Source organism: Mesoplodon bidens (genome assembly GCF_964165515.1).
Source record: "Mesoplodon bidens genome assembly, chromosome: 19".
NCBI classification, from domain to species: Eukaryota; Metazoa; Chordata; class Mammalia; order Artiodactyla; family Ziphiidae; genus Mesoplodon; species Mesoplodon bidens.
The window spans coordinates 38,886,421-39,025,891 of record NC_138179.1 but is presented as its reverse complement, the minus strand read 5'-3'; the positions used below and the strand labels follow the sequence as shown (position 1 = coordinate 39,025,891).

The 139,471-nt window shown below is 47.2% G+C and overlaps 6 protein-coding genes and 1 pseudogene across 21 annotated transcripts in view; 5 read left to right on the top strand and 2 right to left on the bottom strand.

Moving 5' to 3' along the window:
- The window catches only part of GRB2 (growth factor receptor bound protein 2), a 72,711-nt gene extending 25,899 nt beyond the window's left edge, over window positions 1-46,812 (top strand). For both annotated transcript variants that reach the window (XM_081219469.1, XM_081219468.1), the window contains exons 3-6: window positions 34,833-34,930; window positions 40,912-41,034; window positions 43,775-43,943; window positions 44,696-46,812. In XM_081219469.1, coding sequence (XP_081075595.1) covers window positions 34,833-34,930; window positions 40,912-41,034; window positions 43,775-43,943; window positions 44,696-44,881 — 576 coding nt within the window. In that variant the 3' untranslated portion in view covers window positions 44,882-46,812. The remainder of the gene's footprint in view (window positions 1-34,832; window positions 34,931-40,911; window positions 41,035-43,774; window positions 43,944-44,695) is intronic.
- Window positions 46,813-52,288: 5,476 nt separating this feature from the next.
- On the top strand, window positions 52,289-52,613 carry LOC308607441 (ATP synthase subunit g, mitochondrial-like; annotated as a pseudogene). The gene has a single exon. The product of its transcript is annotated as an ATP synthase subunit g, mitochondrial-like (transcript).
- A 14,830-nt stretch (window positions 52,614-67,443) lies between these two features.
- SLC25A19 (solute carrier family 25 member 19) lies at window positions 67,444-84,933 on the top strand. Of its 8 annotated transcripts, none has more exons than XM_081218318.1 (8): window positions 67,444-67,506; window positions 68,002-68,054; window positions 72,285-72,454; window positions 72,637-72,792; window positions 74,474-74,644; window positions 80,610-80,793; window positions 82,182-82,312; window positions 83,804-84,931. In XM_081218318.1, exons 3-8 carry the CDS (start codon window positions 72,323-72,325, stop codon window positions 84,014-84,016), a joined length of 987 nt encoding a protein of 328 aa, XP_081074444.1. In that variant the 5' UTR covers window positions 67,444-67,506; window positions 68,002-68,054; window positions 72,285-72,322; the 3' UTR covers window positions 84,017-84,931. The 8 variants fall into 8 exon arrangements, with proteins under 8 accessions (XP_081074444.1, XP_081074447.1, XP_081074446.1 ...); XM_081218321.1 differs by having other exon boundaries at window positions 74,490-74,633; window positions 83,920-84,930; XM_081218320.1 differs by having other exon boundaries at window positions 83,920-84,927.
- Window positions 84,934-86,272: 1,339 nt separating this feature from the next.
- Window positions 86,273-90,541, top strand: MIF4GD (MIF4G domain containing). Of its 4 annotated transcripts, none has more exons than XM_081219082.1 (6): window positions 86,273-86,373; window positions 87,533-87,664; window positions 88,544-88,653; window positions 88,855-89,010; window positions 89,102-89,224; window positions 89,761-90,541. In XM_081219082.1, exons 2-6 carry the CDS (start codon window positions 87,577-87,579, stop codon window positions 89,986-89,988), a joined length of 705 nt encoding a protein of 234 aa, XP_081075208.1. In that variant the 5' UTR covers window positions 86,273-86,373; window positions 87,533-87,576; the 3' UTR covers window positions 89,989-90,541. The 4 variants fall into 4 exon arrangements, with proteins under 4 accessions (XP_081075208.1, XP_081075209.1, XP_081075206.1 ...); XM_081219083.1 differs by lacking the exon at window positions 86,273-86,373 and adding an exon at window positions 86,539-86,676 and having other exon boundaries at window positions 89,102-89,194; XM_081219080.1 differs by lacking the exon at window positions 86,273-86,373 and adding an exon at window positions 86,539-86,676.
- Window positions 90,442-93,694, bottom strand: MRPS7 (mitochondrial ribosomal protein S7). The gene is made up of 5 exons (XM_081219079.1): window positions 93,385-93,694; window positions 92,649-92,840; window positions 92,470-92,533; window positions 91,937-92,104; window positions 90,442-91,076 (listed from the first exon to the last, which is right to left on the bottom strand). The coding sequence occupies exons 1-5, from the start codon at window positions 93,465-93,467 to the stop codon at window positions 90,855-90,857; spliced, it is 729 nt and encodes a 242-aa protein (XP_081075205.1). The 5' UTR covers window positions 93,468-93,694; the 3' UTR covers window positions 90,442-90,854.
- Window positions 93,695-93,723: 29 nt separating this feature from the next.
- Window positions 93,724-109,170, top strand: GGA3 (golgi associated, gamma adaptin ear containing, ARF binding protein 3). Of its 2 annotated transcripts, XM_081219077.1 has the most exons (17): window positions 93,724-93,811; window positions 99,660-99,744; window positions 99,872-99,947; window positions 101,346-101,444; window positions 102,084-102,207; window positions 102,427-102,530; window positions 102,665-102,745; window positions 103,452-103,589; window positions 104,169-104,250; window positions 104,352-104,468; window positions 104,753-104,992; window positions 105,353-105,423; window positions 105,687-105,982; window positions 106,194-106,417; window positions 106,730-106,899; window positions 107,030-107,140; window positions 107,384-109,170. In XM_081219077.1, exons 1-17 carry the CDS (start codon window positions 93,772-93,774, stop codon window positions 107,492-107,494), a joined length of 2,169 nt encoding a protein of 722 aa, XP_081075203.1. In that variant the 5' UTR covers window positions 93,724-93,771; the 3' UTR covers window positions 107,495-109,170. The 2 variants fall into 2 exon arrangements, with proteins under 2 accessions (XP_081075203.1, XP_081075204.1); XM_081219078.1 differs by lacking the exons at window positions 93,724-93,811; window positions 99,660-99,744; window positions 99,872-99,947 and adding an exon at window positions 99,955-101,259.
- Window positions 109,171-109,553: 383 nt separating this feature from the next.
- On the bottom strand, window positions 109,554-138,648 carry NUP85 (nucleoporin 85). 3 transcript variants are annotated; one of them, XM_081218526.1, is made up of 19 exons: window positions 138,311-138,537; window positions 135,771-135,864; window positions 133,434-133,596; window positions 129,099-129,169; window positions 128,288-128,331; window positions 127,099-127,168; window positions 125,813-125,934; window positions 122,029-122,163; window positions 121,802-121,924; window positions 121,474-121,605; window positions 121,125-121,231; window positions 113,486-113,569; window positions 113,264-113,329; window positions 112,911-113,062; window positions 112,043-112,160; window positions 111,838-111,938; window positions 110,550-110,701; window positions 110,116-110,217; window positions 109,554-109,727 (listed from the first exon to the last, which is right to left on the bottom strand). In XM_081218526.1, the coding sequence occupies exons 1-19, from the start codon at window positions 138,341-138,343 to the stop codon at window positions 109,626-109,628; spliced, it is 1,971 nt and encodes a 656-aa protein (XP_081074652.1). In that variant the 5' UTR covers window positions 138,344-138,537; the 3' UTR covers window positions 109,554-109,625. The 3 variants fall into 3 exon arrangements, with proteins under 3 accessions (XP_081074652.1, XP_081074654.1, XP_081074653.1); XM_081218528.1 differs by lacking the exon at window positions 138,311-138,537 and adding an exon at window positions 138,601-138,648 and having other exon boundaries at window positions 109,555-109,727; XM_081218527.1 differs by lacking the exon at window positions 138,311-138,537 and adding an exon at window positions 138,221-138,300 and having other exon boundaries at window positions 109,555-109,727.
- Window positions 138,649-139,471: the final 823 nt, after the last annotated feature.

The window sequence follows — 139,471 nt, the reverse complement described above, 5'->3', positions numbered from 1 at the left end:
AGTGCCCAGCAACATGGTCATTTAGTTTGTTGGAACAGAAGAAGTGTTGAAACCCACACCAGGTTCATTCCACTCAGTATAGATTGAGTCCAAGTTGGTATTGTCTTTGTTACCCGGTATTGCCCTGTCAGAGGTCAGACTTGGTTCTTATTGTTGCCTCAGCTGTTTTTGCATTTATTTAGTTGACATAAACCAGAAATAGGAACTGTGGAATTTCTGCTGTAATTTTTTATTCTCTTATTTTTTCACCACCTTAGGCTTCTTAGCTACTTTTCCTTTGAATCTGTAAGGTATAATTACACTTTACTCTGCATGTGATCTAAAGAATATTCAGTCAGCTTTATTTTTGTTACTGTCCAAAAAACATTCCCGGTTTCCACCAATTTTTGTTTTTGGACACTTACTTCATCTATAGTCGTGGCATTTTATTTCAGCAGATGGTTCATACACATGTAAGAAATATTGCTGTAGGAGATTCTAAACATTTTGGCTTTCTCTCCTGAATTTGTTCTTTATTCTTTGTGTATAAGAAAAACGAGAAAAAAATTTACAGGAATAGTTTGAAGTAAGCCTGATGATTTGTTCTAATTTACATAGTTTACACAACTCCCAGCCTTAGAGAGAAAGAACAGCTCGCAGGGGCTGGATCACGGGAAGAAGAATCTTATCGGATGTTCTCTTGAGTTTACTTCACTGCTAACAATGAGGTGGGTTGGGGGAAGAATTTCTTCTTGTTTTTCAAGCTTTGCCAGAACTTTGCTTACAAGCAACTGTGCGAACTCTTACTGGTGTCCCTATATTTCCAGGGACGCTTTCTGACCTCCTGTTAGCGACACAGCTAGGACTGGCCGTGTGCTTTGTGGTGCCAAACATAGCTGAAGCAAACCTGGAAGGCGTCCAACCTGAACAAGATCCTGAAGTCAGAACGAGCAAGTGGTGCAAATGCTCTTAGTCAGAGTCTGGAAAGTCTTCAGAAGAAATGAATGCAGGCGGATCTGACAGGCTGATGAAAATTTGTTCATAGACTGACATTTCAGTTCTAGGTCCTGAGTAGTTGGTTTCAGTCAACAAGACACCAGTATCTCCTTTTAAATTTGCTCATAGAAGCCAGCTCTTGGAATGAATGCATCCTGGTGATAAACCTGGAGCTTGAATGTTGTTAAGATATTCAGAAAATAATGAATTTGCAGCTCTAGTAGGACTTGGCTTTAACTTTGACTCTGTAAGTCAATCTAAGTCTCAGCTTTAAGCATTCATTAATTTTAAGTGTTGTGCCTCTTCATTGGTAATATGGTTCATGTTTTGAGTAAATAATGCTATCCTTAAAGCAAAGGAGTACATATGTTTTGAGTTGTTTTTCTAATTGTGGTAGGTATACTAGAGGGTCAGTAAGTTCTTTTTTTTGTGGGGGGGGCTGCGTTGGGCCTTCATTGCTGCGTGTGGGCTTTCTCTAGTTGTGGCAAGTGGGGGCTACTCTTCGTTGCGGTGGCTTCTCCTGTTGTGGAGCACAGGCTCTAGGCGCGCAGGCTTCAGTAATTGTGGCTCGCAGACTGTAGAGCGCAGGCTCAGTAGTTGTGGCTCATGGGCTTAGTTGCTCTGTGGCATGTGGGATCTTCCTGGACCAGGGATCGAACCTGCATCCCCCGCATTGGCAGGCAGATTCTTAACCACTGTGCCACCACAGAAGTCCCAGGGTCAGTAAGTTCCTAAACACCATCACTGTCTTGAGCGGTGCCATCTTAAATAGGCTGGTTGGCTAGAGTCAGAAAGTGAGCCTTTGACCAGCCCAGCCCGTACCAGCCCACAGTCCTTGTCTCAAGAGTCTTACGTTGTGACTCTCTGGCTGAGCGCAGAAGAAGCAAAGGAATAAACTGGCATTTTTCTCAATACCAGGGTAGATCATAATCTTTCAACTGAGTAAAGCAACATATGGTTGTTTATGCCTTCTTAAATTTTTATATCTTTTGGTTGTGGCCTTATAGTGTAAAGAAACCTTCAGTTTTGCTAAAACTTTAAGCTGCTACTCCTTGTTCCAACTTAAAATCATTTAAATAAGATAGTTTTGATATATCCCAGTTTGAACTCTGAGGAATATCTAGTGGCACTTTGACATAAAATGTAGAAAATCATAACATATTATATATTGCTTTTTTTTAGGTTCAACTAATATTTATTGCATACTTAACCCACACCAAGAACTGTGCCTGCTCTCCCTTTATAATATCTCATCCAATCCTCTAAATAACCCTACAAAGAATATATTAGTATCCTCCATTTCTACAGCTGAGAAAACTGACTAAAAAAAGTTAAGTAATCTGTGCAAGGTCACACAGCCAGTAACTAGAGACCCAGAAATGAAGTACAGGTAGCCTGACTTAAATTCTGGCATGCTTTCTACTGTTGATTAGACTGTCTGCTAAATTTCATCAATTCTTTAAAGTAAGATAATCTGTGACCATGTCCAAGGTACATAAAAAAAATCTCTAACACAGTTCAGGGAGATGGTGCTCTGGGTGAGCTGAATATCTGGATTCATGTGGTAGTTCTGTATTTCATTATAAATTAATATATAGGTATTGTGGCTAACTGGCAAGTCTCTTGTGAGTTCCTGCTACACCTCTGGGGGAACTGACAAAATGGAGTTCCTGAGAAAGCAAAGCAGAGAACCAGTGTTATCCAGATATGGTTTATTTTAAGGACTTTCCTTTACAGCAATATGGCTTCTTCTGCTTTGCTCTTTAGGCAGAGAAGGCTTTTAATTCAATGTCTGACTGATTTAAACTATGACACATTTCCTCCCTGACATATTACATTTCTCTCTTTTTATATACTACATTTAGGTTGGTCTGGAAGCTTTTGAGTCTGTGCCAAGGAGACAGTTTCAGTCTAGCGGGGACTTAGAGTTGAGCTGGTGAGTCTCTGTATACATACTTGTGAAACAGTTTGTAAAGAAGACAGTTACAGGAAGTATGTCTTCTGATTAAACGATGATTTAGAGGATTTATAGCAAGATAGAAGCAGATGTAGTGATTGTGTACTATAACTAAATAATTTTGGACTCAAGGTACTAGAAAATGGTAGCTACCATCCGAGTAATCAGAGCCTTCTAGGTGGGAGGAACATGAGAACAGAGATGGACTTGAACATAGAGATACCTTACTGAAGGTAAAGTTTTCATATGGGCCCAGAAAGTTAGCTCCTGTTGAGCTCAGACAGACTTGGGAGCCAGGCAGGCTCTGTACCAGGTACTTTGCTCTTTAATCCTCTCAACAGCTCAGTGAAAGAATTTTTTCCAGTGTGTTGACAGACAGGTTGAGTAACTTGTATAAAATTGCACAGCTAATCAGTGGGAGAGTAGACTTTTGAGCAAAATCTGATCTCGTTCACATTTTGAACTGTGGACTGATCAGAAAGCAGGCATTTATGTTGATGAAACAGCAGCGTTTTCTAACAGGTCCTGGAACAGTGAGTTTACCCAAATGGTGTTTTAGAAAGACTGTTTTGAGTAGTGCAGGATTAAAGAGGAGAAAGATTAGAAGCTAGATGGAGCGTAGGGATGAAGAGCCCAGGCGGAAGCCAGACCGTTTGGATTCAGACTTCAGCTTTGCTGTTTGCCATGGTTGTCATGATGTGCAAATTTTTAAACTTCTTTGTGCCAAAATTTCCTCATTGGGAAAATGGGGATAATAATAGTACTTACCTCATCAGATTGTTGTGAGGATTAAATTAATTGAAACATGTAAGCAGTTAAAATGGCAAATATACAGTTATTATCAAATAGGAAGCAGTGGGTTTTTTTTGTTTTTTGGGGTTTTTTGAGGGGCCACACCTCGAGGCTTGTGGGATCTTAGTTCCCCGACCAGGGATCGAACCTGGGCCCTAGGCAGTGAGAGCACAGAGTCCTAACCACTGGACTGCCAGGGAATTCTCAGAAAGCAGTTTTGTTGCAGGCAAGCTGCTGCAATAAGTTAGTGGGAAGTCCAAATCTAGAGGGTGTTATAAGGGAAGAAATCACAGGACTGGGCAGGAGATGCAGTCGAGCCAGAGGATTCTGCGGCTTTAAGACTGGGGAGAGTATTGGTATCATCAACAGGATGGGAACTTTAGGAATTACCTAATTGGGGAAGATAAAGGATTGAATGCTAAACCATAGGGAGAGGTTCGACTAAAAATCTTGTGGACAGTGTAGACTCTCCCCACTGCAGAATAAAGTGAGCAAGCCAGAAGCAGCCTTTATGTTGAGGAATAGGAGTCACCCCCGAGACCGACTGCTCTGGGCAATTCCTATTTCACTAGCTGTCTTAAAACAGAGTAATAGATGGGAGTATGACCCTTTGTGGCAAATGCTGCATTCCATTGCCATAGATTTTCTAAATTGGTTACAGTACAACTTTTAATTTTATTTGTGGCTAATAATAAGAGTAGTGTGGCCCTATTCATTTAGAAAAATTCAAGTGAGAATTCTCAGTTATAAGACCCTGAAGTACTGAAACCTTGGTTAATTTTATGCTCATTGTTAGCCCCATTATGCTGCTGTGCTTATTATGGCAGGCTTAGGGAAAGCGCCCTGCCAGGGTAAAAAGATCACAAGTTCAACAGCTCATTCATATAAACACAGGCACTCCTCCCCAGGTCCGGCAGAGAGGGACCGTTAACAGTGCTGTCTGTTGTCAAGGAGAAGTTCTGTGTTTGCCTCCATTTCATCAGAGTACTATCCATGTGCGAGTCCCAAAACCTTGTTATACACTCAAAATGTGACTAGAAATAAGTTTCTCCACTTGTGCCGACGGACATCTATCACGAGCTGTTTTACCTGGGAATCTTTGGCTTATTGGTGGTCTGTTTAGTTATGATTTAAGAACTATTGGTTGAATCTCTAGTGTAATAGTTCTTAACCTGTTTGGGGGCCATACCCCTTGAGACTCTATTAAAAGCTATTTCCCCTCTTCCAAATGTATATAAACAATCTGTATTTAGAACCTCTGCTTTATTTTATAATAGAATATGCTAGGCATTGAGACAATTCAACATAAATGTAAAACGGTTCCTGCCCTCCAAGAATTTCATATTTGGTTGAGTAGAAATGACTAATACAGAAACAGTTATGTTTACATGTAATAACATAAAGTGCCCAGGATTGTAGCATTATAGTAGGTTTTCAGTAAATGAGGTGGTTATTGTAATGGTTGCTAACTGTTGAAGGCATCAAGCATTCAGAGAAAGAAGTTGTTGGGGATTATAGGCAGGAACGAAGAGAAGCACTGGTCGTAAATGGCTAAGATTTGGATAGGAGATTTGGAAAAAGGAGAGTGGCATTTCAGGTGTCAGGATTCACAGAGGGTTGGCATGTCAATGGAATGAGTTTCAAAGACAGTGATCAATCTGACAGTCTCTTTTTTAATAATTAAATATATATATGATAGTTAATGGTCAGTACCCAAATCTAGCCCAATCCATTGCCCAGAAATAATCAGTTTATTATCTTTCCTAATCATTTTTTTCTGGACGTTTTAAAATTAAAGATCATACTGTATATGAAATTGCCTTTTTCAAAGATAAATATTTTCCCATTGTGTTAAGCCACTCTTGTTTGCAAATAACAGGATACATTACTCATACTAGTCTAAACAATAAAAAAGTATGTATTGGTTTATATAATCAAAAAGTTCAGAAGTAGGATAGAGATCAGATATAGTTTGATCAGGGTTCAGCTCTGTGTTTCCATGAGTTTTTGTAGCTATACCCTGTTCTGCATGTTAGCTTTGTTCTGAGGCTGGTTCCCCTTGTGACCAGTATGTCTGTCACCAGGGACCTTGACTAGAAGACACGTCGTTAGCGTCAGAGGGAGAGAGAAGTTTGCCCTTCCTGCCTCCAGCAGGTGTTTTGAGATTTGGGTTGATTGGTATAGGTAACCAAGGACTGAGCTGGTCAGTGTGGGTTAGGGGAGATAGACTTGCCCTGGGAGATTTGGTTGGGGGGTCAATCCCACCCAAGCTTCATGGCTGCTTCATAGAGGCGGAATAGAGGTTAAGGAGACCACCCATTGTCTACCCGACCCGTCCTACTATAAACTCTTAGTAAATAACATTTGTGGGACTTCCCTGGTGGCACAGTGGTTAAGAATCCACCTGCCAATGCAGGGGACATGGGTTTGAGCCCTGGTCCGGGAAGATCCCACATGCCGCGGAGCAACTAAGCCTGTGAGCCACAACTACTGAGACCGTGTGCCTAGAGCCCATTCTCTTGCTCTGCAACAAGAGAAGTCACCGCAGTGAGAAGCCCGTGTATCGTACCGAAGAGTAGCCCCTGCTCGCTGTAACTAGAGAAAGCCTGGGCGCAGCAACAAAAGACCCAAAGCAGCCAAAAATAAATAAATAAATAAATTTGTTTTTTTTTTTAAAATAACATTTGTAACAGCTGAAGAGTATCTCATCGTATGTACCATAATTTAACCATTTCACTACTGCTGTTGGACATTTTAGAGTGTTTCCTCCCCCATTCCCCCACTATTTTATTTTCTTATTTTTTAAAGTTGTTTATTTATTTATTTATTTATTCTGGCCACGTTGGGTGTTTGTTGCTGCATGCAGGCCTTCTCTAGTTGCGGCAAGCAGGGGCTACTCTTTGTTGCAGTGTGTGGGCTTCTCATTGCAGTTGCTTCTCTTATGGAGCACGGGCTCTAGGCGTGTGGGCTTCAGTAGTTGTGGCCAGTGGGCTCAGTAGTCATGGCTCGTGGGCTCTAGAGCGTAGGCTCAGTAGTTATGGCGCATGGGCTTAGTTGCTCCGCGGCATGTGGGATCTTCCCGGACCAGGGCTTGAACCCGTGTCCCCTGCATTGGCAGGCAGATTCTCAACCACTGTGCCACCAGGGAAGTCCCCCCCACACTATTTTAAAAAATGCTTAGGTGAACATCCTTATTATATTTAGAGGTATTTTAAAGAAGAATAAAATTTAGTACTTGATTAGACTTGAATATGAAAGAAAAGGAGAAATAATTGTGAAAATGGTAGTTCCATAGACAGACCCGATGAGTTGGATAGTAGGGAGACTTGGGAGGACGATTGGTTTTGGTTTTGGCATGTTGAGTGAGATCCATTCCTTGGGTGGTTCTATTCATGCTCTTGGGCAACCCCTGGGTACCCACTGGTTATTAATTGTTCCCTCTTACGTTCTTCTGTTTTACCTTTTAAAAACTCTAAATGTGGGGCTTCCCTGGTGGCGCAGTGGTTGAGAGTCCGCCTGCCGATGCAGGGGACACGGGTTCGTGCCCCTATCCCGGAAGATCCCACATGCCGCGGAGCGGCTGGGCCCGCGAGCCATGGCCGCGGAGCCTGTGTGTCCGGAGCCTGTGCTCCGCAACGGGAGAGGCCACAGCAGTGAGAGGCCCGCGTACAGCAAAAAATTAAAAAAAAAAAAAAAAAAAAAAAACTCTAAATGTACTGATGGTGCTTTTTTTTTTCTTTTGCTCATCATTTTCTATCCCCCACTGTCCTGTTGCACTTTGATTTCAACTTTTCACCTTGGTATAGATGATACCAGGTGTTCTTTTCACGTGAAGCCAGTCACTCCTAGCACAGTTGCAAAGGCAACATCTTGCCAGAATAGCCTGTCCCTGCTACTCTTCCAGTTTTACTGTGTTTAGCTTCTATTAAAAATGCTTAACTGATTTACTCTGAGTAAAAGGACAGCTTAATTTTTTTTTTTTGCTGTACGCGGGCCTCTCACTGCTGTGGCCTCTCCCGTTGCGGAGCACAGGCTCCGGACACACAGGCTCCGCGGCCATGGCTCGCGGGCCCAGCCGCTCCGCGGCATGTGGGATCTTCCAGGATAGGGGCACGAACCCGTGTCCCCTGCATCGGCAGGCGGACTCTCAACCACTGCGCCACCAGGGAAGCCCAGGACAGCTTAATTTAATTCATTAAAGTAGGAGTTAGAGTTTCTTTGATATAAGATTCTGTCCAGGAAGATTTAAATGATTCTAATTTAGAGAGTTCTTGGTTTTATTTTTTTGAGACAGCTGAAAGTAGGAGATCTGGTGTAAGATGAGCCATTAGCTTCTGCCCCCTTCCTGGACTTTTTCCCAGTTTAAATGTAAGCATCTGGGTGGGCAGCAGATGGAGCTACTGTAGGATTGGTATCCGACACCTGCCAGCTTGTGAAGCTCATATATTCTCAGTATCACAATCATTTGATACTAGAACTGCTAGAGAATGTCCTAAAAATAAAGATGGCCAAGAGCAGAGGAGAGACTTAACAAGATTAGTTTGATCTTACTTTTTCTTCATGGTCTGCCATTAGAAGTTTGGGTATATGGCTCAAAACCACCAAATAAAAAGAATTTTCATATTTGCAGACTGCACTGCCTTCCAAAAAAATGGGAGGAGTTATTCCGTTTGAAGATTGAACTGAGTAAGTAGTTGGTAGATATCTTTTTCCTATGTGGACCTCAAAAAACTTTTCGGGTTGGCTGAATTTCTCTGTCTGGATATTATGGGAAGATTAGGTTGGGTACCAGATGCTTGTATGTGAGACAGTTTAGAGTCATTGTACTATTCTGAGCTCATTGTCCATAGCATTCTTAATCCGAAATAACTGTTCCCTCAGCTGCAGAAAGTATAAAACCCTAATAGAAACCTAGCTAGATCATTGATTCTGTGACGTTTTAGACAGAAATAGTGCAGACAGCAGTCTTCGGGAGGCCTGTTAAAGACAGTGTAAAACAACACATAGCGAGAAGTATGCACAGAGGTTACAAGAATTGGAATTGGTCAGACCTCAGTTCCAGTCCTACCTCTTCCATTAACAAGCTATCACTCCTTGGGCAAGTTCTCTGGCCTCTTTGAATGGGCCTTAGATTCCTCATTGTAAAGTAGAATAATACCTACCGACCTTATGGAGTTGTTGTGAGGATGAAATGGCCTAATATGTCATGAATTCTGGCACATGATAAATGCTTAATAAATGTAAGCTGTGTTATTTTAGTAATTTATTAAAGGAGATATGACCTCATTCACCAAACAGGCATCGAGTGTTTAGATAGGTATGTGATAAAACTAGACACTACTCTGTGGTTGTACAGTTAGTTTCAGTTCACTAGTGGAGAGGTGTACAAGGAGAGTGGTGGTGATAGATTTCACAAAGGATGGACATTGCAGCTAAGCTTTGAAGAGTAAGATAAGACTAGGTGAACAAATATTGAGGGAAGGGCATTCCAGGCAAAGGGGGCAGAGGCATGAAAACACAGAAGGTGAGGGGGAACAGCAGATAGTTGGCTCTAGACAGGATGTGGGGTCTTCATGGGGGAAATGGCAGAGGTCGTTGGAGAGTTGGGCAGAAACTGTATCATTAGGGAGTTTGTATGCTGAACTAAGTACTGGACTTGATTCTTTAAGGATAGGAAGCAATTGAAGGATGTTAAGCATGGAAATAACATCAGTTGCATTTTTTTTTTTTTTTTTTGCGGTACGTGGGCCTCTCACTGTTGTGGCCTCTCCCGTTGCGGAGCACAGGCTCCGGACGCGCAGGCTCAGCGGCCATGGCTCACAGGCCCAGCCGCTCCGCGGCATGTGGGATCTTCCCGGACCAGGGCACGAACCCGTGTCCCCTGCATCGGCAGGCGGACTCTCAACCACTACGCCACCAGGGAAGCCCATCAGTTGCATTTTAAGAGAGAAATTGTTATACCAGAGTGCTAAAGAAAGGGAAGTCAGGATATTACACTGTATAGAAATGATAGACATTTTAATTGAAGGTGACATCTATTTACATGATAGAAGGAACCAGACTTGGGGATGGATAAGGAAGAAGTCTGACTAAAGCAACTTGGTGGCTCTGGGTACTATTACTGGGAAAGGTAATATGAGAGATGGAATACTTTTTGGAACATCCTGAGTTCCATCTGGTTGTGGTTAAATTTGAGGTGCTTGTGAGACATCCAAGGAAAGAGATTAGGTTGTTGAACAGGTTGATTTGGGCTAGAGAAATTTGCGTATATCCAAGTAGAATATAGGCAGTCATGGAAGTTTGTGTAGAGGTGAGTTTTTTCTAAAGTGAAAATGTAGGGTTAGAACAATACCAAAAAGAGAACCTTGAGAAATGTCAAACATTTGAAGAGGAACTAGCAGTGATCAGTGCCAACCGTGGAGGCATTCCTGCTGTCCCTGAAACGGAAAGAGTTTATTGTAAAACTTAACTAGGAATATCTTAGGTTGACTTTTTGGAATGCAGTCATTATATTGACTTTCTGGTACACAGATCAGCCGTGTCTTTGTGTTCTTTGGCTGATTTGCTCTTGGGACAAAAATTCAGAGTTGTGATTTCATAAGAACGAGACTTAGTAAAACATTTTGCAGGTATAACATTCTTTGCATTTGTACTTTTGGGTTCCTGAAATAATGATCAAACAGTATATCTATCACTGCCCTCTAGATAATCCACATAGTTTTCCAAGGTGGAAAAGGTTTTCCAGAGAGAAAGCTTAAAAGCAGAAGGTGCTTTTGTGAATGGAAATGATAGGATCCCCTGTAGCTGATTTTAGAGGTCAGGAGTGGAAGACCTGACAGTCACTTCTTAGTGGGTGGGGATTGGCGCATAAAGAAGATAAGTTAGGTGTTCAAAACCTTTGAAGAAGGGTCTCTTGATTGTTAATTTTAGAATCCAGGGGATCTGTGTGATGAAAAATAATCTCCCTTTCCCCCAAAAACAGACACATACCCTTTGTGACAGGAATGGATTACGAAGTTGGCATGCAGAACAAACTCTCCACTCCGCACCTTTATTTTCGCTTCTGTTTCCTTCAAATACCCAACTCAAACAAACAGTTCTAAATTTTTTTTTTATTCTCTAGACTTACTTTTCTTCCTTCCTCTACTCCCCAAGTGAGAAAGGCTTTAGCTTTTTTTTTTTTTTGCGGTACGCGGGCCTCTCACTGCTGTGGCCCCTCCCGTTGTGGAGCACAGGCTCCGGACGCGCAGGCGCAGCGGCCATGGCTCACAGGCCCAGCCGCTCCGCGGCACGTGGGATCCTCCCACTGTTGCACGAACCAGTGTCCCCTGCATCGGCAGGCGGACTCCCAACCACTGCGCCACCAGGGAAGCCCAGCCTTTAGCTTTTAACTTCATTTGGCTGTCAGTGTTTTATCACATTAGTAATTGGGTGATCTTGGCTGGAGGTGGGGGGCTGTAATGCCCTTTTGAAGAGTGGCCCACACACCATTGTACTTAGGTGCCCACACAGAAGCAGAGGCAGACTGGCTGGATTTTGAATGCAAAAGCATGATACTGTGGGTGGGAGCATATATAGTTTTAGAATTTTTAAAGGCAAGACAAAGCCCATGCACCTAATGGGGCCGGTGGAATAACCTTTACAAAAGAGAATTTTTGTTTCTGTTTTTCTTGTCCTGCATCTGGCAATTTAAAATACTGAGAACAGGAATAAAGTGACAGTTGTTCAACACCTGTATCTATCTTTTATTTTTTTTAATATAATATATTTTTAATAAATTTATTTATTTTATTTATTTATTTTTGGCTGCCCTGGGTCTTCGTTGCTGCGCATGGGCTTTCTCTAGTTGCGGCGAGCGGGGGCTGCTCTTTGTTGCGGTACACGGGCTTCTCATTGCAGTGGTTTCTCTTGTTGCGGAGCACGGGCTCTAGGCATGTGGGCTTCAGTAGTTGTGGCGTGTGGGCTCGGTAGTTGTGGTGCACGGGCTTAGTTGGTGCGCGGCATGTGGGATCTTCCTGGACCAGGGCTCGAACCCCTGTCCCCTGCATTGGCAGGCGGACTCCCAACCACTGTGCCACCAGGGAAGCCCTCTCTCTCTTATTGATAAAGATCAACACATTAAAAAAATATCCGCTGGCTCCCAGATTGTTAATACTTCCTGACTTTTGTGTGTTCTGCGTAGTTTGGTGGAGGAGGTGAGCTGGATCTTACCTGCTCAGCAGGGGTGATTTCTCCTCTCCCCCAAGGGGGAGAAATTTGGTGGTTCGAGGGTGAAAAAAAACTTACTCTTTTTATGCATACAGTACATAAATAGATATTCATGTATCTGTGAATCAAAATTTCATGGTGGGGGGGCGGTGATGTTGGTTTTTTGTTTTTTGTTTTTAAAGGCTGAGAAATGTTGGGCCTTTTCATTCTGGTACCTGCAGTGCCTTGAGCCCCTGTGTCTCAGGATGTTAGTGCACCTTCTTTACTGTTCTCATCTCTAAACTGGCCTGAGGGTGACTAGCTCTGTCACTAATCTGAAGCGCTTCAGGAATGCTTATGGGTATTTTTAGGATTATGGGAAAACGTGATTCTAACACTTACCAAGAATATGTATATAATGCTTCCAAAAATATATTTATACAGCTCATTGGGGAACTTTGAGATGGTTTAAACATCTGAAAATAAGCTGAGAAAAATACTAGGAGTGGGAAGATGTGAATCCTAGGATATTTGCAACAGTATAATTTACAATATTAATTTAATAGTCTGTATGAGTGGAGTTGCTCAGTTAGTAACAGGCATGTAATGAGTGTAATATATTTTGCTCATGGAGTCATGTTGTTTTCAGAGATGTTAAAACCTACTAAATTGGGAAGGTTTTTTCCCCCTAATTTGGTGAAGAGTTTATTGTCCCGCGTGCCTGCTCCCCACTCCACCCCAAACCATGGTTTTTAGGATGCTTCCTCAAACCGCCTAGAGTATTTCCCTCATACCTTCATTCAAGATGTTTGGTGTTTTGCAAGTAGATACCTGAAAAGTAGTATGACAGTATGTCCTGGTAGATTAAGCAGTTGGTAAAGAAATGGTAACATTTACGATGACAATTTTAAAGAGCCAAGTGTTTGGGCCCATTTGTCTTAGGACTTCTGTATCCCTACTCATGGCATAGTGGATTGTCTTGACTTATTTTTCTGTTCTTATGCTGCCTGCAGGAAAAATACTTATCTTTGCCAGTCTGTAGTTTCCTCCCTCCCTCCTTCCTTTTTTCCTTTTTCCCTTTTTCCCTTTTCCTTAAGAACAAGCAGAACTGAATTTTGAATTGAATTACAGTTTCAGTTTTTATTAACTGTGCAATCACCTATAAAATAAAAATTTTCTGTGAAGGGTTGTCCTTAATATACATATAAAGGTCACATAACAGGTGCACAATACATTGTGCCTTTTTAAGTTCTAAGTTTAAAAAAGAACCTAGCATTCCAGCCCAGCACTCTTTATTTCACAGGGGGTTTATACGAGGCCCAGACAAGCCAAGGGACCAGAGCAAGGTTAAAGGGAGGGGCAGCACTGATGCTACTAGATCTCAGTGTTCTTTTCACTCCACTCCATTTTCCTTTTGTGTCACATCATTCCTTACTGTGCAGACACACGTGCTAATGGTGGTATTTTGTTTCCTGTGTGAACTAATGCTGAGCTTGACCTAAATTGCACGGGTAGAGATTACATTTGCATAAATTCTTAAGGATAGTTCTGTGGAAGCCTTCTAAAATAGGATAGTTATCTTGCCTGTATTTGTGACTTCATTTACTAGGTTTTATAATAGGAAAATGAATTGGAAAATCTCCTAAAATCCCATCTGGTCCTTTGATTTTTATGTGAAGGACTGACAATTACCAGGAATTGTTCCAAACACATAAAACTGGTCCCTGTTGTCCAGAATAGTCTTTCTAAGATGTGTGTGTATATGTGTGTGGGTGGGTGAGAGAGAAAACGAGAGAGACACACACACACACACTAAGTGCTTGAAATCTGTTGAAACCATACTTTTGAGATTTAAGCTACTGAAACACTTGCTTATTATGAATAAAAAGAAAACCAGGCATCAAAATTCATTATGTAATAATCACATTTCCTGATTTACATTTGGGAGATAGTTTATCATTTCTTCCCTGGTGGTGCAATGGTTAAGAATCTACCTGCCAGTTCAGGGGGCACAGGTTTGATCCCTGGTCCGGGAAGATCCCACATGCCGAGGAGCAACTAAGCCCGTGCACCACAACTACTGAAGCCTCCATGCCTAGAGCCCGTGCTCCGCAACAAGAGAAGCCACCGCAATGAGAAGCCTGCGCACTGCAACGAAGAGTAGCCCCCGCTCAACACAACTAGAGAAAGCCTGGACGCAGCAACGAAGACCCAACGTAGCCAATAATAGATAAATAAATAAATTTATTTTAAAAAAACACTTTAAAAAAAGAGAAGAGAGAAAGATCTAGAATATTTTTGTGACATACTATTTTGCCAACAAAGGCTTTTCTTGCAAGACATGCCCTTGAGGATACCAAGGTTAATAGATTGAGGCACCTGCCCTCAGCTCAATCTAGTAGAAAAGACAAGTAATTACAGTGTATTGAGACTAGTATGATGATAGAACTGTGATAATAATACAAAGATCCGTGATTGCAGAGAGGAAGTGATCCTTAAATCTTGAGCTTGCCATCTTAGCCAGAGGAAACACATATACGAAGTCTGAAAATCATAAAACATCTTGGCAGTTGGGAAGCAGCTTGCAGTAGTATTTAGTATTGTTGGAATTTGGAGTTCAAGGAAGGAAATAGCAGGAAGACTGGAGAGTTAGGTGAGGGCCAGGTAATTGAAAGCTTTGTGTTCAGTGCTGTGCTACCTCACACCAGTCAGGAAATGCTGTGGACTTGGAGCAAACGATTGATGAGTTTTGCCATTATTAGTCAAAGGTGAGCTCTCTAGAATTGATCATCTCTGTCCTTTCACTTAAGTTAGTTATTAGAATCACTGTCCACACAGATAAGTTTAGAGTAAGAAAAATAGCTCTTGTTGGTAAGTAAATATTTAAACTAAAAATGTAGCCATTAGGCCTGTTAAGATGAATTGATTCCAAATTGCATTTTATCTAAATTGTTTTGTAAAAATGCTTATATTTAACATTTGATTAGAGTTTTAAAGACCTAATTCATTTTACTAAGTATCTTCTACATTGTGGGTGGTTTGCTGCTGTTGGTGGTGGTGATGGTTGTTTTAGTCCCAATTCAAGTTGCATTATAGCTTCTCTCTACAGACATAGTCATTCCCCACTCCCTTCCAGTGTTGGTGAGTGTTCAGTATGTTACACAATACAAAGAACAGTAAACAAAGGTCACAATATGATCGGAGAATTTGTTGTCAACAAAGGTAGAGCTGTCATTGAGAATAATAGACAATGAACACTTCCGCATTGTCTCAAAAAAGCTTGTGGCATTGGAAATGGTGTTCGGCTACTCTTCCTAAAGATACCTGAATCTAAAGCTCTGTTCACTCACTCTAAAGCAGAGTCTCTGTTGTCAAGCCTCACCCATTTCCAGTAGAGTTCCTAGGCAGCTTTCGTGTTGCCTCAATTTTAAATATGAATACACAACCAAGGAGCGCCAGATGTTAGAGGAATGGGAAACCATTGAAGCATTTTAAGCAGACCGACAGTCCAGCTTTTTTTTTTTTTTACATAAGCTTTACTTTTCAGAACAGTTTTAGATTTACAGAAAAGTTGTACAAAGTGTTCAAGTATACCCCACACCAAATTTCCCCTATTTTTAGTGTCTTATGTTAGTACGGTGTATTTTTTTTCTTACAATTAGTGAACCGATACTGATACATTATTATTAACTAAAGTCCATACTTTATCCACATTTCCTTAGCTTTTCCCTAATGTCCTTTTTCTGTTTCAGGATCCCAACTAGGATACCGCATTACACTTAGTTGTCGTGTTTGCTTAGATGACTCCTGGCTGTGACAGATCTGGTTTATATTTTTTTCTTTTTTTTTAATACATTTATTTACTTTATATATATTTGGCTGTGTTGGGTCTTCATTGCTGCGCATGGACTTTCTCTAGTTGTGGCGAGTGGGGGCTACTCTTGGTTGCGGTGCGCGGGCTTCTCATTGCAGTGGCTTCTCTTGTTGCGGAGCACAGGCTCCAGGCGTGTGGGCTTCAGTGGTTGCAGCACGCAGGCTCAGTAGTTGTGGCATGCGGGCTCAGTAGTTGTGGCCCTTGGGCTCTAGAACACAAGCTCAGTAGTTGTGGCACACAGGCCTAGTTGCTCTACGGCATGTGGGATCTTCCCGGACCAGGGATCGAACCCGTGTCCCCTGCATTGGCAGGCAGATTCTCAACTACTGCACCACCAGGGGAAGCCCCTGGTTTACATTTTATTTGTTTGTTTATTATTTTTTAAATTTTTATTTATTATTTTTGGCTGTGTTGGGTCTTCGTTGCTGCTCACGGGCTTCCTCTAGTTGTGGAGAGAGGGGGCTACTCTTTGATGCAGTGTGCGGGCTTCTCATTGTGGTGGCTTCTCTTGTAGAGCATGGGCTTTAGGCGCGTGGGCTTCAGTAGTTGCAGCATGTGGGCTCAGTAGTTGTGGCTCGCGGGCTCTAGAGTGCAGGCTCAGTAGTCGTGGAGCACGGGCTTAGTTGCTCCGTGGCATGTGGGATCTTCCCGGACCAGGGCTTGAACTCACGTCCCCTGCATTGGCAGGCAGATTCTTAACCACTGCACCACCAGGGAAGTCCTGGTTTACATTTTAATGATGTTATTCTGATTTGCAGAATTGAGTACATTCTGAAGGGGACAAAGTGAAAGCAGTGAGACCAGTTAGGAAGCCACTATGTAATAATTCAAGCAAGAGATAATGGCAGCTTGGACTAGAGTTGTAGCAGTAGAAGTGGGGAGAAGGGTTTTTTTTGCTTTTTAAAGATTTTTTATTTTATTCATTCATTATTTATTTAGGCTGCGCCAAGTCTTAGTTGCCACACTTGGGATCTTCGTTGCAGCATGTGGGCTTCTTAGTTGCAGCATGCTTGTGGGATCTAGTTCCCCCACTGGGGTTCAAACCCAGGCCCCTTGCATTGAGAGTGCAGAGTCTTACCCACTAGACCACCAGGGAAGTCCCTGGAGAGAAGGGTTTTGATTTAGGGTATGTAAAAGCCATTAGACTATATGAGAAAATTAAGGGGAATGAGAATAGATAGAGAAGAAAATAGGTTCTGGGTTGGAGCCCTTGGGACCCTTTAAAAGTTAATGAGATAGGGCTTCCCTGGTGGCGCAGTGGTTGAGAGTCTGCCTGCCGATGCAGGGGACACGGGTTCGTGCCCCGGTCCGGGAAGATCCCACATGCCACGGAGCGGCTAGGCCCGTGAGCCATGGCCACTGAGCCTGTGCGTCCGGAGTCTGTGCTCCGCAAAGGGAGAGGCCACAACAGTGAGAGGCCTGCATACCGCAAAAAAAAAAAAAGTTAATGAGATAAAGACATTAGAGGGATTTCCCTGGTGGCGCAGTGGTTAAAAATCTGCCTGCCAATGCAAGGGACACGGGTTTGGTCCCTAGTCTGGGAAGATCCCACATGCTGCAGAGCAACTAAGCCAGTGTGCCACAACTAGTGAAGCCCGCATGCCACAACTACTGAAGCCCGTGCGCCTACAGCCCGTGCTCCGCGACAGGAGAAGCCACTGCAGTGAGAAGCACGTGCATCTCAACGAAGAGTAGCCCCCGCTCACCACAACTAGAGAAAGAAAGCCCGCATGCAACGAAGACCCAACACAGCAAAAATAAATTAAAAAAAAAAAAAAGACACTAGCAAAGGAGACCAAACAAGAGCAGCCAGTTAGATAGGAAGAAAACCTAGAATGTGTTGTGTCCTAGAAGCCAAGAAAGTGTTTCAAGGCAGAGTAAATGATCACCGTATTATGTGCTTCTCATAGGCCACGTCAGGTAAGGGTAGGGAATTGACCTTTGGATTCAGCAACAGGCCATCACTAGTGACCTCTGTGAGTAGTTTCCATGGAGTGGTGAGAGCAGAAGCATGCTTGGAGTGGGTTCAGTGAGGATGGGTTGGGACAGGGAAGGGGACATGGGGAAACTTGCCAGGGGGGTGGTGGTGGTTATGTAAATTTTACAGCAAAAGAAAACACTGCAAAGTAATATTTAACTATTGTTAGTAATATGTATGCAGAAGTATTTAGGAGAAAGAGCACTGATGTCTGCAACTTTGAGATACATTAAAAAATAAAATGGATTAATGGAAGGTTGCATAGATAGATATGTGATAAAACACATATTGTTAATGGCATAATTTAGATTGTGGGTAAATATGTGTTCGTTGGAAAATTCTTTTAACTTTGCTCTACGTTTGAAAGCTTTCATAAAAAAGTGTTGGGGATGGGGGAGAGAACAGGAGGAAAGAAATTGGAGACAGAATGTGAACAGCTATTCCGAGGAGTTTTTATGTAAAGGCAGTAGAATCAAAAGAAATCTGCTTTCATCCCGATCTCAGAGTTGGGAGAAATAACAGCATTTTTATTTACTGATAGGAAAGATCCAGTAGAGACAAAAAAATTGATGATGCAAAAAAAAAGAAAGGAAAAGTACTTCAGTGAAATGCCCTTGAGCAGGCAAAAAGGTGGGATCTAGCACAAAAGTAGAATTTTCTTTTGTTAGGAGCATGGACAAAAGTAATAGAAGGCAGAGGGTAAGGATATAGGTACAAACGGTTGTATACACGTGGTGGGAGCTTTTAAAGATCTCTTCTGTTTTTTCCGTGAAGTAGAAAGTAAGATCATCTGCTGGGAAGGATGGTGGAGGAGCTGTTGAAGCTCAAGGAGATAGGAAAATGAGATAGTCCTCTAGGAGTGAGTGAATGGACTCAGGAGATACAGTGCGAGCCCACTTGAGGTCTTTCATGGGTCTAATAATTAATATTTAAAGTTTCAGAAGGAGAACAGTGCAAGTGAAAGACACTATCAGATTTTTTAAAAAGAAAGAAAGAAGATAACTTCTCATAGCTGATGGATGTGGATTTTTGGATGGGAAGGGACCACCAAGTCTACCCAGCTATATGTACAAAAATAGATCATGCTCAGATAGGTTATGGTTAAGTTTCAAAATGACAAGAAGAAAGAAAAGGTTCTAAGAGGATCTAGAAAAAAGAAACAAGTCTCTATAAAGAAATGATAATCAGATTGCCAGTGAACTTTGTACAAACAACTTCAAATGCCAGAAAGCAGTGTCTTTCAAATGCTGAGGGAAAATGCGGTTCGGCCTAGAATTCTGTTGAATTCTACACCTCATTGAACTGGCGTTCAAGTATAAGCAAAGAATCAAGGCAATTTCAGACATGCCAGGACTGAAAACATTTGCTTCCTAAGCACCCTTTCTTGGGAAAGTATTGATATTAATGGTGCACTACCGTAAAAACCAAGAATGAGGAAGACATGAAATCTAGGAATCGACACATCCAACCAAGGAAAGTATTGGAGGAAAATCCCAGAATGGTAGATCGATTGAAGAGTTAAATGGGTATTCCAGGCATTTTTTTACACGTACCATCCTTGAAAAGTTGTAATAATTTAAAAATATAATAAAGCCAGAAAAATTGTTTTAAGGCCATTAGAGCTCTAGGGAAAGCAGAAGGCCATCCAATAAAGGGAGTACAATTTTTAAAACCAGCTTAATTGTATCTCCCAGAGCTGCAAAACTGTAACTTCAACAATGAGAATTCACCTGTAGAAAGCAGGGCATTTGGGGGACTTCCCTGGTGGTCCAGTGGGTAAGACTCCACGGTCCCAGTGCAGGGGGCCCAGGTTCGATCCCTGGTTAGAGAACTAGATCCCACATGCTGCAACTAAAGATCCCGCATGCTGCAACGAAGACCCAGAGCAGCCCCCCCCCACCCAAAAAAAAGCAGGGCATTTTGGTTCTGGTCGGTTCAGATTTGATAGCTTAATCATTATAGATCTATTATGCATAGACATTCATAGCCTTTGACTTCGCGGGGTGGGAGGTTATAAAGGCCTAATAATACTATTCGGTAGTGGCAAACGGTAGTCCTACCTGAGTTGATCATAATATGGCTGATGATTTTTGTAATTTGGGGAAGCTAGTTGTTATTGTGGGCAAGAGAGCGAACCTCATATGCCTGGTTTCCCCTTGCATTTCCAGGCAGCATGGATGTTGTTCTGTTGGCTGACCCAGAATTGTGGAATGGCACACAAGTCTCCCAGTTTAAATACTACGTGAAATCAGGAAGTTGTTCCTGTCTGGAATTGAGGGTCTGACAAGCCCATTGTTTGCATTAATACGTCCTATTATCTAGTCACTACTCTCAGTCCCTCTGTTCTCTGCAGGTTGTGATGTTTTGTGGGACGAAAGTGCTGATTTTGTACATGGAACAGTGTGTAGGTGCTCCGATAAAACTAATGGGCGGAGCAAGGCTGGGCTTGTCTGCTTTTGATGGTACAGGCCGGGAACAGAGCAGCTTGGTGGTTCTCCGGCTGCCCCCACCCCCCTCCCTCCCTCCCTCCCTCCCCCCAGGCCTCCCTGCGAACCTGCCCTCTGAGCCCTGCAGCTGCCTGAAGGAGGCCGTGAAAGCTGGTTAATTACTAGACAGGCCTCCCTTCCAGCGGTAAAGAGAGGGCTAGTTAGTTCAGCCTGTCTGTTAACAGCAGCTGGGCCTGTCTCCAGTTCCGTTAGAGGGGTGCCTAGAAAAGGCTGTCGCATCCTGAATTCTGATGTCTGTTTTCCTGATGAAGATGTCCCTATTTGGGGTCACGTTTGGAAGTGGAGAAAGTTTAATATGTGAGTAAGCATCTGTCAGGGTATACTAGGTCAAATTGAGTGTTTTCATAGATTCTAATCATTGCCAATTATAGTTATTTGAATTGGTTGTTTGAAAAAGTAATGTTAGTTTTGTGTAGATTTTTAATTATATAGCAATTAAAACATCACCTCAGCACAGCTGAGGGGTTACCTCTTTTATAAATTTATTTTTAAATTTTATTTATTTTTGGCTGCATTGGGTCTTCATTGCTGCACGCCAGCTTTCTCTAGCTGTGGCAAGCGGGGGCTACTCTTTGTTGCGGTGCGCAGGCTTCTCGTTGCTGTGGCTTCTCTTCTCTTGTTGCGGAGCACGGGCTCTAGGCGCACGTAGTTGTGGCTTGCAGGCTCTAGAGCACAGGCTCAGTAGTTGTGGCGCACAGGCTTAGTTGCTCTGTGGTATGTGGGATCTTCCCGGACCAGGGCTTGAAACCATGTCCCCCGCATTGGCAGGCGGATTCTTAACCCCTGCGCCACCAGGGAAGCCTCGGGATTATCTCTTTTATACACTTTCTTTTTATTTATGGTGGAGAGTAAACTTTAGTTTTAAATTATGTGACCTTGAGAAGCCAGTGATATGGCTTGAAATTTGATATCTGTTCCCTGTTCCTGCAAACAGAGGGTAGAGGGGTAAATTTGGAGTCTTTAATGTGTGTGGGTCTTTTAATGTTCATTTTAGGGTCTTTCAAGACAGTCAAAATCCCCCCCACCCTAGTCCAAATGTCCGTCTCCTCTGGCCTGGCTACTGCAGCAGCCCCTCAATTAAGTGGTCTTCCTGCTGCCACTGTCACCCTCTCAGGTCTTTGTATCACACAGAAACCAGAATCGTCATGTTAAAGAGCCAGTTCAGTCCATGGTTTCCCAGAATCCTTTTTCTACCCTTCAGGGTCAGAGCCCTGCACGGTCTGGCCCAGTTCCCTTTCTCTCTAGCCTCCGGGGCTCTGCTTTTCACAAAACTCCCTTGGATTTGTCATTTCAGTTCTACACTGTGCTCAACCCCTTCTCACCCCAGAGCCTCCACTTAACACTCTTCTCTCTGCTTGGAATATTCCTCCTTGCTCTCATTTGTGTTCCCCATTCCCACCCCCAAACCTGGCTAAGACCTACTCATAGTCAGGGTTGCTGGTTGAAATGTTACTGCCCAGGTGAGCTCTCCTCGACACACCTCTGCGTAGTTGGATGAGGTCTCCCCACGGTGTGCTCTCATACGGAGCACTCTGAACTCTTCGTCGTAACTTCTTATACCTGAGGTTACAGTTCCCGTCCCTTCCCTATTGTCAGCTCCTTGTAAGTGAGGATCACTTCCTCAGTGTGGTGTCCCCAGGACCTAGCACACACGTTGACTCAGAATGGACCCTCATACTTGTCTACTCCCTGAGTCTTAATATAGTACATCTTGGATGATTTTATTAGGATAGAGTCCTAAGAATGGCTGGGTTTTACTGGGTTAATAGGTATGAAAATTCAGCTCTTTGATACGTGTGGCCAAATTGCTTTCAGTAAAACCATGCACCTTTTTATACTCCCACCAGTACCATCCAGCCACCATCACTGAATATGAACTTGTTTTTATCTTTGCCACTGTGATCATCCAAAAAGAAGAGGGAGGGGGAGGTCTGTGAGATCTCTGAGTGATAGAAACAGAAGACTGGAATAGGCCACTTGATCTCGTTATTCCAGTCATGACCACATGATATCCCGTCCTTGAAGATTTCTGGGCTGTAAGACTTCAGCCTTCCTGGTGGCACTTGAGCACAGTGGAGGAGACAGCGAGGAGGGTGACTCGTCTTACGTGTTAGACAGTAGTTTTCCAGCAGTGGAGTAGCATCACCATGGTGATTACCTGTAGGAAGTGACTCCGCTTGACTGAGCCACATCCAGCCCTCCACAGTGTCTGTAATTACTGTTTGTCACTTAAACATGTGACAGCTCCGTGTCGCAGAAGGGCAGTGTGTAGCCTGGAGGAGGACAGCAAGTAAAGTGTGACTTAACAGCAACTCTCTCTTTTTTTGAACCCCATTTTAAAATATAAAAAGGAAGATGGCCTTGTTTACCACACCCTCTTACATACTCTGAGTTGCTCTGCCTTTAGGTTCTTGCTCTATTCCTGGACTCTTGGAAGTTGCCCCTTTTCTCCTTTCTCCAGACATGAATTGAGTTTCCTGTATCAATTAAGCAGCTCACTTGGAAACATGTAGCTGTGAATTCCATATTCAACGCAAAATCAGCACTTTCCCTTATCCCACTTCTTACTTGTTCCCTCATTATTTACATACATAACTCCCTTAGCTGTAAACACTTCTGAGGGTAGGGACTGTCTTTCTGCCCCCGCCCCCCCCCCCCGCCCTTTAAATCCCGTTGCAGCTTCCTAGCACAAAGCTTTCAGTGTAGTAGACACTCGAACATTAACTGAAGTGCAGTTCGAAGAGGACAGCAACGGTAACTCATCAGGACAGCCTAGTAGTGACCAGATTACAGATCCTAGATTTTCATACTTCCACCACCTTTCTCAATTCCCTGTAACTGTTTTAATAGTAAACAGAATTATTTGGCTGCTTAAGATGGTGGACCTCAAGGCTGTTTTACAGTTTTCTTCTCCCAAGTTATTGGTAGAATTTGGATACTTCCTGTGATCTGTTTGCCTCATAACAAATGTCACTTTGTATAATGAAATATCTCCTCAGTGAGTTTCCAAAGGATGGATAGAACTGATTTGAGGGGAATTTCAGTCAGGGTCCTGGTAGGAAACACATGACACATTTAAACTGGCTAATTTGAGGAGATTTTATTAATGAGACTATTTACAAGGTGTGGGCAGGGTTTCTCTAGAAACCACCAGGGATGGTACAGTGCCCAGAGCTAGTAACCGGGTTCCCATCTTGAGGCCTGCAGAAGACAGTGGGGCAAAGGAAGGGGGAGGTGTTACCAGAACCTGGAGGAGGAAAGGACTGAGTCAAGAAGGCTGAGACTTCAAGTTGCGGGTCTAAGACTGTCCACAGAAGCCCCAGACAGGAAGCTGCCTTCTGCGGCCTCTCCACTGGGGAGCTGGGAAGCCTGTAGAAGAGCCTGCTGTTGTGGTCCATACAGGTGGAGGGCACAGAAGGGCAGAGGAGAATGTCAACTGGATCTGGAGAGGCACTGGGGTACCACCTACCTTTTACAGTTATGCTTTTTACTCACGGTGGCTTTAAAAGAGGGAAATTTGCCAGCAGCTCTATATAGCTGTTTTTCTAAAGTGCTTTTCAGAAGAAAAATTGGTGGCCAAGAGGGAGGCCACCGAGTCACATATGCCCACCAAACTCTTCTGATTCCACCTCAGAAGAGTATCTTGAACCAGTCTCCTTCCCTCCACCACACTTTCCCACTGCAATCCAAGCGCTGGTGGCTGTAGGTGTTCCCGCCTGGTCTTCCCTGCACTTCATTCTCACAGTGCAAACATTGGAATGTTTGAAAAATGCAAACCTGAATGTCACTCTTCAGTGACTTCTGCTTATCATCCTTAGCATACCCGTTTGAACTTCCTAATTTGCACACTAGAGCCTTCTGCCTAGACCCTTCTGCCTAGACCGCTTATAGGAGATCCTCTGGGTGTCCCCTCAGGTGTTACTCTCTGACCACATTCCCCCTCCCTCCCAGACTAGGGTAGGTCCCTCTCTTTTCCGCTCCCTAACCCTGTGCTTAACCTAACATGAATCCACATTTTCAGTTTAGTATTGTACTTAACCTGTTTAATTGCCTGCATTCACTTCCACCCTGGGAATGGGCTGGGGAATTACCACTGCACCCAGGTCCCTCTGTCTGTCATGTGGTTACAGACTCTCCTGCCATGGAGCTAGATTAGCTGCTTCAGAAAATTTTGGAACTAGGGTTTTTTTTTTTTAGTTCAGAATGATAGCATTCTAGGTGTAAAGACACCCTAGCCTCGAGTGTTTCAGAGCCATAGATCTTTTTTTTTTTAATAGAGCAGGTTCTTATCAGTCATCTATTTTATACATATTAGTGTATACATGTCAATCCCAATCTCCCAAGTCATCCCCCCCACCCCCCCACCCACCCCACCCACTTTCCCCCCTCGGTGTCCATACGTTTGTTCTCTACGTCTGTGTCTCTATTTCTGCCTTGCAAACCAGTTCATCTGTACCATTTTTCTAGATTCCCCATATATGTGTTAATATACGATATTTGTTTTTGTCTTTCTGACTTACTTCACTCTGTATGACAGTCTCTAGGTCCATCCACGTCTCTACAAATGACCCAGTTTCGTTCCTTTTTAAGAGCCATAGATCTTTATGCAGTTGCCAGTGATTAGCTGAGTGACTGATGCCTTTTTTTCTGTTACATTCTGTGAGGTGACTTTGGGTCACAGAATGACTAAATCAGTAGACCCTATTTAGTTCACATCTTGAATCAATAAGGCCTAAGTTAAACTTAATAACCTCTGTTGTCATTAATTTTGGGGCGGAGGAGGGCTTTTTTGGGAGCTCCTGTTTTTGTTTTATTTGCTGAAGCAACAGGAAGTGAGTTAGATCTTAGAGGGTGGAGCTGATGAATGTGAGCAGGTTTGCCTATCATCAGAACACAGGTAACTGCTGCTCCCCTGGCTTAGGAGGCTTTGTTTGTTTTTTATTTAGTTTGGGTTTTTTTTGAGGAGAGGGTTGTAGAATTTAACCTAAAATTGAAAGCCTTCCGTTAATGAACAAGGAGAGTAGCTAAATGTATATTGCTAAAGTAAAGGATTAGCCGTAGTTTCTGATTATTTTGGTTATTTCCAGGTAGGAGTTCTGATACCATTAGTAAAGGTTTTACTTTTCAACTTAAGGAAACTTAACCAATCTTTTAGTTAATGGCTGCCAAGTGTGGCCAAGGAAACCATCCGTCCCTACATTTGCTTGATAGCAAGTTGGGAAGTCGGCCATGTTCCTTCTACTCAAAGTTCTGTACAAGCTGAGCAGAACTAAAGATGCAAACAAAGAATATAACCGGGGGGCAGGGGGGATAGGAAGAATAAAACCTAGCTCACCCTTCCCCCAGGAAGTTTTCCTGTATCCCCTAAGCTGGACTTAGGTCTTTCCCTTTGGTGTTTGGAACGCAGATATTTTCTGTTGAATGGACATTTGCCACAGTACCTGTAATTCCCCCACTCCTGGCGTCCATCACACTGTGTTGCAACTAGCAGTTTACTAGATAGACTCTAAGCTCCCTGGGGAGGGAAGGGTGGCCATTGTATCCTAAGCCCACCTAGCTCAGGGCTTTGCACTCTTGTTGCAGAGTGCTTGCCTGGTACAGGCTGTCACATGATTGCTGAGTTTTTCAAATGTACAGAATTTTCTCTCTTGAAACTCCCTCATATTTATCTTTGTCTCTGCCTCTCCCCTGCGCCCAACTGTCCCAAATCCCTGCAGTTGAAATTCTGACACTCTTGAGAGCATTTCCCTCTTCTGTTGAGCAGTCAACTACACTAAAGTAGTATGTCTTCCACAAGACACAAAACACAGAAGACAGTTATTTTGAATGGAAACTCTTGGTACCCCTTTGGTATAAAGAGTTTATTTTGGGGTACCGCCTGTGCATTTAGGTTTCACTGCCTCCAGATTCATCTGGGTGGAGTAATAGCTACATAAGTGTGAACAACCTTCCTGTTTTGTTAAAATGTCATGAGCAGCTTTTCTTAACGAAAGCTGAACCTGGAAAGGTTGATAAGTGTCTGATTCGTTGTTTTGTTGTTGTTGTTGTTTTTAAGATTTTTTTGATGTGGGCCATTTTTAAAGTCTATTGAATTTGTTACAATATTGCTTCTGTTTTGTTTTGATTTTTTGGCTGCGAGGCATGTGGGATCTTCGCTCCCCGACCAGGGATCGAGCCCGCACCCCCTGCATTGGAAGGCGAAGTCTTAACCACTGGACCGCCAGGGAAGTCCCTCTAGTTCGTTTTTTGAACACTAAAATATTTCTCAGAGAAAGAAAAATATCCTGTTTTGGTTATTCTTCTTACAATTATTCTTATTATAATAATTTGGTTAGTCGTCTTAATTGTTCATCTTGCTACATATATGAACATTATAAAGGAAGTCTTCCATTTAAAAAAATGCGTGAGTGGTCCTGAACTCTTAATATAATCAGGTGTGTGTGTGTGTGTGTTTGTGTGTGTGTGAGAGAGAGAGAGAGATCATTTTTCTTTCTACATCAACTTGGCTGGCATTCAAAAGAATAAAAAAGGCGAAGGTCTTCATGGTGTCCTTTGTAAAGCTTTCGGTGGAGGAGTTGTAGCTATAAAATTAACACTGCAAAAGTAAGTCACTAGTCAGGCTGAACCAGGCATCTTAACATTCCAGGAAGTGCCCCCATGCTGAGAGCTGTGAGTCGGGACATGTGTATAGACACAGAGCTACAACTCTTCCCTCCCTAATCCACCCAAGGCATATTTTCTCAATTTCATACTGAAATTTCCCTTCCCTGCCTACCCACCCCAGCCTTACACTTTTTTATCATGGAGAAAGTAGAAGCAGTTAGTGTTGTGGAAAAGATTTGGGGTACCCCGTTTTGAGGTGCTCACCATAGAAGTTTTTTGGCAGTGATGCTTAAGGTACAGGAAGACTGATTGCCTCATTCTATTACTTCCTTTATTTTGCATCTCCTTGGGGGGAACAAATTCATGACAGTCAGTCTTCTTTCCAGGGTCTATTTAAGATGTTATTATTTTCACCAAGGAATTTGATGGCAGTGTATAATGTGTGGTGCTCTTCTATTGTCCCTAGACCCAGCTAGCTCTGTGATCGATCCTGTATGCATTACTTAGAACAAAGCCCCCATATACCAGTCAGTTCCTCAAAATATGCTAGATGCTATTCTGAGAACCATGGAGAATACCGATGAGAAGTGGCATGGAGCCAGCTTTAGGGTGCTTGCAGTCAAGTTTAGGAGAGGACCAAAGCATTCCAGTACACAGTACAAAGCAGTGGTAGACGAGATGTGAATAGATGAGGAAGAGAGGAAGCATGAGAGATGCAGTACAGTGTGTTTAGAGGTCGCTGAGTTGACCAGCCTGACTGAACTGAAGGGTTCGTTTAGAGAAGTAGTGGGTGGGAAGAGCTGAACGTAGGTGATGGCCAAATTTTGAAAAGTGGAATGCCAAACTAAGAATAATTTGGATCCATAGAAGGCTACTTAAGACTTTTTAACAGAAAAACAGTGGTGTTTGAACTGATTCAGAGCACTAAATAGATAGAGGTCAAACCAGGACAACCGTAAACTATGAAACCTGGACATTTGGGAGGCGGCGGGGTAGGGTGGGGGGTAGGCTTGGCCTCTTGATCCAGCAGTGTTTCCCTTTCAAACTGATCCCCATTGATAGCAGCTGTTTAGAGAGGGTAGAGAGAGCCTCTCAGGCAACGGGAAAAAGGCACTGTTCCTGGGGTGTACTGGTTTGTATTCAAATGGCAGTATATAAGTGATGAGTGATTTTTACCAATCAAAAATTTGGGAAGGGCTTCCCTGGTGGCGCAGTGGTTGAGAGTCCGCCTGCCGATGCAGGGGACACGGGTTCGTGCCCCGGTCCGGGAAGATCCCACATGCCGCGGAGCAGCAGTAAGACATGGCCACTGAGCCTGCGCGTCCGGAGCCTGTGCTCCGCAACGGGAGAGGCCACAACAGTGAGAGGCCCGCGTACCGCAAAAAAAAAAAAAAAAATTTGGGAAGGGCTTCCCTGGTGGCGCAGTGGTTGAGAGTCCGCCTGCTGATGCAGGGGACACGGGTTCGTGCCCCGGTCCGGGAAGATCCCACATACCATGGAGCGGCTAGGCCCGTGAGCCACGGCCACTGAGCCTGCGCATCCGGAGCCTGTACTCCGCAATGGGAGAGGCCACAACAGTGAGAGGCCCACATACCACAAAAAAAAAAAAAAAAAAAAAAAAAAAAAATTTGGGAGTTGGGAGGTTTTCTTTCCTCTCCCTTCCTCCCTCTTTTTCTTTCTTTTCCTTTTAAAATTGTTTAGAGGGCAAAACCTAGCATGTGTCACTAGTGGTCAGAAGGTAAACTTGACCAACAAATGCCCTTTGGATTTCTTTAGTTTGGTAAATAGAATCCTTTCTTAAAAGGAAAATGATGTAAATAATTGATTTAGGGCTTCTTGATCCCCAAAGAAATGAATCTTCTGGGAATACCCATTTCAAAGGGAACTAAAAACACATTTCATGGCATAGATATTTTGTTGAAAGAGTTCATCACCATAAGGTAAAAATGCCCCCTTGATTTGATATCATTACATAAATTTGGAGTAACTCATCTACAGTGTGGGTGTTTTTCATGCTTTGGCGCACAGTAGAGCAAGCAGCGTAGCCAAGATGTTTTTCATGTTGAGCAAAAACTTTTAACAGATGGAGGTGGTGATTGTAGAGCACTTATTTAAAGTGTTAGGAATGAATCAGTGTAGTTTGAGGCCGAGGCAGTAATCCATACTAAGGGAGTCTGAAGAGCATTCTAATAAAATACGTAACAGGCAACTGAAGAGAACGGATTTTAAATGGCTCTCCCAGTACTGTTACCCTAGCCAGGGCCCTGTAGAATTTTTCTTAGGGGTTAAAGTCTTTAAAAAGCTACTGTGTGTGTGGTGTGTATGTGTGTGGTGTGTGTGGTGTGTGTGTGTGTGTGGTGTGTGTGTGTGTTTTCCTTCCGTCTTCTAAGAACTTGAAATTATGTGGTAGGGTCACCATAATTCTTTAGATTTGTCTTCAAGTCCTGGCAGTATTTCAGTGTTGCTTGTGTGGGATTGATTGATCTTTAAAGAGCTGGGGAAACTCACTGGCTTATGTAGAATTTCTGTAAAGCAGGGACCAGCTGTAAGTGGTATTTTTGTTTTTTATGTGGTGGAAGAGCTTAAATATGTAATTGTTCCTATCTTTTATGCACAAATGCTCTTTCTTATAAATTGCTTCACAAACACTATAAAACTTGGAATAATTTTTCCCTGAAGAAATGTTGAACCCTGTGCAAGCTGTTAGAATTAGAATGTATGTTGAAAGCTTTGATGGGACTACTGTTCTGGAACTGCACAGCTTTTTTTTTTTTTAAATCATGATTCCTCCTTCTTTTTGTTTTGTTTTGTTTATTTACAGATGACTGCATATGTTCAGGCAAGAAAATACCCCCATATTTCAAAATACAGCAGTCTATAAACAAAATTCTTATCTACCATTTTCCTAAAAGACACATTTTTTTTTTCTGTAATTTGTATAGAAAATTAAGTACAGTTCTTGTCTCCCAGGATTTAAGGGAGACAAGAACTCCCTTATGGGAGTTCAGGGAAGGGACGGGGAAGGGCATTACCTACTGTAATCCTCGAACTCAGCATTTAAAATTTTTTTTGAAGTAAACACAGAACTTTTGTACTCTGTGTTTCCACAGTATAACAAGAATCCCAGTTCTCTGTTAGTTCGTGTGCTCTTGGTACCCTTGGGCAGCATTACATCAAAGATACCTAATTTGGTAAAACTCAGCCCCCAGGATTGCCATGTTTTGTTAGATCTAATACTGCTAAATGTGTAAGGCAAAGTAACTATTGTGAAGTAAATGTGTCCACTACAACAGCTGGACAGTAGCTCTGTAGTGAGCTATGCTGCTCATTTTCTCATTTAACCCCCTCAGTAACCCTGAGAGGTAGGTATTATCACCACTTTATAGATGGGAAACCAAAACTTAGAAAATGGCCGTTTGCCCAAGGTCACATAGTTCATTGTTGGTGAAATTTGAATTTGAACCCATGTGTTTATTCGCCTCTTGAATCCTACCAGATCAGGTGCATCCGAAGGGGTCTGAGCCCTAAATCTTTGAGCTCTGGCTTTTTTTTCTTTCTTCTTTTTTAAACTATTTGGAAACCTTTAAATTGGTATTAGTAAAGATGGAAATTTGCATTGCCTTTAGAATGGTCTCAGATTGGGGGTGGGGTGGTGGTAGCAGTGAATAAAGTTACCAAATTATATAATGTAGAAAAGTAGAACATGTGGAATGCTCTGAGTTGTCCGTAGTGAAGAAAGTTTTATTTCTGGGAATTTTTTTCATAGGTTAGTGATGGCAAACTATCATGGTGGAGGTTTCTGAAGCCTCGTTTTGTTATTTTCTGCTCAGCTATGTATTTTCGGTGTGAAAAGTTTGTACCGGAGGCGTATGAGGCCCTGGTGTGTGTTTCTTACATGTAAATTGGACCATAATATTACTGTGTTCTCTTGACTGAAATACTTCTTTCAGTTGAAGTATGATATACGTGTAGAAAAGTTACATATCGTAAGTGCACAGTTCAGTGAATTTTCACAGACTGAAAACACCCTGCAGGTCAAGAAGTTTAACATTAGCAACAGCTCAAAAGCACCTACTGTGTCCCTTCCATCAACTGGAATAGTTTTAATTCTCCGGTGTAAACCTCACATCATTCCTTATCTTTTAGGTTTCTTCCTGCTTGTGGCTGTAACATTACTTTGTCTTTCTGCAACCAGAAAAAGAACAAATAAAAACTTCACTGAAACTTGTCTCTTCCTCCTTTCATAATCTCATCTCTTGATCAGTCTGCTTCCGTTAAACCAAAGTGTTTTGATGGCTACAAAGTCATAACTCGAGGGAATATGGGGGTTGGCATAGAACATGCAGCTGTGGGGTAACAGCTAAAAACATTCCTTGGAATTTTCAAAACTGAATGAAAATTTGGTGGTCGAACTCAGCCATCTATTTGTTAAGAGGTAATGAATGAGCGATTGGTTAAGTTGCCTGTGTTTTGGGGAAGTGGTGATAGGAGCAGGTTCCTCCTTCTGAGAACTCTGATGGGGCTTTAACAGCTTACTTGTGAAGGATGTGACCTTTCATCTAAAGCCATAGCAAATTCAGTACAGTCTCTGTAGGTGCAAACTCATCCACATCTGGTCCTGGTGCCCTTCTCTGCTCTACTTGAGATTCACTTATGTCAATTTGTGCCCTTTGCTGTTTTTTTTTTTTTTTTTTTTCCCTGCGGTACGAGGGCCTCTCACTGTTGTGGCCTCTCCCGTTGTGGAGCACAGGCTCCGGACGCGCAGGCTCAGCGGCCATGGCTCACGGGCACAGCCGCTCCGCGGCATGTGGGATCTTCCCGGACCGGGGCACGGACCCGTGTCCCCTGCATCGGCAGGCAGACTCTCAACCACTGCGCCAGCAGGGAAGCCCCCCTTTGCTGTTTTAAGCATTTGAATAAAACTTAATTTTTAACTCTTAAATTATGCCATCCTGGGCTTTCAGGGCTTGCGTGTGAAAGCTGATGTACCAACTGGGTAGAAAAACCTGATCGCAGGTGGCCCAGGCTTAGCAAGCATTCTTTCTCCTGTGCTTTGTCTCCCACAGAACCAATCTTTTCTTAAATTATCGAGTAAAGAGATTTAGAGGCATGCACAGCCACACCTTGGCTTTCTGGCAAAGTGATATTCTAGATACTAGAATATTCCAGAGAACCAAAATTTTAGCCTCCCATGTATTCTGCCATTACATTAAAAATAATCTAAGCATTGGAGATCCCTGGTGGCCTAGTGGTTAGGATTCTGGGCTTTCACTGCCGTGGCTGGGGTTCATTCCCTGTTTGGGGAACTGAGATCCCACAAGCCACCCGGCCAGTATTCTTCTTCTTCTTCTTCTTCTTCTTCTTCTTCATCGTCATTATCATCATCATCTAAACGTATTAGTTCCATATTTCCCTACCTTCTTGGGGGAGAAAAGCATACAAACACCAAGTATTAATTTTGTTCTGCAGAAAACCATAGTTCTAAAATGGTGCCAAATCTGGGAGTTGCCCTGGAGTTTCTTTTATTGTCGGGGGGCGTCTTTTTAAGGGGAGGTTTGCCTCTGTCCTAACGAAGGTGACAAGAAGAACGTGCAGGGCTTCCCTGGTGGCTCAGTGGTTGAGAACCCGCCTGCCAATGCTGGGGACACGGGTTCGAGCCCTGGTCCGGGAAGATCCTACATGCCATGGAGCAACTAAGCCTGTGCGCCACAACTACTGAACCTGCACTCTAGAGCCTGCGAGCCACAACTACTGAAGCCTGCGCGCCTAGAGCCTGTGCTCCGCAATGAGAAGCCTGCACACCGCAACAAAGAGTGAGCCCCCGCTCACCACAACTAGAGAAAGCCTGCGTGCAGCAACGAAGACCCAATGCAGCCAAAAATAAATAAGATAAATTTAAAAAAAAAGAAGAACATGTGGCTGGTTCTAAGAACTCCTGGCATGTAGAACCTTTTCTGCAAGGTTACTGGTCACAAATTAAAACTGGCCTTTTCCAAGTGATTACCTTATTCTGTTTTCATGTCCAAATGGGCCATAATGCTTTATAAGATAATTACTAGACCACATTTTTCTTCCATCCCGTCTTTTTGGTAGACAACAAAATCCTGGCCTAAAGCTCCTTTGCTCTTGTGCTGTTGAATCTTCTGTGATGCTGGTGGGTTAACCTTGGTGCTTAGGGACGGACGTTGATGTCATTGTGGCAGGGAGTGCCTTAAGAACCCTGTCCCTCTCAGACCTTCATTCTTGGTGTGCGGGTGTGCTTTATAATTGTCTAGCAACAGAATAACTTTTCTGGCCACAGTACAGTTTTTGAAATGCAGATTTTAAAGTTATAAGTGTATTTTACATATATTAATTTATATCATTGCAGTATTTAATAAATAAAAAAATTTTTTTAAGGGAAAATTGATGAAAAGAAAAAAGTTTTCATCACTGAGGCTGATGGGATTTAGCAGTAGCTTGTTACCTTATCTTGTGCACATGTAAACTCAGTGACTGACACTGAGGGCCCGAGGTTAGCCAGCATCACAAATAGGCACCAGCTTTGTAAAACTCTTCACGGCATAGCCTTTTTTCAGACGTGAATTCACTGGTCGGCATCATTAGTGCAGCTTAGCTGTTTGTTGGTATCTATCAGTCTTATCTGCCCTTTCCAAAGTTGTATTTCACTTTGAAATGTCAGTACATATACATCAAGCAGTCCAGGTTCTAATTTGGCAGAGAGTACAGCATTGTTCAGCATCATGAGTAAATAATTTGGTAAAGAATTTTACCAACTTCCTTTTAGAATTTTGCTCTGTAGTATAGATTTACTACCACTGTACTAGTCCATCAGCATTTTCCTGTGTTCGCCATTTTGGGGTTGGGCTCACATTTCTATTTTTTAAGTTACTTTTTTAAATGTCCTATACCCTTTGCCTTTTGTTAGAAATCTGGAATTCAAAGGGTGGCTTTTATACTATGCCTAGATCTATTCTGTCCATCCCCCCCCTTTTTTTTGGCCACACCATGTGGCATGTGGGATCTTAGCTCCCTGACCAGGGATCCAACCCGTGCCCCCTGCAGTGGAAACGTGGAGTCCTAACCACTGGACCGCCAGGGAAGTCCGTATTTTGCTCCCTTTAATACTCTGCAGATGATAGTATCTTGGCCTAGCCTGTGCATATAAGTCAGTATTGGAGAGCACACTCGTTTGAGTTCTGAAAATCTGCATGGGATTCATTAGCCCATAACCTTGGGTAGGCTGTTTTCACTTTGCAGAATGCAGTGGCTCAGTTGTGTGGTCTCTGGGCCTCCCCCTGAATGGGGCCCATTGGTGTGCTTCCAGAATTCTCTAACTTGGACACATCGTGGCCCTTGAGGGTAAGAGAAGTAAGTAGGACTTACCGTGCTTTTTCATTAAAATACGGTTTTCCCACACAGGGGCACATGGCTGTGCATGCAGGTAGCATCGGGACGGTGGCTGACCCATACTTGGGATAACCTAGAGACAGTATGAGGAAATCCCAAGATTGGATCTCTGTGATTCTGGAAATTGGCTTGAAGATCCCTGGAGAGGTCTTCAGGCTCTCTCTGTTGCTGCCCAGTTGTGCGGTTATACCTACTCTCTCCCTTTATTCTCCAGTGTCAGTGTTTGCTGTTTTCCAGAAATCTCCTCACAGAAACTCACCTTTTATTTTTCCCTCCCTCTGCTTTTCTACTGAGGTTTTAATGCTAGATGTTTGGGAACCTGAATTCTCATTTCCAGACACAATTCCTTTTTCTTTTTAAGTATCAGAGTTGACATAATGCTGGTTGTTTTAAAAATTACAAGAAGTTTTGCATCCATGTAGCTGATAATACTCCAAATAACACCTTTTACAAACAAACCTAAAAGGCAACATAGTCGTCTTCATGGCTACCCACTTAAGAGTGAAAAGGAAATGATTGCTTTTTTTTCCTTGTCTTAATTCTTTTCAGGTTTTGAATGAAGAATGTGATCAGAACTGGTACAAGGCAGAGCTCAATGGGAAAGACGGCTTCATCCCCAAGAATTACATAGAAATGAAACCACATCCGTAAGTTGGGCTTTGCTGACCCTCCAGGGTCAGACCCGTCTGCTTGTTCAAACGATGTTTTTAAAATTGAGATCATTGGGATGGGTGTCATACTTTTTATTCTGTCTTCTCAGGGAATTAACAAAGCACGTTGATTTTTCCATGTTAGTAAGAGTATATAATGAGAGCATAATAGTCAATAATAGTGTATGTTTTAGATAACTGTCAGTGATCTTCAAATGATAAAACAACAGTTACGCAGGTCCATAATTCTTTTTCTGTGAAACCCTTTGTGTTTCATAATTCTGCATTTTTTGAGTTTTAGAAAGGGTATCTATCACATGGTTTTGTATTGACATGTTCGATATTCCTATGGGACCATATCTTAATAATCTTGGTATCACCAGAGCACATTACTTGGCATATAATTGGTTCTCGGTAAATGTACACTATAATCACTGCCCTACCCCTCCATTTTAGTGTTCCCACTTCAGAGAAAACAATGCGCTCTCCTACTCCAGGCTGCTGAGGGCGGTGAGGAAAAAAAATTTTTTTTTAATTCGAGAACCGTTTATTGTTGATATATGACATGGTGGGATCCTGGGAGCCCTTACAGACCACCTTCCTCCCACCCTTACCCACCACCTCTTTTACTGTCTCTGCTCCTCCCTCAAAAGCAGTCATTTTCTTGTGAGTATGTCAGGGAGAACTGAAGCATTTAATGCTCAGACTAGAATGCCACTGAAACACGAAGAAATGGTAGATCCTCTGTCTACTTGTTTTAACACAAAACGGTAAATAAGACTTTTAGATGACTGCCCCACCTCGAGTAGCAGCCCATTTGTCCCTCTCCCCCATTGTCACTGTTCTGATGTGTCCCTGTCATTTCTCTTCCCCCAAGTACTGGAGCAAAGATCTTAACCACATCTTATCTTACACAGCTGTTACATCATCTTACATAGAACTGAATGCTGTAGAGCTCAAAAGGGCCTTGACAACGGTCTAGTTCATTCCTCTTTATGCTGCAAATTAGGAAAGCTTCCAGTATTTGTATTTCAAAACCACTAATTTATGAATTAATAAATTAAAGTAATATAGTTCTCATTTTTTTAAATATTTTAATTTTATTGGCATGTAGTTGATTTACAGTATTGTGTTAGATTCTTTTCTCATATAGGTTATCACAGAATATTGAGTAGAGTTCCCTTGTTGGTTATCTTATATATGGCAGTGTGTGTATGTTTATCCCAAGCTCCTGATTTATGAATAGAGTTCTCATTATAAAAGACTCACAGTGTAGAAAACTATAGAGCAATGTGAGTTTCTCCCCAAACATGTACCCCTTTTAGAGGTAACCACCACTAGCAACTAAACATGAGCCAAATGCTACCTTATGAACTGAATCTGTTCTAAAATGGTTTGCCTCCATGAAACAAAACAGATGCTTCAGGAGCTTCACCCTAAAACTGTCTGTTGGATTCATGTTTTGGTCGCTAAACTCTTGCACAGTTCTCACTATGTGCAGAGACCGTGCTAGGTGCTGGGAAGTTAGGTTCTGTAGTTAAATTATGGTATAGTAAAATGTCCTTGTAGTTAATGGGAAGTTCTTTGAGAGAGCACATCCAGGAAGCCTGGAGAGAGATTGGGTTACCCTGCAGTTTGGTAATAGGAAGATACCTATGCAGAAGTTTCTATAATGAAGAATCTGTGAGGTCCTCAAGGAAACTTCTTATACTTCAAGAAGAACCAGGCACCTTATAATGGCTCACTAAATGTTTCATTGAATGATTTAAAAGGAGAAAACCAGTCTAACTGTAAAGCATATTTTTCTAGTTTTTGTTTGAAACTTGTACTATCGTGTATCTTTGTAACTATGTGAGTTTGATCTCTCCCCCTCTCCCCTAAAAAAGATATTAGATTCCTTGAAGAATTTATGTCTTCTGCTTTCATACTCGCTTGTAACTTGTGCCTCGCCTCTGCACATAGTAGCTCAGTAAGTAGTTTTGAATTGACACTCAGATGCAAATTCTTGTACAAAGGCTGGGACCAATTTGTTCATGATTATAAAAGCCAGAAGTATTAAATCTTGAGAGGCGTACGTGGAAAAGATTCGTGGCCCCTGGTCAGTGGATTGATAATGTCCCTCATTTGAGGTCCCTGTGATGTTAGATTGGCTGTTATTAACACACAGCCATGCCCAGGTTACTAAAATGTAGGCAGAAACTACAAAAGATGAGCATGAGATTATTATAGATTCCCGGGAAGTGTACTAAGCACAGTTTTTCATTCTTGTGGCCACTTAATGTCCATATTTGCTTTTGGGGGGGGGCTGTGTGGGCTTTTCGTGGACAGCATCACGGAATACACCCTGTGGGGAGAAGCAGTTGGATAGTGGTTACTGGGAGTCACCTAGTGCATCCTACGTTGGTCCACACAAGCCAAAAATTGGTGCACATCTATTCCTACAATCGTCCTCAAAATAGATCAAGGATTGGCTAAACCTTTTCTGGAAAGGGCCAGATAATAAATATTTTAAGCCTTGTGGGCCATGTGCAGTCTCTGTCATGTCACATATACTTCTTCAGTTGAATTTTTTAAAACAATCCTTTAAAATTTTTTTAAATAGTCTTAGATTGTGGGTCACAGCAAAACTGGAAAGATTTAGGCTGAGGGCCATAGTTCGCTGACTTCAGCATTAGATCCAGTGATAACAAAATCAACTTAAGTTCCTTTTCATTTTTCCTTTTTTTGTGTGTGGGGGGCTGTGTTGGGTCTTTGTTGCTGCGCGTGGGCTTCTCATTGCAGTGAATTCTCTTGTTGCGGAGCATGGGCTCTAGGCAAGTGGGCTTCAGTAGCACGTGGGCTCAGTAGATGCGGTGCATGGGCTCGGTAGTTGTGGTGCATGGGCTCAGTAGTTGGGCGCTCGGGCTCAGTAGTTGTGGCACACGGGCTTAGTTGCTCCGTAGCATGTGGGATCTTCCCATACAAGGGATCGAACCTGTGTCCCTTGCACTGGCAGGCGGATTCTTAATCTCTGCGCCACCAGGGAAGTCCCCTTTTCCTATTTCCAGGCTGAAGGGGAATTCAGCAGAACATCAGACTGTAATTTTTATATTAAATAAAATGCCTGTGGCTCTAAATCCTTGTTTCTCTTCAGATTGTTTCAGGTGACATCGGCATTTCAAATCTGACTGTTGGGAACATAGGAAAGGCCCCCTTCCTTGGATAGTTGTAGTTACTGACCTGATTGATGGATTAGCTTTTTAGGAAGAGTCACTCTCATGCCTGCTCCTCTCTCCCCACTGTAAAGAACTTTGGAATAATAATTGATCAGGAAGCGTCCAGGCCCCATGGTGGTGTTCTTCACAGACTCTAGCTGGAACGCAGGCAGTGTTCATCCATCCAGGCTCTGAAAAAGGAAACCATATTGCCAGAAAAGACCATCACCCTGTACCTGTGCAGTGGTGGGCCTCACAGGCCTGTTTCACATTAAGAGGGCTGCTGTGTGACTGGATGTCCATAAGTACAGGGTCAGTGTTGGTTTCATAGCTATGGGAGAGTACAGAGTACCAGGCCCCTCCTTCCATCTCCCCAGCCTCCCTTACTTCCCTTTTTTAGTTTTTGTTAGGGAGCAAGAGGGAAGTTTAAAATGGAGTATGGGGCTTCCCTGGTGGTGCAGTGGTTGAGAGTCCTCCTGCCGATGCAGGGGACTCGGGTTCGTACCCCGCTCTGGGAAGATCCCGTATGCCGCGGAGCGGCTGGGCCCGTAAGCCATGGCCGCTGAGCCTGCGCGTCCGGAGCCTGTGCTCCGCAACGGGAGAGGCCACAACAGTGAGAGGCCCGCGTACTGCAAAAAAAAAAAAAAAAAAAAATGGAGTATGACCTAATATAGCATTTGAGGTAATAAATTAAACACAGACTACGAAATGATTGTTGGCATTAGTGTTGCAACATGAGTTGTATATACTGGGGGTGGGTCCAAATATGTGCTTTTCACATTAAATGCATATGGATGGGTGCCTATGGGATGTAATAAAGACTTGAATTGGAAATAAGCTGCCTTCTCCCATTAGCTTTCTCCCTTGCTATTTGTATTGTAGTATAAACCCATCTTTTAAAAAATTTTAAGAAGTTTGACCATAGCCATGTAGTCACACGTAAATATCACCATTAAAAGAAGTTAAAGTTATAAACAGTATAAAATGCTAAGGAAGTGTAGGATGGTGGTATTAAATGTTTTAACTGAGAGTGATAGCTGTTTCTCATAGTGTCATATCCCTTATGTTGTGGGACATCCTCTTTCTCTAGAGGGAGGAAGGTGGGGGAGGGAGTGTGTGTGTGTTTAGTGAAAATGGGAGCAGGTACAAAAGAAGTCTTTATTTAATAAAATGGTCTCCAACTAATTTTCCATTTTTCACTCTGGGTGCTTATAACATGGGTGTTTTTTACGAAGTAAATCTTTGTAAAAATTCCAGTTAGAGTACTTTGCTTCACCACAGGTTTTTTTTTTTTCCCTAGTTGAAAATAAAAATGAGTCAATTTTAAGCTGAGAGGAAGAAAATACTGCCACCATATCTGTATATTTGTGCACCATAAGGGAAGGTCCACAAACATACACATCTAACTGCCAACAGTTGCTGCCTCTGGGGAGTTTGAGGGAAGAGTCTTGCTTCTTCTTTTTACTTCACGTACATCTAAGCTATTTTAATTTATGTTCATTACTTATACCTTAAAAAGGAAAGCAGAAAGGAAAATGCCTGCCTGGTAGGAAGGTTTGGGGGGGCCTAAGAGGAAAGAACGTGACTGTTGAGGAACTTCTCGCCACCTCTCGGCCAAATGGCTACTGAGTGCACGGGCACTGTAATGTAAACCAGAGAGCACAGATGAAAACAGAAAGTACTTACGTGATCTCAACACTATGAGCTGTCCTTTCCTAGTGGGAGATAGTTCTGTTGTGTTACTACATGATTTCTCCTGTGTGGCCTTACTTCCAGGCCCACCTGGAAGTAAGTATATTTAATGCATGTTAGTTACCATGTACGAGTCTGATGAAGCAGGTAGGTCTTTATTAGTTACAAGTGGCATCGTTGCTTTTTTTAAATAATAACACAGTAAAGACAAGTTTGCAGAGAGAACCATGTTTTCACAGTCATCTATCCTAATTAGTTGTGGCTTTCCTGTGAGAAGTGAGGTTCCTGTGACTTGGAGCTGTTTCAGAGATTTCTCCTCCTCTTCCTCCTGGTCAGCCCCAGCCCCACGTGCTCCTACCCTTTTCCACGAATTCACCCACTTTCTCTTGTGACCAAGGTCAATTAGCATTGGGAGCAGAAGAACCTGTAAGTTACTCCAAATGAAAACGTGACTTTTGCAACTAGCTGCCTCTGCACAGAGTAGAGCATGGCATTCCTAAAGGTTCCTGAAAACCAGACTCTGAGCAGTGAACAGCAGAGTGGCCTTGAGAGGAGTGCCGAGCACAGCTGCCAGCAGAGGCTGCTCCCTCACAGCCTGGACCTCTTCCCTTTGTGCTGTTACAAGAAGTGGCCCCGTCTCCAGCTTCTGGGCCTTCCAGCTTCCCTGCCCCCGTTTCTCTTCATCCCACTGTATAGCAAGGCTGCTGCCTTACCAAGTGGCTGCAGGAAGGGCCTGTCTCACCTTAAATGGTTCATCATGTGCTCAAATCGATAGGCCAGGGCTTTCCCTGCTGCCTTGCTGATGAGTCAGTTGGGGGCCCAGTGAGCTTTGGCCCAGGAGGCCCATTTTTAAGTGTCTTCCTCTATAGAAAGTGGCCCATGATTGTGTCTTTTGAGTCACTGGGGAATGGAGGAGACAGTTGAAGGGAGATGGTCCCCCTCTCAAGGCGTGATGGGGCATGTGGAGACAGGAGGGTAGAGAGGGAGGCCCTTCCTCCAGCGAGGAGTGTTCTGTTACTCACATTTCGGAGGCTGGATATCCCGTTTCTTTGTGGGGAAGCAGATGTTGACTGGCTTGCCTTCCTTCCTTAGGTGGTTTTTTGGCAAAATCCCCAGAGCCAAGGCAGAAGAAATGCTTAGCAAACAGCGGCACGATGGGGCCTTTCTTATCCGAGAGAGCGAGAGTGCTCCTGGGGATTTCTCCCTCTCTGTCAAGTAAGTATTTACTACTTTGATTGCCTGGAATCCTCTCTCCAGCTGATGGAAATTGTGAAGCCAGAGGCCAGATGTCTGGGTACACACACCAAAGGTGGCAAACTGGGAGAGGTTTAGCCTAAACAGTATTTTATAAATCAGAAAAATTTACATTAAAACCCTAATTTCTGGCTCCTCTTAAAAATGACCTCTAGCAGCACTGGATTTAGATTCCCGTGTGAAAACCGTCTTTAGTTGCTGAGCAGCAGCTGAGCTTCAGAGAGCAAATACTTGCCAGTTTTCGCCAATCCCCACCACTCTGCAGTGCTCTCCACACACACGGCTCTTCCCTCATCCGGGCACCCCTGCCCTCTGTGGGATTCCTATAGCTCTGTAACAGCAGCTGATCACCAGGTCAGCCGCCTCGTGCACCTTGACTGGGTGTCTCACTGAAATCTACCAGTGTCATACTAGGCCTCACACTGACTTAAAAGGTGACCACAGGGGTTTGGGGGTTTTTGCTTTCCCCAGTGGTAAATTTAAATGTGGAATGGAGCTGATATGCAGGGAATGGGGAAGGCAGGGAGTTATACCACCTTGAGAATCATGGAGACTATAAATTGGAACTTTGAGGATCCTAAGCTAATCACTTCCCATCTGTGATGTAAGGATTTTGAATCAAATTGTCATTTTTCCATATGTGTTTTGACTCTGTCCGTTTCTAGTTAATATATTATCACAGGAAGCCCTCCCCTAGGAATCTTACAAATCACTTCATCGTTTGTGACAAAGATTAAAAACTCAGATCACTTCAGTATACATTTTAAATGAAGTCTATAAAACAATTTATTTGCCATTTACAAATGATATAAAGATTTTTCAGTTTCAAAAATCAGCTCAGTATCTTGTTTCATTTTAGGACCAAATGTGCAGTTAAAGTGTGGGTTTCTTTAATGTAGATTTAAATTTAAAATTTTTGTGTTTCTTTTCTCAATGAAGATGTGGGAGGTGGTTTCAGGTGACATTTGCAGTATCTTTCAGATACGTTTCCAGTACAGTTAGGTTTTAGTCCCAACATGAAAAAAATCAAACTGGATCTAATAGTTTCCCTCTTTTAACAATGGGTTTTTTTTTTTAAAACTTTCTTTTTGAGAGCAGGTTTAGGTTCACAGCAAAATTGAGTGGAAGGTACAGAGAGTTCCCGTGCACCCCTTACTCCCATATGCTTAGAAACAGTGGCTTTTTGATGTGCTTGATTAAACACCTGCAGACCTGGTGGGCTGAGAGCACCTTGAGTCCTTATGCTTCTCATTAACTTGTGTTTCCGCCTCTGTTTTCCTTAACGTTTTATACTGACCTGAGTATAAATCGAACAGTGGAGGACAAGGAGTACAAGCAGTTAATCCTTGAATGATGGCCAAAAACCCCATGGCAGTTCGAGTTCGGTTGTCTGATGACCGTGCGCTGGCTGCCTGCCCGCCTGCCCGCCCGTGCTGGTACACTGGCTGTCGGGAACCTCCCAGACCATTCCGTTTTATCAAATAAAACCTCTAAAGAGTTCATGTATTTATTGCTTTAGAAATAAAATTTGAAACAGATGTCATAACCACCTCTAACAACACAAGCACCTGCACCAAGGAGGTTCAAGAGTGTGCAGTCTTGAGTTTCAAGGTGTTGAGTCTAATGGAAAAACTGTGGTAGTTAACAGCTCACCGTTAGGGACCCTGTACCCCTTTCAGAAGCCACCTGCGTTGCCCTGTGGGAGTGGGCTCCCGTGGGCCCAGAAGTGCCATTTCAGTATGTCCTTCCTCATAAAGCTTTCTTCCTCATCCACCGTTTTTCCCATGAAATAGTGCTGTTTCTAGGCACTTCGCACTTGTACTCAGTGGCTTCCTTAAAGCTCAGTGCTGCCACCTGCTGGGTTGGTGTTAAGAAGTATTTACGCTTTAATACCAGCGATGGGAGGAGAGACTCTTAGTCGTTCATTTAACAGATCTTCATAGAGCGTCTTCTGAGGGCTGGGCGCTGGTGTGGACCTCGAGGACTCGGCAGAGAGCGGGACAGGCAGGGCCTTGTTTGAGCTGATGTTCTAGGCAGACAGCACGACGGTGGTGGGCCATTCCCACTCAGCCAGGCTCATGCTGTTTTTCTGGGCCATTGTAAAGAGAGCATTTGCCTTTTTACCAGGTGGTAGAGAAGTCTTTTATGGGGGGTGACCCCTTATTTATTGTCCCAGCATGTTCTTTGCTTTTGAGATTCTTTCCCCATAAGTAGAACTAAAATCCCTGAGTAGAAAACATGACTTTAAACTCTTCCCAGTTACAGGAAAATTGTTGGAAGTTGTCCAGTCCCTCCTTTCCTCACCTTATTTCCTATCTTATCTTTTGTAGTCTTCAAGTGTCACACAAGATTTCAGTTCTGTTTTTCGTTTGGCACAGTGCAGGGCACATAGAGGCGTTCTGTAGGTTAGGACATTTCTTTTTATTTACAAATGTCTTCAGAATTAGACAAACTGACAGGGTTTCCCTGTCTGGCGAGGATTCTTCCTGTTGTCACTGGTAATTGTCATGCTAATGGAGGGTCTCAGGGTGCTCTCCAGCCAGGAAGTCAAGTTGTGCTACAGTCCTGGGCACCCAGCCTGTGAGGGGCATGGCCAGCACACAGGTTCTCCAGGACACCTCCTTGGTGGTCAGGTGGCCCCTGGGTAGCCGGGACAGAGCCCTCCGGCCTGTTCTCACGTGTATCCTCTGCCCCTCCCCAGGTTTGGAAACGATGTACAGCACTTCAAGGTGCTCCGAGACGGGGCTGGAAAGTATTTCCTCTGGGTGGTCAAGTTCAATTCTTTGAACGAGCTGGTAGATTATCACAGATCTACATCCGTCTCCAGAAACCAGCAGATATTTCTCCGGGACATAGAGCAGGTGCCACAGGTAAGCCTCGTAAGAGACATTGAGATCATTCTTAGCAATTAAGAACAGCTCCTCAGGCAAGCAGGCGTTGTTTTAAAAGGTTACTTCTGGACCTTCTATGTTCATTGTTAAGTCATGTTAAAGATTTGAAGTTTGAAACAAAAAATAGTTTTGCTTTTCCAGAGGCTGCTTCTCTGAAGCATTGTGTTGCTAGTTACCTTGTGTCCCTTGGAAGAAGGTCTTTAACACACCCTCAAATACTCTTTGCCTGGAAGTAAACTTTGAGGAAAATCGTACTGTAAGGGAGTGAAGTCCACACTCATTCTTAAAATCCTTCTCACATGTACTGGTTAATACCACTCTATTTTATTCAAGCTTTTACCCATCTGACTGTATAAAACCTTAAGGATTTTCTAAGTGATAAAGTGATCGGAACTAAACCATTTTCACATCTGGGATTGTAAACAAAACCCCACTGGCTGTTTCCGAAGTTCTTTCCCCTTGAAGCAGTAGCTGCTGCTCTTTGCTTGATGCCGGGGTGTAACCCGCCACCACGGTGGGGACACCCTAGTGGTTTTGAGCACTGGTGAAGACTGCACGACACCCACCTCGAGGAAACTGTAAGAATTGGTGGGGAGGGGAGAAGTGAGGGGTTATTTCAGGAAATGTGAAAAGGCTGGCACACATCAGTTTCCCCATCACCGGTCTGCTTACGAGGGGCTGGCCACGATCAGGGATGCAATGTGTGTTTTCTCCCTGCCCCTCTTCTGCAGCAACCGACGTACGTCCAAGCCCTCTTTGACTTTGATCCCCAAGAGGATGGAGAGCTGGGATTCCGTCGGGGAGACTTTATCCACGTCATGGATAACTCAGACCCCAACTGGTGGAAGGGGGCTTGCCACGGGCAGACCGGCATGTTTCCACGCAATTACGTCACCCCTGTGAACCGGAACGTCTAAGAGTCAAGAGATTATTTAAAGAAAGCGAAAAATTTTAAACACGTACAAAAGAATTAAACCCATGAGCTGCCTCTATCAGCAGCCTGTGAGGGAGCTCAGAATACCCAGCTGGGTCACCTGGTGACCCTCTCTCACTTTGGTTGGAACTCGGGGGGGTGGGAGGGGGAGTTGGATATAACAATGCCAAAACTTACCTATAAATTAAGAAAAGAGTTTTTATTACAAATTTTCACCACTGCTCCTATTCCTCCTCCTTTGTCCTTTTTTTCATCTTGTTTCCTCTTCTGTCCATCAGTGCATGACATTTAATGCCACATATAGTCCTAGCTGATGCCAATAATAAAAGAAAAGAAACCACGTGGGCTGATATTTTCTCTATGCAAAATGTCTGTTTTAGTCGGGACGACAGAAAGAAGAACAGCCGCTTCTGTGTCCTGCGTTACATGCACACACACAGGAGCGGGCCAGGAGCGGGCGACCCTTGCCCTTTAGCTTCTGCCAGAGGAGGGAGGGCAAGTGGGAACCTGCCTGCCAGCCCCCAGCCCCCACCAGAATGTTGTGTCAGAGTTGGATGGGAGTGGGGGTGAGTGTGCCCCTCAGGGCTTGCTGCGAGCCAGGCCCCAAACCCGTGTCTCTCTTGCACACTGGTTTCCCTTTTGCAGACGGTGTTCCTGAGCATGTTGTTTGTCTTAGTGCCTTCTGCCTTATTTCAAGGGTTGCTTATGAGTGGTGGTTTTTATTTGTTTTGTTTTAAAAATAAGTTAAAGACAGCCAATTTGTTTCCTACTCTGTGTAAATATTTTTTCCCTCGGGGGAGGGGAGGACAGGGTAGGGAAGAGCAGACAAGTGAGATGAGGGTGTGAGCGTCCTGCCTGTGCACAGCCGGAGTCTTTAAGGTTCAGCTTTAATATTTGTAGCCCCTGGAGGTTAAGGGAGCCGGAGCCCCAGGGCACAGTGGGACCGGGTTACAGCCCTCCCCGCATCTGACTGGATCTGGCTGAAAGGGGGGCCAGGGTCCTTGACCTTGCGGTCTCAGGTGTTGTCTGTCCCCTCTGTAGCCCCAGACACCCCCAGACACAAGTCTGTGGAGCCAGCAAGTTTCAAATGCAGGAAGGTTTAAACTGTATCAGGTTCTACCGTGTTCCTACACTGGGGTGGGGTGTGCGGGCAGGATGAGCGTTTTCCCTTCATTTTTCTTGCTCTGAAAGCTAGGGGTATCTGTTCAGGGCTTCCACCTTTTGTGTCCCCCACCTGAGCTGCCCAGGTGAGCTTCAGGCCACATTCAGGAAGCAGCTGGGTGGTTTTCCATGTCTCCATTCACAGCGGGCTGTGTTCATAGCTGCTCCACCCGACCCCCTGAAAAGGAAGTGTATCTGTGACGCAGTGACAGGTGGAAGGAAGATGGGAACGATAGGAAGGCTGAGTCCGTGGCGAAGCTCTTTCTGTCCGTCTCCTGGTGGCTTCTTGTCCCTTGCGGTAGTGCGCCTGTGGTCATCCTCTCCCCACCCTTCCCACAACAAAAACGGGGCCACTGGGAGTTGGTGGCGGCCTCTGGCTTCTGAAGTGGTCAGTCGGCGTCTCCCCTGGACTCTGGTAATGGAGCCGGACTCGGCCTGGAGCGGCCGGGGGCCCAGGAGGCACTACCCTCCCAGACAGAGCGTGCGCCTCTCATCACCCCTGTCCACGAGCTTCTCCTCTCCTCGCTGATGATACGAGGAATCTCTGGCATTCTGCACCTGGACCATTTGATTGTTTTATTTTGGAATTGGTGTATATCATGAAGCCTTGCAGAACTAAGTTTTGTGTGTATATATTTAAAAGAAAATCAGTGTTTAAATAAAAAGACCTGTGTACTTAATCCTTTAACTTTGCGGGTAGCATTTGGTAGGTAGTGATTAACTGTGAATAATAAACATACAATGAATTCTTCACTCTGTATCTTTTCTTTTTTTCCCCTTGCCTTAAGGTAAAAACCTAAAGACTCTGTCAGGGGATCAGGACACTTGTGTCCTTATTTCCAGCTCACCTCACTCCTTGGGGACCATGTGGGTCTCACTGGGCCCCTGGAAGCGTGATGCCCACATCACTTGATCAGAACCCCTGTGAGCATGTTCCCAGTGCAGAGTCCCACACGCCAGCCCCCACCCTCAGACTGCGTTGAGGGCACCAGCAGCGGCGCCTGGTGTTTCTGACAGAAGCCACAGGCCGCGGTTTGAAAACTGGCGTAGTCTCAGTGCTTCGTAAGGACTAAGCACGGCTGGCTTGGTTCTCGTCCCCTCCTCCCACCTAAATAAATAACGGCCAGAAGGACAGAATAAGCCATGTTGAAGGAGTCTCAATGTCCCGACTCGTTACAGCAAACTCATTGGCCCAGCGGGCTGCTTCGGGGTGACACTGGGCCTGTCACCACCCACAGCGCTGGCTACAGGAGGCCAAATAAGACTTGTTTAGAGAGAGAACAGAAAAGAAACCAAACCCAAGGAATTTCCACTTAATATTCTTTTTTTTTTTTTTTTTTTTTTTTTTCTTTTTGCGGTATGCGGGCCTCTCACTGTTGTGGCCTCTCCCGTTGCGGAGCACAGGCTCCGGATGCGCAGGCCCAGCGGCCATGGCTCACGGGCCCAGCCGCTCCGCGGCATATGGGATCCTCCCAGACCGGGGCACGAACCCGTATCCCCTGCATCGGCAGGCGGACTCTCAACCACTGCGCCACCAGGGAGGCCCTACACTTAATATTCTTGATCCTGTTCTTACATAGAGCCCCAGCACGCTCCCTCGCTTGTGGCTGCCCTGCTTGGATGAGTCTCCACTTCTCCCCTTCTCTGCAGTGACCGCGAGAGAGAACTTGACCCGGCGCTGCCCTGCTGGAGGCCACTGGGCTCAGGGTCCACCCAGGCTGGCCGAGCAGAAGCCAGCAGAAGTTTCCAGAAGGGGCCATTGAAGTGAAAACTTGAAGCAGTGACTGTCAGCCTCCTTGAGGCTTTTTGCCCTGTTTTGACTCATGGCCTCAGAATAGCCTCAGAATTAATGGGAAAATGGCTGCTTTTGCACCACCAGTTTGGTCACAAGTTTCTTGGTGTCTTTGTCCCCCTCCAGCCCTGGGTCTGTCATTTCTGGCGGGGGAGGGCGTCTGGGTGTGAGCGCCTTTGGGGAGACTGCACCGTGGGATGTAGTGGGCCGGCTCGGCCGCCTTTGACGACTGAAAGCTCTGGTGGGTGAGTGGCCTTGCGACCTGCTCCCTGAGCTCCTCCCAGAGCAGCCGCCGACGTTCTTCACACCTGGTGACCTGGGAGATGGTAACAGAAGCTCTTCTTCACACCTGGTGACCTGGGAGATGGTAACAGAAGCTCGTTGTCAAGGACAATGTGGAGGGGCGGTGGTGACAGCTCCTCCCCAGCACCCTGAGGCAGTCTGCCGCGCTGGGGCTGCTGAGGTGACACATAGAAGGAGGAAGGGGATGGGCACAGTGGTCTGCCTTTCCTCGACACTTGTCCCCTTGACCTGCTTACAGAGTGACCTTCAAGTCAGAACGTCTGGCTTTTCCAAAGTGCCTGGATAACTAGGAACAGTGAGCGAGGAATTGTATTTATGTGTGCGGGAAATAACTCCTAAGATGCTGGATTTACACATTATGCAAATTCTCCAGGTCGGATCTGAGAGACATAGAAAAATAGGTCTGATCTGTTTTTCACAGAAGAGCAAGGAGAGGTTGCATACTCACGGAATGTGTGTTCCTTTGGAGACTTCTTACACCGGGACTCAGGGGTTATAGGCTCTTCCCTCTTTGGGGCCTGGCTCGCAGGGGCCAGATGAAGCAGGGCCATGTAGCCACAGAAGGAGCTGGAAGTGGGCAGCCCTGGAGGGTTGGGATTTTTTTTTTTCAAGGATAGCTTTACTGAGATACAATTCACTATCATAAAGTCACCCATTTATGTATTTATTTGGCCACAACATGCAGCATGTGGGATCGTAGTTCCCAGACCAGGAATCGAACCTGTGCCCCCCGAGGTGGAAGCTCGGAGTCTTAACCACAGGACTGCCAGGGAAGTCCCACAAGTCTCCCATTTAAAGTAGACCATTCAGCGGTGTTTAATATTCATAGATTATGTGATCAATTTTAGAACTTTTTCATCACCCCACAAAGAAACCATGTATCCATTGTCAGTTACTTGCCATCTTCCTCCAGCCCCTCCCAGCGCTTGGCCACCACTAGTCTACTTTCTGTCTCTATGGATTTGCCTATTCTGGACTTTTTGCCTACAGAAGATCATAAAATACGTGGCCTTTTGTGGCGGGCTTCTTTCACTCAGCATCATGTTTCCAAGGCTCATCCATGGGGTGACACATACCAGAACGTCATTCCTTCTTACAGCCGAATAGCACTCCCTGGTATGGAGACACCCTGTCTTTTTTGTCCGTTTGTACAGTGATGATCATTGGGACTGTTTCCACTCTTTGGCTGCCATAAACGATGCTGCTTCAGACATTCACGTGCAAGGTCTTTTGAGGACACACCCTGGAGGGCTTGAAGCAGAGGGGCAGACACAGTCCTGTTTGGCTAGAAGAGTGGAGAAAGGGGGCCACGGAAGAGGCCCCCTGGTGAGCAGTTGTCCTGCCGAGCGAGGGGGGTGGCAGGGGGAGCAAAGAGAAGCTGGTTGATCTGAGTCATATGTAGGAGGACCTGTTGGCAAGACATGGTTGTCAAGGAAAAGGAGGGGCAGAGATGACCCTCGGATCCTTCTTGAGCAGCAGGGACCCTGAGGTTGCTGTCGACTGAGACAGGGAGCCCTGGAGGAGGGCGAGCTGGCATGCGCTGGGGAGGGAGGGTGGACCAGTTGCCTTTGGTGTCTGTGGCAAACGTCTGGAGCAGCAGAATGTGTTCACCTGGAGCTCAGGAGACAAGTCTGAGCAGGGGATCAGGGCTGTGGGTGTGGAGGTGGTCCTGAAGCCCCCGCCCTGGGTGAGCCCTCACCCGCTCTCCGCAAAAGAGGGAAGAGGGCAGAATTCGGGGCTGGGCCCTGGGGACTGGACGAGGAAGCAGCAAAGGAGATGAGGAAGAGGCCAGAGTCGGGACAAACCACGGCTGCACAGCGCGGGGGCAGCTGGGTGTCCAGGAAACGGCCCCTGTGGCCATACTCCCCCAGGCCCCTCGACCTCCACCCTGTCTCTCTCCCTGCAGATCCCGATTGTCCCCAGACTGCCCAGCACATCTTCCCTCTTCTGCTGGGAGACCTTCCCCCGCTGCCAGGTTGAGAGGACGCAAGTGCATACTCCTGGCCTGTAGGTATGCTGCGAGGTCAGAGACAGAGTGAGCTTGGAGTCACGAGACCCAGGGCTTTATTCCAGGCTGTGTGGCCTTGGGCAGGGCCCTTAACCTCTGATCCTTTCATTCATCTGTTTTCAAACAGTCCCATGTTGGGACTTACCTGGTGGCGCAGTGGTTAAGAATCCGCCCGCCAATGCAGGGGACACAGGTTCGAGCCCTGGTCCAGGAAGATCCCACATGCCTCCACAAAAACCACTGAGCCTGCGCTCTAGAGCCCTCGAGCCACAACTACTGAGCCCGTGAGCCACAACTACTGAAGCCCGCATGCCTAGAGCCCGTGCTCTGCAACAAGAAAACCACCGCAATGAGAAGCCTGCACACCGCAACGAAGAGTAGCCCCCGCTCTCCGCAACTGGAGAAAAGCCCACGCGCAGCAATGAAGACCCAATGCAGCCAAAAATAAATAAATTAAATTATTTTAAAAAAACAAGCCCATGTCACCAGGTTGGCCTGAGGATTCAGCGGGACTGCATCTGTAGATGTCTTACAAACTTTAGTGTGACGGAACCGGTACTGATTATGATCTTGGCGTTCAAGGCCTTTTACAGTCTGAGCCTGGTCCAATCCTCCAGCTCTTTGGCCTCCAGCCCTTCTGAGGGTCCCTGGCTTTCACCAGCATCCACCGTTCTCTCTGATCTGAGGCCAATCTGCTCAATTTCCTGACCTGCTTCCCGTGAACGCTGGTTCCACCACAGTCTCCAAACTCCGAACACAGGACCACATCTTGACCCGTCCTGTGAGCCCACCCTCCTGCCTCCATCAAGCCCGGTGCCCTGCTTCCATGACCCGCTTGCCGGTGGTGGTCAATCTTATCTGCAGCCGGCAGCAGTGGAGCCACGGTGAGGACTCCAGACTCTGGGGTGGCCTTGGACGGATCGCTTTGAGAGTTAGTAACCAGGTCGGTAACCTTAAACAAATTACCTTTCTAAGCCTCCGGTCAAGAAACTGAGGTCGATAAACCATCTGAGGATTGCACAGGATAATGTGGGTTAATCAGTGCTAGCTCCCACACCTGGTAATTTATTCAGAGTCCAGCCCACTCCTGGTCAGCCCTGTGCCTACCCACGACTCTTGTTCTTGTTTAGGGCAAGGGAATACATCCGATATTTTCATTTTTTTTAAATTTAAATCTTTGATCCGTTTGAAGGCTGTCCTGGTGATCAGTGAGAGCTTGGATCCATCTCTCTTTGTTTCCAGATGGCTGCCCAGTTGCTCAGATAGTATTTATTAAAAGATTCATTGTCAGGGACTTCCCTGGAGGTCCAGCGGTTAAGACTCAACGCCTCCACTGCAGTGGGCGTGGGTTCTATCCCTGTTCGGAAAATCCCTCATGCCACGCATGTGGTACAGCCAAACAAAAAAAAATTATCCATTGTCAGCTCTTAGATCTGAGAGGATGCATTTTGTACACTGAGTTTCGGTATGGTGGGGTCCTGTTTCTCCGCTTTACGTCCATGGGCCCGTGCTAGGCATGTGGGGCTGGTTCCTGAGACTTCACAGCAGGTTAGGACATCTGATGGGGCTGTTCCTCCCCCATCGCTCTTCCTTCTCGACTTGTCCTGGCTCTTCTTGCTTGTTTATGTTTTCAACGTAAACTTTAGAATCAGCTTGTCTAGTTCGAGAAAAAAAAAATGCCTCTGAGTGTTTTTATTTGGATAATGTTAGATTTATAAGCTACCTTCGGAAGTATTGGCATTTTTTAAATTAATTAATTTATTTATAAATTTTGGCTGCGTTGGGTCTTTGTTGCTGCACGCAGGCTTTTTCTAGTTGCAGCAAGCGGGGGCTACTCTTCATTGTGGTGCGCGGGCTTCTCACTGCAGTGGCTTCTCTTGTTGTGGAGCATGGGCTCTAGGCACGCGACCTTCAGTAGTTGTGGCATGTGGGCTCAGTAGTTGTGGCTCGCGGGCTCTAGAGCGCGGGCTCAGTAGTTGTGGACTTTGTGCACTGTTGGTGGGAATATAAATTGGTGCAGCTGCTGTGGGAAACAGTACGTAGGTTCCTCAAGAAGTTAAAAATAGCCTTCCTGGCGGTGACATTCAGCCAGCCAGTCAGGGTGATGGACTTTCCGTCCTAGAACCATGGCCCAGTTTGTCCATAACCTCGCAGAGAAGGTCCCGGCACTGGTCAATGCTGCTGTGGCTTTCTCAAAGCCTTGATTGGCCACATTTTGGCACTATGGTTGAGCTGCTCAAGGTTGAGCTGCTTCCTCCCAACCTTGCTGGGTTCCCTACAGCTATTCAGAGCTTGAAAAAAAATTGTCAGTAGTGCTCAAACTGGCAGCTTCCAACAGCTCACAGTTAAGGAAGCTCTGCTCAATGGTTTGGTGGCCACTGAGGTGTGTGGTGGTGGTTTTATGTTGGCAAGATCATAGACAAGCGTGGCATCGTTAGCTATGATGTTTGAAGACCAATCTTTAACATGTGATTATATCTGTTTTATTATTTGGGTGTTCTTGGACCATGTGTGAGCAGACTGGTATTTGAATAAAATGAGACAGTGTGTCAAAAAAAACATTAAAAGTAGAACAACCCTATGATCCAGCCGTCCCACTTCAGGGTATTTATTCAAAATAGCTGAAATCAGGATCTCGAAGAGATATTAACATTCCTATGTCTATTGCAGCACTATTCACAATAGCCAAGATGTACAAACAACCCACATGTCCATCAACAGATGAATGGGTAAAGAAGACAGGATACACAAACACACACAAGAAGACTGTTCAGCCTTTAAAAAAAGGAAATTCTGCAACACGCAACAACATGGATTAACATTGAGGACATTATGCTTTAGTGAAATAAGCCAGTTCCTGAAGGATGATTCCACTTATATGAGTCATCTAAAGTAGTCAAATGCATAGAATCAAAGAATGGAATGGTGGTCGCCAGGGGCTGGGGGAGGGGGAAATGAGTTATTGATCAACAGGCAGAAGATTTCAGTTCAGCAAGATGAGTGAGTCCTAAAGGTCTGCTTAGTACATTTTATGTGTATAATGTATACATAAAAACTTCAGAGGGTAACTCTCATGCTGTGTTCTTTTTAATTTATTTTATTATTTTTTAAATTAATTAATTAATTAACTTTTGGCTGTGTTGGGTCTTCGTTGCTGTGCGCGGGCTTTCTCTAGTTGCAGAGAGTGGGGGCTACTCTTCATTATGGTGTGCGGGCTTCTCATTGCGGTGGCTTCTCTTGTTGCGGGCACGGGCTCTAGGCTGGCGGGCTTCAGTAGTTGTGGCACGTGGGCTCAGTAGTTGTGGCTCACAGGCTCAGTAGTTGTGGCACACGGGCTTAGTTGCTCCGCGGCATGTGGGGTCTTCCCGGACCAGGGCTCGAACCTGTGTCCCCTGCATTGGCAGGTGAATTCCCAACCACTGTGCCACCAGGGAAGTCCCTTCGTGCTGTGTTCTTACCACAATAAAATTTTAAAAATTAAAAAGATATAAAGAAAGCTCATTGGCTATAATAGCTGGTTCTGGAACCTCATGGAAGAGAGAAAGTGGGAAATAGCCACTGAAGGAAAAAAAAAATTATTTGCAAAGCGCCGCAAGGATTCTAATGCATGAGGAGCCCTGCTCTGGCCCATCCTCCTCCTTTGATGGGATGGGTGGGAGAACGGGTGCCCAGAAGCAGTAATGAGGGTCTTGCCCAAGCCCTTAGAGCCTCACCTCTCCTGTGAACGGTCACCCTGTTTTCAACTCTGGTGAGGACCAGACCAGCAAAGACCAGACCACGGGTGCCTTCTTGCGCTCCATATGCACCCCTCACCCTAAGACTTCAAAATTAGGAGGAAAATGCATATTTTAAGTTACTAATTGTTTTACCTCCCAACCCTTGTTTCCTTTCCTGGCCTGACGAGCTGGTCTGAACAGAAGAAAAAGATGGTTGAACATCCCCCCGCTTTCCACCTTCTGCTCTTAGACTCCCAAGGGATCTGGATGCAGTGGGAAACACTCTGAAGTCTGTCTCAGTCAGCTCAGGCTGCTGTAACAAAACACAGCATCTTGGGGAGTCCAAGATCATGGTGCCAGTGGATTTGGTTCTTGGTGAAGAATCTCTTCCTGGCTTGAGATGGCTGCCCCCTCCTTGTGTCCTCACAAGGGGAGAGAGAAAGTGAGACAGAGACGGAGTGCTCTGGTAATAGAGGTGCTAATCCACCATGAGGACCCCACCCTCATGACCTCATCTAAACCTGCTTACCGCCCAAAGGCCCCACCTCCTAATACTCTCACCTTGGGGCTTAGGGCTTCAACACATGAATTTGGGGGGACTCCAACATATGAATTTGGGGGGACTCCAACATATGAACTTGGGGGGACTCCAACATGAATTTGAGGGGATGCCAACATATGAATTTGGGGGAACACCAACATTCAGTCCAGGACAAAGTTTGTAGTCCTAGCTCCACACTCTACTAGTTGTGTAACTTTGGGCAAATTACCCAACGCCTCTGAGCTTGTTTCCTTATCCATATGATGGCACACATTGTCTGCCTCCTAGGGTTTTGAGGAGAAGTGACTCATATATAAAATATCAAGCACAATGCGAGAAGTTTGGTTCATGCTCAATACATGTTTCTCTTCATCTGTCCATATGTGGTGGAGAGGCCATCTGCCATCTTCCCATCTTCCTCTTTCTTCTTCTGTACGAGTGGAATGCTCAGTGTTTAGCCTGTACCTGCCTATGCAGAGTAAATACCTTTTGTCTCAGCCACTCAAGCATTTAGGTGTGGCCACGTAACTAAGTTCTGACCAATAGGATCCAAGTAAAAGGCTCTGGTGGCAGTTCCAGGCAAACTCCCCAGGACCCCTTTCACCTTCCATTCATCCTCCATCCTCTGGCTGGATTCCACCTGCTGACTTGGGTCAAACAGTGAGGACCACACCCTAGGAGGGTGTCATGGTGAACTGGGAAGAGTCCATGCCCCTGGAAGGTTTGTGGAGGCAGCTGCCAAACCACACCTGGACAGGACTTTGATGAATTTAAGCCACTGGACTTTGATGAATTTAAGGTACAATTACTGTGGGGCTCTGTCACTTTCCCGGAAGCTAAATCTTACCCTGAGACCCTGTCCTTCATGCCTGTCTACCAAGTGGCCAGTCCCCACATTTCCTGACATCTCTTTTTCTCCAGAATTCAAGGAACCTCAGAAGCAGGTGTATCCCACCCCAAAGGTGAGCAAAGAATCCAAAGAAGATGCCCCCACTGTCTTCTCTGTTCAACTCTCCCACATGTATAATTCTCCTCCACATTTCCCTGTCTATAAATACCTTCAGGGGGTGAAGGCAGACGTGGGAGAGGGAAGTCATCGCACTCTGAGCCGGAGTAGGGTCCTGTTTCTTCCATCCCTGCTTTCCACATCGTCTACTGAACATTTTGAACATGGACTTGTGCCAGGTGCTGAAGACAGAGATGAATAAGAAAGTTATCAAACACCAATTTCCGCTCAAGACCTGCGAAGGACACTGAGCAATGATCTATCCCAGGACAGGAATGGGGACAAGGTGAGGCAAGAGGGACCACAGACTCGGACGGGTCGGGAAAGGCTTCAGAGAGACGCTGGGGGAAAGAAGGGAAAATTGTATATGCCAAAGCACATGGCATCAAAAAAGTAGAAAATAACAAGTATTGACAAGGACGTAGAGACATTGGAACCCTAATGGCTTGCTGGTGCAAATGTAAAATTGCTGTGGAAACTGGTCTGTTGAGCTCAAAAAGCTAAACATAGAATTACCGTATAACCCAACAATTCCACTCCTAGTCATGTACCCAAAAGAACTGAAAATAGAGATTCAAGCTGATACTTGTATACTAGTGTTCATTGCAACACTATTCACAGTAGCCAAACGGTGGAAACAACCCAAGTGTCCATCAAGAGATGAATGGATAAACAAAATGTGGTTTATACACACAAATGGAATATTAGTCAGCCATATAAAAGAAGTTCTGATCGATGCTATGATGTGAATGAACCTTGAAAACATTATGCTGAGTGAAAGAAACTAGACCCAAAAGGATGAATATTGTATGGTTCCACTTATATGAAATATCTAGAATAGGTATATCCATAGAGACAGAAGGTAGATTAGATGGGCCAGGAGGAGGAGGGAATGGGGAGTTATTCCTTAATGGGTACAGAGTTTCTGTTTTGGAGTGATGGAAAAGTTTTAGAAATAGATAGTGGTGATAGTGGTGATTGTAAATGCAATTGATGCCACTAAATTGTACACTTAAAATGAATTGGGCAATTGGGATTGACATGTATACACTAATGTGGATAAAATTGATGACTAATAAGAACCTGCTGTAAAAATAAATAAATTAAATTTAAAAATTAAAAAAAAAAAGGTTGAATTGGGGACTTCCCTGGCGGTCCAGTGGTTAGGACTCTGCGCTTCCACTGCAGGGGGCATGGGTTTGTTCCCTGGTCGGGGAACTAAGATCCCGCATGTTGCACAACACGGCCAAAAAAAAAAAAATCGTTGAATTGGCAAATTTTATATTATACACACACACACAGACACAGCACAGCACACGGGTTCCTGCAGGTTGAATCCTTTTTTTTTTTTTTTTTTTTACATATTGTATTATTTAATCCATAGGAAGTTCAAGAACAGGCAAAACAAATACATGGGGTTAGGAAATCAGGGTACTTAATTACCCTTCAGAGAGAAGATACGGGTTAGTGGTGGGTTTTGACTATTAGAGGGCATTTTGTTTCTGTATCTGGAAGCTGGTTACCTGTATGTGTTCATGGGAAAACTCGCTGATCTATATACTTAGGATAGGTGCCCTTTTCTACATGTATACTTCATTATAAAGTTCACTAAACAAAAATTTTTTTACATCTTTATTGGAGTATAATTGCTTTACAATGGTGTGTTAGTTTCTGCTTTATAACAAAGTGAATCAGTTATACATATACATATGTTCCCATATCTCTTCCCTCTTGCATCTCCCTCCTTCCCACCCTCCCTATCCCACCCCTCTAGGTGGTCACAAAGCACCGAGCTGATCTCCCTGCAGGTTGAATTCTAGAAGGAGCAAACATGACCACAGGGCCAAGGGGCAGTGGCATTTTAGGGGAATGGCTGCCACTGAGGCCACAGGGCCTGGGGTGCTGAGTGCAGGAGCACGTGGATTTTCTCTCATAAGGCCAGTGCTGTTCTGGTTTCCATCTTACCACCTTATCTTCTTCCACTGCACGCACTGGGTGACTTGATGCTGCACTCAGAGGATTGGATGAACGGAGCAAGATGTAACACAGCAAAAGACATGGATGTTTTAGAGACATCCATGTTGTGGTATGTTTCAGGAGTTCTTTCCTTATTGTCATTGAATAGTAGTCCATTGTGTAGATGTCCTACATCATATAGTGCTCTGTTGATGGACATCTAAACCATCAATATTTCCAGTTTTGGCTGCAATGAACATTTTTATACAAATTTTTTTGTAAACATGTTTCCATTTCTCTTGAATAAACACCTAGAAGTGAAATTGTTGGGTCATAGGTGTATAGGTGTTTAAGTTAATAAGAATCTGCCTGGCCTTTTCCCAGGTGTTTGTGCCATTTTACACTCCTGCCGGCAATGTCTGAGATTTCCAGTTGCTCCACAGCTCTGCTAAAATTTGATGTTGTCAGTCTTTTTAATTTTAACCATTCTGGTGGGTGGTTGGTGGTATCTCATCGTGGTTTTAATTTGCACTTCCTTTGACTAATGATGTTGAATGCTTTTTCAATTGTTTATTGCCCATTTGTATCTTTCTTTGTGAAATGTCTGTTCAAATCTCTTACCTAATTTGTTTATTGGGTTCATCTTTTTTTATTTTTAAATTTATTTATTTTGTTTATTTTTATTTTTGACTGTGTTGGGTCTTCGTTGCTGCACGCGGGCTTTCTCTAGTTAACAGCGAGTGGGGGCTACTCTTCATCGCACTTTGCAGGCTTCTCATTGTGGTGGCTTCTTGTTGCAGAGCACGGGCTCTAGGCATGCAGGCTTCAGTAGCTGTGGCACGCGGGCTCAGCAGTTGTGGCTCACGGGCTCTAGAGCACAGGCTCAGTAGTTGCAGCACAAGGGCTTAGTTGCTCCGTGGCATGTGGGATCTTCCCCGACCAGGGCTCGAGCCCATGTCCCCTGCATTGGCAGGAGGATTCTTAACCACTGTGCCACCAGGGAAGCCCCGGATTGTTCATCTTTTTATTATCAACTTTACATTCAGATTTGAGGTTCCCAGAAGTAGTCACCCCTGGGTCTGGTGGGATGAGAAGTTGTGGAGGAAGAAGACTTGATCTGTGGTTGGCATGGGGCCTTCACGTTAGAGCTGCATCCTTATGTGCATTTGGTGGTGAGTGAAGACCGGCTTCGTACAGACACAGCAGGAAATACCTTCTCAAGGAAGCTCAGAAATGCGTGATAGGTGAGGGATTGTGAACCACAAAGGTGGATGATCTGGTCAGAGAGAATCAAATGCTGAAAACCAAGAAGCCGGAAGCCTGGAGAATCCTCCAGCAAACTTGGAGACCTTTCTCTTTGGGCTGACATTGACACTCCCTATAGCTTCTTGACATTCGGCTCTACTGAGAAGAGCAAAAGAAGAAAATTGAAATGCATAAGAAACCAGCTCTTGAAAGTTACTGGACAGTGAATTCTCTTTCTTTCTTTTTTTTTTTTTCTCTTGGTTAGTTTACTGGTGTTTGAGTCATTTGCTGAGTGAATCTGAAAGGACAAAAAAAAGGAACTGGATCAGAATTGTCTCTATCTTTGGCCCCTGCAGCCTGTCAGAACTTCTTCCAGAATCCACCAACAGTTGTTGGCTTTTCATGATTTTCTCAAACTTGTAGTCCTACAGTTTAAAAAATAAATAAGTAAACAAATAATGAAAACTTACGTCCACACAAAAACCTACACACACATACTTATAGCAGCTTTATTCATAATTGCTAAAATATGGGAGCAACCAAGATGTCCTTCAATAGGTGAACGGATAAACAAGCTGTGTAATACATCCAGACAGTGGACTACTATTCAGTGCTAAGAGGAAAAGGGCTATCAAGATATGGAGGACGGCTTCCCTGGTGGCGTACTGGTTGGGAGTCTGCCTGCCGATGCAGGGGACGCAGGTTTGTGCCCTGGTCTGGGAAGATCCCATGTGCCATGGAGCAGCTGGGCCCATGAGCCATGGCCGCTGAGCCTGTGCGTCCCGAGCCTATGCTGCGCAACGGGAGAGGCCACAACAGTGAGAGGCTTGTGTACCGCAAAAAAAAAAAAAAAAGATATGGAAGAAACTTGGATATGTATTACTAAGTGAAAGAAAGTCAGCTCCAAGAGGGAAGAAATTCTGATTTGTTCATTGCTATATCCTCAGCTCTGGCCATGCAGACCCTCAATAAATATTTGATGGTGGTGGGGGGAAAGATGGGAAAGCATCCCTTCCTCTCATCCGGAGTCATCAGAAGGGAGAAAGAAACAAGAGCCACTTAGGATGATCAGCTAAGATGTGTATCCCCAATTCAGTGTCTCCCCAAATGTGGGCCACCAATCAAAATGCTTATTCCAAGGCCATGCACCAGATCTGCTTGATCAGGACAAGTGTAATCTGGAGAGGGTAATCTGCATTTTTAATTAAGCATCCCAGATGATGCTTATATCAGCTGAAGTTAAGAACCCTTGAGATGCTTAAGAAAAATGCAGATTTTTTTTAGATCTGTGGAGGTACAGAGGCAGCAAGGCTTGCACACCCTGTTGTCCAACCCCTTAATCTTTGTAAATGGAGAAACTGCAGCCCAGAGAAAAGAATGCCTTGCCAAAGAGCTACGGCAAGTCACCTCCTGGCTCTCAGGCCTCTTTCGGATGGCATGGCCAACCAGCCACACAGTCAGTAAGAGATTCTTTCTCCTTTGATAGGAAAGATCATCTGCTTAGACAGCTGATAAATACCAACTCGGTCAAGCCCAAGGAGGTGTTTACTTCCTCCGAGGAGGTGGGGGAAGTCCAAAGGAACTTTTCATAGTCTATTTGGGGTAAATGTTGATGAGGTCACAGAAGGATTCACTTCCCCAAGCTGACGGGAACCATTATTTTCCGGTTTCTCTTTTCACATGATTTGATTTATTTAGTATATTTAACTTAAAATGAAATGACCAGATTTCCAATATGCAAAAACTAGAACCGGGGTGTAAGCCCAAGAAAACTGGCACCTGCCACTAATCTCACCTCAGCTTGACCACCAATTTGCCATTTGACCTTGGAAGACCTTTAGTGCATCGCCTAGCCGCTTTGGGCCCTGGACCCTGGCTATGAGTCTTTTTAGTTCTGATGGTCTGTGGTTCCCTGAGTCTAACTCATTCTACAATCAGCCTGTAACCAAAAGTCCTGCTGGCTTATCTGTCGAATGACCATTGGGAAGCCTATTCTAAAATGTGGGCTTGCTCTAGTCCAGGAGAACAAAGTAGAACCAAAGATCTCAATAGCCAAAGAGCTCATCCATCTGGAGAGAAGTTAGTGATCGCTCCACAAAACTGCTGGAAAATGAAGATATAACACAGAGGCTGGGGTTTCATGGGGAAATAAAGCAATCTCTAAGCAAGGAGACAGAGGAAGTGAGTGATGACAAAGATGACCCTGAGGACACAGTGGGAGACATTTTCAAGAACAGGAAGTCAGATTTCTGTACCAGGTTCTGCCTACTGTGGGCCACCTTAATATTTTATCCCCATGTGGACAGTGCTGTAGCACTAATGTTGAGTGGGAAAAAAAGTGAAAATTTTGTGTACCTATGAACAACTGATTTTCAGCAAAGGTGCAAAAGGCAATTCAGTGGGGAAAAAATAGGCTTTTCAACAGAAACAGTGTTGCAGGTGTTGGAACAATTAAATATCCAAATGAAGGAGGAGGAGGAGGGAGAGGAGTTGGAAGGGGAGGAGGTCATTCCATATCACACACTGTACACCAGAACTAACCCCAAATGCATCAGAGACCTAGATGTAAAACCTAAAACTAGAAAGTTTCTATTGGAGGACTTCCCTGGTGGCTCAGTGGTTAAGAATCCGCCTGCCAATGCAGGGCACACCTGTTCAAGCCCTGGTCCAGGAAGATCCCACATGCCGCGGAGCAGCTAAGCCCGTGTGCCACAACTATGGAGCCAGCGAGCCATTTTAATATGAACTACTGAGCCCACGTGCCACAAAGTCTGAAGCCTACACACCTAGAGCCCGTGCTCCACAAAAAGAGAAGCCACCGCAATGAGAAGCCCGTGCACCGCAATGAAGAGTAGCCCCCACTCACCGCAACTAGAGAAAGCCCATGTGCGGCAGCAAAGATCCAACACAGCCAAAAATAAATACATAAATACATAAATTTATTTTTAAAAATTTCTATTGGAAAATGTAGAAGAAAAGTTCAAATCCTTTGGTTAGGCAAGGAATTATTAGGTATGATACCAAAAACATCCATAAAGGGGAAAAATCAATAAATTGGACTTCATTAAAATTAAGAACTTCTGGGGAATTCCTTGGTGGTCCAGTGGTTAGGACTTGGCACTTTCACTGCCAGGTCCCAGGTTTGATCCCTGGTTGGGGAACTAAGATCCCACAAGCTGCACAGCACAGCCAAAACAAAACCTTCTGTTCTTCGAAAGACCCCAAATGTAATGATAGGGGACTTATATTCAGAAAATATAAAGAACCCTCAAAACTCAATAATAAGAAACAAAACAATCCAGTTAAAAATGGGCAAGGGACTTCCCTGGTAGTCCAGTGGGTAAGACTCTGTGCTCCCAATGCAGGGTGCCTGGGTTCGATCCCTGGTCGGGGAACTAAATCCTGCATGCATGCCACAACTAAGAAGAAGTCCAGCGTCGCAACTGAAAGTCCGCATGCCGCAACTATAGATCCCGCATGCCGCCACTAAGACCTGGCACAGCCAAAATAAATAAGTAAATCAATATTAAAAATAGGCAAAATATTTGAACAGATACTTCACTGAGAAGATATATGGATAGCAAGTAAGCACTTGAAAAGATACTCAACGTTAGTCATCAGGACATGCAAGTTAAAACCATAATGAGATACCACTATGTATTTATTAAAATGACTAAATTTATTAAAAATTACCTTACCAAGGATGTGGAGGAACTAGAACGGTCATACTGCTGGTGAGGAAGTAAAGTAGTACAACCACTTTGGAAAACAGTTTGGCAGTATCTTAAAAAGTTAAGTGTACACTGACTCTATGCTCCAGATATTCCACTCCTCAGTCTGTACCCAAGAGAAATTAACACAGATGTCCGTACAAAGACATATATGAATATTTGTAGTGAAACTGCACTCCTTTGGATGGAACTCAAACCCAGTCACACCTCAGATTGGGACTTCAATTCACAATCCCTGACTTAGGAGTGGACTCGAACCCACTGTCTTTTTTTTAATATGAATTTATTTATTTGTTTGTTTGTTTGTTTATGGCTGCTTTGGGTCTTCATTGCTGCGTGCAGGCTTTCTCTAGTTGCGATGAGCGGGGGCTACTCTTCGTTGCGGTGTGCGGGCTCCTCATTGCGGTGGCTTCTCTTGTTGTGGAGCACGGGCTCTAGGCACACGGGCTTCAGTAGTTGCAGCGCATGGGCTCAGTTGCTCCGTGGCATGTGGGATCTTCCCAGACCAGAGCTCGAACTCGTGTCCCCTGCATTGGCAGGCAGATTCTTAACCACTGCACCACCAGGGAAGTCCCGAACCCACTGTCTTTTAATTGAAACTGCACACCTGGTCTCAAGACTTACTGAAGCTCAGGCTCTTTTGTCTCAGTGCAGAAAGAATCCAGCGAGAGGCGAGAGGTGAAGTGGTGGGCAAAGAGTGAGTTTATTAGCATAGGATGCTTGTGAGAGATACAAGCGGGCAGAAAAGGGAGCACAGCCCCCAGAACAAACTGGGCTACATTTTTATAATCAAAGAAAAAGTTGGGGGGGGAGAAGACCAACTTCTTCCTCATTTTGGGTACATCATTAGTTCCTCCTTTAACCCTATATGGTCTAACCAGGACTGTCATGGCTCTATTGAAATCATATGTATATTAGCAAAAGGGTGGTAACATATACTAAAATATGGTAATTCATCTCAGGTTTTGGTATCATGTCCTCTTTCACCTAGTTTCTTTCCCCTTTCTCCTCTATTCTTGTCTTGACTATATGCAGAAATGCTACTCTTCAAGGACCGTTAATTCCCTGACTTCATGTAACAAGATGTAGACCCCATATCTATTGTCTTGTGTTTTAACTATCAGGACTTGTGGCTTGAGTGTGCCTGGGGCTTGAATGCGCCTGGTCTTCCTTCAAGGTAGAGTAGATTGTTGCTAGGTTGCTGAATTCTTTTCTTGAGTAGTTATTCGCTTATAACAGTCTCCCAAACTCCCTTAAAATTCCCTGTCTTTAATCCCCCAGTGGGATTTCTAAAATAAGTATTTAATTATCCTACTCTACCCCTATCAATTGCAGCTTTATTTATAACAGCCAAAAACTGGAAGCTGCCCAAATGTCCATCAACAGGTAAATAGATTAAAAAATTATTGTATATCTGTACAATAGAATATTACTCAGCAATAAAAAGGGATCAATTAATAATACACACAACATGGACAAATCTCAAGATAATTATGCTGAGGGAAAGAAGCCAGACAAAAAGAATGTCATGTTTGATTCCATTCATATAAAATTCTATAAAATGCAAACTAACCCATAATGACAGAAAGCACATCAGAGACTGCTTGGGGAAGAGGGAGGGAGAAGAGAGGGCAAGAGGGAGGGATAGTAAAGGCTCATGAGGAATCCTTTAAGGTCATGGATATATATGTTCACTATCTTGTTCACACATAAAATTGTTCACTTTGGAAATATATAGTCAACTGTATGTCAGTTACACCTCAATAAAGCTGTGTGGAAAATTGCGATGAGCCTAGAACACTTTGTCATACCAGAAAACAAGGAAACTAGTCATTTTGTTTAAAGGATTCGGGTGCCAACCCGTTGGCCAACGATGGAAAAATATGAGTATCAAATCGGGATATTAATTACAGTGGATTGAAAAAGAACAAATATAATGTTCATAATGATGGATACAAATCCATGTGTTCATAATGATAGATATAAAATATGTGTTCATAATGGTAATAATAAAAAACCTCTGATCAATATCCTGTGGAAGATACTAGGGAATCAATTAATTGTTTTGAAAACTGCTAAAGGTAAAGAATCAGGTATGTATCCTGACTTTTTTGTTTGTTTGTTTTGTTTGTTTTTTGCCATACGCGGGCCTCTCACCACCGTGGCCTCTCCCGTTGCAGAGCACAGGCTCCGGACACGCTGGCTCAGCGGCCATAGCTCACGGGCCCAGCCGCTCCGCGGCATGTGGGATCCTCCCAGACCAGGGTACGAACCCGTGTCCCCTGCACTGGCAGGCGGACTCTCAACCACTGCGCCACCAGGGAAGCCCCCTGACTTTTTTGTACTAAGTGTACCTCATGTAATCAATTAGCCGATGAGGCGATATTCCTCTTCATCTATATTCCAGCTAATAAATGCCGAAATGATATCACCATTTATAACCCCTAAGCAATGCAATGATCAATGGCTGCAAACATCAAAAAATGAGAGACAAGCAGGAATAATAATTCTCATGGAAATACACAATAATAGACAATCAGTCTTGTAAAAAAAAAAACCTGATCTGATCAAACCTTTTAGATCTAACTAACCAATATGTAGAGAACACAGGAGGCGGAGGAAAATGTTAAAACACCACGGGGATGCCACCAGCAAGATCCAGCCAGACTGGAGAAAACTCTACAGGACAAACCACCTAGTTTCTTAAAAAACAAATAAAGAGAGAAAGAAAGAAAAAGAAATGAAACCAGGGACTTCCTTGGTGGCACAGTGGTTAAGAATCCACCTGCCAGTGCAGGGGACACGGGTTCAATCCCTAATCCGAGAAGATTCCCACACGCCACGGAACAACTAAGCCTGTGTGCCACAACTACTGAAGCCTGAGCTCCTAGAGCCCATGGTCCGCAACAAGAGAAGCCCCCACTTCCTGTAACTAGAGAAAGCCCGCACACAGCAACAAAGACCAAATGCCAAAGATAAAATAAATAAATTTTTAAAAAAATGAAACAAAAAGGAAATGAAAGAAATTGCAAGTGAAAAAGAGAGGAAGAGGGAAACCATAGCTTTTTTTTTTTAAGACTTAAGAGATATATTAACCAGTTGCAATGTATGGTCTGGATCTCAATTCAGACAAACTGTATTTGAAAAATGACATTTATAGGTCAATCAGGTAAATGTAAACACTAATTTGATACTTGATAATATTAGGAAATTATTGTTTTGGGGGGTGGGTAATAGTTTGGAGGATAAGTTTTAAAAGGGGAATGCTTGTCTTTTAAAAATAAACTGTGAAATGCTTACTGGTGAAATCACATCTGGTATTTACTTCAAAATAATGTTCAGGGGGTGCTGTACTAGGGAAGAACAAATCTGACTCCATATTAGATCTGTTTCTTTTACTTTAACCTTTATATTCTATTGCTTTTGCTACAAGTTAATCACTAAAGGGATGTCGCCTATGAGCTTAAATTATACATAATGGTCCATCCCTGGGAACCCTGCCTCCCAGGTAATAAGCTTTAAGCTAAAATACCTTTGTTTAGCTCACAGGAAACATCCTGACCAGGCCCACCTGTGAATGACTACAGGAAGGAAGAAATCAACACATCCCCTCTGGAGGCTGACTGGAGCCAGGAAATGTTTGACTTTACCCCCTCCCCTTTTAGTATAAAAGAAGCCTGAATTCTAACTGAGGCAAGATTGTTCTTTGGGACACGAGTCCACAATCTCCTCAGTCTGCTGGCTTTCCTAATAAAGTTGTTATTCTTTGCCCCAACAACTCTTCTCTGAATTTATTGGCCTGTCCTGTGGCAAGCAGGACCAAGATGAGCTTGGACTCAGTAACAGTGCCACTGAGGGGCGGGTAGGGAGAAAAACAAGACTGACCAGGAGTTGGTTAATTGTTGAAGTTGAGTAATGACTATATGGTGGTTCATCAGGCTATTCTCTCTACTTTTGTATAGTATGAAACGTTTTATTTATTTATTTACTTCTTTACTTCTTTATGTGCCGCAGCACATGGATCTTAGTTCCCCAACCAGGGATCAAACCCATGTCCCTTGAAGTAGACGTACGGAGACTCAACCACTGGACTGCAAGTCTTAACCACTGGACTGCCAGGGAAGTCCCTGAAACGTTTTTAAATTGTTCAATAAAAATGTTTTGTTTGTTTGTTTTTACGGTACACGGGCCGGCCTCTCGCTGTTGTGGCCTCTCCCGTTACGGAGCACAGGCTCCGGACACGCAGGCTCAGCGGCCATGGCTCACGGGCCCAGCCGCTCCGTGGCATGTGGGATGTTCCCGGACCAGGGCACGAACCCGTGTCCCCTGCATCGGCAGGCGGACTCTCAACCACTGCGCCACCAGGGAAGCCAAATAAAATGTTTTTAAATTGTGCGTCAAAATGATAGCACTAATATGAAAAGTGCAGTTTAAAAATCGGGAAGGCTGTCCTGCAAAACGCTGATACTACTTGTGTGAGAGCGGTAGGATGAGTCATTTCCCCCTTCATTTCTACATTTTCTGTAATGTGTCTATATATATTTATATTATAATGAGAGTTATGCATAATAAACCCTAGGGGGAAACAAAACCTCTGTATTTTTGCCGTCCTAGTTCTGGTCTTAAAAACTCATCTATTCTTTCCCCCACGCCCTCCAGGCTTTTGCTAAACTTCCCATCTTTTCCAGGTTTAGATGATCCGGGTACTGGAACTATGAAACTTTTGAGGAAAGAGGGTCACGTTCAGCGCGCCCTAAACTTCCGCCCGCCAGCAATCTGATCCAAGGCACACGCCACTCAGCGCGGCGACCTCCAACGGCGCAGCCTGGCTTCGGGGCCCTCCTCCTTTCAACGCGTGGGTAACATTTGCGCATACGCTCGCCGAGGGACTACATCTCCCAGCAGGCTCTGCACCTCGTAGGGGGACGGCCTCAGTAGCGGAGGACTACATTACCCAGCGACCCCCTGCAATAGGCGTTGGTCGGGTGACTACTGTACAACTGTTGGTCCAGCGTCTGTCGGAAGCTGCGCGGTGATTGGCCCATAAGCCCGTCAGTTACTGCCGAGCGCCGTGAAGTTTTGCCGTTAGACTGCGTGAGGGGGGAGGGAGAGAAGAGTTCGGGGAGTCGGGCCGCGCCTTCGGAGCCGGGTGAGTGACTTCTTCCTCCGCCCTCCTGGCACTCAGCTCCGGGAGCTGCACCCCCGCTGCCCGGGGGCGCCTACACGCGCAGGTACTCACGCGGGGGCGGGGACTGTACCCACACGTGTCGCGTCTGATCTGAGAAGCATCTTCAGGGACGCAGGAAGCAAAAACCTGGACACACCCGGGGCACCTGTACATGCGGGTACCCACCTTGTGGGCGTTTTCTTGGACTCGGGGAGAAAAAACACGCCCTGGAGCACACGTGGACACTTGTGTCCACACGCGGAGACATCTGCAGAGACCCTCAGCTGAGCACGTGGGCTCACGGGCACACACGCTCACCGCGGGCACCTGCATACCTGAACCCCAGGGACTTACGCACGGCAGACTCACACACACACACCCCAGCCGCCCTGCCACTCACACCAGCGGCCTCCATCTTCTGGGTACTTTATTATATCATGCATATAATCATATTTCATGTTTATTTTGTCTCTTTAGATAAATATCAAGGCTTTTTGGTACAAGAAGGAAAATTTGAACAAGCAGAAAAAGTAAGGCCACTACTGAATTATATTTAACAAGACCTTTCACGTGTATAAGGACTTCTACCTTTTTGACAGAGCTTATCACATATAGTAGTATCTCGTGTGATCCTCCCAGGAATCTGGCTAGGCAGGGCCGCCATCATTCCCATTTTCCAGAAGAAAAAGCTGAGCCTAGGTTAAATAAACCTGCCCAAGGTATATGAGAGAGATAGAATTTTTTTTTTTTTGCGGTACGCGGACCTCTCACTGTTGTGGCCAGAGAAGTTGATGGGAAAGCCGAGATCTCCTTTGAGGGTCTGGGGAGAAGTTACTGGGGAACTACTGGGGAGAAGTCTGGGGAGAATGGGCACATTCCTGGCGGTAGTCGGGAGATTTCATACCATTAGACTTTTTTCTCTCTTTTTTTTTTATGGCTGTGCTGTGTGGCTTGCGGGATCTTAGTTCCCTGACCAGTGATCGAACGTAGGCCCCAGCAGTGAAAGTGCCGAGTCTAACCACTGGACCGCCAGGGAATTCCCCCATTAGACTTTCAATAAATGTTATTTTACAATACTTTGCTGATCGAGCCCCATGGAAATGTCTTGTTGATTTTAAGGATGGATTGGAGTGCTATTTTGGTAGTTTCAGAAAAGTGAGGGCTTGGGGCTGAGGGAATGGTGCGGACAGAGTTCCAGGGAGGGTGAGAGGAGAAAAAGAAACAATGGGGTGAAGGTGTCACTGTGTGGGCCCTAATTTCCCTGTTACTAAAGGTATTCAAGAACTAGGTTAATTCTGAGGTCTCTTCTAAAATCATTTTATGTTTACTTTTAATTGGGGTTTGGGGGGGCCATAATGAATTCAAGCAACGTAGAATTGTGTAAAGAAAAAGGGAGGGAATTCCCTGGCGGTCTGGTGGTTAGGACGCGGTGCTTCCACTGCAGGGGGCCCGGGTTCGATCCCTGGTTGGGGAACTAAGATCCCACATGCCACGAGGCGTGGAAAAAAGATAAAGTAGGGGGGAGATCTGCCTTCCCTCTTCCCTTGCCAACCCTACCCCCAAAGGTAACCTTACCAACCTGTTGGTGTGTGTCCTTATAGACTTTCCTGCTACGCTTTATACAACTGTTGAGGGTGTATGTAGGTCTTGCTGTTTTTTTTGCAAAAGTGGGGTTACACTAGACATACTGTTCTGAAACCTGCTTTTTTCATGTTTTAGTCAGTTGTGGATGTCTTTTCCAGTGTGTGTTTAGCTCTGGCTCATTCTTTTTTTTTTTAATCTTTTTTTATTTTTGACTGTGTTGGGTCTTCGTTGTTGCACACGGGCTTTCTCTATTGTGGCAAGCGGGGGCTACTCTTCGTTACAATGCGCAGGCTTCTCATTGCTGTGTCTTTTCTTGTTGTGGAGCACGGGCTCTAGGCACGCAGGCTTCAGTAGTCGCAGCACGTGGGCTCAGTAGTTGTGGCACGCAGGCTCTAGGGCGCACAGGCTTCAGTAGTTGTGACTTGAGGGCTCTAGAGCTCAGGCTCAGTAGTTGTGGCGCATGGGCTCCGCATCATGTGAGATCTTCCCCGCCCAGGGATCAAACCTGTGTCCCCTGCATTGGCAGGTGGATTCTTAACCACTGCACCACCAGGGAAGTCCGCTCATTCTTTTAATGGCTGCATGGTATCCCATTGCATGGAGGTGACTTAGTGTCCATCCCTCTATTTATAATCATTTGCATTATATCCAGTTTTATAAATAGTGATGCAATGCATGACATTTTACACACACATTCTAGTATTTCTCTAGACCAACGGTTCTCAATCAGGGGCAGTTTTGCACCCCAGGAGACATTTGTCAATGTCTGGAGACATTTTTGATTGTCACAAGGGGAGCGTGAGGATACTGGCATCTGGTGGGTAGAGACCAGGGGTGCTGCTAAACATCCTACAATGCTCAGGACCACCCCCAACTACAAAGAATTCTTCATTCTAAAATGTCATTAGTGTTGAGGTCGGCTCTAGATAAAAATGGAATTAGATTTTTGGGGGTTTTTGGCCATACTGCATGGCATGTGGGATCTTAGTTCCCCAACCAGGGATCGAACGTGCCCCCTGCAGTGGAAGCATGGAGACTTAACCACTGGACCGCCAGGGAAGTCCCTGGAATTAGATATTTTTAAAATATTTAGTTTCTAAAAAACCCCAGTGCCCAAAAAATGATGACACAGCTACTCAATGTAATATGATCTAGCCATTTACAATGATATTTATGAAGATCTTGTAGCAACATGGAATCATGCTTATGACATTTTGCATTTTAAAAGCCATGTACCGGGGGCTTCCCTGATGGCGCAGTGGTTGAGAGTCCGCCTGCCAATACAGGGGACGCGGGTTCGTGCCCCGGTCCGGGAAGATGCCACATGCCGCAGAGCAGCTGGGCCCGTGAGCCATGGCCGCTGAGCCTGCGTGTCTGGAGCCTGTGCTCCACAACGGGAGAGGCCACGGCAGTGAGAGGCCCACGTACCACAAAAAACAAACAAACAAACAAACAAACAAAACACAGGTTACTAAAAGCCATGTACCGGAAAAAAACCGGAAGGGAATATGTGAAGTAAAAAGTGTTAAGATGATGGGTTCTTTTCCCTCTGTCTCTCTTCTCTCTCTTTCTGCAAAGTCATTATTATTTTTGTAATCTCTAAGTTACTTGTTTTTTGGGGTTTTTTTTTTTTTGGCTGCGTTGGGTCTTCACTGCTGCACATGGGCTTTCTCTAGTTGCGGTGAGCAGGGGCTACTCTTCGTTGTGGTGCGTGGGCTTCTCATTGCGGTGGCTTCTCTTGTTGCAGAGCACGGGCTCTAGGCGCATGGGCTTCAGTAGTTGCAGCACGCGGGCTCAGTAGTTGTGGTGCACGGGCTTAGCTGCTCCGCGGCATGTGGGCTCTTTCCGGACCAGGACTCAAACTTGTGTCCCCTGCATTGGCAGGCAGATTCTTTTTTTTTTTTTTTGCGGTACGCGGGCCTCTCACTCTTGTGGCCTCTCCCGTTGCGGAGCACAGGCTCCGGACACGCAGGCTCAGCGGCCATGGCTCACGGGCCCAGCCACTCCACGGCATGTGGGATCTTCCCGGACCAGGGCACGAACCCGTGTCCCCTGCATCGTCAGGCGGACTCTCAACCACTGCGCCACCAGGGAAGCCCCAGGCAGATTCTTAACCACTGCACCACCAGGGAAGTCCCAGTTACTTGGTTTTTAATCATTTATTCAGTCATTGTTTTTAGAGCCTTTGGGGCATGCCAGGCACCGTGCTGGTCTCTGGAGATAGCACTGTAACAAGGGTAAGTCCCTACCTGTATGGAGCCTTCCTCCTCTGGGTGGAGAGGACAGCACCTTAACAAGTGCTGTGAACACTAGAAAGGACATGAGTACATCTTCTGGAGGGGATGCTCTCTAGCTGAGCCCTGGAAGGTGAGAGGAACCAGTCTAGGGAACAGTGGGGCTGTGCTTCAGACATGGGAACAGTAGGTCCAGGGATGGGCCGGTAGATAGGAACGTAAACAGCATTTTCTAGGAACTGCTCAGAAGCACTGAGCCCACCCTGGCTGGAGAGACTGAACCGTGGTCCAGGGTGAGGTTGAAGAGGTGGGCCTGTATCATTTTGCAGCGTAACTCAGCTCCACTGCTGTGGGCGGGCCTGCGGTGTGTGCAAAGAATGGAGAAGGGAGATGCAGAAGGGCTCAGGGCCCTTTGGATCATGGCGGCTTGTTAGAGAATCCCAGGCCCCGTTCCTGGAGTCCGTGTGTCTGAGGTTCCCCCTCCGCGCTCAGCTTGAGGCTCTGCCCTCACGCTAACGCAGCCTGGGATTTCACCTCAGGCAGGAGCTGGCCATAAAGCCAGGTGTCTTGGAAAGCCAGCTGATCTCTGGAAGTGAACTGTTTCCTACCAAGCCTGTTCATTCACTCCATCAGCAAATATTAATGAGCAGTTACTGTGGTGCGCTCTCTTCCGGGCACTGGAGTTACAGGGATGGATGAATGAGACCAACGCCGTGTTTTCATGGGCTCGAATTCTAGCGGGGGAGAGAGACAAGAAACAAATGTACGGAATCAATGTCTGGTGTATAAATGCTCTAAAGAAGAATAAAGCAGGATAAGGAGAGAAAAGGGATGTGGGTGCTGCTTTGGGGGGCTGGTCCGGGAGGACTGCTCTGAGGAGTGATGTGTGAGCCGGGGCCCTAAGACCTTGCTCTGGTATTTACTCCTGTCTCTTTCATTTAGCCTCAAGCTGATGGACATTGTATGGGCCACAGGCAGGGATGGTGGGCTATGACCCCAGAGCAGACGGCAGGAATGTCTCCAATCTTGAGGTGGCCGTGGCTGGGTCTGTGTCTGGACTTGTCACTCGGGTGCTGATCAGCCCCTTGGATGTCATCAAGATCCGTTTCCAGGTACCCTTTTCCCCTTTTTCTGTGTAACGGGCCAGAGGACAAGTTCACTCTTTTTTGCCAAAGCAGTTCGTAGAGCTTGCAATTTTGTCAAGGAGAAGCACTCTGTTGCCTTTGTTACCTTCTCTGAAATTCCTCCTCCCCACTCCCCCCATCATCCTGACCATTCTCACCTTGATTCCTAGCTTCAGATTGAGCGCCTTTCTCGCAGTGACCCCAACGCGAAATACCACGGGATCCTGCAGGCTGGGAGACAGATTTTGCAAGAGGAGGGCCCAACAGCATTCTGGAAAGGACACATCCCAGCCCAGCTTCTCTCCATAGGCTATGGAGCTGTCCAAGTAGGTGGCAGGGGAAGCGGCCAGGCCCCTGGGGTCACGTTGCCCAATGGGGGAGCCCAGGGTGGTGAGGCGTGTACCCGGGCTGCCCGGGGTAGGGCAGCAGGAGGCGGTCACACATTGCTCACTCATCTTGGCTGGGAAACTCCCTGACAAATTGAAGACATAGTCAGACTGAGCTGTACTACAGGCATCCCCTTCCCCACGTCCCCCAACCCTGGAGACTTAGCACCCACTGAATGTGAGGTGCTGCACCTAGGATACTGTCTTGACACCCAGCCCAGAGGGGCTTAGCAAATGGCAATACAAATGCTTTTCATTTTTCAAAATACCATTATTCACGTCTGTGCATCCTTTGAACTTCCCGACAGCACTGTGAGGAAGGTGGAGCGGGTGCTCTGTGGGTCGCAGAGAGGTTGAGTGAGCTTCCTGAGGCCACACAGCTTGTAGGTGGCGAGGCTAGGATTAGGATCCAGGCTTCTTGACTCTTGCTCATGAGTTTGTTCAGCTGAGCACCAGTTTACCCCATGGCGTCTAGTCTGTAGCCATACAGTAGTGGTGATGGAAATAGCAAACGCTGCACAGTGCTCATAGCGGGCCAGGCCCCGGGTGAAGCACTTCACATCTGCCACCTTGCAACAGTCCTCTGGTAGGCTCTGTTGTCATCCTTATTTTACAGATGAGAAGACTGAGGCAGAGAGAGCTTAAGTAATTAGTCCAACCAACGTCACTAGCTAGAAGGTGGCACAGCAGTCCCTGCCTGCTCTTCGTGTGACATCACAGTGATTGCTCAGGTCACATGCCCCTGCCGTGCCATCTCTGCGCCCAGCACACAGATGCTACATCCTGATGGGTAAATGCAGCAACATGTGCTCTCAGGACCCCAAGCCATCTTGAGTTGGCTGGAGAAGGATCTGAGCCCAAAGAGGGCTTACAGCACAGAACATGGAATATGTGGAATTCTCCCGACAGAATTTCAGCTCCAGGGCAGAATGTTTCTCAAACAGGGCCGCTGCCAGCTGCATTAAAGGGGTCCCCAGCCTAGAGTCAGATAATGGCCATCTTTTCCCAGTTCTCAGAAAACTAAGTGATGAGTAGAATTTTCTTTTTTATTCTTTTTTTTTTTTTTTTTTTTTGGCCTTGCCATGCAGCTTGCGGGATCGTAGTTCCCCCACCAGGGATGAACCCGGGGCCACAGCAGTGAGAACACCGAGTCCTAACCACTGGACTGACAGGGAATTCCCGAGTAGAATTTTGTTTTTCTTTCTTTCTTTTTTTTTTTTTTTAATATTTATTTATTTATTTATTTGGCTGCGTCAGGGTCTTAGTTGCAGCATGCAGGATCTTTTTTTTTTAGTTGCAGCATGTGGGATCTAGTTCCCTGACTAGGGGTTGAACCTGGTCTCCCTGCATTGGGAGCGTGGAGTCTTAGCCACTGGATCACCAGGGAGGTCCCCCAAGTAGAATTTTCTGATATAAAAATTTTCTCATATATTTTCTTAACCCTTGGGTATTTGGCTCTGCTCAGAGTATGAAAGGGCATCTGAGCTTTGCACAGTTATATGTTTATTGTATTCTGACCCTACTCAAGAAGAGTATCTCCTGGTCCCTAGGATAGGCCCCGCCTGGGTCACGGGTGCATTCTGGGGGGTGTTTTCCATGACACTGTCACACACTCTTGCAGTTTTTGTCGTTTGAAGTGCTCACCGAGCTGGTGCACAGGGCCAGCGTGCGTGATGCCCGAGACTTCTCCGTGCATTTTGTGTGTGGCGGCCTGTCTGCCTGTGTGGCCACCCTCGCCGTGCATCCTGTGGACGTGCTACGCACCCGCTTTGCAGCGCAGGGTGAGCCCAGGGTGAGTGGCCGGGCCAGAGAAGGGGCGCCCAAGGGACAAAGGGCGTCCCAGGGTGGGGGCTGTTTTCCTTAGAGGGAACAAAGCCGGGGGGTACCTGGGGTCTTCAGGCCATCCTTCAGCCTGTTCCTGAAACCCGTGATGGTGCTTGGCACCAGGCAAGGTGCTCACAACCTCACCGGGGGACACAGAACCTGCAGGGGAAACAGAGCAAATACCAAATCGGGACCGGGAAGGCGTCTGGGAAAGTGAGACTTGAGATCCTATCGCTGTGTTATTGGGAGGGAGGTTTTGGTTTCCAGAAAGAATGGAGGAAACGGGATCATTGAGTCAGACTCGAGGAAGAACTGACTGAGTGAAAGCAAGGGGTTAAACCCTCAAATAGACGCACCATCCCCCCTACGCCCACCATAATCTCTGTTTCCTGGACATACATAAGAATAGCGTAGGATACTGTTGACGGGGAATGACGTTTTGCTTAAGAATTTGATCTGGGACCAGCTAAGAATAACTGTGGTTTCAGCTCTGCCAGTTTTTTGTGTTGCCTGGGGTGGAGATCCTGGGTTGGGGGACCTCTTTTGTTTAGGAGACATTCTGATAAATTTTTTGGTTCAGAAATGCAAAGTGCCCCAGGAACAGTCTAGAAGAAAACGACTGGGGCATGAGAGCTGGGTCACTCTGTGTGACACTGCAGTGGAAAATAGAGGTTTGGGGTGACTGCCCTGGTGGAGAAATGAGATGAGGGGTCCTAGGAACCGAGTAGAGAAATGGAGGGGAAGGATGTTTATAGAGGGATGTTATAGAGACCTCAGCAACATGGTAGCTGCTGGGATGAAGAGAATGGCTGGTGACAGTCCTTCAGGTTGCCTGTTCTGCATGTGCTATAATCCTCTTCTGTTACTTTCCAACCTTTAGTACAAGTCTATGAGAAGAAAAAAGGGAAAACATCATTAAGAAAAAAATAGCATATTTCTTCTTAGGCTTAGACAGTTGAGATGTTGGATTCTAGATTCTGGAATGGCTGGAAAATTGTGTGTGAAAGTGAGGGGAAAAGATTTATTTAAAAATTGCAAAACTCTCCACCTTCTTTAGACTAGTAGCATCCATAGTGTAAATCCTCACATTTCTTAAAAAATCAATAATCTGGGCTTCCCTGGTGGTGCCAATGCAGGGGACACGGGTTCGAGCCCTGGTCTGGGAAGATCCCACATGCCATGGAGCAACTAAGCCTGTGAGCCACAGCTACTGAGCCTGCTCTCTAGAGCCCGCAAGCCCCAACTACTGAGCCCGTGCGCCACAACTACTGAAGCCCGCGCGCCTAGAGGCTGTGCTACGCAACAAGAGAAGCCACCGCAATGAGAAGCCTGTGCACCGCAGTGAAGAGTAGCCCCCGCTCACTGCAACTAGAGAAAGCCTGCACGTAGCAACGCAGACCCAACACAGCCATAAATAAATAAATAGACAGATAGATAGATAGATAAATAAATAAATAAATAAATAAATAATCTATAAGGTGTATAAAGGTTAAAAAGACAGATAGTTCTTCCTGAATTATAATGAAAAAAACACCAGCCGCCCCCCTGATTCTATTCCCCAGAGGCAACCACTTTTAATATTTGTGTGCTTCTTCCGTAATTTACTTCCTAATTCAAAGTAACATGCTCTTTCTCTTTCTTCCTTTCCATCTCAGTTTTAAGTTATAGACATTAACTACTGACTACTACTATGGGAGATGAGGATTTAACTCTTTTACCATCACCCTTGGGTGTGCTTGTGCTTCCTCACCTGAGTACAGTACAACTGATTAATCGATTTTTGGCTAAATCAGTACTCAGTGTTTATGCTATTATGATTATGTAAATGATACTGCTGAGCCTCAAAATATATTATGATTATGTTTTCTTTTGTATTTTTGTCTTTCCTGAAGTTGGCAGTTGCTTTGTATTTTATTTGTTTCGCTTTCTACATGCTTATCACAAATTCACTTTCAAACAGTCTCCCGATAGGGTGAGCCTGGGGTCATCAGTCCCATGTTTTTATGGAGCCCCTCCTAGAGCCCCCCACCCTTGAACCCTTCACCCTATGGCTTTGATCTGGACTGTTTGCTCCAGGACTATGACCAGCTATTCTCTTAGGAATTCTCACGTAGGAGCCCATGTCTTCTCTTTCTTGATTAGTCCCTCATTTTGGTGGAGCACATCCTGAGTATAGCTTCCTTACAGAAGCCTGATAGAAAATGCCTTTATTTTCCCCTTATACTTAACTGATGATCTGGGTATAGAATTCTAGGTAGCTCTCAGTATTGCTGGAGAGGCATCCAGAACCATCCTGATAACTAACCCTTTACATGAAGCCATCCACTTCGCCCTCTTGCGAACTTTCAGGATCTTTTTTTTTTAACTTTTTTGTGGCCCCACCATGTGGCATGTGGGATCTTAGTTCCCCAACCAGGGCTCGAACCCACGCCCCCTGCAGTGGAAACGTGGAGTCTTAACCACTGGACCACCAGGGAAGTCCCTCAGGATCTTTTCTTGATCCCTGGCATTCTAGAAATTTACCAGTGGAGTGCCCCAGGGCGGGTCTCTTTCATTCATTGTGATGGGCACTTCCTGGGCCCTTTAGTCTGGACACATGTTCTTCATGCCTGGAAAATGGTCATGAATTATTTATTCACAACTGCCTGCCCTCTGTTTTTTTCTTTTTCTTTCTTTCTAGAATTCATGTCAGTTGGACACTAGGCATCCTGGATTGATCCTCTGATTGACTTATCTTTTATTTACCATTCTGGGAGGTTTCCTTACTTTTATCATTTGGGCCCTCTGTTGAGTTTAAACAATGTCTGCTAACATATGTTGGTTCCTTAGAACTGTCTTTGGTTTGTTTTAGTCAGGTTTATTAAAGCATAACTTACATGCACAGTAAAATCCACTCTTTTTAGCGTACAGTTCTGTGACTTTTTTTGCGGTACGCGGGCCTCTCACTGCTGTGGCCTCTCCCGTTGCGGAGCACAGGCTCCGGACGCGCAGGCTCAGCGGCCATGGCTCACGGGCCCAGCCGCTCCGCGGCATGTGGGATCTTCCCGGACCGGGGCATGAACACGTGTCCCCTGCATCAGCAGGTGGACTCTCAACCACTGCGCCACCAGGGAAGCCCAGTTCTGTGACTTTTGACAAATGCGTACAGTCACGTAACCACTACCACAATCAAGATATAAAACAAAAGTTCCATCTCCCCCTGATTTCCTCCTGCCCTTTGTAGTTTGTCCCTCCCCACCTCCAGCCTTCAGTAACCACTGGTCTGTTTTCTGTCTGAAGTTCTGCCTTTTCCAGAATGTTACATAAATGGAATTATGTCCTGTGTAGTCATTTGAGTTGGCTCCCTTCACTTGGTAGATGCATTTGTGATGTGTCCGTGGGGTGCCTGTGAGTAGCTGGCTCCTTTTTATTGCTGAGTAATATTCCATTGTGTGGAAGGATTGTGGTTTATTAGTTCAGAGACTTTGGGGTTGTTCTCCAGTTTGGGGTGTTATGAATAAAGCCACTATAAACATTCACACACAGGTTATTGTGTGAACATTTCATTTCTCTTGGGTAAATTCCTAGGGGTGGAATTGCTGGTTGTATGGTAAGGAGTGTTTCATTGTATAAGAAAAAAGGAAGCTGTCTCCTGCATGGCTGTGCCGTTTTGCCTTCCCACCAGCAGGTCCAACGGCTCCTTATCCTCACTAATACTTAGTATTATCCGCTTTGTATTTTAAATTTTAACCATTCTAAATGTGTGAATAGTGGTATCTCATCGTGGTTAATTTAAATTTCTTTAATGTTGAGCGTCCTTTTACCTGCTTATTTGCCATCTATATACCTTCTTTGGTGAAGTATCTGTTCAGATTGTCCATTTTTGTCTTGGGTGGTTTGTTGTTTTTATTTTACAAATATTTTCTGAGTCTGTGGCTGTATTTTCCTTTCCTTACAGTATCTTTTGAAGAGCAGATGTTTTTAATTTTGATGAAGTTCCATTTATCTTATGGATTTTGCTTTTGGCGTTTAACCTAATTAACCTTTGCCCAACTCAGAGTCACAAAGATTTTCTCTCAAGAGCTCTTTCTTGTCTGAATCTTACCTCTTTTTAAAATAGATCCTCTGGGGCTTCCCTGGTGGCGCAGTGGTTGAGAGTCCGCCTGCCGATGCAGGGGACACGGGTTCGTGCCCCGGTCCGGGAAGATCCCACATGCCGCGGAGTGGCTGGGCCCGTGAGCCATGGCCGCTGAGCCTGCGCGTCCGGAGCCTGTGCTCCGCAACGGGAGAGGCCACGACAGTGAGAGGCCCACATACCGAAAAAAATAAAAAAAAAAATAAATAAATAAAAAAAAAAAATAAAAAATAAAATAGATCCTCTGCTTTTATTTTTTTTTAATTTAAAATTTTTTTAAATTAATTTTTTTGGGAGTATAGTTGATTTACAACGTTGTGTTAGTTTCTGCTGTACAGCAAAGTGAATCAGTTATACATATACATATATCCACTCTTTTTAAAATTCTTTTCCCATATAGATCATTACAGAGTATTACTGAGTAGAGTTCCCTGTGCTATGCAGTCAGTCCTTATTATCTATTTTATATATAGTAGTGTGTATATGTCAATCCCAATCTCCCAGTTTATCCCTCCCCCGGCCCTTTCCCCCTTGGTAACCGTATGTTTTCTACATCTGTGACTCAATTTCTGTTTTGTAAATAAGTTCATTTGTACCATTTTTTTTAGATTCCACATATAAGCGATATCATATGATATTTGTCTTTCTCTGACCCTCTGCTTTTATCATGAAGGTGATGCCTTCTCTGTGGTCTCAGGATATTAGTTAAAATTTCATGGGTGGTTTCTTTTTTCTGTAGTTTTCTTCTGCTATCTATACTGTCTCTTGCTTCCAAATGACTTCTCCTGCCCCTCATCAATCATTTTGGCCTCTGTTTTGGGGGAGACTTTCCTCAAATGTCTGGTGACACTTGGCTGCCAGCTTGGTGTTAAGAGGGGACACAGAAAGTAGAGTGGGACTCTGGCACATGGGCAGGCTTGTTGCCCGATGGCCCTCCTCTGAGGCCCGGCCCTTTCATGCAAGTCCCCAGGGTGAAAGCCTTCTATGTGGCTGCCAGCATCTGGGAGCCAAGTGTGAAGAGGGAGCATCTGGGAGCCAAGTGTGTACTGTCCCTGCTCAGTACAGACTTCCCCTCAGTCACCCTCTTGTCAGTGCCGTGCTTCCCGCACCCACAGCCAGGCAGATTCAGCCCCTCTGGTCCACTGCAAAGAATATATGGCGAATAGAAGTGCACTAAAAAACCAGTGGCTCTTCATGCATAAAGATCACCTGTTGATGGTTTCAGAAAGGTTAAGTATAGCATATGGCAAAAAATTCAAATAGCATAAAATGGTAGTAGCGAACCTCCTTCTTCCCCGGTCCCTCCCCTGTCCCCCTGTTTCCCGCTGTGGAGGTAATAATGTTACTATTCCTCCTTTCTTGTGTATCCTTGTGGGGGATAGTCTCTGCATACAGTTTGTTTCCTCCACAGACACTATGCCTGCTCTTCATGTCCTGCTGGGTTCACTTAACTGTATATTTGGGGGAGTCTTCCCTATCGATCATCTAGATTGCAGCTTCTGTTGTAATTGCTACACTATGTTCTTTTGAACAGGTGTGCCGTAATGTATATAACCGATCACCCAAGAGTGGACTTCACACCTTTTGCTGTTCCGCCTACCTTTGTGCACTCCTTGGCATATCTCAGTCATGTAAATAGCTAGAAGGGGAGCTGCCAGACAGTCCCACCCTTGGAATTTTTGTCCAGCATTTTCTTTGTCCTCCTGGCAGGAGAAGTAATGCTCCTAGTAGCCGGTTTCTGGACAAGGGGAAATACAGCTGGTGGGCTGGCTTCTTGGGCTGAAACGATGTTGCTCATCATTGCATGTGTGGTGTCCAGGTCTATAAAACCCTGCGAAACGCCGTGGTGACCATGTACAGGACCGAAGGCCCCTTGGTCTTCTACAAAGGCTTGAACCCCACCTTGATCGCCATCTTCCCCTATGCCGGGTTCCAGTTCTCCTTCTACAGCTCCTTGAAGCACGCGTATGAGTGGGCCATGCCTGCCGAAGGAAAGAAAAACGGTGAGACCGGCCTCATGGGAAAGGGAATCTGGGTCCCACTCTGCCCCACTCCCAAGCCATAGCATCTCTTTCTGAATCAGGTAGGAAGTAAAGTTTTCCTGCAGAAGCTAAGACACCACAGATCTCTGAACCCCCAGTTCTGTAATACAGCCAACAAAACAAATCCATTCACTCACAGATGACTTTATTTCTTTCAGCTCTTGCCACTGTTATTTCCAACTACTGGTCATGGTTTTCATTTCTGTCAAAGGTCCAACTTGCAAACAGCCTGGTTTTGCTTAAGTGTTTGGTTTGGTTTTCGTTTGGGGACTCTGGGGAGGGGGATGGGCATCCTGTTCCCTCCCAAGCCTTGAACTGAGTCGCATGGCAGAGCCTGCAGCCCATTATTGCCTCCAGCTGGGGTGATGACTGTTAAAGGCGCACAGCCCTTCTGCCACCAGCCTGTCCAATCAGCAGTCCATTGTCGTTCCTTTTTTAAATTTTTTTATTTATTTATTTTTGGCTGCGTTGGGTCTTCGTTGCTGCGTGCAGGCTTTCTCTAGTTGCAGAGAGAGGGGGCTACTCTTTGTTGCGTTGCACAGGCGTCTCATTGCAGTGGCTTCTCTTGTTGCAGAGCACGGGCTCTAGGTGCACAGACTTCAGTAGTTGTGGCGCGCGGGCGCTGGAGCGCAGGCTCAATAGTTGTGCACAGGCTTAGGTGCTCCGTGGCATGTGGGATCTTCCCGGACACGGGCTTGAACCTGTGTCCCCTGCATTGGCAGGCAGATTGTTTGTTTTTTTTTTTAACTTCTTGGCTGCGTTGGTTCTTTTCTTAAAATATTTATTTATTTATTTATTTATTTATTTGTGTGTTTGTTTATGTATTTATTTATTTATTTATGGCTCTGTTGTGTCTTCGTTGTTGTGCATGGGCTTTCTCTAGTTGCGGCGAGCGGGAGCTACCCTTCCTTGCAGTGTGCAGGCTTCTTATAGCGGTGGCTTCTCTTTGTTGTAGAGCACGGGCTCTAGGCTTGTGGGCTTCAGTAGTTGTGGCACGTGGGCTCAGTAGTTGTAGCTCGCGGGCTCTAGAGCGCAGGCTCAGTAGTTGTGGCTCATGGGCTTAGTTGCTCCGCGGCACGTGGGATCCTCCCGAACCAGGGCCCGAACCCATGTCCCCTGAATTGACAGGCAGATTCTTAACCACTGCGCCACCAGGGAAGCCCTGTCTGTTGTCATTCTTCCTGAAAGTGGTTGTGTCTGGTTCTCTCGCTCCTGGATTAAATTCTTCTGAGATCGAGGATGCTTGTAGGTTTTGGTTTTCTGGTCGAGGATTAGACTGTACAACCTTGAAGTTTACCCTAGATTGCATTTCTCTCATCTTTGCCCTCCATCCCACTTCTCTGGTTCAGGGAACTTCAAAAACCTGCTTTGTGGCAGTGGAGCTGGAGTCATCAGCAAGACCCTCACGTATCCCCTGGATCTCTTCAAGAAGCGGCTGCAGGTTGGAGGGTTTGAGCAGGCCCGAGCCTCCTTTGGCCAGGTGAGATGTCCTCCTGCAGAGAGCTCTGATTCCAGCCCCTCACTGGGCACATGAAGGAACTGGGTCAGCTCCTGTCCATTGGGCAGCTTTCGCCCCCATAGCCCTCTCAGCCCCTGCATGTCCCCGGTGTCGATGAAAAATTAATCAGTTGATCTAAGAAAGAATTGGAAAATTTTATTCCAGCCAAATTTGAGGATTATAACCCGGGAAGAGCATCTCAGAAAGCTCTGAGAACTATTCCACCTGCTAGAAGTCAAGACACAGTTTATATAAGTTTTTTGAGACACAGGGCTGTGCATCAAATGACGTTTTTTGGGGGGGTTTTTTTGGCTGTGTTGGGTCTTCCTCTAGTTGCAGCAAGTGGGGGCTACCCTTTGTCGTGGTGCGTGGGCTTCTCATTGTGGTGGCTTCTCTTGTTGTGGAGCGTGGGCGCTAGGCGTGCTTCACACGTGTGGAGCACGTGCTCTAGGCTTCAGTAGTTGTGGCAGGCGGGATCATTAGTTGTGGCTCGCGGGCTCTAGAGCTCAGGCTCAGTAGTTGTGGCACACGGACTTAGCTGCTCTGCGGCATGTGGGATCTTTCCAGACCAGGGCTTGAACCCGTGTCCCCTGCATTGGCAGGCGGATTCTTAACACTGCGCCACCAGGGAAGCCCCAATCATTTGTTTTATTTTTAAGATTCCACATAAAAGTGATAACATACACTGTTTGTCTTTCTCTGACTTATTTCACTAAGCATAACACCACATACGTCCATCCGCGTTGTAGTTTTATTCCTTTGCATAAATAAACATGTTTAACAAAAATGGGGTTACACACAAGGTTTTATAACCTCCTTCTTCCAGTTACCAACTTGTCTTGAAAAGATGGTTTGAATTTGGATAGGGAGAGTTGGTGAGAGCTCAAGCCAGAGAAGGGAGGCCCTGCTCCTCCCAGAGCTTTATCGTGAGCAGGTGTGGCTGGAGGTGTGCAGGTGCTGAGGGTGGACCAGTGGGGAAAAGCAGATCAGGGAGGGAAGTTGAGGCCAAGTGGTGAAACGCCCTGAACACCACGCCGTGGGGCTTGGACGTGATTCTTTGTAACGTCATTGTCATCATCAGCATCAGGAGTTACTGGAGCTCTGGGAGGGGGGTGAGGCTTGAGTAGAGCTGTGCCTCAGGGACACGGGTCTAGCAGCAGTTTGTGGTCAACTGGAGGTGGCCAGGCTGGCACCGCTGGTCAGGCTCAGAGCTAACGAGGGGCCGGTTCAGATCTACTGCTCAAGGGGGACCAGGAGGGATGGGTGCACAGTCAGAGGCACCCCTGGGAAGAGGGTCCAGAGCTCTCTCTGGGTCCTTAAGAGCCATTGTCAGTGGAGCCTCCAGGGCAGGAAGGAGCTCTGTCCAGTGCTGATTTCCAGGCACTTCCTCTGTTAAGTCTGAATTAGCCCATTTGGAAGAGAAAGAATGAGGTTAACTTATTCTGTCTTTTTTGCATTCATTCCTTTGTCCAGCAAGTATTTATTGGGTGCTTGAACGTGCCAGGCTCTGTGTTGACAAAAGAACAGAGCTCACACCCATGTTGCCATCACCTCCTCTCTCCTCAACTGGAGAACCTTCCTCTCCCCAGGTGCGAAGCTACAAGGGCCTCCTGGATTGCGCCAGGCAGGTGCTGCGAGAGGAGGGTGCACAGGGCTGCTTCAAAGGCCTGGCCCCCAGCCTGCTGAAGGCTGCCCTCTCCACCGGCTTTGTGTTCTTCTGGTACGAGCTCTTCTGTAACCTCTTCCACCACGTGAAGAAGGCAGACAGCTAGCCTCGAGGGCAGGAAGGGTGGCCTGAGGTCCTTCCCTGGAGGGGCCCTCCTGAAGAACGCTTGATCTACCACCCGTGTTGCACTGAGAGGTGTTGCCCGGCCCCTCCCTCCAGGCCAGCTGTCCGGGGCACGAAGAGCCGTCGGCAGCAGCCTGGATTCCACCAGAAGGGCAAAGGTGGTTCTCTACGGGAGAGCACGGGGTGAACGCAGGACTTGGTCTGCGGGGACCCAGCCCCACCAGTCAGAAGGAGCTGGACATTTCTCCTCTGTGTGGCGCATACTCAGGGCAATAGCTGCCCTCCTGCACGCCTTCGCTCCGGCTGCCCAGAGAACTCTCCTGTGTCTGGGTGGGCCGCAGCTTGAGTGTGAGGCTGGGATCAGGCCTTTACGGGGGTCTGGTCCCCACACCTGGGTCCTTACTCCGATTATTTAATAGACATTAAAACTAAAAGCACGTTCCTTATCTGACTCCTCCATCTTCCCTTGCAAATCACATCCCTTCTCCCCAAGTACGAGGGAAGGGATCCCTGCCTTCCCTAAATTCTACTTTTCTCAGCAGTTGCATCCCTCAGGCAGCTTTGCTTCTAGCTCTGGGGGAAGAATCCCAGCTGAATCAGTCACTTTATAAACTCCACCCTGCTCAGATCTTTGTGTCTATAAAGGCACCACTCGGGCTGTTCTCTCCCTGGACAGGCTGGTCGCAGCCCGTGGACCTCTAGGGAAAGCAGACCCCAGCAACCCCACAGGCAGTGGGAGGATGTGCTGACGGGGAGGGGGCGTCGGTAAGGGCAGCAGCCCGTTTCCCCCATCTACTGGGATCACTCCTCTTTCCCCGTGGGCTGGATTAGCCCTCCTGGGTGGGTGGGAGCTTACAGCTGGGCCAGTGAGCATCTGCTGCCCGCTCAGGGTGCTCGTGCTGGGTCCAGCGTGGTGCTGTGTGCATCCTCTATAGTCCCAGAAAGAGGGGGTTGAGCAGGCAGCCTGCTGCGTGCACAGTTGGTGCTCCAGGAGTTGTCAGGGCACAGGAACCCAAGACAGACACCCATCGAGGCACAGTTAGGGGTATGAGAGGAGGAAAATCTACAGAACACACCCACCACTTTCCACCCCAAGTCTCGCCCCCCCCAGGGCAGCCTGGCCTGAGAGGTTGGCTGTGCAGGGGGAGCCCCGTGCAGGACTTAGAGCCTGACCTCGCCTCAGCCCCGGCTCCAGCCTTTGAGCAGGTCTTGGGTGGGTGTCACGGCTCTCGGTTCCCATGGATCCTAGGCCCTTTCTCACCATTACTGTTTCGTCTCTAGTCTGGGGCTTTGTGATGTGTCTGATCCCCATAATCCTGAAGCTTCCCTGCTCTTGGTTGCTGATTAAGAAGGTTCACCTGTGGCTGGAGGGCTCCCAAACCCACAGGGTTTTTGGCAGGCAAGGCTTGCAGCTGCAGGGAGGCAGCTGCCTGGATGTATTTTTAATGAAATTCCACTGAAGTAAACTTTGTTCTCTTCAGCTCTCCCACTCATTGGTTTCTTTTGCTGCAGCTGAGATTGTCTTCCTCGTTCATTTTCTGGTGACCACTTTGGCAGCTCTTTGAACAGAAGGAGCGAGCTTTGGATACAGGAAACCGCCATCAACACTTTCTTCTCGTCTAAGCGATGGGACGAGACAGTTCTTTTCCAGCCTCTTCTGTATGCGCTCCTGCAACCCAGGGCTGACCTCAGAGGTGGCCCTGTCTGGGCTGCTGGGCCCGCGCCTCTCCCCACGGCCCGACCAAGACGGACTGAGCCAGGGGCTTGCTCAACCTCAGGGTCACTCCCAACACCTTGGGCGCCGCAAGTTGGCAACTGGGATCCTTTCTCTTGGGCTGGCCCATTGATTTTCAACTTATTTTACCAATATCGTTTGTACTTGGAGTAGGAGAGCGGCTTAGTGGGACTTGATCCAGCCCTTGCGACCTCCCTGCCTTCTCCGCTTTGGGGGGAGGGGGTGGGAGTGGGGAGCACACGGCCACCACCTGTGAAGTTCTGCCCCTCCAGCCCTCTTCTCTGCCTTCCCACCTTTCTCCCTCCCGCCGCCCGGCTGCGGACCACGCCCTCCGCAGGCCCCTCCCACGCCGTGCGGCTGGGCCAGTCCCCTGACCCCGTTTTAACCTGAGCACTGGCGTGGGGCGGGGAGAGGGAGAGTGCTAGCGCTCAAGACCGAGGGCTTAATGCGGGCTGAGGAGCAGGTCCGCCCCACTACCGAGCAGCCGGTGTGGTCCCGGATAGCCCCTGGGAGAACCGGGTGAGGAGAGGACAGGGGCGGTGGGAGCAGTGTCGCGGGCGTTCTGCGCGGCCCCATGCCAGGAGCCTTCGGGCGGGCCTGGCTGAGCGGCGAGGGCAGCGACGTCGGGGCTCCGGCAGGTGGCGCTGGCGAGGCGGCCCCAGGCCCCGCCCTGCCGCCCCGCCGCCCCGGGTCCCGCCGCGCCACCGCGCTAGGAAATGACCTAAGCGGCGGCGAGGCGCCTGCAGTGCTGCGGAGGCGCGGCGCGCACAGCATGCCCCGCGAGCGGCCTTCGGGCACGCGGGCGCGGCGCCGGCGCGGCAGGTGGGTCCTGGCGCTCCCGCCAACTCTCCAGCCCACGGGAAGGGCGTTCGGGAAGCTGCCCAGGTCTGGAGACCCCTAAGGACCTCTCCTTTGGCCATGGGGGAGGCACCGAGTGCGGAGAGGGGACTCCAAAGGGGACCACCTCTGGGGGACACGTCACTCGCTCCCCTCCTTAAGGAAGGATCCAGAATGGAACTCAGGACTCTCAGGGAGTCCTGAGCGGGCAGGGCCGAGTTTCTGCCACTCGAGAGGCCAGTTTAACTAGTCCGTCCCGGGGAGAAGCTGGCCAGGACGAGGGGAGTCAGGGTGGCAGAGACGCTTCTGCACCCAGCCCTCTGGCCGGCCCCACCCCGAGGGCTTTCTGGGCCGAGGACTCTGACTAAAGGGAGGGAGAGGATTGCGGAGAGGGGCTTGGATCCCTGCTGGGACATCCGAAGCGTGGAGACCCCAGCCCTCTCGCTTGCCAGGAGCCATGCTGAACCAGCAGCTTCCAGGTCGGCTTATATATAGGCAGGGGAAGTATTTAATATCCACATATCCACCCTCACCCCACCCCTTGGTATCAGCTGAGAAAAACCCTGCCTGCTGCTGGGACTGGAGGGTAGACGCATTCACCCTTCATGTCTTTATTCTTGTGTAATCCCAGAAGCTACAGGGGTTCTTTAACTGAGCAGCAGGTGCCTGGCTGGTGCCCAGTCTCCACCAGAAGCCAAGCTTGGCGGGCGCCCAGCCAACCACTGAATGCCATGGACTGCCCAGGAGCACCTGTCTCAAGCCCTGCCGCGGGCCGGGAGAGCTGGGAGCCCTGGCCCCGTGCACCACACCTGAGGCCTCTCCCGCTGCCTCTCCTCTCCAGGTGCTGTCATTAGTCCCAACCTCGGAAAGAGCTGCTGCAGCTGGATGGTCATGGGGGAGCCCAGGAGAGAGGAGTATAGAATCCAGTCTTTTGATGCAGCGACCCAGCAGCTGCTGAAGACAGCCCTCAAAGGTGAGCATGCGGAGCCCCCTGAGCCTGGGCCCAGAGCCACAGAGAAGGGGCCAAGGGGCCAGGCCTGGAGTACTGAGCCTTCGCCCGGCTTTGCCCAGCCCTCTCCCTTCACTTTCTCAGAATAGGAGGCAGCAATGTAATTCTGGAATTGGAAGACAAGCTACATTTAGGCCAGTATTGGGCAGTGTGAGTCATAGAGTCACCCCCTCAGATTGTAAAGCCTTTTTTTAAAGTTTAGGTGCCCATGAGAGGAGAGTGAGGCACAGAGAACACAGTTCCTGCCCCTCAGGTCCTTCCGCTGGACCTGGCTTGTGCGTTGCTGCAGCCAGCTCGCTCTCTTGAACGTGCAGCGCTGCCTGACGGACAGAGGATGGAGTGTTCTGCTTGGCAGGGGAGCTACAGTGATTGTCCTGGACCAGTGCCTTCTTGCGGCACTTTCAGGACAGAAGTTTGACTCAGCTAACGATTAGCAGTGCCCATCACGTGCCAAGCTGAGCCTGTGGGGAGGCCCTGCCTGGCCCGCTCTTGTCAGGGGTTCAAGTGTGTGTATTAGAAGAACACTTTCTTCTGTGAAATGGCTGTCAAAGGCAGTCATTCGGTGTTCCATCCTCAACCCAGGGCTAGGAAAAGATGTGTCCTAGAAAAATGAGCGTTCTTTGATTCTCTAACAGCCACATAACCCTCCCTGTTTCTTCTGACTGGGCCATCAGGAGGCCCACGGCTGCAGCTGCTCCTGTGTGGTTTCCTGTTTCCTGGTCTCTTTAAATGGAAGCGTATAATGGGAGTGCTCGTCTGTGAACATCTCGAATCCTTCAGAAGCAGGTGGAGGCAAATGTGATAATTAAGCAGCTCTAGACTCCCCACCTGTCTTTACCCTAGATCCAGGTGCCGTGGACTTGGAGAAAGTGGCCAATGTGATTGTGGACCATTCTCTGCAGGACTGTGTATTCAGCAAGGAAGCAGGACGCATGTGCTACGCCATCATTCAGGTTGGGTGGGGCTGGTAGAGAAGGGGACGCTTTGAGGAAGGTGCTTCAGCAGTGGGCAGAGGCCTGGCCAGCAGGGCAGAGATGCAAAGGGCTGGCCTCAGAGGCGAGAGAGGAGGACAGCAGGGTCCTCGGCCTTGGAAGCTTGGGTGGAGTTGCGACGGCCCTGTGACTGCCCTTCACCGCCCTTTCCCTGGCTCACAGGCAGAGAGCAAGCAAGCAGGCCAGAGTGTCTTCCGCCGTGGACTCCTCAACCGGCTGCAGCAGGAGTACCAGGCTCGGGAGCAGCTTCGAGCCCGCTCCCTGCAGGGCTGGGTCTGCTACGTCACCTTTATCTGCAACATCTTTGACTACCTGAGGGTGAGGCCCTGCCAGCCACATCCTGTGCGGCACAGACGGCCTGTCTCCTGTGCCACTAAGCCAGGCTCTGGCCCCCGCTCTCCCCCTGTAGGTGAACAACATGCCCATGATGGCCCTGGTGAATCCCGTCTACGACTGCCTCTTCCGGCTGGCCCAGCCTGACAGTCTGAGCAAGGAGGAGGAGGTGCGTGGCCCTAGCACAGAAGGCTGTGAGGTGGGCTGCCTCTGGCTTAACTCAGAATGCCCGCCCACTGTTTGTGGAGACTTTCGAGGGCACCACTTGCTGGGGCAGGAGCCTGGTGGGGGTGTTTAAGGCCTGTCACAGTCACAGGGCAAGCTGCTAGGCCTGGAGTTTATCTGGAATAGAGCGCAGCCAAAACCTCCTGGTTCAGAGGTTTTGAGTAGGAAAGCCAACCTATGATAGGACTGGTGAGAGCGTCAGCCAGCTGTGGATACAGATGACCCCAAAACCACACCAGGGTTGGGGGGAGGGGGTACAAAAGTGGGGTTCAGAGCAGTTTGGAAACAGGGCCTGAGTCCAGCCTGGCCCAGGTGACAGACCTTAAGTCTCTGAACTTGCTTCCTTTCATGTAAGACGTGGACAGCACCCACTGGGTGGGGTGAGGATGAAGGGGGGAAACACGTGTACAGGGCTAAGCCCAGTGCCTGGCGCACGGCGAGCGCTCAGTAAATAGCTGCTCTGTGTGATGGGGGGCCCTGCCCGGGGTCACCTCCTGCTGCCCCCTGCAGGTGGACTGCCTGGTGCTGCAGCTGCACCGGGTCGGGGAGCAGCTGGAGAAGATGAATGGGCAGCGCATGGATGAGCTCTTTGTCCTGATCCGGGATGGCTTCCTGCTCCCAACCGGCCTCAGCTCCCTGGCCCAGCTGCTGCTGCTGGAGATCATCGAGTTCCGGGCAGCGGGCTGGAAGACGACCCCGGCTGCGCACAAGTATTACTATAGCGAGGTCTCTGACTAGGCCTCCAAATCAGGCCTCCTCCTCAGCAGCACCGGCCTTTCTTCCACCCACCTCCCAACCTGGCAGTGGAGTCTTTGCCTTTCCCAGACTTTTCCCCCTTCCAGACTTTGAAAAGCACCCGAGATGTTTCCCACGTACGCGGTGGTCCCGCCCTGAGCACCTTCGCTCCGATTCCAGGATTGGGGAAGACACCAAGCACACCTGCCCCACGGTCCCATCAGCGTTTCTCTCCCCTCACCTTCAACCTGGGCCAGGCAAAGAAGGGCACCTCCTGACAAGCACTGCACTATGTAACCTTTCGTACAATAGCTATCTTGGTGCCTCAGTTTCCCCATCTGTAAAATGAGTACCCAGAGCCATTGGTGGGGTGCTTGGGATATCAAAGGGGAGAAGTAGAGTCACACCAGAAACTGCTTTTTATCCATTTTGTATAAGGACCACTTTGGAACCGAGCACGTTTCCTCCAGTTGGTTTTAATGAATGGCAATACCACATCACATGCTACACCAGCTCAGGATGAGCATTTTCTAATAAACTTTTTCTGATACTAAAACTGCTTCCTTTCGTATCAACCAAAGGTCCACCCTAAGCTGAAGGAAGAGAAGGGCTGGATGAGCCCTAAGTTTCTTGGGGAAAATCCAAGTTGATATGTCCCCTCTTTGCAAGGAGATGGGGCAGGGAGAGCGAGTTCTAGCCCCCCCAGAAAGGACTAACAAGCAATAAACGTGCTGCTCCATCCTTATGAGGCCCGCCTGCCCCTGAAAGGCAAGTATACGCTTAACCCACAGGTATTTTGTGACGTGGCAGTGGCTCACGCCACTCCGTAAGGCAGCGCGCTGGGCTCCTCCCGGCTCCCCTGCCCCCCGTTACCACCAGCGGTAGTGGGCCAGTGCGCGGTTGGCCTCGGCCATCTTGTGCATGTCGTGCTTTCTCTTGATCACAGGGCCCCGGTTGTGAAAAGCCTCCAGCAGCTCCCGGGACAGCTTCTCCGGCATCAGCATCCGCCGGTGCTTCTTCTCCCGGCACTCAGTGATCATCCACTTCATGGCCAGGAAGCGGCGACGCCGGTCGGCTAGCGGCACAGGGACCTGGGAAAGATGGGACACGGGCAAGTTAGTCTAAGAACTTGCCAGGACTGCGGCCTCCCTCCTAGAGCTCTTAAGAAGCAGCCACAGGTCCGCTCTGGGCCAGCCCTGGCAAGGCTGCTGAGGAGGGGGCCTGTCTTTTCCCCTCTGAGCCTCTCTCACCCCTGGCTGACCTCGGTGCAGCAGACATCAGGCATTCATCGAGCAAACGCTCCTTGAGTACTGGCCTCTTGCACCTCTAAAGGGAGCTCAGCCAAGCTGATACAGGCACCACTGGGAAAAGCCCTGTCAGCTGGGCATGACTTAGCCAACAGAGATCATGCGTGCGTAGAAAGAAGACCCTCTTGTCCAAGGATCATTTGCCAGGCCCCCACTATGTGCCAGGTACCATGCCGACCCTCGGGACACAGACGTTAATGAAAAAGTCTCTACCTTTATGAAGTTTACATTGAAAAAGGAAAGACAAGAACACCAGATTATGACGATGAAATATTAAATGGCATGACAGAGACACCTAGTTCAGTTCAACAAACGGTGATGAAGCATCACTCAAGCACTACACCAGACACTGGTGTATAAACATGAGATGTAAACATAGTCCCTCACCATGAGAAGCTTATAGTTTAGAACACAGAATGCTGAACAGAATGGGGGGGGGGTGGGCCTTCAAAAGAGGTCACTTGGATACTTTTCTTTTGCTCTCTTCCATCTTCTGCCTGTAATATTTACACTATGGGACTCAGATGAGCCGATCCTGACACTCCCCAGTCCTTGGAAAGCTATCAACCTTGGCCCAACTCTGCCCACCCCCACCATCTTGTTTCACACATGAGCAGCCCCGCTTTCCCGCCCTGACCACTCACCTGATAGAAATGGCCACCCTTGAGGATGGATACCAGCCCAATCACAGGCTCACAGTTTTTCAGTGCTTGGTGGAAGATGGTGTAAGGGTTGCGTTCAATGGTTGCCTGTTCCTCTGCAGAAGCAGCGTGGTACTTCTCAAACTGTTTCCTTTTCACAGCTTCCAGAGTCTGCAAAGGGATACAGTGGAAGAGGCTGCCCCAGGCTCCCTAAAAGGTTAACCCAGCTGAGCTAGGACCTTGCCCCTTACTCCCATCATCCTGTTCTTCTGTAGCTGTGCAGCTACTCCCTCAGCACTTCTGAAACAAAGATCCTGGACTAGGACAGAAAGAGCAGGCTAAGATTTGTCACATGGGGGTAGGGAATGGCAGTGGTTGACTCCTGCAGGACTTCCTTAAAGCCCCCATTCCATACATAAGTACATGGAAGTTAATTTTAATGAAAGTATAGGATGAATTCTTCTTTATGTTAAAATTAAAGAGCCAAGTACAAAGCTATGGGGAAAACAAAGATGAGAAAGAGAGGTACTGGTTACCTGTGTCATGAGGGATCTGGCCAGTATTTTGTTTCCTCCTTTCATCATCATGTTGGTGAATTTACTTCAAGGAGAAAAGCAACATGTTCAGCTCGCCAGGACTGTATCAGGGAACCCCTACTGCAGACCCTCCCTGGTACAGTCCCACTCCGCAGAACAAAAATTTGTTTCCTTCCAACCTGATCACTGGGTCTTCAAACACAGAGCTTGTTCTCGTCGCAGGGGCAGCTTTGATAACCTGAGTCTTCCTGAGCTCCCTCTCATACTTTTCCTCCTCAGTCAGCGCGGCCAAGGGCTTGCGGTAATATTCCTTGTCAATCTGGGGATCCTGGCATTCAGGACCATAGCGGCTCCACCTCACCTGGGTTAGCCTGGGAGGCGAGGGGGAGAGGAAGAGAAGGGCAAAAGCTGACTCCACAAGTGAAAAGGCTTGACTTAACGATAGGCATGTGTGCCAATCCGCCGACGAGTGACAGCAGCGTGGGCACCGCCAGCCAAAGCTGAACCGCAAAACGTCTGGCTCTTGTCCCAAGAGGTAGGAGGACCTCCCCCCAACAGGCCAGGAAAGTCTGCTCCTCAAGTGCCAGCGGTAAGGACAGGCTCCTGAACCTGAGGATAAGCAACCCGCCTATGCATCTCTCCCCCCAACTCCCAGCACAGAAAATCCCACCTCTGAATTCTTTACCAAGATCGCACTTGCCGTTCCAAGTGAGACCCCCTCGGGCTGGGAGCAGTCACTAAGCCTTCAGATTGACTCAAAGTCACGCGGCTGGTTAAAGAGGCTTGGACTCAGATATCCCGGCCCCCAGGCTCTCTCCTGGAACCCGCGAGGCCTGCCTGTGGCTCCCCCTTCCTTCCCAGCAGGTCTCTCCGTGAAGACACAAGCGGCCTCCCAGCTGCCCGCCGCCCTCTCACCCTGGAAGCCTCCGGACAACACTCTGCACGCCCAGCAGCAAGCCCGACCACCCTCGCACAGCTGTCACCGCGGAGGCAGCCATCTTGGCTGGCCACGAGGACCCTAGAGAGGCTGCCCTCGGCGTGCCTGAGCGAGTGACGGAAGACGGGGAAAAGGCTCTACAGGGTCCTAACTCTGTGCATCACCCTATTAATCTGAGCATTAAGAGTCTCTCACTCCGGGGTCTAAAGCGAAGAGTCAAAAGGAAACATTCGCTCTCCCATTATCCGTCGCAGCCTGGCGCGGCGCTCGGTAATCTCAGGCCCCTATGCAGGCCCCGCCCCGGCTTGTCTCTTTCAGGTTCTCGCGAGGTTTGAGGCCGCCGGGCCGGCCCTGGCGGCTGCAATATGGCGGAGGCGGAAGGGGAGAGTCTGGAGTCCTGGCTGAGTGAGTAGTTGCGGCGGATTCTGTTTGCTCTCGAGCCGCGGAACCGCACCGCCCCACCCGCACCTCTCTGCCCCGTCCCCGGGCCCCGCGGTGGCGCCGCCAGGCAGCCCGCGCCTGGCCTCGCCCGCGCCGCGAGCGTCCCGCGATCACGCCCCTTCCCCAGCAGGACGTCCCGGCCCCTGCTCCCCGTGCTACGGCGCCTTCTCCCGCTCCCGCGAGTAGCGGCGTGAGCTCGGGTCCTGTCCCGTCCCCGCGGGCTCCGGGAAAGCGACAGCCAAGTGCTTCGGGCTGGCATGCATCGGCGCTTGGGGGAGACTGTAGTGGGGCCGCGCGCGGCTGATTCCGGGCCCCCTGCGCCTCCCTGACGAAGGGAAAAGCTCTGGATTTGGGCTGAAACTCCGGGAGCGGTGGGTGTCGCTGAGCATACACACACAGTTTCAGAATTGTGACCATGTATTCGAGAAGTGACCGCTTCGTGCAGGCTGAATGTTTGAAGTGAGAGTAATCCAAAGTGAGACAGAGAGAACAGAGCTCTACCTTCTTCCTGCAGTGACCAAAGCGTGGTGAAAGCTATGTTGGGGGGTGGGAGCGGCCGCTCCCCTCCCCCACCACCGCACGTCTTCACGAGTCATTCGCTGGTAACCTACTCAGAGCAAAGCTGAGGGGCACAGCATAATGGTGTAGTTATAGCGGCCTATTGCTACGACTGCTAATTCATACTGCTGTTAAGGAAATACGCGTTAACCTTAGCAGGTAGTATTTGGCTGAAGAGTTAATACGTTGATTTCACTATGGACTAGAGGAGACCCCTGGAGGCCTCTTTAAGTGAAGACAAATTGGACAGGGTGATAAGACGGGCAAGGTGCCTAGATACTGCCTTGTGCAGTATCTGTTATTTACTAGAGCCTGCAGGCTCTTGGAGGTGATGCCTGTTTTCTCCAATTGCCTGACTTTTCTTAATAAGAAACCCTGTTCAGGTGGTTGAACTTAAGTTACATTTGCAAAATCTGCAGTTGCAGGCAGGTCACAAAGCCTTCCGTATATATGGAACTGTCCTCCAAGGAGCTCAGTGCTCCAAAGACGTTCATTTAATTCATTTATCAAGTGTCCCAGCAAAGTAGGTAGTACTGTCACAATTTCACAAAAAGAGGGCACCCTCTCATCAACTCACTTGCCCAGAGCCACCCAACTGGACATAAGCACACTGGAACTGGTTCCATTCATAGATACTAATGGGGACATTGGAGTAATTTAAATGGCCTAAGCTGAGCTTAATAGGCTAGGCTTAGCGTTAGTTTGGAAGAGCAGACTGACCTGTTTCTGAGGGAGAGTGGAGGTGGTGATGGGGGAGAGGGATGGTATCTGTAGAGACTAGAGCTGGGACTGGCCTTTGACCCCTTCCTGTTACTTAGAGTGACACTTGGGGCAGTGCTAAGATTCCTTCCATTCTTACCCTCTGTCCACCTTCCTGGTTCCTATGACTTAATGGTGTGAACTGTACCAGTTGAACGAACCAGTGCTTGGAGTTCAGCACCATCTTAGTCTATGTCCTTGTCACTCCGTGGTTTGCTGGAATTTTTTTTAAAGATTTATTTATTATTCATTAATTTTATTTTTGGCTGTGTCGGGTCTTAGTTGTGGCACGCGGGCTCTAGTTGAGGCGCGCGAGCTCAGCAGTTGCGGCGCGTGGGCTTGATTGCCCCGCGGCATGTGGTCAGTTCCCTGACGAGCAATCTAAACTGCGTCCCCTGCCTTGTAAGGCAGATTCTTTACCACTGGACCACCAGGGAAGTCCCAGTTTGCTGGGATTATTACAGAAGCCTCTGCTGGGCCCACTGGCTCAGGCCGCTCCCCTCCCGCTATCAGCCATCCTGCATTCTGCTCCCAGAGAGCACTTCTGTTTAGTTAAGTCATTCTACTGCCTCTTTGTGGCTTCCTGATATTCTTCCTTACTTTGGTCAGTTGGATGTTCTTGTCCCACCAACACACATTCCTCTCCTGATCTGAAAGCCCTGTTCCCCTTTGCTCCACTACATGCTGTAAAATGCACCCCAGAATCTCCTTCCCCACAAACCACCTCTTGATTTCGGCCTTCTCCAAAGTCCTGCATTACAGCAGTTGATCAGCGTCTGGTGACTACCTGCTGTGTGAGGTGTGATGAAAATTAAGAAGTTCAAACAATCTTTGCCTTCAGTTTGATGAAAGTGATGCTGGAGTGGATACAGCATTTTTAAGTAAAAAGATAAAAGCAAGAGCCATAAATGCTAAAATGCAGACAGTTTCTTTGGGAAATTGGGAACAAGTGGAATGGAAGATGGTTCTCCCAGTGGGGAGATGGCACTCGAGCTAGGCCCTAAGGAATGGGAAAACTGGCTAAGAAAACACCAGACGGTGGTGTGGAGGGAGCAGACCACGTCTGGGGTTCGCAGTAACAGCTGTTTGGCTGGTTCAGGCAGGGGCTTCCTGTGGGAGTGTGGTGGGAGAGAAAGCTGGGAAGTTAGAACCAGATTCCGGACCAGCTTGAATTCCAGCCCAAGAAGTTTGCGTGTCTACAGTTAGGAGGTCCCCACTCCTACTGTACCTGGTAAAATTAGTGTTTTGTGAAGGTTCATGTTGGTGTTTTTACGAAGGATGGGTTGGAGCAGAAGTTCTGGAAGCAGGTGAGAAGTAAGGAGGTCGGGGAAGGAATAAGAAAAGAAGAAGTGAGAGTTTTAAAAAGACATTGAGGGGACTTCCCTGGCAGTCCAGTGGTTAGGACTCGGTACTCTCACTGCTGAGGGCCCGGGGTCAATCCCTGGTGGGAGAACTATTGTAAGATCCCACAAGCTGTGCGACATGCGCCCCCACCCCCAGAAAAAAATCGAGAAGGAAGGGATTATGACTGACTGACGAAAATGGGTGAGGAGAGGGAAGAAGGAGTGTTCAAACCTGGGTGCCTGGGGGTGGGGCAGAAGGAGCTTTTGAATGGTGGCACCATTTATGGAAACAGGGAAGCCAGGAAGTAGAAGTGATGAGTTTGTTTTTAGACTCGTTTCTGCACCAAATTAGCACTTATAATTACACCCTGTCTTGTTTTTTGCTCTGGTTATTTCTCATGTGTTGCACCAGAAGAGCGTGACCTCCTCAAGGGTAGGATCTGAATCTTGTACTTTTCCTGAAGTCCCTCCAGGGCCTACCACGCTGTGTACTTAGTTTTCCTATGGCTGCTTAACAAAGACTTGGTGAGTGACTAAGTCTCCCTCGATTCAAGACCACAGCACTGAAGGCTGACTCTTGACTCCCTTTCCATCTGTGTCCTTGCCTCTGCTTATTTCTACGTCATTTGCTACATAGAACTTGTCATCACTGGACTTTCTGAGCCGCGTTGGGAAGGCGTAGCCAATGCTGCTGTTTCCATCACTGCTTGCAACGGTCCCACGACAGTCAAGGCTAGAGATGGAACTAAGTTGAAAATGAGAGCAGGAAACATAGAGGCAAAGACACAGACTAGAATAAGGCTTTCAACGGAGCCTCAAAAATAGAAACCTTGAATCAGAGTAGAGCCCAGAGGGGCAGTTCTAGAAGGCAGGGCCTGAGAGGAGGCTCTGGTGTCACCTCCGTGCCAGGTGAAGGAGAATGTTGAGGGGGTGACAGTTGTGAGTCTGCTGGCGAGGCAGTGGGCAGATGGCACGATTGAGTCGCCCAGAATCATCCCCAGAGATTCTTCCAGTTCCCGTGGGTGACTGAGGTCTGCTGTCTGAGCTGGCTGGAGAGTCGGAGGATATACTTGGAAGTGGGACCAACCATGGCTGAAACCAGGGCTTTTTGTGCTCATGTGTAGGCAGAGAGCTCCCTGCGGGTTTGCAGTAAAAAGATCTGTCAAGGGGAAAGGGAGTGGGATTCTAGAGATGTTGAACATAAGTGAAAAGTAAGTGGGAGCGTTCTTGGGAGCAGAAATGCTACAGGAGTTACGGCAGCCCCGGGCAGAGTACGTTGTTTGGTGAATGCCCGTGTGTGGGGAGGAGCTGTCCACGTTGTACACTGCATCTGTAAGATGCTTTTCTAGTTGTAAACAGTGGAAGCGAGTGGGCTTCTTTTTCTTATATCACGAGGCATGTGACTGTCCCCAAAATGATGATAGTGACAGGTGTAGGTATGGCTCCTCAGACCATCTTTTTGTATCCTACAGCCTCTTAACGTCATGAGAACTTTAAGCATCTCAAATGATAGGGATTAGTAACAAAGCCATGCCGATACCTGAGAAAATTTCAGACACCTGGTGGGAGAGACTCAGGGCTTTTCTGGAGGGTAACACCTAGTAGGTCCCTGTGGCAATAAATAGCCACTCTTGATAGAATTAATCTCCCTTCCCTTCAAGCATGACATTTTGCAGGGCCTGCTAATTCTCTTCTCCAGATTGAGGACTGACATCTCTTTTTTCCTCCAAATATGATCCTAAACCGTCAGAATTTTCTTGCAACCAGAGCAGAAACGCTGCCACGCACGCGCAGCACTGGGCGCTGCAGGTGTTCCCTCTGCTGCCAGCTGGTGTCTGCTGATTCTTGTGACTCCTATTGGAGGGGTAGGAGGTGGCTAGGAGTCCCTGTTAGGATTTGGTCGTTAGTGACTTTTAATGTTAGGGGAAAAGGAAGTTAAGAAAACAGTCACGAAAAATCAGAATTTAGGAACGTCTAACAACACCCCTTGTCGGGAAGGGCTTTTTCCGGGCTCTCACTCTGCTTTTGGCCCTTGTGGAAATCTGCAGGAGGAGCCTGGTACTTAAAAAAGGATCCACGCCTTCAGTCTTCCTTTTGTCTTCTGAACTGAAGCCCTAAATTTAGCAAACAGCTTGAGAGTGCTTTCTAGAAGAGGCGGACTCCAAGATCTGAATCAGAGATGGGAACACATTTAACCACCCTTAGCTGGGGCCATCCTCTATAAGCACAGGTTCTGGGGATAACAGAGAAGAGAGGACCCACACCAAGTATTAGGAGACTTGGCATTTAGCTCCTGGAATTTAAACCCTCAGTGACCCTCTGAGAACTCTTCAACGCTTGTCTTTGTCCTTGATCATGGAAGACCGTTTAAACTTCAGGGTGGGGACTTCCCTGGTGGCGTAGTGGTTAAGAATCCGCCTGCCAATGCAGGGGACACGGGTTCGAGCCCTGGTCCGGGAAGATCGCACATGCCATAGAGCAGCTAAGCCCGTGCGCCACAACTACTGAGCCTGCGCTCTAGAGCTCGCGTGCCACAACTACTGAAGCGCGTGCACTTAGAGCCCATGCTCCGCAACAAGAGAAGCCACCTCAGTGAGAAGCCTGCGCACCGCAGCGAAGAGTAGCCTCCGCTTGCCGCAACTAGAGAAAGCCCGCGCGCAGCAACGAAGACCCAGCGCAGCCAAAAATAAATAAATAAACAAATAATAATAAACTTAAGGGTGCTGGGACTTCCGTGGTGGTCCAGTGGTTGGGGGAATTAAGATCCCATATGCTGCGCGGTGCAGCCAAAGAAAACCCAAAACCAAAACAACAAAACAAAACTTAAGGGTGCAGATTACTCAAGCTCAGATTCTGTTTCTGCAGCCCCAGGGACAGATACCACAGTGATTGGTGCTTAGAGGGGTTCAGTAAATGTTGTTAGCTTGCCTTAAGATGAGAGGCTTAGGATTTGTTTTCTGTTTCATTTGTGACTTTCAAAATATTGGACAGAAAGTGGTATTTGTATTTGACTTGCTTTCTGACTGAACTATTGAGTCTTTTCTACTAGAGAGGAAATTTCTTCACATCAGTGCCTAGAAAGTGTGACGAAAACCTTCCATACTGTTCTCCTTACCCTATAACGACCGTACTCTTCTTTGTTCTGCCCCAAGATAAAGCCACGAACCCTTCCAACCGCCAGGAGGACTGGGAATACATAATTGGCTTTTGTGATCAGATCAACAGAGAGCTTGAAGGGTGAGTCTCACAGCTGTCAGGGGGCAGTAAGAGGTAGTGACTGGAAAAGTAAACAACTGGGGCCAAGGAGGGCTAGCCAGATGGCCTCTGGTCAGCGTCCTGAAAGTGTGCTCTGCTTGTCTCCCAGGCCACAGATCGCTGTCCGACTGCTGGCTCATAAGATCCAGTCTCCGCAGGAATGGGAGGCAGTCCAGGCCCTGACGGTAGGTTCTTCGTGCTGACAGTGGATCTTCATGAGCCCAGGCCTTTCCCCATGAGACCGCTGGGATCTCTCGGGGGGGTCAGGGCTCACACCCTTAGCCAGCTGAACACCCTCGATACAAACTAGACATACCCGGACCTTGCTCAGTCAGCTCTTCCACACGTGTGTGCCCCTGTGCCAGGCACTGAGCTTCACGGATGGCTGAAGCGTGGGCACGAGGTCTAGTGGGAAGAGCAGAGTGGCCGAGGGAGGGAACCAGGGGCAGGGGCCCTGGGCTGTGGGTGAGGCTCAGAGAAGGCTTCTTGAAGAGAGGCTGACAGAGCTGTCTTGCCAGGTAGGAGGTGGCCAAGTGTAACTCATCCTGTAGCTAAAAATAATGCCGGTTACTAGTGAAGGCATCACACCAACAGGCAGATCCTAGCGTTTATTCAGACTAAGGGGGGTCAGGATGTGGAGCCATGTGCGGCACTCGGGTGCCTCCCGGGCTCTCCCCTAAGCCAGGGGGCCAGGTTCTCTCCTGACTTCGTTCAGCTCCTGGAAAACCGGGAGAGGGGAACACGGTCGTGGAAAAGGCACTTAGCCCACGCACATGGCTCTGCTGTGTCCTCCGGAGAGCGATGGCCTTAGAACAGTGGTTCTTGGCTGGGGGCCGTTTTGTCCCCCAGGGTACATTGGGCGATGTCTGGAGACACTTTTGGTTGTCACAGGTCAGGAGGTGCTACCGGCATCTAGTGGGTAGAGGCCAGGGGTGCTGCTGAGCACCCCCTAACGCACAGGACAGGCTTCTACAACAAGTGACCGGCCCAAAATGTCAGCAGTGGTGCAGCTGAAAAACCCCTCTTTACAAAGACAGAAGCCAGGGAAGGGGGCAGCACTGGGGTGGTCTGCTCCTTGGAGGAAAACTTAAGGCAGGTCCTATGGGCCCCAGAAGGAAAATAGATGGGGGCCGGGGGAGGGAAAGTAATGTGCCGTCTACAGTGAAGAAAACAGAATTTAACAGAATTCTCTCCCACCTCCCCAAAACGTTGATCAGCTTATGGAAAGAACCCTGGACCCTGAGAGAAGCGTGTGTGCTCTCTGGGTCTCCGTCTCCTCACCTGTAAAACACAAGGGCAGAATCTGCAGGCAGGCACCTTCCAGGACTGACACTCGATCTGTCTTGGTATCTGGGTCTCAGGGTTTTTTACTTTAGTTCCTGTTGAGCTTCCCCAGGAGAGGTTTACAGTTTGAGGGACTCTTTCGTCAGTAATCCTGTTGCCCTGATGTCCCCTGGGGCAGTGCACGCCTCTTTTCCTGGTTAGTTCCTTCCTTGGGTGAGTATTTATTCAGCGCTCCTTCTGTGTGGGGTCTGGCCGAGTGCCAGGTCCCAGCCTGAGCACCTCGCCTTTGTGTGGTCCAGGTGCTGGAGGCCTGCATGAAGAACTGTGGGAGGAGATTTCATAACGAAGTGGGAAAGTTCCGGTTTTTGAATGAGTTGATCAAAGTCGTCTCTCCAAAGGTCAGTCAGTGGCAGTTTCCTCGTTTCTAGGAACTTCCTTTGTGCCCCACCCCATCTTACTGGCTTTCACTGCACAGACCAGCATCTCCATGGATCTGAGATTCCCTGGATCCTGGCTCCCAGCCTGAACGTGACAGGTGACGTGGCGGCAGCTGCGCACGTGTCGGGGGAGGGCCTGTGGAGCACTGGACCCTGGGCTTCTAGTGACAGCGGTCACTTTTCCTCGCCCGTCTCATGTGGACACGGGCAGCTGGCCTCCCTCATCACCCGGCTTCCATCGCACGCTAGTGTTGCCTAAGCTCTGGGCACCCACCTACGGCAGAGGGAACCGTTCTTCATAGCAAAGAGGTTCTCATTAACTCCTCTGAGAGGAAGTGCAGTTCTGTTTCTGGCAGACTGTGTGGAAACGCCGTGAGGAGCTCCCAGTCCCCGGCCTCACCACCGTCTGTACGCCGGATGGATACGGCTGTGTGCAGGCCGTCTCCTGCCCTCCCCTCCCAGTGCTGTTGCACTCCCACCTCACACCTGCGGGTTTGGAGGAAGCTTGAGGACTGTAACCAGCTAGCGACCATTTCATTGCTGTGAAGAGCCCTCCGTCTGTCTCTGCACTAAGTTTTCCCATTTCCTTTTGCCTCTTAGTACCTGGGGGACAGGGTGTCTGAGAAAGTGAAGACCAAGGTTATTGAGCTGCTTTATAGCTGGACGTTGGCCCTGCCGGAAGAATCAAAGATCAAGGATGCCTACCACATGTTGAAGAGACAGGGTATGCGCCTGCCTTCCCTCAGCCTCAAAGCAGCCCTGAAGGCTGGCCAAGGCCAGGGAGAATGAGGGGTGTCTGCCTAAGACAGCGGGAGGGGCTGGGCTGTGAGGGAATGAGGGGGCTGCGGCCCACAGGCCTGGTCCCAGGGAGCGCCCCCTTGCTGCGTGAGGAAGGGCAACAGCGCGGCCCAGCCTGCGCGAACACTGCCCCGTCCCATTTCAGGCATTGTGCAGTCTGACCCGCTGATCCCGATGGACAGGACACTGATCCCCTCTCCGCCACCTCGTCCCAAAAACCCTGTTTTTGATGATGAGGAGAAGTCCAAGGTAAAGTGCATTCCAGCCTGCAGTGTCCTCAGATGAGGTGCGGGCTTGCTCAGTGCCGTGGGGAGCTCCGGTCCTGTGTTCTCCCCACATGGGGACTTGCCTGTCCCTCTACCTCTGATACCCTCCTCTTCCAGCTTTTAGCCAAGTTGTTGAAAAGCAAAAACCCAGACGACCTGCAGGAGGCCAACAAGCTCATCAAGTCCATGGTGAAGGAAGTGAGTGGGTCCCGAGCCTTGGGGTGGAGGATCCCGTGGCCACAGAGCAGAGGTCCCCTCCCCTGGTGCTGCGCCTGTTGTTTGCCCTGTCCCCAGCCCTCACCTGGAAGGAGGAGCATGGGAGCTTCTGGGGGAGAATGGGATAGAGGAGCGTGAGTAGCTGGGGCCAAGTTCGGGGGTAGGGAGGGCTGTTGCTTTGAAAGAAAAACTGTAGGGCTTCCCTGGTGGTGCAGTGGTTGAGAGTCCGCCTGCCGATGCAGGGGACACGGGTTCGTGCCCCGGTCTGGGAAGGTCCCACATGCCGCGGAGCGGCTGGGCCTGTGAGCCGTGGCCGCCGAGCCTGCGCGTCCGGAGCCTGTGCTCCACAATGGGAGAGGCCACAGCAGTGAGAGGCCCGCGTACCGCAAAAAAAAAAAAAAAAAAGAAAAACTGTAGATTGGGTCTGAGGCCAGTGGGTCCCAAGAATCGTGCATTGAGGGCAGAAATAGAGACACAGATGTAGAGAACAAACGTATGGACACCAAGGGGGGAAAGTGGCCCGGGGAGGGGGGGGGATGAAAAAAAAAATCGTGCACTGAAACGAGCTTCCGTGGGACTGGCCTCTGCTCTCGTGTGCTCTGGGAAGGTGTGATCCTTGCCTGGGATTCTGGGGGGCAGTGGGGTGGGTCCAGTTGAGCTCTTTTCTCCTGGATCCTCTTTGATGCAGGATGAGGCGCGGATCCAGAAGGTGACCAAGCGTCTGCACACTTTAGAGGAGGTTAATAACAACGTGAAGCTGCTCAGCGAGATGCTGCTTCATTACAGCAAAGAGGATTCTTCAGAGGCAGATAAAGAGCTCATGAAGGTAGGCCCCGCTCTGGGAGGTCCAGGCTCCGGGAAAGGGAGCCAGCCTTCGCCGAGTCCCAGCCCTAAGACGCCGCTACACACCTGGTGTTCCCTCACCTCTTAACTGGCACAGCAGCCAGGTAGAGGGGAGTGGCACCCCCATTGTGCACACGAGCCATGGCTGACTTGCGCAGGGTGCGCGTGCTCCACGTGCCCCTACATCTGTGCGGCTCTGCAGACCCGCTTCGGGGCGCCCCTGCTCTGCCTTGCTTTCTGCCTCAGGGACATCTGGGCAGAGAGGCCAGCCCTGTGCCCCTGATGCTCACCTCAGCCCTCGGTCACATAGATACTCTGAATTCTGAGGCATGTGCCAGCCTGGGAGGCAGGAAGGGACATACTGTCCTGGTGACTTCTCCGCCTCAACAGGCATCTTGGGTGACAGAGTGGTGGAGGCCGGTGGCAAGATGTGTGCTCCGAGCCCAGCTCTGCCAGTAACTGACCGTGGTTGCAGGGGAGCCCGCGACTGGGCGTGAACGCTGGGTTAGGTGCTCCCCAAGGACCCTGCCAGCTCCAGGTTTTCTGCCTGGGTCTCTTCTAGGAGCTGTTGGATCGGTGTGAGAGCAAGAGGCGGACGTTATTCAAACTAGCCAGCGAGACAGAGGACAACGACAGCAGCTTAGGTGAGTGAAGAGCGGGTGACAGAGATGGGCTGGGAATTGGGATGCGTGTGTGTGGTGGGGTGCCGTCACAGCCAGGAGTGAGAAGTCTCTCTCCGTTCTAGGGGACATCCTGCAGGCCAGTGACAACCTCTCCCGGGTCATCAACTCTTATAAAACAGTCGTCGAAGGGCAGGTCATCAATGGTGAGGTGGGCACCTCAGCCATTCCTGACTCTGAAGGTAAAGTGTTCTGGTTCCCCGGTCCCCACCACCAGGCCGCGGTGCAGGTTGACCAGCGTGTCATCTCACAGGGCCCGAGGGGGTTCTGAGCCACTCCAAGCGGTCCCCCTGGGAGGTCTGCACAGGGTCTCTCCCCTGCCTGCTTTCTCTGCTGGCTTTTCAGCCTTCCCCTGGCACAGGTGCTCTGGGATTAGGCCAGAGGCTGTGTCAGGGTTCCCCCTCCCTCTGTGCAGTCACTAGAGTGGCCCCTAATTATTCCTGTCCCCTTCCATTCGTCCATGCAGGAAACCACTGCTCCAGTAACCAAGGCACTCTCATTGACCTTGCCGAGTTGGATGCGCCGAGCAGCTTGTCCCCAGTGCTGGCCCCCGAACCCCGCTCCTCGGGCATCCCTATCCTCCCTCCGCCCCCCCAGGCCTTGGGACCCGGGCGCAGCCACTCGTCCAGCCAGGCTGAGGCCCCCCCCGGACCCAGCAGCACAAGCCACACCCTCAGCCTGCTGGATGAGGAGCTACTCTGCTTGGGTACGTCCTGGGGGCTGGAAAGGGCTTCCGGTGGGGCCGGTAGGGAAGCTAGGCGCGTGGGAGCGGGAGGTCTGAGGGGCCCACGTGCTTAGCGAGGGTTGGGGAGGAGGCGTCCGCTGGAGGCAGAGAGCAGAGTGCAGTGTCCCTCGGGAGCAGAGCGGACCCTCTCCCCGGGAGGTGCCCCCCAACGTAAGGACAGAAGCGGATCCGCTCCCCTCTGGAGGCTGCCTGGGGGACACCTCTCCACCCTGTCACCCACAGACGTCCCGCTGGTCACGTGACCCTACCTCCGGTGAGGTGGGGCTGGGACTGCCCAAGCCCAGAGCCTTTTCTCACCGCAGTCGTCTTCTCTGCTCTCAGGTCTCAGTGACCCAGCCCCCTGTGCTCCTCCCAGAGAGTCAGCTGGAAACAGCCAGTGGCCCCTGTTCCAGGTAGGGGCACAGGTGACATGACTGCAGGGCTCGACAGCCTTCACTTCCTACTGTCCTCCCCCTCCCCCGACTAGTCCTCAGCTGCAGTTGTCTGCTGTCTTGACCCCTTAGGGCACCACGCCGGATATGGCGCTTTCCGTGCCCTGTCCTTGGAGGACACGGGCTGCTCGTCCAGAAGGGCTGCAGTAGGGCCCCCAGTAAAGGGGTGGGGGGTGGAGAGCCCAGATCCCCCGCCGCTCGCTCACACTTTCCGTTCCCCACAGAACGAACCGTCGAACTTGGACTTCTTTGGCCCCAAACCCGCAACTGGTGCCTGTAGCCTCTCAGATGGGCCTCTCCTGCAGCCCTCAGCAGCCCCCGCAGGCAACTCCCAGGCCCCCGTGGTCCCAGCCAGCGTTCCGGCCCCCCCGGCCGGCTCCTTCCCGTTTTCCACCGGCCTGGCCCCAGCTTCGGCCCCCAAGGCTGAGCCTGCGGCCCCCGGGCACCATGGTTCAGCTTCGGGTGACAGTACCATGCGCCAGCTGGACGCCCTTGATCAGCTTCTAGAAGAGGCCAAAGTGTAATGACTGGGAGAGGGGCTGGTGGGGAGAGCAGGCCCGGGCGTGGCAGAGCCAGAGGCAGCTCCGCAGGGGTCATGAGTGTTCCCTCTCAGTCTGGAATCTGGAAGCTAGGGAGGGGAAGAACTGGCTCTAGCCTGGAAGCCTTAGTGAGGGGCAGCCCAGCAGCTCTGCCTGTCTCTGACGTGCCCTGTCCTCCTCACTGCCTCCTAGGACCTCAGGCCTGGTGAAACCCGTCTCCTCCGGCTTCTTCGCTGGCGCTGCCACCTCCCCTCTGCTCCCCACCAGCACCTCAGCTAGACCTCCCCTCCCCTTCTCCACGGGGCCCGGCAGCCCTCTCCTCCAGCCACCTGCCTTCCAGTCCCAGGGCAGCCCCATGCAGGGGCCCGAGCTCTCCCTGACCAGTGTCCACGTCCCCCTGGAGTCTATCAAGCCTAGTAAGTGTTGGAGGCTTGGGGTGAGAGGGGAGGTGGGGCTCACAACTTGCAGCGTGTGGGGGACATGCGAGGGGTGGGAGGGTACAGGCTCTCCGGGCCGGGGTCCCTTAGAGGCGCACGTGGCCCACCTAACCGCTGTCTCAGCCTGTACTTGTTCCCACCATGCACTCTCGGGAGGTCCTGCAGAAGTTCTTCCCCAGACTTCTGGGAGCCTCTGTCACAGGGTCGCCGTGCCTCCCGCTTGGCTGTGGTGCTCTGCTGGCTGTCTTCAGCCTTCCTCTCCTTCCACACTCACGTGCCCCCTTTTTACAGGCAGCGCCCTTCCTGTGACAGCCTATGATAAAAATGGCTTCCGCATCCTCTTCCATTTTGCCAAGGAGTGTCCTCCAGGACGGCCTGACGTGCTGGTGGTGGTGGTGTCCATGCTAAATACGGCTCCCTTGCCTATCAAGAGCATCGTGCTGCAGGCTGCAGTGCCCAAGGTACCCCCGGCTTCCTGGAGCCTCCAGAGGCGGAATTCACCTGTATCTTGCACCCACTGCGTCCAATCCCGGTTCCATCTCAGGCACCTGCAGTCTCTCTCCAAAGGAGCTTCTCTCTCTTTCTCTTTAGTCAATGAAAGTGAAGTTGCAGCCACCCTCTGGGACAGAACTCTCTCCGTTTAGCCCCATCCAGCCACCTGCAGCCATCACCCAGGTCATGCTGCTGGCCAATCCACTGAAGGTGAGCTAGGGCTGGGGATCCCAGCCTAAAGCCCCGGCTGCCCCAGATTAGGGCTCGGGAGTATCACTTCCCAGCCTGGAGTGTCGTGATACCACAGCCATTAACACGTCCCTTCTCTACCCTGGTTCAGTGGCTGAGTGAGGACGAGGTGGTTAGGAGCAAGCAGGGCCTGTCCCGCCGCACAGAAAGGGCCCCAAGGGTATCGCAGAAGAGAGCGTCTCTCACGCTGCTCCTCTGCCGCAGGAGAAGGCGAGGCTTCGGTACAGGCTGACCTTCGCCTTGGGGGAGCAGCTGAGCACGGAGGTGGGGGAGGTGGACCAGTTCCCCCCTGTGGAGCGGTGGGGGAGCCTGTGACCCCCGAGGACACTGTCATCTGCACTTTGGAGCCCAGGCAGGCTGCCCTGAGACGGGGGGCTCTCCAGGTCCAGTCCTTCTTCACATCCTGACTGCAGTGCGTAAGAGCTTTGATGTGGAACAGGGGGCCTGGGCATTGCTGCCAGGAGCCAAGCGGCTGCTGTGGTGATCTCTCCTCCTCTGGCCCCCTAAAAGGACCTGTTTTTATCTACCTGTGTGACTTGAAGTGGCCACGTGCATCAGGGGTGGGGAGTGGCCCCAGACTCTGCACCCCTGCCCTGGGAACATGGACCCAGGGCTGGAGTAGGTTTTTCCCCTTGTGTTGGCGTCCTCTGATGCCACAGAGGGGCAAGTCTCCAAAGACAGACTCAGGGCCCTCCCTCAAGGACCACGTCCTCACAGCCCCAGAGGTCTCAGCTCCCCGTTGCTGCTCCGTGCTTCCCCTTGGCAGGCTCCTGCTCCCGTCTCCAGGGAGGTGGGCAAAGCCCAATGGTCCTGAACGGCCCTGGGCCCAGAGTAAGGGGTTGGCATGCTGCCAGATCTCCGACCCTGCCCTCCATGGACAGCGTCATCCTGGAGTGGCCACTGGATGGTGAGTTGTGTGCTTGTCCCTGGTGGTGGCAGGCTGTGTCCTACGGACATCGCAGTAGGATGAGGAATTCAACTCAAGCTATTAGAAACAGTAGAACTTGGCCTCATGGCAGCCTAAACTGCAGATAGGAAGGAAAGAAGATGGAAGAGAACCAGTGTTGCTCCTCCGGAAGCAGGTCCTCAGCACTTTCTGGGAAAAGTGTGCCTCCTGCTACGGGAGCAGGCCATCCTACTCACTACCTCTTGCTCCGCATGAAATAAACTGCTGTCCTGCCCTTCATGCCTCTGAAGGGGAGGACGACTCCCAGCGCCCTGTGTCCTCCTGCTTCAGCCTCCCCTGCCTCCCACCAGGTGGCCTGTGGTGTGGCACGTGATTGGGAACAGGAGGCCTCAGGGTTAGGCACGTTGCACTAGTTTTATGTCCATACCTGCTGCCCAGAAACCCTGTCCCCAGCCGCCCAGGGGCACTGTCAGCAAGATGTTGGGTCTGGAGGTGGTGAGATTAGGGGCCTTGCTTGAATCGAGTCACCAGACCCTATTGCTTCAACAGTGCTCAGCCCAAGCTGCTCCACCCACTGGATGCAACTGGGCCAGGGACTCTAGGCCTCACAGGGCAACAGGAGAGTGAGAACCACCAGCTGGGGAAAGAGCACACAGCTCACCTGAGCTCAGCTGGACAGGCTCAGAGCCATCTCTGGGGAAAGGTGGCACAAACCATGTTCCCTGACCCCCTCCCTGCTCTTGCCAGGCTTCCTTACTCTATCAATATAGAGGTCATCGCCCCTTCCCTCCCACTGTTGGCAAGCAGGTTTCACTGCTTCACCAGGACAGTCAAAAGTGAATCAATTTCACTACTTAAGGAATAAATCCAAGAGCTTTCCAGAGACGGGCTGCTGCAGCCCTGGGAAGGTCTATGGGACTACTATATGGAAATGTACCTTTATGATAAGCTTTAGACTTTAAAATTATTTATGAGTGTTACTCGTTACTATTGAGGTCACTGCTTTGTGACAAAAAACTGTACTGGATATATCAACTGCTGCCCTTGTTTTGCTGCATGTTAAATAAAACCATTTTCGCCCCACTTGGAATCCTTCTAATACAGACACCAATCACCCCAGTATGGGGGAAGGTGCTACTTACGAATTCCAAATGTAGATAGGTGGATACGCTGGCATCACCTGAGGTTGTTGCTGAAAGGTAAGGTTCCTAGACCGTTTTCTTTTTTAAAGAAGATAACTGGAAAGTTAACAGATGATTGTGAGGTGAAGCCAAATTTCAGAAGCACAAGTAAACCGCTGAATGCTCTTGTTCAAATTTCTACTTACAAGCAGGAGGGCACTGCACTCACGGTAACTTCTGGGGGTGGCTTTTTCTCTAAGACAGCTACCTCAGGTTTACAGTGGTGGTAGATAAAAACTCCCTAGATGTAAGAACTGTAAGTTCTATAAGAACTTGCCTTATATTTGCAAAAGAAAACATTTATTCTTTTAAAAATGTATATACATTGCCTTACAAAGATAACATGTTGGAGCCAGCCTCAGGAACCTTCCAATGAGCCTTCTTTTATAATTGACCGAGCAAGATTTCGTGCAAGAGCAAGTCTCAGCATTTCCACCTTGGTGGTCTCTACATCATCATCCTAAAAGCAAAGAGCCTGCATGAGCCACAGCAGGAAGTTTACCTTCTTTATAGTTCCCAAGACTCTAATCCAAAGGTAGATAAAAGGCATATAACATTCAGTAGTATCTTTCAGGAAGTTCTTAAGAGGTGGAGCTGCACGCAAAGGACCACTGTGACTGATTGACTGACTGACTGACAGGAAAGAAAAAACAGAGACGAGAACACTAGAATCACCCCCATTTTCTCCTAAAATAAGTTGGTGTGTCACAGTTACAGGTTAAGGGGTATCTTAAGAAGCATGTGAGTTTGTAAGGGGCCAACATCTCGGGGTGGGGGTACACCTGAGCTAGAAGGAGCCTTTTCTCATCTCCATTGTGCTACCAACAAACTGGAAAATCTCAGCTGACCTGGAGTTGCTGGGCATCAGGCTCTCCACGCACTGGTCTTCCTGAGGTCAAGTCCTCCAGACATCTCATCAGCTCGTATGTTTGCTCTGCTGAAAAAATCACCTAGGAGAGAGATGCTGCTTCGCTTAGCTGTTCCCCAGCCAAAGCCTGCAGTGGTTTGGGCATGGGCTCAAGCTGAGACATCCTTTCTTGTATCTCACTTGGAGAAGTGTGCTTCCTGTATGCAACCCTGGGAGGGTAGAGCAGACCCCCATTCTCACTCCCAGCTCTTGTTGGGGTCCTGGGCTGAGCACTATCAGTAGACAGATGCCACATTTCAAATTAAGTAGTTTTTCTTGTGTAGATACGTATTTCCAGAGTGGGCGCTACAGGGGAATACATACGCATGCACGCACACACGCACAGAAGAAAATCACTGTGGACTCAACCTGTACCTGTTTCTGTTCCAAAAGGGGCAAGGCATCTGTTAGTAGTGTCATCCAGAAAGACCGGGGGGCAATCTGGGACGTCATCAATGACAGGAGAAGAGAAGCAGCATCAACAAAACGCTTCTCCCCATATAACCGGTGGAACTCGCGGTACTTTCCTGTTGAGAACAGAGCACACTAAGTCACCTCTGATCCTAAACAAAAGAGACCCCAGACCAGCCTTTCCACAGAGCAAGGAAGTTCTTCCAGAGTGGCCTCCAAGCTCACGGGCCAACAAGACCAAAAGGATTCAAAATACACACTTAAAAGGGGTTCCAGAGAGCCAAACCTGGGAGAATATAAGCATCAATATAAACAAAAGTCATGAATTATAACAGATTGAATAAAATAACCCATAAGGCCATTACTGATGTAAATGAAAGAATAAACGGGGACGAAGAGGAAGCCTGCCATACAGTGGAATGCCAACTATGAAACACAAGGACTGGCAGTCAGAAAGTCACCAGTAGTTACTAAAACTAGTGGGTCAAAGTTTGATGAGAAACAAGACATTTAAATAATCCCAAAGTATCCCTCCACAAATTGTCAAAGGGAAAATCTTTAAACAAGTGACCAAGGTGAACTCCACCAATAAGGGGACAACACTGAGGAGGATACATCACCACAGTGGAATTCCTGCCCAAATATATAATCTGAGGCTGCTCATGGATAAACCCCAAGTGAGAACATTCTACAAGAGAGCTGAACTGACTCTTCAAAAATGTCAAGATTAAGGAAGCACCAAGAAAGGCAGAGGCACTAATGAGACATGAAAACTAAATTCATGAACCTAGACAAAATAAAGGACATTACTGGGACAACTGATGGAATCAGAATATGGATTAGATGCGAGTATTACATCAACGTTGAGCCTCCTGATTTTCATAACTGTGGTTATATAAGAGAATGTTCTTATTCTTAACAAATACACGCTCAGCTATTTATGGAGAGAGTCTCCATATAAATCTCCAACTTATTTTCCGACTGTTCCCCAAAAACCTGATTGAGAGAATAAGACAAATGAGGCAAAGTATAAATAACTGGTGAATCTGGATAAAGTGTGTATGGCAGTTCCTTATTCTTTACACTACTTTCACAACTTCTAAGCTTGAAATTACCAAAAAATATCCTTTGCAGAGACTGGTACACAGGGTTCTATGTGTTTTAGACTGGAGAAGCCTAGAACAGTCCCTCCAATCTCCATAACTGTCCACCTGTGCTGAAGGTCCAGGGGACAGAGCGCAGAGAGACTCACCCAGGAACGTCAGTCGATCACTGAGCATCATGGCTGGCCCCAGGTTGTCAATGAGATCCAAATCAGAAAAGCAGCCTCGCTCACAGTAATCCCTGAGGAACCTACAAGGCCCAGCCCAGAGGTCAGAGCAGCAGTCCCAGGCCCACCTCCTCAGCCTCCCAACTGCCCAGGCAGTACCCAGGAAGCACACACAGATTGAGCCCACCTGTCTGAGACCAGCGTGGCAAAGGCGGCATCTTTGGCTCGAATGCTCCAAGAGAGGGCGGAGCCCAGGCGATTGTTGCGGACAGCTTTCATGGCCAAGATCTTACAAATGCTGCGAACTTTGCAGGGAAAACAGTAAAGACGAAACTGTCACCCTACAAATCACTCCATTCCTGAACCCTGCTGGGATAGAAGCAGCTTCCCACCTCCTCTGAGCTTTACACGGCTTCTCTGTGGGCTGCAAATACAGTTTGGCCCCCAGAACTAGGAACTTTGAGGTTTATAAATTGTCTCCTGGCAGGACTGGCTTTGTGAGTGGGTTTCATCTCAGGGGTGGTAAAAATCTTTGTATTGCTCCCCACAGATCAGCGCCTCCAATATCTGTCCACATGCTGAAAATCCTACCATCCTTTGGGTCTTGAATGCTATATGCTTTCAGAGACGGTCATAAACATGCAATACCTCTGGGAAGAACAACAACTTAGGTTTTTATCATTCGACAGTGAGGGACAGGAGACGGGGCCACCGTCAGCATCGTTCCCTCCCTGTGCTCTCCCCGAGCCACCTCCGGTCCTGCTTCCCCACCCAGCCAGCCTTAGCCAGCAACAGCAACCCACCTGGGACAAGTCACCTCGCACCTGCCCCAGCCTGACCTCTGGCAAACACGTGAGAGAGAGTGGGTCAGGACCTTTATAACCAGGCAATGGGCTCGACTGCTTCTAGGTGCCAGTGGATCCCTAGCTCTTTGTCCCTCCGCAAAGATATTCCTGTGTTTTGGTTTACCTCCTGGCACCCAGTGCCCAGACGCTCTCCAGGCTGCCTCACATGGCATGAGCATAGAGGGTATGCTGGGAGGACAGCCAACTCACCTTGCTCAGTCATCTGCCGCTGCTCGCAAACCCGCAGCACCTTGAGGGCTTTCTGCTCTGTGCTCAGAGGGATCCGCTCAATATGCAGCTCCAAGGAAACTCGGCCCAGCTCAGGGCAGTAGTCAAAGTAATCCACCCCCAGCTGCCACAGGCTGCACAGGTCCGAGGAGGACAGACGTTGAGGGCCTCGGGCTTGGGAATTAGCACCCAAGGCGGCTCCTCCCCCAGACCTTGTAGCCTTCAGGGAACCAGACGGGAGAGAACACAGTCCGAGCTCCACTGGCAGCAGCTGCCTGCTGAAGAGCACCCCACCGCCACCCCACCGCCACCCCACACCCCTGGGGCCGTCCTACCTGTGATGAGCAAAGAGTCCTGAGGCATATTCCAGCAAGAGGAACTCTCTCATGTTGGATCCAAAGCTGGAATAAAACATAACACGGGACCAAGACTCTGGGCCTGCTCTATTCAGGGCCCCCTTCGGCAGCCCAACCTCCCTTCTAGGCACTCGGTTCAACCCACCCTCAGGAGCCTGGATGGCGGCAAGAAGAGGGCTGGCGTGGCCACGGCGTACTTACTAGAGGTTGTGCGACTGGAGGAGTTTGCAGTGATCCAGCAGGTCTGTCAGATGGGCCACAAACCACCAGTTGCTCAGGGCAATGCTACAGGTTCAGACACAAGGCAAGACTCAAAGTCAGGATGAGAGGGCATGGCCCACATGAGTGGAACATAAGCAGGAACCCCACATGTCTTTTGCTTAAAAAGGATGGCAGGGACAGAGGCAAGCTGGAATCTGGGAGCACAGAGTGAGAAGTTTCTGCCCACTAGGTGGGGACTAGTAACACTGAGAAGGACATTCAACCCCCAAAGCAGCAGCCAATGATACATTTCAATGGAGAATGTCACACAGAAAATGAAATAAAATCCAGGAACCCAATTAGATATAGAAATTGCGGACACAGAATAACATACAAGAAAAGGACTGAAAGGGACTTCCCTGGCAGTCTAGTGGTTAAGACTCCGCACTTCCAAAGCAGGGGGCATGGGTTCAATCCCTGGTCAGGGAACTAAGATCCCGCATGCCATGCCATGCGGCCAGTGGTGGGGGAAAGAATAAAAAAATAGAAAAGGACTGAAAGATTGGTGGGTTTTGATTCTTAATGAAACATGGAATTCAAAAGAACATCTTCTTTTGCACTGGAATTTGCTGTTAATTTTTCTGTTTCATAGTTTTGATTAGTGTACTTTATGAACACAACTATATATAGGATGTCACTTTAAAAACCATCTTGTGTTATCTATTAATACTTTGTTATCTGTTACTACCTTGTATAAAGAAATTATTTTTTGTTCGGTTACATGATTTGTAATTTGATTTTATTGGATATGTAATCTGACACATAATGAAAGTCAGAGGTCCTTCCCCAAACCACATTTTAATCAAAACCTAGAATCATCTGTAGGCCTTGTTAGAAATGACATTTCCTAAGGCCCTCTAAAGGTCTGATTAATTTTTTTACATCACCAACTTTTGTAAACTCTCTAGCATCCTTCTGTATAGAGTATACTATGCACTTACTGTCAGTGTGCATACATCATTTTGAATTATATTTTTTATTTGTTACTTGGTGTAGGCCTTCCTGTTTCTGTATATAATGCTTGACTATTTTTTAAATCTTGGGAGAGGGAAAAGAAACTTTAATGGTTCCTTTCTGTAAGGCAAGATCAACCCCACGTAAAGTGGAGGGAGCAGACTAAGGCAACTACACTGTCCCCGGTGTAATCGTTCACTAAGGTAAACAATTCTGCCTTCAGGATATAAAAAGAATGGGGATTGGTGTACACTGAATTACTGGATAAATGTTTAAAACTTTTGCCTTGATCTTAGGGATACGGATACTGTGATACTTCATCTGCTCCAGAATTCCATCATTATGGAATGTCATTTGGCCTCCCTAAATTTCTTTCATATATTAGATATATTCCAACTTTACTAACAGCTATGCATATGTATCTGACATTCAAAAAACGATGCCAATTTTCAAAAACGCTTGTATTTCTACTACCACCTTTGAACACTAAGCTATATAAGTTCACTACATGCTATACAAAGCATCACGCTCCAATGCGTTTTTGTTGTTGCTGCTGGCTGTGCCTCTCCACTCGAGGGATCTCAGTTCCCCGACCAGGGAGTGAACCCAGTGAAAGCCCCAGAACCCTGACCACTAGGCGCCTTTGCTCAAATCTTATAGGGTGCTTCCTTCGTCCAGGATTGCCTTTAACGATGACTTTCATAATTTTGTAATTCTGCTGCGTTCCTTCTTGATTTTGTCCTTTTTAGACAAGAGTCCCAATAAATACGATATCTCTTTATGACAGCCCCCTAAACAAACCCTGACTCATTGGATGTTTTTTCTCTTAACTGTTGTAATTTCATCATAGGTCCTTTGTGTATCAAGGTTTTTTTTTACTTGGTTGCGCCAGGTCTTAGTTGCGGCATGCATGTAGGATCTAGTTCCCTGACCAGGAATCGAACCTGGGCCCCCAGCATTGGCAGCGTGGAGTCTTAACCACTGCGCTGCAGGGAAGTCCCAATAATTTAAAAGTTTAAAATACTGTTATTTCATTAACTAGAGAGCGATTTAACAAAGTGTGACAACTGGAAGTCAAGGCTGCCCTTTCAGTCAGTCACTTACCTCTCTGTATCCCTTTCATCTATAAAATGGAAGTAATTTTACCTCTTGCCTACCTGGACTGTTTTAAGAAAAAAGTGGTAAAACAGATATAAACTGCTTTAAAAAGAGTATTTTTGAACAGTACTCTATATAAATAAAAAAAACAGTAAACCTGAGCTTGAAGTTAACAGATAACTTGTCCTCTACTTAAACTGCTTACCAACAACTACATAGCTGTGTCCATAGGAAAGCACTGCACATTGGTTCAAATCCAGTCCTGCTACTCAATGACTGACCACTTCCCTTCTTTTAACTTCCGCTTCATTGTCAAAGTGAAGGAATTAAAATGGTCAGTACAGTGCTTTGAGATTCTGAAGCTATCTTCAGAGTTATGAAAAATTCAAATATAATAGATGAAGTCAGAAATAACCAGTCCTAAGAATAAAATATCATATAAGGTGAGAAAGTGTAAACTGAGAAGATGTAAAAACAAGCTGCCTCCTCACATGTAAAATCACGCACATCCCCCCCTTCCTAGAATAAGTTCTCTATAGAAAATTAGTCATGAGGGTTGTCTGAGCAGAGGGCTGAAGGATGAGAAGGAACCTGCCAGAGGAAGACAAGGGAAAGGAGCATTCCTGAAATAGAGGAAGCAGCCAGTGTGAAGGCTCAGTGGTGAAAAGTAAGCTTGTCTTGTTCCCACTTCAGAATGAAGCCCATGTGACTCCAACTTCAAGGCAGGTGGAGGCCAGCTCACTTAGGGCCTTGTGATGAGAAACCACTGGGACAGTAAACAGAATGACATGGTTTAAGTTTTAAAAGATTACTTAGGCTCTTCTGTGATAATGGACAATACAGAGACAGGTGATAGTGGGAAGCCAGTAAGGGGCCACCTGTTAACAGTTCAGGGAAGGGCTTCCCCGGTGGCGCAGTGGTTAGGAATCCATCTGCCAAGGCAGGGTACACGGGTTCAATCCCTGGCCCGGGAACATCCCACATGCCGCGTAACAACTAGGCCCGTGCGACACAACGAAAGAAGCTACTACACCACAACCAAGAGTAGCCCCCGCTCGCCACATCTAGAGGAAGCCCGCACACAGCAACGAAGACCCAATGCAGCCAAAAATAAATACATAAATAAATTTATTAAAAAAAAAAAAAAACAGTTCAGCGTAACAGTGATGGGGCTAGGCCATGGCAGTGGCTGGGGAGGGATCAAGAAGTAGCTGGTTGTGAGATATGTTGTGGGTTTTTTAAAAATAAATTTATTTAATTATTTATTTATTCATTTATTTATTTTTGGCTGTGTTGGGTGTTCATTGCTGCACGCGGGCTTTCTCTAGTTGTGGCGAGCATGGGCTACTCTTCGTTGCGGTGCCAGCTTCTCGTTGCGGTGGCTTCTCTTGTTGCACAGCGCAGACACTAGGTGCGCGGGCTTCAGTAGTCGTGGCTCGCGGGCTCTAGAGCGCAGGCCCAGCAGTTGTGGCACACGGGCTTAGTTGCTCCGCGGCATGTGGGATCTTCCCGGACCAGGGCTTGAACCCGTGTCCCCTGCATTGGCAGGCGGATTCTGAACCACTGTGCCACCAGGGAAGCCCCAAGATATGTTTTCAAGTTGAGCTAATAGGACTTACCAATAGACTGGTTAGTGCTTAAGAACTCAGTAAACAGTATGGACTTTGGTGAACGGCTTTGGGTCCAAATACCCACAGAGCCCCTTGTTAGCTGGCAGGGTGACTTTATTAGGCCTCACATTCCTTGTTTGTAAGACAGGCATGAAATAACAGCACCTAAGGTTTGTTGCATGATAAAATGAAATACTCCATAAAAACTAATAAATGTGAACTATTATTATCACCATTCCTGTAATTATTACCACTTTGTACACAGGTAACTGTACTGGCCTTAGGATTGGTCTCCCAGCCACCAGCCTTGCTGTCCTCATACTCTTCAGACTGCTCTTTCTCAAATACAGATTTCATGGCACTGTCCTGCTGAAAGTCCTCAGTGGCTCCCCATTTTCATAAAGTCAAAACTATGGGGGATAGTTTATTTGGTCCTTGATAATCTGATTTCTTTCCTACCTCTGTCACCAATTCAAGCCACCTCTCATTTAGTCCTTTGGTTCTATAGAGATGTTTGCAGTTCCTTAAGCAGGTAACAGACCACATTTCTTCCCTGCCTGTGCCTCCTCCCATGCTTTCTCTCTGCCTAAAATGACCTTTTCTAGTGTCCTTCACTTAACTTTTCAGGAATCAACGTAAGTGTAGCCTCCTTAAGGAGCTTTTCCTGACTTCCAATCTGATATAGGGTCCTCTTTTAAAGGATCCCACAACATCTGGTCTAGACTGTAAACTCCATACAAGAAAAACTGCTGTAATCTCAAAGCTTGGTACAGTGTGAGGCACATAAGCGATGTCTGATAAATGCGGAACGAGTTGCACTTAAAAAGAAAGAGGTGTGGGAGTAGGCTGGGTGAGGGGAAAACAATACCTCAGCCTCCCAAAACAGCAGCTGTTACCTAGACTTCTAGCTGATGGTTATAGCAATACAGCCAGCAAGGGGGCTGTGGAAGACCCCAGAGCTAAGGCAGCCACGACACACGCCAGTCTGCGCAGCCCTCGGGTGTCTTCCCAGAGGGCATACCAGCCTCAAGGCTGCAGGGCAGCGACCACTGAGGCCACGAACTAATGAAAAGGCTTGAGTGACCGAGACTGGAAGAAGTGCTAAATGAAAACGGACACCAGGGTCTTGTGCAAGTCTGAACAACACAGGTTTTGGATGTTCACACACATATAAAATGGAGAATTCTGGGCTTCCCTGGTGGCGCAGTGGTTGAGGGTCCGCCTGCCGATGCGGGGGACACGGGTTCGTGCCCCGGTCCGGGAGGATCCCACATGCCGCGGAGCGGATGGGCCCGTGAGCCATGGCCGCTGAGCCTGCGTGTCCGGAGCCTGTGCTCTGCAACGGGAGAGGCCACAACAGTGAGAGGCCCGCGTACCACAAAAAAAAAAAAAAAAAAAAAAAAAAAAAAAATGGAGAATTCTGAATGCAGGCTCTAAATGGAACAAGTGAACAAGCTCACTGTTCAAAGATGTTCAGGGAAGACTTAAATTAGCTGCTCTGGGGTGGCCTCTGCTGGAAAAGGGAGAACTCTGGAGCTGGGAAGACCCGCGAGGCCTCTGGTGAAGGCCCTGCCCTGGGCTGACAGCTGTAAACCTCCAACGGACGGTTCGCCCTGCACTGGGGCTGCTGTCTCCCCCTCATGCCAACCCCATGTCCTGCTTTTCTGGTGGCTCCGCAGCAACCACTGCCTCTGACCAGCCACGATCTGGTGGCTGTGGACCTTCTTCTGTGAATAGAGCGTGAGGGTCTGTACACACCGCTCTACCCTGAAGCCAAGGTAATGGGCTGGGCCGAAGGTCTAACAGGAAGATTCTAAATTAGGCAAACATTAAACTGGACCTCTTCTTAGTTTTTGAAGGAAGACCTATTTCCTTTTAGTTTGATACTTCTGGAGGACTTTAAGAGCACCAGGAAGATGCCATCTTGCCTAGCTCCCTGTGGAGTATGTACCAGTTCCTGTTTTCCTTTTGCTAGACAGCAAGAACTAGCAGCTGCAAACCAGAAGGGGAGAAACGAGCCCTTGGAAGATTCCCAACTTCTCCTTTTAGCTGTGGGGATAATAGGCAAACACGTGGCCCTTCAGCAGGGGCTGATGAACTGTGGCCTCCAAGGGCCTCTATGCTCTGCTTCAGGATCCCTCTCTGCCCCTTAGGGCCTGGCATAGTTGACATGGGGGTAATCAGGTGGCCCTACAGAAAGCTCCCTTCTGCGCCTTGAGAAAGGATCCCCCTCATTCCCCTTTCACAGGGCAGTCATGAACCCAGCTGACGTCACACCCAAAGCAGCAAGGCTTTCCTATACCACCAGCCCACTGGCCCAGTCCCAGAAAGACACAGCCCTCTTCCCTGGGAATCGAGCTTGGGCCTGACTGGTACAACACGTGAGAAAGCGGGTGTTCACGAGACCCCAGATCCAATCCTTCCCCATCCAGGAGGGCATTATGTCTAAAACTGCTACTCTCTCTGAAGGTACTTCAGCCCTTCTTCCAATTCGTGGATGAGGTCCCAGGACTTGCTTTTCAGTGCCTCTTTCAGAATAGGGTAGGAAGTAGCTTCCTGATCAGAAAAACCCAAACTCCTAGATTCACAGCTAACAGAAATACCTCAGATCCTTTCCTGCTTGCCGGAGCAAGAGACACCCAGACTGAGGGGCTGCAAGCCTTACCCTTCCTCAACTGGCATGAGAGTGACGCCGTTTTCTGTGGCGTTCATAAAAGCCACTCCTCTTCGTTGGCATGTCCTTATATTTTCCTTCTACTGACACTGAAAAGAACAAGGTACTTTCCCTTTTTTATTGTCCTTCCTCCTTGCTCTGTTCAAATCTTAAAAATCCAGATGTGGCTTATGAAGGAAGCCCTGGAAGAAATAACCCACTGCTGTTTAGACAACATATTCAGGAATGCCTATTACTTCGAATTATAGGCAGAGTCCCTGACAAAGCCAAATAACGATGCGCGAGTGCCTCTGGAAGTTATTCTCACTAACCCTCCATGCAGATGCCACGCTGGCCGCCAGCTACCATCAGCTGAGTTCTGTAAGTCATCTTCCAGCTCCACTAAAGTCCCTATTTTACAGGTTTGTGCAAAAAATACTGACACAAAACCCCTTTTCCTTTCTCCAAATCTAACACCATTTTCTTGAAGCCCTGGCTTGCTTTCGGCCAAACAGGAAGAGTAAGGTAGGGGGTAAGACCTTCCCACCGCCCAGATCTACTAACAAGGATCCAGTCAAAGTCAGTGAATTTGATACTCGAGCAACGCCATCTGCTCCAGTTCCCAACCTTCTCCCTTCTCCAAGTCTTTGGTGCAACACCTACTTTTCCAGGCTGTACAAGAAGAGAAGGTAAATTCTTTCTGACTTACTACACACGGGAATTTCTGGAAAGCTTTACCTTGCATTCAGTTTCACATTCCCTTTCCTGCCTTTGCTGAAGGCTCGGGGAGAGGTCTGGGGAGAGGGCTGATATAGAATCCCTGCTCTGAACAGACCCAGCCGGGAGCCCAATGGTGCGGTGGCTCTTGGCTCACCAGAGTGAGCCTGTTGAGAAGTCCCTTAAGGTGGCTGCATGTCCATCAGGTTCCAAGAAATAAGTCTGCTGGCTGTTTCTGGATTTTAAATATCAAAGTAATTTCCTGCAACGTTATTTTAAGTCAACATCCCTGAAATGCAAACTGTTATAGACACAGTAGCCCTCCAGCCTCAGGAAGGCCCCCAAGCTTGTCCAGAGAGAAGCCACTGTCTACCTAATGTGGCTGTGGAGGGGAAGCAGGTCTGTGACCAGAAGGTTAAGACACCAGCAAGAAGGAACAGGACGTCCTAGAAAAGGATGGCAGTGATGGCTGTACAACACTGTGAATGTACCTAACTGAACCGCACACCTAAGACGGTGAGAATGGTGATGGTGCAGCAGGTCCTACCTGCACTCCTTGATCACCTGGTGGATGTCAAACTCGAAGGCTGCCATCAAAATGTTGTCCAGGGGTTCTGGGCTGCTCTCACCTCCCAAAAATAGGTCAAGGCTGGACTGTGGAAAGGTGGTGACCCATTCAATCGCCAGGTGGAAGCAGAGAGTCAAGGGGGCAGGCAGGGCTGCTGTATAGGGAACACTGGAGAAGGGTGATGGGGTTCTTCAAAAAGGGGCCAAAGGAAAGCTCTTGCCTGTTTTCCAGGGAGGTTCAACTCAATGAGGCCACATGGTGAAAACGACCCAGCAGGGAGCAGAGCCCCCAGGATCCCTCCTCCCCACCCCAAGGAGCTCAGACTCACCTGGGCATAGAAGTGCAGGTCCATGGGTTTTACTGTGGGGTGAGAGTACAGGAGCCGGGTCACTAGGAAATGATACCAGTTACTCAGAAGCTCCTTCTGCTCCAACAGCGCAGCTTCATCTCCCAGCATGATCTGAGAAGAGAGATGCTTTCCCTTAGGTCTGGGGGTGACTCCCCGATAATGCTCCTGACCTCGACTGAAAGCTCTCTCCTTCCCTCAGAGCCAATAAACAGCCCTGTCCCAGGAGGACATGTCGTTGCTGCACTGGATGCCACAGGCCCCGGGGGAAGCCAACTTGGACCCTGGCCTGGACTTGCTTCCCACAGACCTTGCAGAGAGACTCGAGGTGAGGACTGGAGGCGAACGTGCCGTCCTGCAGGTGCCGCTCACACCCCTCGTGCCAGTGCTGCCACTTCAGCTCCAGCTCCGTTAGTGTCTGAGTGTTTCCGGGCTACGGGAAGAGACGCAGAGAGATGCCATCACCACACAAACCCCTTACGCTCATTGAATGGACCCACCTCCATGACCCAAAAGAGCAGGGCTGCTTGCACATACGCTGAGAACAGGCATGGTCCGCATCAGGTCCCCAAGGATTCGGCACATGCCTGCAGAGGTGGGGCTGGTGTCGGCTTCCTTGGAGAGCATCTGTCGGGCCTCATCCAGCCGGCCCTGCAGCACCAAGACGGTCACCTGGGAGGGTACCCAAGAACACAAGCATTCACGGAGGCTCAGAAGCCACTCCCCTCAGCCCACACTGGCTTCCTAGTCTTGGAGAAACGTGATGGTTCCCTCCCTCCAGAGGTAATCCAATTCATCCAATCTCCCAGTTTGTTTTTGTTTTGTTTTGTTTTGTTTTTTTCGCAGTACACAGGCCTCTCACTGTTGTGGCCTCTCCCGTTGCGGAGCACAGGCTCCGGACGCGCAGGCTCAGCGGCCATGGCTCACGGGCCCACCCGCTCCGCGGCATATGGGATCTTCCTGGACCGGGGCATGAACCCGTGTGCCCTGCATCGGCAGGTGGACTCTCAACCACTGCGCCACCAGGGAAGCCCCCAATCTCCCAGTTTTAACCTATACCATGCTTTCAAACTGCACGTTGTAACCCATTGCAGGTTATGACCAACTTTTAAAAAATAAATAAAATAGAAAATAAAAAATACCAGAGTGCATCAAATAAAGTATTGGCTCATAAACGTTTCAGTTCAAATACATATATGTATACATATAAACGCTCAGTATAAATACAGTCGATCCTTTCTATTCAGATTCCATATCTGTGAATATGCCTACCTGCTAAAACTTATTTGTAACCCCAAAGTCAATACCCGAGGTGCTTTCACCATCATCTGTGGACATGTGCAGAGGGGCAAAAAATTTGAGTCACCTGATGTGCACATTCCCAGCTGAGGCTGAACGAGGCGGCACTCTACATTCTGGTACCAGCTCTCACACTAAATTAGTGTCTTTCTGGCGATCTATTTAGTGCCACATTTTTTGCATTTTTGTGCTTTCTGTTGGGCCCCCAAGCATTGTGCTGAAGTGCTGCCCGATTCCTAACTGCAAAGAAGGCTACGACATGCCACACAGAGAATGTATGTGTTATATAAGGTAAGAGAACATACGTGTTAGATATACGTGTTCGTTCAGTCAAGGATTATAGTGCTGCTGGCCATGAGTTCAATTTTAATGAATCAATAATACATATTAAATAAGGTGTCTTGAAACACAAACATACACAAGATTATGAATTCATCAGCGGACAAAAGTGTTGTGACCAGAGGCTCGAAAGAACCCTGTAATTCCCCTATAAAGAGCGATGGTTCAGTAATCGAGAGCTCAGGGTTCCAGGCAACTTTATAGAACATAACTATCATGAATAATGAGAATCAACATTATATACATACAAGTATATATGTAAAACATACACAATATGTAAAACATACACAGTAAAAGTTCTTCCTTTAAGCCACACTCAAAAAAGCCAAGGATATATATACTGACAAGTCCCCAATTCCTCTCTCTAGCCTGAACTTCCTTCTCTGAATTCCAGACGTGTATATCCTACTGCCAGTCAATGTCTCCACTTGGCTCTCCTAGGCATCTTGTTTAACATGCCTAAAAGTAAACACCCGGGGACCTCCAACTCACCAACCCACATTCTTCTATTTCTTACACATCCAATCCATTAGCAAATCCTATCACTGTATCTTTAAACTGCATCCAGAATCAAATCACTTCTCACCATCTCCTGCACTCAGCTCCTACCCTTGTCCAAGCTGCCACCACCTGTGCCTGGTTTAGGACCTCAGCCTCCAAACTGGTCTCTCTGCTCTGCCTTTGCTCTGTTCTCAGCAGTTTGGCCAGAGGACCCTTTGAAAACCTAAGTTAGATCACAGTGCTCCTTCGCCTGACTCTCCAACGTCCCCCTCACCCCATCTGACTCAGGAGTAAAATGGGAGCTCTAACCTTGTCCATCACCTAGCTCATACATTTATGCCCTTCAACGAATTTAATCATAGCAGCCATGTGGGGTGGGTGTTGTTATTATCTCCATGGTACAGAGGAGGGAACTAAAGGCTGTTAAGTAGCTCATTCAAGAGCCCACAGCTGGTAAGAGGCAGAGCTGGGATGCTAACCCGGGCAGTTTGGCACCACAGGCCATGTTCTTACCACTCAGCTATGCTGCCTCTCTAAAAGCTAAAGCCCTTACCCCTCCTCGCCTTCCTCAGGTCTCTGCTCACATGTCACCCCACAAGGGAGGCCTTCCTTGACACCCCTACTCTAGCACTCCCAATTCCCCTCCCTTGCTTTATTTCTCTCCACAGCACTTCACTTTTACACATGCTACATATTTGACTTGTTTCTGTATTTATCTCCTGTCTCCTCACCCAGGATGTAAGCTCCGTAAGGGCAGGAATCATTGCCCTCTTTGGTCATGGTTGTTTCCACAGTGCCTGCAAACAGTAGCACTCAATAAATACTCAGTGAATGAATCAGAGACTCAAAATCTAGGCCCAATAATTTCTGAGCTAAGTCTCTCCCCCTTACCTGCATGGATCTCCTGGCACCAAAAGGCCCAGGAACAGCCTCGAAGGTGACAACTCCTTACTTGAATTTCAGATGTTATAAGCCTCCATTGTTCAAGTCAACCAGCAGCCTCCTCCCTGCTCCCTCCCAACCGCGTCACCAGTTGGCAGAGGTGACTGGGAAAGCACTGCTCTCACAGAAAGAGAATACGTACACACAGGCTGATTTTCAAAGTGATAATCCAACGTGACTTTGGGATCATCAATGTCTTTGTTTTGTTTTTGTTTTTTAAATATTTATTTATTTATTTAGGCTGTGCCAGGTCTGAGTTGCAGCACGCAGGATCTTCGTTATGGCATACAGGCTCTTTAGTTGTGGCATTTGGAATCTTTAGTTGCGGCATGCGTGTGGGACCTAGTTCCCTGACCAGGGATCAAACCCAGGCCCCTTGCGTTGGCAGCACGGAGTCTTAGCCACTGCGCCACTAGGGAAGTCCCAAGGTCTTTGTTTTTAATAGCTTTACTGAGTTACAATTTACACATTATAAACATTCACCTGTTTAAGTGTATAATTCGACGAATTTTAGTTGAGTTCCCAAAGTTGTGCACCATCACCACAATCCAGTTCTAGAACATTTCTATCGCCTCAAAACAACTCTCATGCTCATTTATATCAAACCCCTACCCCAGCAGCTATCCATTGGGTTTGTATTATCTTCATGCCTTCTAATCCTTAGATCCACAAAGAAATCAAAATTCCCTCTCACTGCAAAGTCTACAAAGCATTGTTTTTCTTACATGATAACTTAGTTCAAAACCCTCCCACAGGGCTTCCCTGGTGGTGCAGTGGTTAAGAATCCGCCTGCCAATGCAGGGGACATGGGTTTGAGCCCTGGTCCGGAAAGATCCCACATGCCGCGGAGCAACTAAGCCCGTGTGCCACAACTACTGAAGCCTGCGCATCTAGAGCCCGTGCTCCGCAACGAGAGAAGCCACTGCAGTGAGAAGCCCTCGCACCGCAACGAAGAGTAGCCCCTGCTCGCCGCAACTAGAGAAAGCTCGGGCACAGCAACAAAGACCCAACACGGCCAAAAATAAATAAATTAAATAAATTTATTAAAAAAGAAAAAAAAACAAAACCTCTCCCACGGAGCAGGGAAGAAAAAAGACCTAAGCATGTCTCCATAATTGCAGACTCAAAGAACCAAGTGCACACAGGCTCAGCAGGCAAACCCTCAGGCCTGCCTGTGAGCACAGGGAAAAGAGAATATAAGGTGGAAGGCAGGGAGGCCCAGCCTGCATAAGGGTCTTACCAAGTTCCAGAATCTCTCGTGTTTGCTTGGATTCTCACTGCCCAGAACATCTGCCGACAAACTGTCCACCTCACACACGTGCAGTTGGACCCAGTCAAGGAGGTGAAGGAGAAGACGGCCGGCTGGAAGGAAAAACTCTCATCACACACAAAAGCAGTAAATTCCAATTTCCCAAAGTACAGAGAACGTAGGACACACGAGCTGACTATGTAGGAAGTGGTTTATCCCTCTTAAGTGAGCACACATGTGGTCCTGAATAAAGGGCTGAGCTAGCAAATGGACTTTTATGGAATGCTTCCTCTGGCCAGGCAGCTCCACCTTCCACTGAATCCTGGGAAGGGTTGGATATAAGACCCAGACATCACCACCCCACCACCCCCAAGATTCTTCAGAACTATGCAATACTCACTGGCTATGTAAGTCATGGCCATATAGGTGCCAGGTATGCAACAATGATAAAAACATAGCAACAGCCCTCAAAATCTACTGGAGGAGGCGGGCAGATAAACAACTAATTTTAATATCAAGTTGCTCTGTGCTTTAGCAGGAGTATGAATAAAAAGCTATGACTGCAAAGAGACTATTAATACACATTTATGAATAACAGTTAACATAAACCATTAAAAGAATGCAAAAAAGCCTGTAGCACCTCCACAGAGAGCCCACTCAAGCCAGGATACTGTGCTGACCACAATTTAATTCAAGATCAACAGAATAATTCGGAGTGGACCATTAACTTGTAGGGTTGCCCCTGCCCCAATCACTAGTGAAAGAATTGTCAAAGTGACTTTGCCGCCTACCACCTAATTCCTCTTCATATCCATAAAACCTTTTTCCTTTTTAAAATTTTAAACAACAGAAATGTATTGTCTCACATTTCAGGAGGCTAAAAGTCTGAGACTAATGTGTTGGAAGGGTTCGTTCCTTCAGAGGCTAAGGAAGAACCTGTGCCACACCCCTCCCCTAGCTTCTCCTAAAACTTTCTTAAGCTTGACCAGTCCATGATATAAATATCGACCACCCCTTTCGCACGCTAGTTTAATATGTTTTCTTGGTATTTTTCAGGGGTCACCTGCCTAAGATTTCAGATTTTCAGAAGATTGTCTGATTCTTTTTGCAGTATCTGACAAAACAGCAGGCTTCTTTGGGTATCATGTAATACTTTCTGATGGTTATGTTGATGAAAAGCAATGAAAAGAGCATTCTAGGCAACAAAACACTCATCACAACATAGAAAAGGGCAGGGGGACACCTCTGATGTTGTGACAAGATGATTCTGTGCTCACCTGGGGCTACTTCAATAAAAAGAATCTCACAAAGGTTCCAAATGAGCTCCATTGCTGACAGACTGGAGACCTAAGGAAGAAATGGAGACAAAGTTTTGACTGAAAACATTCCTGAGGTTTTTTCTTAAAGCAAAGAAACAAAGGAGAGCTTGAAACACATCATGGTCATTCATTAACTCAACATTTACTGACCATTCCTATGGCAGGGTTTCCCACAAAGCAGCCAGTGAGAGAATTTTAGGGGGTGGGACACAGACTAATATTTTCTATTTTAATGGTTGTGGTTTTAGTTTAACATGCATTAGAAAAATATAACTAGCTAATTACACCCATGATCTTGATGAATATTATGGTTTAGGAAGAGGCTTTGAGTGTAAAGGGAGAGGCGATTTTTAGAAAAATATTCACTAAATAATATTACAACATATAGATACAGCAAAAATTGTGAAGTTGGTATTCAAGGGACTGACACTTAGGAAACAGTCTACTAAAAAGCAAACCCGGGACTTCCCTGGAGGTCCAGTGGTTAAGACTGCGCACTTCCAACGCAGGGGGCGCAGGTCTGGGAACCAAGATCCCATGTGAAGTGGCAAAAACAAAAAACAAAAAACAAAAAACCACAAACCCAATATAAGACACCAAAATAAATCGGGTCTGGACCCTGCCCTTAGGATATGCAGTATTCCCTCCCCCACCATTCTTCTGTGCAAAATCACAAAATACCTTAATCATAAGGAAAAATAAATGTTTTGATGACAGAGATAATGCACCAGTCCCTATTCACTACTGAGTTTGAACAATATCAAAATTCTAACCAAAGAAAGAGAATTCTTTAAGTCATCTTCCAACTAAAGTTAAACAACCGGCAGCTTAAAAATGCTGGGTTCATTAGCTGAGTTCAGTTTATGAGACTAACCAGTGATTCCAAAAGCTTAGCTCACTATCTCAGGTGACACAATGTGGTTAGAATTTATATTTCCCATTTAGCAAGCACATCCTTGTGTTCTAATGTGTGAGGCCTTGAAGGGGGCACCGGGAAGTTCAAGATGATTCTTACCACCCCAAGGAGTTGCCTATCTACCTGGAAAGAGAGACTTCTGCAAAACCACTGATTGCAATGCCACTACAGGTGGGTGCTGAGGATGTAGCTGGACATAAAGGAGGTACGAGTACAACAAAACCCCCTTACCTGGATGCTAAACTGGCGGTCACTGGCTGGATCTTTACCAGCAACTAACAAAACACAAGACATTTTAAGTGAGCAATAAAACTTTAGTCTTACTGTTATAGCTTCACATATAAGTACTGTGGCTTGTGCCTGCTAAGACCATCCATTTTCACTATAGATTTTTAAAAAAATGCTTCATAGCTCTGTTGTAGATGAATGATCTCAAACCAAGGCCTTCAAACTACAAGTGGCTCTTTCAACTACAATACAGCAAATGTAGAGACCACCATGTTATATAAGACTCTACCCAGCATCTAGGAGGCACATAGCTCTTGTGGTTATGATGACTTTAAATCACCAAGGTCAAAGAACTGGGAATGTGATTATCGAAGATTTTTAATTTGGCCCTTCAGCCTCGTATGTGTCAGCATAATATGTTCTAATTTCAAAAACGTACTCAAGGGCTTCCCTGGTGGCGCAGTGGTTGAGAGTCCGCCTGCCGATGCAGGGGACACGGGTTCGTGCCCCGGTCTGGGAAGATCCCACATGCCGCGGAGCGGCTGGGCCCGTGAGCCATGGCCGCTGAGCCTGCGCAGCCGGAGCCTGTGCTCCGCAATGGGAGAGGCCACAACAGTGAGAGGCCCACGTACAGCAAAAAAAAAAAAAAAAAAAAAAAAAAACGTACTCAAGACAATTGCCAAAAAATTAAGGATTATGTAAGATGGGAAAGTAAGAGTTTTGAACTGGAATGTCAATCAGATTTTAGCTTGTCGTATTTATAGCCAGATAAATCCTTCAACTACTATTACATACAAACAGACAAAGTCCTTACTTGCAAGCTGGTGCATTTCCTCCAGGCATGCTCTTATGACTGATCGGTAGTTTTTACTTACTCGAACCAACCTACAAACAATGAAATGACATACAAGACGAATCTGGAACAGTTTGTGGTGACAGAAAGTAAGGAACATCTTGTGAAGATAGAAAGTATAAAAAAAAAAAGATAAGAAGTTGCTGAAAGACAGGAGCCAACTTGAAGGAGCTCCTAATGACCAAAGCTGAAACAACTTGAGTGACAAAATAAGTAAAACACCACATAACCCACTGACTAAAATAAATATCCTTGAGTCCACACTGATATTGTTGCAAATGAGACCCACTGATGGACCCTAAAACCAGTGGCTGAAATTTGAGGAGAAATGGGATTTGCATAGTCTCAAGGTTTCTCTCCCAAATACTTATTAGTTACACAGGGAAAGATGATAACTTTACAGTACAGAAACCCAGTAGAAACCACATTAACCAAGCAATCAGGGTCAACAATAACATAAGAAGGCATCAACATCATGAACCTCGTGATATGATGTACTGAGAAGGACATATCACACCACTTCTGTGGTATTCTTGCTAAAAATGCATAACCTCTGTCCAACCATGAGAAAGCAACAGACAAACCCAGGACAGTTTTGAGGGACAGTCTCTAAGACAATTGGTCAATATTTTTCAAAAGTGTCAAGGTCGGGCTTCCCTGGTGGCACAGTGGTTGAGAGTCCGCCTGCCGATCCAGAGGACACGGGTTCGTGCCCCGGTCCAGGAAGATCCCACATGCCGCGGAGCGGCTGGGCCCGTGAGCCATGGCCGCTGAGCCTGCGCGTCTGGAGCCTGTGCTCCGCAACGGGAGAGGCCACAACAGTGAGAGGCCCGCGTACCGCCAAAAAAAAAAAAAAAAAAAAAAAGTGTCAAGGTCATGAAGGAGATGAGGGAGAAAAAACTAAATGCAATCTCATTTGGCTGCAGAAGAGAAAAAAGGACATTAGTGGAAAACTTAGTGAAATTCAAATAAGGTCTTCAGTTAATCATACTGCATCAATATTTTTTTAAATTAATTAAGTAATTAATTTTATTTTTGGCTGTGTTGGGTCTTCATTGCTGTGTGCGGGCTTTCTGTAATTGTGGCGAGCGGGGGCTACTCTTTGCTGCGGTGCAGGGGCTTCTCATTGTCAAGGCTTCTCTTGTTGCGGAGCATGGGCTCTAGGCACACAGGCTTCAGTAGTTGTGGCGCGTGGGCTCAGTAGTTGTGGCGCACAGGCCTAGTTGCTCCGCGGCATGTGGGATCCTCCTGGACCAGGGCTCGAACCCGTGTCCCTTGCATTGGCAGGCAGATTCTTAACCACTGCACCATCAGGGAAGCCCAATACTGCATCAATGTTTAAGTTTCCTGGTTAAAATACCAGTAATGTGGTTATGTAAGATATTAACATTAGAGAAGCCTGGTAAGGGATGTACAGAAATCTATTATTTTTGTACCTTTTCTATAAGTTTAAAATTAGTTCCAAATAGAGTTCTTCAAAAAGGAAATAGCAAATTGTAAAGCAACTATACTCCAATAAAAATTAATTAAAAAAAAAATTTGGTAGAAGGGGTTCTACAACTAAGCAGGTGGCAACAAGGTCATCTCTCCATCATCACCATAGGCTGTTGGAGATAGGAGAGACCTCACAGGTCTATCAGTCTGGGTCTTTGTTTTGGAAATGATGCGAAAGAAGCCTAAATCATGGGGCTTCCCTGGTGGCAAAGTGGTTAAGAATCCGACTGCCAATGCAGGGGACACGGGTTCAAGCCCTGGTCTGGGAAGATCCCACATGCCACGGAGCTCCTAAGCTTGTGCGCCACAACTACGAAGCCTGCACTCTGGAGCCCGCGAGCCACAACTACTGAGCACACACGCCACAACTACTGAAGCCCACGTGCCTAGAGCCCATGCTCCACAACAAGAGAAGCCACCGCAGTGAGAAGCCCTCGCACCACAACGAAGAGTAGCCCCCGCTCACCGCGACTAGAGAAAGCCCGCCCGCAGCAACAAAGACCCAACACAGCCAAAAATAAATAATAAATTAATAAATAAAAAAAAGAAGCCTAAATCATGCTCTAAACACACCCGCACACACAAAGGAAATAGCAGAACAAAATAAACAGAAAGCAGTTGGCTATTAGTTACCAATATGCAGATCCTTAGCAAGAAACATTAGTTCTAAATGAAGAAACCTAAAGGCCACCTACTGGCTCCATTTATTTTCATTCTTATTTATTTATTTATTTTCTGGCTCCATTTAAAGATGAACAGAAGCTACAATGGGGCCACCAGGAGGTGAAGCAACTTGCACACACTGTCTCACCTAATCCTCACTACTCCTTACCCCCTTTCACAGTCAAGATTCAGGCCCAAATAAATAACTCACCCAGCCAAAAAACAAGGTAATATGCTGACCCTCATGCACAAAACAGGAGCTACCATCCCACCATTAGTAGGATATTTACTAATTTATTAATTCAGCAAACATTTCAGAGCACCTACTGTATAGATGTACGAGGAGATCTGGGAACAGAGGGCCCACATAAATAAGACGGGGTCCCTGCCTTCCAGGAATTACAGGACTTTTGACATATTTTTTCCCTGGAGTCATAATAGATTTCTCTGAGTTATCAATATTCTGTACCAGAGCCTCTTGTCACCAGTGATCTCTCATACACAGACACATACGTAGACACAGACAGACACACACACACACACACACACACCAGGGTATCCTCCAGGGTGATTTATTTGTAAAATGCTTATCAAGGAAGCAAAATACTGTGACACTGTGGTTAATAATAAGACATATAAAACTGGTGTTCGGGACTTCCTGCAGGGGGTGAGGGTTCGATCCCTGGTTGGGGAACTAAGATCCCCCATGCTGCGCAGTGCAGCCAAAAAGTAAAAAAAAAAAAAAAAAAAAAAAAAACTGGTCTTCATCCCCAGTCCCTGACCCACAGCTCCTAAAATCTTTGAAAATTCCTAAGTGATAAGAGTGCTAGAAGCATCTTTTGTTCCAACTCTAGGTGGCTCCTGGATGAGGGCTGGTCACAAGAAAGACCGAGTCATAATTAGAAACTTGAAATTTTTAGCCCTGTCCCTGACATCTCTAGAGAGGGGAGAGGGCTGGAAATGGAGATAGTAATTGATCATGCCTACATGAGGAAGATTCCATAAAATCTCAATAGCGTGGGGTTTGGAGAGCTTCCAGGTAGGTTAACACATCCATGTACCAGGATGGTGACACAACCCAGCTCCAGAGACACAGAGGTTCCTGCACTTGGGACCCTTCCAGACCATGCCCCACGTACATCATCTGGCTGTTTTTCTGTGTCCTTTCTCATATCCTTTAACGAACTGGTAAATGTGTTTCCTTGAGTTCTGTGAGCTGCTCTAGCAAATTAATCAAACCTGAGGTGGTCATGGGAACCTCTGATTTATAGCCAAGTTGGCCAGAAGCTGTGGGTAACCTGGGGACCCACTATTTGCGACTGGCATCTGAATGGGGGACAGTTTTGTGGGACTGAGCCCTTAATTTATGCGACCTGATGTTATCTCCAAGTAGGCAGTGTTAGAATTGAGTTGAATTGTAGGATACCCAGCTTGTTTCAGAGAATTGCTTGGTGGGGGAAAACTCCCAGACATCTGGTGTCAGAAGTGTTGTGAGGAAAACACAGGAGCGAAAAAACTGTTGTTTTTTTTTTTTTTCCAATACAGATACCAACACTGTCCATTCCCTAACCGTATGAATGGATTCTAAGAAAAACCTAACACAGGGGTTCTCAAAATCCACTGTGCTTAAGACTCACCTAGAGATTTTAGGATCCACCCCTAGAAATTGTGGTGATATGAGGTGGGGCCTGAACAAGTACCTGACACTGATGCAGTTAACTCATGAACCACACTACAAACAATTCTAGTCTATAAATAACACAAGTTTTCTGGTCTCTTCACCAAAAAAATGCTTTAAAAATAATTCTTTAAAGACAAAACAAAACTCCCAACAGTGGAACCTCATTCAATGACTCTCAGGTGCTTATTTGGCTTAAATTTTATCTTTGGAGGGTAAGTGAGGTAGGAATATAAACAAAGCAGCAGCCAGTAAGTCAATCAGCAGCCATTTGCACATTCTCTGTAAGACATTTCCATCCATCTCCATTTATACTGCCCACTAAAGAGGACACAAACTAGAACCAGGAGTCCCTCATTTCTCCAGGAGAGCCATCCATCATGCAAAAGGATAAGGATGCATTTCATTTGGTTTTCCACAATTCAGTTGTGGGCTGCAGCACCTATCAGCAGCCTACTTACTGAGTTTTTCTGGATTTTCCAGTCAACTCTTCTTCAATTCTCTGGAGGCCCACAAAGATCCCATGGGATTCATTGAAGAGTTTTCTCAGGATTTGAGAGTAAACATCCTCATTCTTTCGGATTATATGGATAAAGGGGCAACCTGGCACCATGTCTGATTTTTCTGAAAAACAGAAAAAAAAATTTAACACCTATCACCATCATCCTCATAAAAGAATCCACTCTAAAAACTTTGAGTATCTAATTACAAAAGCTTCAGCTTCTTTGCTACTGATTTCATTTATTAAAAATGATATGAATTATCATTTATCCACATGTGAATTTTTATTTATTTGGTTTTTTTGGGGGTCACGCCACGTGGCATATGGGGGTCTTAGTTCCCCGACCAGGGCTCAAACCTGTACCCCCTGCAGTGGGAGCATGGAACCTTAACCACTGGAATTCCCCAAACATGAATTTTTAAACACAAATGTTTACTCTCAGACTTTACTCCTCAATTCACTGGCATATTTTGTAATGACCTTTCACCTCCATCAACTGAAATATACTAGAAAAAAAAAGTAAACTCACTTAATATTAGCCTATGTAATATTCAGTAAACAAGATAAGCCTACAGCTGAAGTTTTATATAACATCAAAGTAAATATTATTTTTATATTACTTTTTTACTGCCACTACTCCTAAAACAAAGAATCAAGAACTGACTAAACTATTTTGCAACAGTGATGAAAAGGCTCTATAATGATAAATTATTAACCACCAACTTGTGGAAATTTCTTATATAACAGCTTCTCAAATAAGTTGTGATAATGTTCAATAGCTTGTCTTGAAAGTGATTTCAATAGATATAAACAAAAAAAGAAAAAAAAACTTGAGTTTCCAACAATCGAGGACAAGCCAGAAATGTTGATAAGCTTTCCTATTAAGTAGGAAAAGAGGCCATCCAGACCTAGTCACGGAAGTTTCTCTTCTGAGCAACTTCTACAGCTCTGCCAAACTTGAGATCTTCAATACCAACATATCCCATAAATATTTAACAACATTAGGGATAATTTTTTATTTATTTGTTTATTTACTTATTTGGCTGTGTCGGGTCTTAGCTGCAGCTTAGTTGTGGCATGGGCTCTAGAGCGCGGGCTGAGCAGTTGCAGTGTACGGGCTCTCTAGTTGCGGTGCGCAGGCTCTAGAGCACAAAGGCTTAGTTGCCCTGCAGCATGTGGGATCTTAGTCCCCTGACCAGGGAATGGACCCGTGTCCCCTGCATTGGAAGGCGGATTCTTAACCACTGGACCACCAGGGAAGTCCACGTTAGGGATAATTTTTAACTATAAAATCAAGAAAAACTACATTGCTTAAAAATTACATGAACTGGGCTTCCCTGGTGGTGCAGTGGTTGAGAGTCCGCCTGCCGATGCAGGGGACACGGGTTCGTGCCCCGGTCTGGGAAGATCCCACATGCTGCCGAGTGGCTAGGCCCGTGAGCCATCGCCGCTGGGCCTGCGCGTCCGGAGCCTGTGCCCCGCAACGGGAGAGGCCACAAGAGTGAGAGGCCCGCGTAGCACACACACACACACACACACACAAAAAGACTCTTAAAAAAAAAATTACATGAACTTCATACCATGTAATCTGCCAAAATTATATGACCTTCATTAGCTCAATCTGTTCCTTGTAAGAGGAAAACCTCCACATTTGGATAAAGAATGTTGCAAATATTGCAAGAAAATCTCTTCAGCATTTTCTGAGATTTCTCTCTTGAAAAGGAGAAAGGAAAATCAAATATCAAGATTTCAGTTTTACCTTGCTACTAGAGGGAATCTGTATCGGAAAGGTAAGATCCATGTCCGATACCTAATGGAGCTTAGAGAACAAAGCCAAGGACAAATCATTTTGCTCTCCAGCTCGTTTGTGCTATGTATTAATAGCCTACGAAATTCAATCAAGTTCACAATGGTAACATAAAGGTAAGAGCTATTACATTTGCAAAAATTCACAATGAGGGGACTACTAGAAAGAGAATTAGTTTTTAAAAATAAATAAATAAATAAGAGAATTAGTTACTCTGGACAAAAAGGAAAAAAAGCTTCACATTTTTAAATATAAAGAAAACCTTTCTTTAACACTGGAAGACCATTGTTAACCTTTTTTCCTGGACTCAAAATCTGCCAGGTCTCATAAATCAATGAAAATCTTAAATAGCTACATAGTTTCAAAAATGAACATGGTACAAAATAAATGCAACTGTTTCATATTTCAGCTAGTCATATCTGAGAGAAGGAAAAAAAAGATGTGCCAAGATAGATAATCTAAAAGAAAAGAAAAAAAAAAAAAAACTACCTTTTTTGTTGAAAGAGGTTTCACACACCAGCATCTCCCCTGGACCCCAGTCAAAACACATTTGCTTCTTCTGGGAATTCACTCCCGGAATCAACTAGTAAAAAAAAAATAAGATGCAGAAATTGTTATTCTTCCTAAAGGTTTTGTTTTCAAATGACTTGCAGGTATAATCCTAGAAGCCAGTGGTCGTGAAAGTTATTAAGTGCTAATCTATGAACACAGCTGAGTGTGACTGAGATCAGCCCTGTCTGTTAGACCCTAAATGAACAAGTGAATTTTGCTAGGCATGTCAACCCAGCCTGTCACTTCTGAAGTGTTGATAAAAAGTAAAGCTACACCCCAATCAATTACTATATGGTTATTCGGTGATCCGTAGTTCAGAAAAAGGGAAGTTAAAAAAAATTAAAAAGGAATTGAACTGTTTGTTAACTCACTAAAAAGACAGAGACCTCCGATCCCATGGCTTCTGTGTCACATCTTTTATGACTTGATTTTTTTACTCCAACTCAGACCAACCCCTCTAAGTCTCAGCTTCATAAATCCAACTGCCTAATCCACACCTTTATGAGTTATCTAACCTCTAGAGCTATATCCATAACGTCAAGAATCAAAAAAGGAACTCTTGATGCTCATTCCCAAACCTCATTCCACTCCCCCAGTGGGACCAAGCCTTTCCCAACTGTTAGGAACAATCCTTGCAATACCCCGCTTTCCCTCATCACCCACTGAGTTTATTTTAGCTAAATATGCATCTGTCCTATACCCCAGCAATTCCATTTCTAAGTATTTATCCGGAAAGAAACAACCAAAGAAAGACAACAAGAACTGTAACTTATATTTCTTAAGAGCCCTTGACCTAAAAAGATAAGACCACTGGCCTAGAAAAACTGCTCAAGATTATTCTCTCTCTGAATCTACACTTAAACATCCCTGAATCTGCTAATTACTAACTGGCCTTCATGTGCCTTGATAAGAGGAAGCAGCTGCATGAAGAGCAGGCACAACAACTGCTACACAGGGTGACAATGGTTTTCAGGGTTATTCATCAGCCTCCTGAGGGTGTGTTCAGCCTAAGCCCAAAGAGCAGACTAACTCTCAAACACCCACGTGACTGAGTTTGAACTTGCAGAGTTGAGGTTCAGATTCTAGACTATGCAGTTCTGCCAAGATCATGCCCCCCTGAGAGGCTGTGTCCACAAGGCCAACCAGTTTCCTACCTGGTCTCCCCAACACCAATGTAAAGCTGGGTTATCACAGGTCAACCATCACTACTTGGGGCAAAATTAAGCTTAGATCATTTTCATTCCATTTGTAAATGCATGACTCATTGTCATGGTTCAATAACAAAGTGGCTCTCCTGGGCTGCACAGGGTACTGGAAAGGTTTCCCCATCCAAAGATTCGGACATAAGTGAAGGAGGGAAAAGCAAGATTAACACATAGTCTGTAAAAGTTCCAGTGATTCCGATAGCCTAATTTTTCACCCCGGAAACACTGACATAGTCCTTGATAGACATTTAATATTTAAGATACTTTATACATGCATTAAAAGTTAACAGTCTATAGCATATAGGAGTAAGCTTTATAGAGAGTAACAACCCACGTTAACTGCTATTTGAGATCTCATGTCTCTTTTTGTCCAGTTAGCTTTGAAATGACTTCTATTTTCAGTTTTTTGTTCTGTCAGATACTGCTTTGCAATCTGATGGCTTTAGCTGAAAACTGAAGGCATCTTAACCTTCTAAAACGCAAAAATACAAAGTCAGACAACTTGCAGTTTAGTGGGGCTTATAGGTTACCAAGAGCTAAGAGATGCAGAACAAGCCTAAACGGACAGAAATATTTGACCTAGTCAGGAAAGGCTTTCCTGACAAAGAGGATACTGGAGCTTGTATGTAAAAAATGAGCAGGATATAAACCTAAGAGAGAAGAGATCCCAGGCAGGGGGAACGGTAGGTGTCTCTTATCTAACAACCATGAATCTCTTTATAAGCATCGTAGATCATCCACACCTGACATACTCTCTTGAGAGTTCAAATACAACTGAAAGGAAACAGAGCAATAAAGGCAAGAATCGTCGCCCGAAAAAAAAAAAAAAAAAGAATCGTCGCCCGAAAGAATAATTATATTTAGTAAACCTTGGGCCAACTCAAGCAAAGCCAAGCTCACGGCGTTGCAATGTGAAGCTTAGCTCGGTTGGGAGAGAAAAGCCCCAATTCCTGTGCTTGGTTCAAGCCCGCTCATTAAAGCATTAGCCCAACAGGAAAAGCCAGAGAAGTAGGAAGGTCGGGAAGACAAGGGACGGAAAGGGATGGAGTGGGGCCTCCAGGGCCAGGTATTCTGAGTATACAAAGGGGCAGAAACCCAGAGACCACTGCGACCCAAACACGGGCACCTAGTTAATGTGACTTCTGGACGATGGCAATTGTACTGAGGAAAGGGGACGAGCACCTCGCAGGCGGCAGAGAGATAGACAAGCCTGCAGGGACGAAGTGGACCCAATCCTCGGACCTAGAACAGTACTGTTCGGGGCACCCTTACAGTGACTGTCGGCTCGCCATCTAGGTCCTCCATAGCGCAGCACCTCACCGCCCGGAACTCGCAAGGCAGCCAACGCTCGCAGCTCGGGCCTCCCGCTCAGAGCCGGCTGAGAGAGAGGACCCCGTCCGAGCACCTCCTGAACTGCCTGCAGGGCCAAACCTCCAACGCCGCAGGGGTCTCTCCTCTTGGCCACGACCACCCCTCTGCGGCACTCCACACGTGTCTCTCCTTCCTGGCCTCGACAATACGACAGGGAAAACAGCGCCAGCGGCAGCCTATCCACACAGTACCTCTCTCGCCAGATCCGGCGCCGCCACGGACAACCCCAAGCCAGGCAGAGAGAAGGTCCCGGAGACGGCCGGAGCGGCGGTGATGCGGCTGCGCGTGCGCGTGCGCGTGCGCGTGCGTGTGCGCGGGCCGGGGCGAGCGCAGGGCTTGGCCGTGGTGTGAGTGACCGCACTACTTCTCCCGATCCTGGCTTTCCACTCCGCTTCTTGGTCTGCAGGTTAGCGTCATCGCCGCTGCTTCTCTGAACAGTGTCCGTGGCAAGAGAGCCCGGTCGGTTCTTCGGGCTTGTGTACGAAGGTATTCGCCGCCACTCCCACCCCAAAAGGCTCAAAAGTCATGGGGACAAAATTCATGCAACTGAAACAGCTGTGAAATTGAGACCACTGGGTTCAATTGAACACAAATACCGGTTGTTATCTCACAAAAGAAAAGCAGGAAAAGACACTCAAATTAGGGAATCCCAGGTCTTATTATGGAAAACCTCAACAGAAGTGCTCTAACAGGGGCTTCCCTGGTGGCTCAGTGGTTGAGAATCTGCCCGCCAATGCAGGGAATACGGTTTCGAGCCCTGGTCTGGGAGGATCCCACATGCCGCGGAGCAACTAGGCTCGTGAGCCACAGCTACTGAGCGTGAGCCTTTGCTCCGCAACGGGGGCCGCGACAGTGAGAGGCCCGGGCAACTAAAGAAAAAAACCCTCGCACAGAAACGAAGACCCAACACAGCCAAAAATAAATAAGTAAATTTAAATTTTTAAAAAGTGCTCCAGGGCCTCCCTGGTGGCGCAGTGGTTGAGAGTCCGCCTGCCGATGCAGGGGATACGGGTTCGTGCCCCGGTCCGGGAGGATCCCATATGCCGCGGAGCAGCTGGGCCC

Excerpts from the sequence above, each read along its gene's own strand:
- SLC25A19 (XM_081218318.1), top strand. The coding sequence starts at position 72,323 with ATGGTGGGCTATGACCCCAGAGCAGACGGCAGGAATGTCTCCAATCTT. Across the intron at positions 80,794-82,181 it reads TGCCGAAGGAAAGAAAAACG|GGAACTTCAAAAACCTGCTT; the intron begins GTGAGACCGGCC and ends TCTCTGGTTCAG. Across the intron at positions 82,313-83,803 it reads CCCGAGCCTCCTTTGGCCAG|CAAGTATTTATTGGGTGCTT; the intron begins GTGAGATGTCCT and ends TCCTTTGTCCAG.
- MIF4GD (XM_081219082.1), top strand. The coding sequence starts at position 87,577 with ATGGTCATGGGGGAGCCCAGGAGAGAGGAGTATAGAATCCAGTCTTTT. Across the intron at positions 88,654-88,854 it reads TGTGCTACGCCATCATTCAG|GCAGAGAGCAAGCAAGCAGG; the intron begins GTTGGGTGGGGC and ends CCTGGCTCACAG. Across the intron at positions 89,011-89,101 it reads ACATCTTTGACTACCTGAGG|GTGAACAACATGCCCATGAT; the intron begins GTGAGGCCCTGC and ends CTCCCCCTGTAG.
- MRPS7 (XM_081219079.1), bottom strand. The coding sequence starts at position 93,467 with ATGGCTGCCTCCGCGGTGACAGCTGTGCGAGGGTGGTCGGGCTTGCTG. Across the intron at positions 92,534-92,648 it reads TTTGAAGACCCAGTGATCAG|TAAATTCACCAACATGATGA; the intron begins GTTGGAAGGAAA and ends TTCTCCTTGAAG. Across the intron at positions 91,077-91,936 it reads AGGGTGGCCATTTCTATCAG|GTCCCTGTGCCGCTAGCCGA; the intron begins GTGAGTGGTCAG and ends CATCTTTCCCAG.
- GGA3 (XM_081219077.1), top strand. The coding sequence starts at position 93,772 with ATGGCGGAGGCGGAAGGGGAGAGTCTGGAGTCCTGGCTGA. Across the intron at positions 101,445-102,083 it reads TCAAAGTCGTCTCTCCAAAG|TACCTGGGGGACAGGGTGTC; the intron begins GTCAGTCAGTGG and ends TTTGCCTCTTAG. Across the intron at positions 105,424-105,686 it reads GCCAGTGGCCCCTGTTCCAG|AACGAACCGTCGAACTTGGA; the intron begins GTAGGGGCACAG and ends CGTTCCCCACAG.
- NUP85 (XM_081218526.1), bottom strand. The coding sequence starts at position 138,343 with ATGGAGGACCTAGATGGCGAGCCGACAGTCACT. Across the intron at positions 135,865-138,310 it reads ATGGCGAGCCGACAGTCACT|TTGATTCCGGGAGTGAATTC; the intron begins GTAAGGGTGCCC and ends TTTTTTTACTAG. Across the intron at positions 128,332-129,098 it reads GGAAATGCACCAGCTTGCAA|TTGCTGGTAAAGATCCAGCC; the intron begins GTAAGGACTTTG and ends GTGTTTTGTTAG.